This window comes from Lynx canadensis, chromosome B3 (genome assembly GCF_007474595.2).
Source record: "Lynx canadensis isolate LIC74 chromosome B3, mLynCan4.pri.v2, whole genome shotgun sequence".
Classification (NCBI taxonomy): Eukaryota; Metazoa; Chordata; class Mammalia; order Carnivora; family Felidae; genus Lynx; species Lynx canadensis.
The window spans coordinates 119478355-119614197 of NC_044308.2; the positions used below are offsets into that span (position 1 = coordinate 119478355).

General features: G+C 45.0%; 3 protein-coding genes across 9 annotated transcripts in view; 1 reads left to right on the top strand and 2 right to left on the bottom strand.

Annotated features, from left to right (window-relative positions):
- Positions 1 to 16418, bottom strand: part of LTBP2 (latent transforming growth factor beta binding protein 2) — a 53407-nt gene extending 36989 nt beyond the window's left edge. Inside the window, exons 1-4 of the mRNA XM_032593534.1 lie at positions 15925 to 16418; positions 15520 to 15617; positions 9041 to 9119; positions 8915 to 8985 (exon numbers count right to left, since the gene is read on the bottom strand). Of these exons, the coding sequence (XP_032449425.1) occupies positions 8915 to 8985; positions 9041 to 9119; positions 15520 to 15617; positions 15925 to 16418 (742 nt within the window). The remainder of the gene's footprint in view (positions 1 to 8914; positions 8986 to 9040; positions 9120 to 15519; positions 15618 to 15924) is intronic.
- Positions 16419 to 57816: 41398 nt separating this feature from the next.
- AREL1 (apoptosis resistant E3 ubiquitin protein ligase 1) lies at positions 57817 to 106961 on the bottom strand. 6 transcript variants are annotated; one of them, XM_030319566.1, is made up of 21 exons: positions 106809 to 106946; positions 104087 to 104156; positions 89453 to 89767; positions 84470 to 84530; positions 83361 to 83587; positions 82164 to 82401; positions 72448 to 72617; positions 72028 to 72208; positions 71574 to 71821; positions 69758 to 69835; positions 68735 to 68876; positions 68482 to 68603; positions 67436 to 67511; positions 66588 to 66697; positions 65505 to 65684; positions 65209 to 65334; positions 64381 to 64510; positions 64235 to 64293; positions 61504 to 61593; positions 60925 to 61100; positions 57817 to 60819 (listed from the first exon to the last, which is right to left on the bottom strand). In XM_030319566.1, the coding sequence occupies exons 4-21, from the start codon at positions 84483 to 84485 to the stop codon at positions 60717 to 60719; spliced, it is 2472 nt and encodes an 823-aa protein (XP_030175426.1). In that variant the 5' UTR covers positions 84486 to 84530; positions 89453 to 89767; positions 104087 to 104156; positions 106809 to 106946; the 3' UTR covers positions 57817 to 60716. The 6 variants fall into 6 exon arrangements, with proteins under 6 accessions (XP_030175426.1, XP_030175425.1, XP_030175428.1 ...); XM_030319565.2 differs by lacking the exon at positions 104087 to 104156 and having other exon boundaries at positions 106809 to 106961; XM_030319568.2 differs by lacking the exon at positions 104087 to 104156 and having other exon boundaries at positions 89453 to 89565; positions 106809 to 106960.
- A 35-nt stretch (positions 106962 to 106996) lies between these two features.
- FCF1 (FCF1 rRNA-processing protein) lies at positions 106997 to 121126 on the top strand. Of its 2 annotated transcripts, none has more exons than XM_030319571.1 (8): positions 106997 to 107065; positions 107372 to 107439; positions 109215 to 109286; positions 109883 to 110031; positions 114313 to 114385; positions 118719 to 118806; positions 119996 to 120090; positions 120793 to 121126. In XM_030319571.1, exons 1-8 carry the CDS (start codon positions 107063 to 107065, stop codon positions 120839 to 120841), a joined length of 597 nt encoding a protein of 198 aa, XP_030175431.1. In that variant the 5' UTR covers positions 106997 to 107062; the 3' UTR covers positions 120842 to 121126. The 2 variants fall into 2 exon arrangements, with proteins under 2 accessions (XP_030175431.1, XP_030175434.1); XM_030319574.1 differs by lacking the exon at positions 106997 to 107065 and adding an exon at positions 107072 to 107241.
- Positions 121127 to 135843: the final 14717 nt, after the last annotated feature.

A 135843-nucleotide genomic window follows, 5' to 3' on the forward strand; every position in this document is an offset into this window, starting at 1 on the left:
TGTATGAGGTTATTTAACATGAAATTGATTAAAATCAAATAAAATGTAAAATTCGGTTCCTCAGTCACAGAAGCCACAGTTCTGGTGCCTCTTGTCTGGGAGATGAGCCTTGGCTGCAAGTCAGACTCTGGGCCCAGCACCCCCTCACCTGAAGCTCAGTTGCTCCCCAGATTAAACCTCCATTTTCCCTAAAATCCGTGTCAGTGGGACACAAAGAACCTACCCACTAAATTACTGATCCCTCCCTCAGGACAGGGCCCTGTCCCCTTCTACATCCAGAGGCCTTTGCAGACAGGACAGTCTCCTCCCCACCCTCAGTGTTTATCTCAGCCCTGCCCTGGGCGCCCCAACTTAGGCCCTCACCCAGAGGTTTTGATTGGCCCTGGAATTCTCTTACAGGGGGTGGGGTGTCCACTATGGCTTGAGCAGTTTCTCCATAGCCTTGACCTTTGCTTTCCACAGAAAGGGACCTTGATTGTCAGAGATCTCTGAGGCAAGGAAATCCCCGTCGGGTCCCCAGACGACTTCAGAGTCCACCTAGGCCCTGTCCATACCCGAGCTCTGCCCGGCGGCTGTGTCTCCAGGCCCCAATCTGGGCCCTGAGACCCCAGGCTGTGGGAAAAGTCAGGTCCTCAAGGACTTGCCCGGCTCCCGCCGCAGCTGTTCTCGGGACGGCTGGAAACAGCACTGGGGCTCAGGGGCCAGCCAAGCACCCGGCTCCAAAATAGCAGTTGTGTTCACATAAAAGCCTCTAATGAGAGAAAGATGCCGTTCTTGGCCCCTCGTGTGCTCTCTGCAGACGCCGTCTGGCAGGCCAAGCGGGCCTCTACCGTTTGGCGGCCAGAGGGGAGGAAGGGGAGGTGTGAGTCAGACCTTGGCCCCCAGCCCCTCGGCATGGACCGCCCTGCTAATTGCATTAACAAATGCCACAACGCTGGGCCAGTCAGGGGCAGGAGGCCAAGGGCAGAGAGCAGGCCCAATTCCCACCGGCTCCAGCAGGCATGAGGAGGGAGACCACTGGGCAGGGCTCACGGCCCAGGGCTCAGGCCTGGGTTTGTCTCCAGCTCCCGCGCCAAAGCAGAAGAGTTACCCCACTATCCCTGCAGCCCCGGGGCCTTGTCTGAGAACAGGCAGGGTTTGGAGGTGTCAGTGCCAGAGGGGCCTCTGGAGAGGAGAGAAGGATGGGATGGGGCCCCAGGACAGCCTCCAACAGGGATGAGCCCAGGGACCAGCCTTTTCCAGGGGAGTAGCTTCGGGGCATGGAAGAGAGTTCTGTGGTTGACATGAAGCCCACCACGCTGTTCTCCAAGAGCACCAGATCCCTGCCCAGGACCCAGGAAGATCAGGAGGCGGGGAATACACCACTCCTGCTTACAATTCAGCCAAGGTCACGGCAGAAGCACGGAGGGGAGAACAACCTTGCAGTCAGAGACCTGTGTTCAGATTCTGTGGGACTTTAGCTCACCTCTGTGAGCCTCCGTGTCATCTAGAAAATGGTCACGCATCCAACATTTACTATTTACCTAGGATGGTAAGCAGGACAGACATTGTCCTTTCCTTCATGGAGCTTCCAACTTAGACAGTCACAAAACAAGTAAACACATAAATAGGAAAACCCAAATCAAGGTATGAGTCATGGAGGGGAAAAAGTCAAGGGGGCTAGGATCCAGAATAACAAGGCTGGTGTGGGCAAGCCCTGATGGAAGGGTTAGGGGAGCTCCTCTGAGGAGAGGCACTTGAAACAGAGATGGGAAAGATGACAAGGAGCTGGCTGCATAGAGAGAGAAGGAAAAGCAAACAGAGCAGCACGTGCAACAGCCTGGAGGATGTGTCTTCCAGGAACCCAGGCTGGATTCGGTGAGCCGGGGGAGTTCTGGGAGACGAGGCTGGGTACACCGCGGCAGGAAGGAGTGAACAGAGATGTGTTATGATATGGTTTATGGAGAAAGACCCAGAGAGTGGGGAGAGCAGACAGCAGGCTGCAGCAGTCACCCGGGAGCCCATACTGGCTCCTTAGACTGGAGAGGCAGCAGGGGCAGCAGGGAGAAGCAGACAGGCCCCCGAGGGATTTAGGAAGTGAAACAAAGAGGGCTCAGTGAGGGGTGTCCCGGATGACCCCCAGATATCTGACTCGAGCATTCAGGTAGATGTGGATGGCTTTAAACAGGGTGGGTAACACCTGGGCAGGAGAGCTGGCAGAGGGAGTGAAACGACGAGCTCCTTTTGGACCAGTTGAGGGTGGGGATGTCTGGAGAATATCAAGAACAGATGTTGAGTAGGCATCACGACGAAGGAGTCTGGAGGTCAGAAAAGAGGTCTGGCTGAAGACGTCTATATAAATCTGGGTGTCGTCAGCCCAGAGATAATGCTTCCATCCATGGGGATACGTGAGATCATTCTAGGAGCGGTACAGCGAGAAGGAAGTGGACCCAGGCCTCAGTCCTGGGGAACCCAATGTTTAGTCACTGGGTAGAGGCCACAAGCCACAGCCAGGGACAGAAGAGGGAGCACAGCAGAGAACACACGATGACCACTCACAGGGTCAAGGGGGTGAAATGTTTAGTGTGGTCCCTGGCTATAACAGAGCATGGCTGCTATTATTGTTGTGTGTTTGTTGACAGTTAAGAGTGCCTACTAGGGCTCAATAATGGGGGACGACTAATGTTTGGGTTGGCTCCCATGGGCTCCCTCTTTGCGGGGGAGATTTCGAAGATCTGTGGAAAGTCTTGGGGAATCCCAGCATTAAGATGGGCGCCTGGCTGGCTCAGTCAGTTGGGCGTCCAACTTCCACCTAGGTCATGATCCTACAGCTTGCGGGTTCGAGACCTGTGTCAGGCTCTGTGCTGACAGCCCAGAGCCTGGAGCCTGCTTCCGGTTCTGTGTCTCCCTCTCTCTCCATCCTGCCCCCACTCGCCCTCTGTCTCTCTTTCTCTCTAAAATACATAAACATTAAAAAAAAATTTTTTTTTTTTTTAAATTTTTTTTTTTTCAACGTTTATTTATTTTTGGGACAGAGAGAGACAGAGCATGAACGGGGGAGGGGCAGAGAGAGAGGGAGACACAGAATCGGAAACAGGCTCCAGGCTCTGAGCCGTCAGCCCAGAGCCCGACGCGGGGCTCGAACTCACGGACCGCGAGATCGTGACCTGGCTGAAGTCGGACGCTCAACCGACTGCGCCACCCAGGCGCCCCCCAAAAAAAAATTTTTTTAATAAAAAAAAGAAAAAGAAAAAGAAAAGGAGACTCCAGCCAAGGAAGTGAGAAGAGGCAGCTGGGGATGGCAGAAGGAAGCTACCAGGCCACCCATGTGATCCTTCACCTACTCGGTCCTTTACCACACGTGGACCAGGTAGACACTTCACTGATATCAACAGGACACAACACTTGGCTTCATGATCCCTGGGTAAGAACACCTCCTAAATACTTCTTTGAGCAAAGAGCCTTGGGGGCACATACCTGCCCACCAGGAAAACCTAAGGTACCCGTATATGCTCGGGGGGAGAGAAGACGGTCTCTTGCTAGGATTGTACCTTCATGTTAGTTGGGTCTCCACTGAAGTTGTGCGATTATTCCCCTTGGCCACTTCTCACCTTGCTCTCCTCCACTCCCCGCCAACTACTGAGTCTCAGAGGATGGTTCTTCCAGAGACAAGCCACACAGAGGCTCAAACCTGGCTCCTGGAAGTTCCTAACCAGTCAGTGAAGATCCCACCCGTGCTGTGACTCTTTCCCCTAATGTTTGTTCGGCATTTACCATTATGAGGCCCTGGGCTAACTTCTTTACACGTGCCACTCCTCTTCATTCTTATAACTACCACGGGTGCCATTCTTATCCCTGTTTGGCACGTGGAAAAACTGAGGCTGAGAGCAGTCAGCACAATCCTGGGATGGGCCCTGTATTATTCAGTACATGCTGACTGAGCCTTTTTATACCATGTCCAATGAGCACCTGCCACTGTGCTGCACGCCGAGGGCCTTGAGACACAATCCCTTCTCCCTACATCAAGGCCAAACATGCACGGAGCACAGGGAACATGCCAGGCCTCGAGCTAAACGTTTAACCTGAGTTATCTCATTTGTCTCTTACAACTCTGTGAGTCAGGGACTACTATTAGTCGCATTTTACAGGTGAGGAAACTGAGGCACAGAGAGCTTACGCATCTCACCCACGGTCACATAGCTAAGTGGCAGAGCTTGCATTTAAACCCAGGTAGTCGGGGCGCCTGGGTGGCGCAGTCGGTTAAGCGTCCGACTTCAGCCAGGTCACGATCTCGCGGTCCGGGAGTTCGAGCCCCGCGTCGGGCTCTGGGCTGATGGCTCAGAGCCTGGAGCCTGTTTCCGATTCTGTGTCTCCCTCTCTCTCTGCCCCTCCCCCGTTCATGCTCTGTCTCTCTCTGTCCCAAAAATAAAATAAACGTTGAAAAAAAAAAAATAAACCCAGGTAGTCAGCACAATCTCCTGGATGTGGATTAAAATGACAGCCAAACTTACCAAGTGCCAGGCTCTCTGCACAGACTTGTCATTTATCAGGACCAAGAGTCCTGTCCCTCCAGAGCCAGGCTACCTGGATTCACAGCCAGGCCCTGCCGATTCCTAGGTGCATGGCTTAGGGGAACAGTTAGCCTCATTTGTAAATGGACAGAAAGATCAAATCGAATTTATAGGATTGTGAGGATTAAAAACGAACAACATACGAACAGTACCTGAAATACGGTAATAGCTACAGACTGTTATTGTTAATCCTCAAAAACAGCACTGTAGAGACGGTTGCACCCATTTTATGGATGAGGCTTTATGGTAGAAGAGGGCCAGTCACTTGCCTGAAGACGCAGGGCCGGGATTCAAATCCACGACTCCTTGGATTTGGCACCAGAATCCAAAGCACACGCTCTCAACCTTGAACCTTACTGCTTGGTGGTGGTGACGGTGGGGTAACCCACCTAGCCCCCTCAACAGCTACAGGGACTCCTCCTGCCCTCCCCAGAAGAGTCCCGGCCTCTGTGCATCTAGGCTGAGAAAATAATGAGAAATCAAAGAATTCTTCAAAGCTGCTTTCCCCTCATGAGCCTTCAGAAGCCCCCAAAGCTTGTGAGTGTGTTGGGGTGGTGATAGGGGTGAGCCAGTTTGGAAAGGCTGGACAGTCTTCCAAATGCCCCAACTATAAACAGGATCCAGTCAGCCCACACTCTACGGTGCTTCCCCTCAGGAAGGACTTCAGGCAGGCCTCCACAAATACATAAACACATAAATCCTGGGGCAGAGCTGGCAAAGCCACAAACGGGAAGGCAGAGACCAAGAGCAGAAGAAGAGATTAGAGCCCAACACTCGACCCTGCCAAGGTGGAGTGAGGAGCTGGGATTCGAACAATGGCCGCCTGCAGACGCAGTGGCTCCCTGAGGTCCAGACACTGGACAGGGAGGAAGGAAGGGGCCGGGGGGCTGGACTGGTGTGTCACAGCCACCAAGGATTCTGCGAGAGGAGGTGAGAGGGGACCAGGGTGTGGCCCAGCGGGCAAGGACCATCCCTCCCTCTGCATGGGCAGTGGGTTGGACCCACAGATATCTGGGAGAGACCGGGGGACAGGCTGAGTCTCCATAGGGTCCTGGGACTAGACTTCATTCTTGGAAGTGAGGAAAGTCCTCCTCGTCCGCCTCCCTCTCCCGCTGGCCAAGGAGGCACCCCACATGTGTGAAAGTGCTAGGGAAGAGTCCCGAGCATTCTGCAGCATTGGTACCCTTGGCTCCAGCCAGGAGGGCAGCTGTGGGGAAGGGAGAGGAAGATACTAACCAACAGGGGGAGGCAGGAGAGAGCCAGCTGACAGGGTGTGGTGCCAAGAGCCCCACATTCTACAGAGCCAACACCCCACCGCCCACGTGGTTCTCGTTAGGCTCTTTAGCAGCAAAACAGCAACAAGCAAACAGTACAAGGCCCAGCTAACCAGCACACAGACCTTCAGTGGGCAAGCCAACCTCCAGTTGGGAAAGGCCCCCTGGCGATTCCTCTAGGAGAGCTGCCAGCTGCGTGCCAGGGTCGAGGGGGGATGACCAGGGGAACAGCAGGGCGAGGGGACCCGGAGAGAAATACGGGGGCTGAGGACTCCCAGGGTGGACTGGGGATCTGTCCGCATGCCGGCGCATCCCCCGGCTGGGGACAACTGCATGCACGCGTGTTGGGTCTGACAATCTGCAGACTCCCCCAACTTTTGAGTTTCCAGAGTCAACACTCCAGCTGGGCGGAGCTGGAAAATCATGAACAAGCTAGGAAACTGAGAACCTCCAGGGCTGGAGGGCCTGAGCGAGGCCCATGCCCAGACCCCTCAGGTAGCTGATGAGAAGCCCACCCCCTCTGAAAGCCACCCCGCTCCAGCTTCGACTCAACTCTAAACAACACTCTCCCTAGAACATATCAACCCTCCTCCCCATCCCCAATCCCGAATCCCTCCCCAGTCCTCCAGAGGGCCCCAAGGCCCTGATATTCAAAGTGTGGTCCCTGAACCACCAGCAGCACCTGGGAGCTTGCTAGAAACTCAGACTCTCCAGCCCCTTCCCCAGACCTGCTGAGTCAGAATCTGTACTTCAGTAAGATCCCAGAGGAGTCATGGGAACATCCCAGATTTGAGTTAGGGCCCCCAAGGCAAATCTTCCTCTGACTGACTAAACTCTGTTCAGTGGTCTTCAGCCCTGGTGAGAATTGCCCTAGGGTTGTTTTAAAAATATACCAGTGCCCAGGCCCTAGCTTCTAACTCCAAATCTTCTGCTAAGCATAAAGGCACCTGGCTACCCACATCCCTTGTCTCCTCCGCCCAGCAGTGTGGCTGATGTTGAGGCTCAGATCCTCCCCCAGTGAGCCTGTGACCTTACGCAAGCCACCCGAGGCATAATGACTTCATCTTATAGTTCTGAAGGAAAAGTGTCTTTCCCCCAACTCTGCCACCAGCCACAGAGGGCCTGTCCTCTGAGAGCCCCACTAATCTAGGCTCCCTGAAAAGGAAAGAATTTTCAGGTGAAAGTTCTGCTTTGCTGTTTGTTTTTGAGCTTGGGGTTTTGGTCTATCTGGAGACCCTTAGAGAGACCCAAGCTTCTGCCTGAGCTTTGCTGTCAGGCTCGGAGAGGGTCAGGGCCATGGAGTTTGAAGCAGAACCAGGAGCTTGGGGAGCCAGTAGGTCCATTCCCACAGAAACAGATGCATGCCCATTTTGTCCCCTGTCATCCCCATCTCGGGAGAGATGAGGGCATCCATCAGGGCTGGGAACGCCACAGGTTTGGTCAAATACCCAGACCATTAGCTGTGAAACCCTCGTGCTGAAAAGGGCCTGGGGCTTGTCATTGGGCAGGAAGGGGTTCTGCTGAGAATGAATCTCTGTATCCAGGCTTAGGGCCTGGGAGAAGGTAGTGGCAGGAAGAGACAAGTGAGGCCCCTGGGCCAACCAGGTCTGGGGAGCTGATGAGTGCTCACGAGGAGCCCTGGGGTGTGAAGGAGAAAGATCCAAGGGGCTCGCTGGAGCCCCCATATGTTTTCACCTGTGAGGATTCCAAATTCCAGAAGGCCCAGCCTCAGCTGGTGTCGGGAGGGAACAACCCCCCACAGAGAAGAGTATGGGGTTCTAAAGTCAAAATGCCTGGATCCAGCCCCAGATCTAGTGCTTGGAGTCGTGTAACCTTGGCCATGTTTCCTAATCAACCCAAGACTCAGCCTCCTTGCCCGTAAGTGGGAATGGTCAGTAAATACCCACTTTACAGGATTATTGAGAGTCTTGATAATGTACGTGAAGGGCTTAGCACAGTGTTAGGCGCACAGTGAATGCTCAGCTCTTAGCCAGTAGGAATAGCAGTAGTGATCCCAGTTCACAGGTGTAGAAAGTGAGGCCCACAAAGAGAAGGTAAGATAAGACATCTGGCAGCAGGGTCCAGTGATTAAGAAGAGGGAACCCCCGGAGTCAGGTCACTTGAGCTCAAATCCTGTCATTTCCAGGCCACGTGACCCGGAACCTGCTTGTGACCTGCTTGTGCCTCAGTTTCCTTATTTGCCAAATGGAGAGTAGTACTCCCTGCCCCCCTGGCCATATAAAGTGTAGCTTGCACAAAGCGAGTCCTGTGTAGGGATTGGCTCTTGTCGTTGTCACCGCCTCTACACCACGAAGCCTCTCCGAGAGGCTTAGGCATGGACCCCTGGCTCTTTCTGCCTGGCTCCCTGGTTTCCATGTAACTAAGATGACTCTTCTCTCTTTTCTCTCATCGGGGCCAGCCTGCCAGCTTCAGAGCAGTCTCAAAAGGCTCTCCAGACGTGGGATCAGAGCCTCATCTGACAGCCTCATCCTGGCAGACGCCTGACAGAGGCCAGGACCAGCAGGGCCAGGGGCCATGGCAGGGTGGAGTCCCATGGCACATGATGTGAATGGTGCCCCTAGAAATGTGGGACGCGGAGACTCTGGGGCCAGGCATGTTTTGCAGACTACAGGGGCATGTGGGCACCTAAGGGACCCCGTGGACGGGGCAAGTGGGGCACCGACACAGTGGGGCAGCAGGAAGGGAATGCAGGAAGCTTTAAAAAACATAATCGGGGGATTTTCTCCGAGAAGTTGTTCCAGCTGGAGGCCTTTTTAAAATGTCCTCCCTTGGGGCGCCTGGGTGGCGCAGTCGGTTAAGCGTCCGACTTCAGCCAGGTCACGATCTCGCGGTCCGTGAGTTCGAGCCCCGCGTCGGGCTCTGGGCTGATGGCTCAGAGCCTGGAGCCTGTTTCCGATTCTGTGTCTCCCTCTCTCTCTGCCCCTCGCCCATTCATGCTCTGTCTCTCTCTGTCCCAAAAATAAATAAACGTTGAAAAAAAAAAATGTCCTCCCTTCCACCATAGGCTCCTGGCCTGGCCAACCTCCAGGGAGAGAGGGGGGAGAGGGTGAATGCGGCGGAGCCACTCACGTTTGATACAGTGGTTGGTGCTGTTCGCCGTCGTCCATCCCGGGCAGCACTGTCCCCCGCAGACATTCCTCCTGCCGGATCAGCAAAACGGGGTCAGCACAGGGTGCTCAGAGTGATACTATTCACAGAGCTGCTTTGGTGGTCCCGCCCTCTACTGGCAGGGCCTGGGGGAACACTGCCAGGCTGGCCACACTGTCCCCCTTCTCTGGGGAGTCCACATGGCCCAGGGGTAAGCACTTTGACATCTTGCAGATCTAACACTGATTCCTGACTGCCATTCTCTGAGTGATCTTGAGAAACTCCACTCCCTCCATCAGGATGATGGACATAATAATACCTGCCTAACTGGGTTGTTGTCATGATTAAACGAGAGAGAGGGAGAGGGAGAGAGAGAGAGAGATACAGTACCTAACACAAAGAAGTCACTCTCCTGGGACAATAATGAGTGATCATGCAGATGATGAAAAAAGCAAGTTCAGAAAGGTTCAGTCACTTGCCGAGGCTAAACAATGAGTAAGTGCCAAAGCCAAATGCAAACTTGAGTTGGCCCGTCTCTAAGTCATGCTCCGACCCCACACTGCCTCTCACCAAAACGAAACACCATGGTCCTTTGCCCAACAAATGCTGACCATGTAGGGGAAGCTGGAAAACACATGTAAAACAGTCTTAAGGACATACATATGCGTCACCTGCCCACACATGCACACGGGGAGAAGCCTGCCCCTGGCAGGCCAGTGGGTGTGCAGTGGGGACAGAGGGACCTGGGGTTATAGAATTTCTATCGAGGAGGGGCTTGAGGTGGTGAGCTGGTAAGAAGATGAAACTGTGTACTTGGGTTAAGCTGCCTCTGCATAGCGAGCACACTTTTTCTTTGGGCAGGCTGATAGAACTTACTCCATGGGGGATAGTCCTTCTCCAGCTACTCCTTGGTTCTCGCACTGAGGGCATCTGCAGGAGACGCTGGTCTATACTGATTGCTGAGGCACTTACCCAGCTCACTCGCACTCTGCTTTCAGGTGTGTGATCAGACCCCTGTAACCCCAGCAGGTTTCACTAGCCCCCACTCTTCGTCTGAAGACTCAAATGCCCAGACCTGGGTGACTTCTCTAGAAGGACTCTTCCTGGAGAAGGCTTCTGAGGGCCTTGGCCCTGGCTTCATGGGCCCCATTACTGGCATCAGAAATGGTCTACTGAGCACTCACTGAAACAGGATGAGTGGGGCAGCAGAGCACGAGCTGGAGAATCAGGGCGAAGGACAGAGAAGGGGCCTGTTCCTGTGACCTCTGTGGCCAGGGGAGTAAGCATCTGGTCTCGCTCATGAATTTATTTGACATTTCAACGGACCCCAAAGCTTGTGTGGTTTTTGCAGTCTTACAAAACATTCAAAATAAATTCCTGCAGCTTGGAAAAGCTGAAGCCCGTTTCTAGCCCTTTGGCCCAAAGTTGTGGGGAACTGCCTCCCAGGGAGCTCCCAGAATATCCTCCCAGCCAAAAGCTGTGCCATTCTGGCCACCTTGTAGCCTCTCTGGACCACTGCCTTCAGCAGCTTCCTGGCTCTATGAGAACCTCCTCCCCATCAGGGCCCAAGTCACTGGGTTCTGGGGAAGGGGCTGGTCCTCATACCCAGGCTTTCTGAGCGTGCACGCCGGTGGAAGGGGTGGATATTTTACCCACCCATTTGTAAGTCACTCGTAAGTGACAAGTCCTCACAGGGGCCTAGGGGGTCTTTGAAAGGAAACAGTCTGCATCCCCTGGGAGTTTCCTAAGAACTAAGGTCTGTTAGAGCTCAGACAGCACAGACTGAGGGGCCCACGTGGCTAGGAGGTCATGGCATGGAGCCCAGCCCAAGGAGGCCCCCTGAGCCAGCTGTCACCCCCAAAGCCCTCAGGACAGCTTTGCAGCTGAGTATAGGAGGCAGCAGCCAGCTCTGCCCTGCCTGCTAGTGGTAGAACACAGTGAAGCCTGGTCAGAATCAAAGACTGCCAGGCAGAGGGGGCCAGAATGGGGCTGGAAGGGCACTCAAGAGGGATTTGGGTACTCAATGGAGGACTCTGAGAGTTCCTTCTAGGCCAGTATCAGAATCTTGGGTAGAGGCCCAGGGAGGTGGGAAATGACCACTCAGCAGGCTCTGGCTAGCTGGAGGGAGCAAGTGTTTGACTAGCTGGGGCATATATTACCCAGGGATTCTGACTCCCCGGAAGGTCATTTGAGCCCAACCTTCCAGGTGACACCTCTCAGCACACATCAACTCAGTATCCAGCATCATTGTCCAGCCCTTGGGGACACATCTGGCTAACAGCCTGGGACAGCTGCTGTTCCACCTAGGACCAACGTGGTCACATTGGTACTTTGTTAAAAACCTCACAAGGCTCTCCACTGGCCTCTCATGAAGCTGGCCAGACCCCCACCTACCTGTGCAGTCTAATTGCCCCCATCACCCCTCCCTTGTCGCCATGACCTTCCACAACCAAAGCTATGATCCTCCAAGGCTGCAAAATGTGTTGTCCCTGAATTGCACCACATAGGGTCACATTTTGGTGCCTTTGCTTAAACTGCTCTCTGTCTAGAATGCCTTCCTTCTCTTTGCCGATTGAAACCCTTTGCATACTCCAAGACTTCCAGATCGAATGTTACCTCCTTTGTGTGAACCTCCCCTGATATACACTCAGCCTTTCCCATTCCCCATCCACTGCATTCATTTAGAACGGATTGTCTCAGGACCTGGGTGGCTCAGTCATTTGAGTGTCCAACTTCTGCTCAGGTCATGATCTTGCGTTTTGTAGGTTCGAGACCCGCATGGGGCTCTGTGCTGACAGCTCAGAGCCTGGAGCCTGCTTTGGATTCTGTGTCTCCCTCTCTCTTTGCCCCTCCCTTGCTCATGCTCTGTCTCTGTCTCTATCTCTCTCTCTCTCAAAAATAAATAAGCATTAAAAAAATTTTTTTTAAAGATTTAGAACTGATGTCTTGGGTTATTGGTCATATGTGTCTCCGTCTTGACTATCTGGAGAAGTCTTTCTTATTCCTCTTTGTGTCTAACACAATGCCTGACACCTGGTATACATTTAATACTTCTTTGTTTCACTTAATCCACTGTTTCCCAAATAACAGGAGCCACACCCAGAGTAGGAAAGGGGGTTTTAGGTTTCCACAATCATAGCATTCGACAATGCAAGAGATTCCCTTTTCAGTGATCTTTCTAGCCTGATTAGATGAGTGAAAAAAAAAAAAAAAAAACCTGCCTGAGGTTAGGTCTCCACGCCAGGTCCTTCCCCTAACATTTCCCAGTCCCCCCTTTCAATAGGAAGCATACCACAGGGGTGAGCTTCCTAAGATAACGGTGTCTGACTAGAATTTGAGAACATTTCATTATTTCAATTCTCCTGCAATCACCTTCTTTTTGTGACAAGTGGTACTATTTTCGGCTCAATAAGAGTGATACAAAGTGTCCTCGAAAAATGAATTTATTTATGTAGAAAAATGAGCCAAGCACTATTTGCAATCGCAAAAAAAGGTAAATCATCCAAAGGGTCAAAAACAGGAGGGTGGATAATTGTATATTCAGACAATGGCATAATAAACCACAGTTAAACTGAATAAACGTGAGCTGAATATACTAACCTGGTTAAACTTAAAAATCTAATGAGGAAGGGAGAAAGCAAATTGTAGGAGGATAATACAGTATGGTATCACTTATCTAAGTTTAAAGATATGCAAAACAATACTGTGTATTTTACGGAGCCGTGCATTCATAGTAATTGTGTAAAAACATACATTGGAATCATGAATGAACTCAGGGTAGTGGTTAACTCTGGGCAGAGAGAGAGAGAGAGAGAGAGAGAGAGAGAGAGACAAATTTATAGAGGAATTTTCAACTGAAAAAATCAAGCAAGATGTGCCAAAATCTTAAGGTTTGAACAATCTGGATTGTTAGGCATATTATTTCCAATACCTTTTTGTATGTTTGTACAAAACTTCATATTATAAAATACTTTAAAATTGATAAAATACAAAATCCTGCTATTTTAACAGTATATAAATTCAAAGGAAAATAATAGAAGAGGGAAAAGATCAAGGAAAATATTATGAAAGTGTTTGGCTGTGAGGCTAGTTCAAGATACACTGCCTATTTTGAGACAATGGCTTTAAAAGTCCCCTGTAGGGGTGCCTGGGTGGCTCAGTTGGTTAAGCGACAGACTTGGGCTCAGGTCATGATCTCACCGTTAGTGAGCCTGAGGGCTCTGTGCTGACAGCTCAGAGCCTGGAGCCTGCTTCAGATTCTGTGTCTCCCTCTTTCTCTGCCCCTCCCCTGCTCGTGCTCTGTCTCTCTCAAAAATAAACATTAAAAAAATTTTTTAACCCATGTAGACCATAAATTTCATTAGTGCAGGGTCTTTCGCCTATGGTTACAATGTATCTCACACACCTAGCATTGTGCCTCGCACATGCTTACTAAATCATCCTTGTGTGCAATAAATTCCCACTACATGCCAGTTTCGTGAGGACACACGCTGTGCCCGCCACTGGTGTTATCTCCATGATCCAGCACAGCGCCTGGCATATAGGAGGCTTTTCAAATACTTGTTGAAAGAATAAAGAATCCCGGGAAGTCGTAACGCAGTTCCAAGCTCCACCAGAAGGTGGCACTTGGTCCTTGGCCCTGAGCAACCCACTAGGCAATTGCCAGAGAGGTCAGCCTGGCCAGAAGCCATTAGCCAGAATGGGCCTGCGTAGAGGAAGCAGATGGACAAGACTGCCACTCAGCCCTCCCCAGCTGATTTGGAGCGGTTGTGTGGACTGCCAGATGAACCCACCCTTTATCAAAGCTGCAGAAGACTATCTGGGGGAGAAGCCGAACCCCCAGATACACAACTTGTGATACCGTGTGTGCGCCTGTGTATGATAGGTGCCTACGGGGGGCACCCCGTCCATGTCCTTACACGCCTGTGCACGTATACCGGCTCTATTGTGGTGACAATCTGCTTTGCACATCTTCACCTCATTTCACAACTTCTAATAGTGCACCCTTCCACTCCCACCCTGCACTATCCTACCTTCCCCCCAACTTCCACCTAAATGCCAATGAATAAGTTCCCCCAGGATCTCGCCCAACCTATGGCTCCAGCATCACTCCTATGGCTTCCCTACACCAGGGCGCCCGCTTGTCCCCAGGCCAGTGCCAATAGTGAAAGGGCCTTGTCCTGGGGCACTGCTACACCTCTGGACCCCACTCCTGCCGCCTCTCCTCTGCTTCCCCACAAACTGTCCATTGACCCCCAGGGACTGCAGCTCACAGGGCTGCCTTCTCCTCCGAGCTCCTCAGCCATAGCTGTCCCATTTCTTTATGCTTTAACATGAACTTTCCGTTACTAGAAAGCACATTCACTGGCACATATCTGTTCATCTCTCTAACTCCCTCTCTCTAACTTTTAAGTAATTGAGTTGCTTTCCCTGCAGGAACAATGCCTTTGTCACTGGGCTGCCATCTCCTATCCCTTGCTCTGCACACTAGCTCTTAGGAAGCATGTATCAACTTGCACACATCACGAAAGGAAAAAAACTGAAACACGTGGGTGCTCCATTAACCCTTGTTGGCTGATCCTGGGTGTGAGCAACTTGGCAGTGCGTGGGTGTACTCTCGGCCTGCTTGAAGCTGGGCCTTCCGTGGGCAGCAGGGACTTCATCCACTCATTCAACAGATACTCAATGAGCATCAATTATATGCAGGCACTGTTCTAGGCACTGGTAATATAGCAACGAACAAAACAAAGCCTCTGTTTTCATAGAATTTACATTAGCACGGGCTGGGGAGACCAAACCATAAATGCGGAAACAGAAACAGGTAAAGCAGAGTGAAGGGAGAGAGGGTGGGGCAGGAGTAATCAGAGACCTGTCTGAGCAGAGATCTGAACGAAGGGAGGCAATCCTGCTGAAGTGGGAAGGGTGCAGCAGCCAAGGAAAACCCAGGGTGGAAGGCCATGAGGCACACGGTCCTCCAGGATAAAACTGAGGGTACAAGTGTCCTTACTGTGCACTGGGACTGAAACCAGCTAGTATATTGGGCCCAGGCCATAAAGCCAGAGCCCTTTCCAGCCTCCCCCATCCTGCCCCCAACCAGCCGCTCACTGCCCAGGGCTCCCGTGCCCTCTATTCTAGAGACACCTGTCATACCCAGACAAGGCCAGTGCCCCTCAGCCATGAGGATCCCAGCTGGGATGAGGGCTGCCTGGGAGGCTCCCGACGCTGCGAGGGCGCCCCCAGCGGGCAGCAGGGATGCCCGGGGAGAGGGGGGAAAAAGCAACTCGCAAGGTTGGGGAGAGACTTAGTCCTGTAGATTGCACGAGTCGCGCTGACACGTAGCTGCACAGACGAGCACACAGACCCATTCTCCCACGTACCTACTGTACCCCAGCTCGAGCGGGAACAGGCTTCGAACCCAAAGTGCCCTTGAGCCCATGCCGCCTCCCACGTCCAGCCACGCGAGGGCCCAGGCAGACCTGCGTCCCAACTGTATATACACTTGTAGCCAAGTTGAGGCTTCGCTGCCAGCTCCGTTCCCGGAGATGCATCTGCCTTGGCATTCTGGAGCCCCGACCTCCTCTACCTACCTGCGCTCTGAGCCCGCTCTCGGGTCTCAGGCGCCTGGAACGCCCACTCCGCTGCCCCTTCGGGGCTCCCTTTTGGTTCCCGGCAGCGCTGCGGGAGTCTGCGGGCACCAGTTAGCGGAGGGCAGGCGAATGCACCCGCGCCTTGCGAAAGGATTTAACGTCAGGTCTCGGCGAGCTGGCACGAAAGGGTGAGGATGGTGTTTCTCTCTGCCCTCAACTCTTCGAAAGTGGGGCGGATCTCCGAGCCTCAGCTTCGGGACCCCGGTGCTGTTTGCTTGCAGTCCTGAGGCCAGAAGAACCAAGGGCACGAGCCCGGGGCCCTCTCTCCTCTCGCCTGCCCATCCCTCCACTAATGAGCACACGGAGACCCGCCCTCGCTTCCCCCGACCCCTCTGCAGTGCTCACCCCGTAAGTCGCCCTCGCGGCGGGGTTGGGGGCGCAGCCCCGGGCCGCTGCGGGGTTCCGAGGCGCGGGAGAGCCGGGGCGGCCCGGGCGCGGACTGCGGGCTGCTGTTGGCCCAGGGGACTGCTTCTCCAGGTCTGCGCAGGTGGCTGGGCTCGGCGCGGCTGCTGCGCGCGGGGCGGCCTCCTGGCCAGCGCGTTGGCGGGCCTCCGGGCGCTCCCCCAGCCGAGTTGGGCCCGCTCCGTGGGCGGCAAGCCCGGGACGGGCGCGTCCTGCTCTCGGAACAGACTGTACACCTTGGCCGCAGCCGCGGCGGGGTGACTGCCCCCGGGGCGCCGCAGCCGGTTCGCCTCCCTGCCAGCCGGCTCGTATCTTCCCACCGGGTCCCTCTGAGCGTGACCCATGCCCACGAAGAGAGCCAGGGTGAGGGCCAGGAGGCTCCCGCAGGGGTTCCGCAGGGCGCGCCCGGTGCAGCGGTGGGTGGTCGGGGGCCTCATGGCTCCAGGGGCGACTGGAGAGCGGTGAGCGCGGGGAACAGCCCCGGGGGCTTGCGGCGCCTGCGCTCCGCTCCCCTGCCGGCGGCCCGCTACTCCTGGTCTAGGGGCTCCGAGCCAGTCTTCCCCGGGCGAGGGCTGGGCGGCGTGAGCGCTCCGGGGCTGGGCGCCCCGAGCCTGGCGTCCGCTCTTCTCCAGCCGGGTGCGCACCGCCGCTGCACTTTTCGCGCCTTCTCCCGGTCTCTGCGGCCTTCTGAAGGGGAGAGGGACGCTTTTATTTTTGGAAACTTCCCCCTGTTTTTTCGTCTCTTTTATCTACATCATGCCCCCTCCTCGGAGGGACAGCTCAGCCCCCTCATTACGGGAGAGGGAGAGAGGAATTCCAGCAACACCCACTTTGGCACCGGGACGCGAGCGGGCGGCGAGGGGGGTTAACCCGTGAGGAGCTGGGGGCAGCGCAGAGCTGACCCGACGGCTGGCGGGGGAGACGACGCCTGCCGGGACGGGGGCACCTGGTCACCTTTCTCTCGTGCTGGGCAAGCTCGAACTGCTGACCTGTCCCGCATTTATGCCCTGCCCCCGCGCTCGGGGACAAACTCCCGGTTGGGTGACCCAGGCTGCGGCCTCGAAGGTCTGAAGGAGGCCAGGAGAGGTATTAAGAACGGCGTGACAAGAGACTGGCCCGGCGGGACCGCCGTCCGGCCCCTTCGCTTCCCGCCCCGGCCACTGGGGGCGCCCGCTGCGGGATCGGCTAGCCTGCGGCGGGGGCGGGACCGCGCGGGGCAGAGCACGGAGCTCGCCTCCCCCTCCGCGCGGCAGGACGCGTGAGCGCTGGAAGGTCGCCTGGGGCGCGCGCCCTGCCTGGGGCGCGCGCCCTCTAGTGGAGCTGGCTGCGTCCTCCGCCACCTTGCAGCCGCTGCCGGCCGCCTTCGCTCCTAGGTCTTAATCCTTTTCCTGTTGCGTCAGGGTCCAGACTAGGCCTGAGGCGGCGATGGCGGATCCTGGAAGAGATATCATCTTTTAAACAAAGGTATAGATATAAAGGATCTAGAATAAGGTCACGCAGGAAACAGCGTGTATCCAAAAAGGGAATGAAATCCTGGCCTCCTGCTTCAAGCTCAGAAGCCCATTCTCTGGACCCCCAGCCCCTCTTTCCCAAGGGAATTTCCTGGAGGTGGGGGAGCGGGCGGATTCGATGAGTCTGTGATTGACCTGGGTGTGCGCAGTGAGCTCATTCACACCATGACCCTCGGCCCCAAAGTCTAAAGGCCTGGCAACCATGCTGTCCCGGGTGGCTTTCTACAGCCTCCTGTTTCCCAGAGAGGAAGAGTGACAGAGCAGGCAGGACGGCACCAGTGGATAACTTCCCACACTACCAAAGTACGGTCGGTCAACACCTGATGTTGGAATTCATGCCCGCTTCCCTCTCCCTGGAACACTCACCTCCAAGATGTTTTACAGAATTAGCTTTTTGTCACTTCCCCTCCCAACTCAAATATCACCTACCTCCTGGAGTGGTCTCTCTGAGCCTCCAATCTAGAGCAGCCGTCCCGCTCACTTGCAGCACATCACCCTGCTTTGCGGTCATTGCTCTAATGCCTAGCTGAAAGTATCCTTTTTATTTGCTTGCCTGTGCAACTGACCTATTGAATGGGCTGACCTTGAAGAGGGACTATCGGGAAACAGCTACAGTTTCCTCCCCTCACTGCCTTTACCCATGTTACGGTGAATTCCTCTTCTCCGCCTTTAATGACATCTCAAGCAGAGTCCTTGGCTTGCCCATCCCCACCACTCACAAGAACAGTCTCGTTTCTGCAATTAAGACCAATTTCCAGGCACTAAAAAGTCTGGTCCTATCCAAATCAAAACCTCATCCAATTTAATCAATCTTCGCATCCAATTTAATACTCCTCCTCTCCCCTCCCCCATGGGCCTGTCCCCTGGCTGGGGATCCTGTTGTGGGGAGAGTAGGGCATGGTCTGTTTTTCTAATCTTCCTTTGCTGCTGTGGCTCCCTTGTGTCAGAGTTGGGGGAGAGGTGTCAGAGGGAAAGTGGCAAAATCCTATGTGACAGGTGCCCTTGGCTGGCAGGTGCCAAGCGCTTGCCCTTTCGTGGGCACCTTTGTGGGCTCTTGGGAGGCTCTCTGCAGGACCTCCATCCTGCACTGCTGTACCAGAGCGCTCTCTGGCCAGCCTCTTACAGACCCCTGTATTTCCTGCCTCTTGTGGGACTTGCCTGCCAATGCCAGCAAGTCACTGGTGACTTGGCTGCTCTTGCTCTGCCATAGAGGCCACTCCAGCCAGGCTCCACAGTCAGAATTCTCCAGACAAAAGAAATGCACACAAGTCTCTTCACTTATGCCCATCCTGAAATCCTGAAGACATGTGTTGGGCTCCTTCCAGAATGTCCTTGATGTGCTTGGGGGCACTGGAATGCTTGCGACTTCCAGCAACTCGGCCAGCATCCATGGAAGGAGAATGCTAGTCTCCTCTTCTTGGAGGCCCCCAATCTCTATGACTGGTTCTTTTGGGGCTTGGTTTGCATTGAGGAGTGCCCTCAGGGGAAATCTCAGCCTTGCCGACTAATACCGCGGTTCCCTACCTCAACAACTTTCTTCAATCCCTTTCATGTATAGACTGGAATCGAGGGATGTGGCTAAGTGTTGTTGAACTCGTTCTGCCTTTAGGAAGGTGTCCAGTACTTCTCTTTGGAATGTGAGAATATTTAGTCCTTATTGTTCTAGGCTGTGCAGCCTCAGAAGAAATTCAAAGATCACAGAAAAATCCTGTTCAACAACCTATAAAATCATGTCTGATTTTCCAAGCCACAATGATAAAGGAATAGATATCTTGTCCACGTGGCTCACCACTCTTTCTCCAGAACCCAGAACAGTGCTTGATTCCAATAGACAGCCATGAAATATGTGTTCACTGGGTGGCTAAGTACACAAATGACACAATGGTCCCATCAAGTAAAAAGGGCTGGTTTCAGGGCGCCTGGGTGGTTCAGCTGGTTAAGCGTCTGACTCTTGATTTCGGCTCAGGTCACAATCTCACGGTTGGTAGGATCAAGCCGCATGTCGGGCTCTGTGCGGACAGTGCAGACCTGCTTGAGATTCTCTGCCTGCCTCTCTGCCCCTCCCCTGGTCACTCTCTCTCTCCTTCTCTCTCAAAATCAATAAATAAACTTTTTTTTTTTTAAGGGATGGTATCACTAGATCCATTTTAAGAGAGAAAAACTCAGTTCCTGGTATTAGTTACTGGTCTAAGTTCATGTGCTGGCTTCCTCCAAGGCTGGTCCTAAGGATCTCCTTGACTCTTGTGCCTTGTGTTTTGAGATGAATGCCATCTGAATTTCCGGAATGCTCAGTGCTCTCCCTGAGACACTGCACCTTCCCAGATTTGGGAAAACCTCAGCTTCACACTCCACCCCCCCACCTTGCCCCCTGATCCACCCCACTCTTTAACTCTGGGCTCCCCATTACCTGCCCCTTTCCTTCAGGAGCTCGCTTCATCCTTCGATGCTCACCTTACAGCCCCACGAGCCTCCCAAGGCCAGAAACCTTGGCGTCATCTTCGTCCCTGAGCTATTTTTTCCTCCCATGTGTCCAAGTCATTATTACTGCTCCGTCTCCTTCGTCTGCGTTGCTGGAAGTCTGCCGCCCATTCAGTCTCTCACCGCTGGCCTCAGCCAAAACCCTCACGCAGACACATTTCCCTCACCACTAGGTGCCCCGCCTACTCCTTGGTGAGTACAAGTGGTCCTTGGAAGTTCCCACCCTGGTCTCCCGGGGCTGCAGCCCGGCTAATCTACCCTGAAGACTCTCCTTCTGCCCCACCCCGGTGCCATCCTCCTGTCCTGGCTCCCGCTCACTGCCCATCCCTCCTCTCCCTATAACAGCTCTTCAGCCTCTCCAGTCCCATAAACACTTGAGCTTTTTGTTTGTTTTTCTGTTTTTGAGCTGCCAGAATTTATGGAGCCTACTATGGCCCAAGCACTGTGCTAAGCGTGCTACGTAAATTGGCTCATTTCAGGAAATAGAGGAGGCATTATGATTCCCCCCCCCCCCCCCCGTATCCGAAGGAGGAAACTGAGGCTGGGAATTGCTACCGACTTGCTTGTGCAAGATCACTCGGCTGGCACGTAGCGGACGCAGGACTCCAACTTTGGCCGTTTCCACCTGAGCCAAGCTTGGAAGCCTGTATTGTGCTGTTTTAACCCGGGGCTTGGGCCTGGGCAGGGCTCCTCATAGCTGAAGTGGTACCTTTCCCAGCACCTCTGCTGTTGGCACTACCTAAGCTCGTCCACTGTATATTCCCCATGGCCCCTTTCCCTGCCTGCGAGCCCACAGCCCAGTTCCCCCTGTAATGAGTTCCTAGAACCTTCTGTCCCTCTCTACCCATCTGTCCAGTAAGAGAAGGGGGGCTAACTGTTTCCAGCATGGCCCCTGACTCACTGTGTGTCACTTCCTCACCCCCCTGATCCCAGCTTCCTCCCTAATGAGGCACAGAATGCTGCTGAGCCTAGTCACCCCATCTCTGGAAGGCCTGCAGAGAGAGGCAGAAGGGACTGATAAAAGATTCCTGTGGGAAAGGTTCGCCGGGACGCATGCACCACAGAAGGCCACGGCAGTCTGCTGGACACCCAGGGCAACCTTTTTGCTTTCCCGTGTCTTGTGGGAATAATGCTGGCAGCCATATAGCTACCAGAACTTAAACTAATTTGGTAAATTGGGACCAAAAGCAAGGAATGAATTTCTGTTCCCTTTGCTGAGACCCAGACTTCCAACAGAATTCCAGGGATTTTTCCTCCTTGGAAGTGACTGGACCTCCAGCCCTGAATTCCTCTCCCCAGGAGAGCTTGTTCCCCTGCTCAGAACAAATAACACATTTCCTGGTTAATCAGTGGGCAGAACAGCTGAAGGAAGCTGGATTGGGCCCCCAGCCTTCCAGACTGGAACAGCCCATGAGCTCAGATGTTCTTGTCCAGACGCTGGGCAGCTGGGACCTCTACACTGTGAGCCTCAGCCTCCATTTTTGGAAGGTGGGGGCTGGATGAAGAGCCCCCAGCTTCCTCCTGCATGAGGCCTTCAAGGCCCACAGGGGCTGCCGAGACCATTCCACCTTAGACGCCACAGCCTGGCATCTGCCCAGAGCTCACCACCACCCTGCCTTGGTCTGCCAGTACTGTCTTTTCCGGGTGGGCATGAATGCCTCTGTCTTCTGTGAACTGAGCTCAGCTCTCAGCTGTGCTTGGCTTCTATTTCCTCATCTGAAAATGGAAACAAAGACGCTCCTCTTGCCACCCCAATCTCCAGGGCAGATAAGATAAGCAGCCCATCTAACTAACCCGTGATGGGGAATCAATTACCATGATTCCATCTGCCAGCCGATCTTTCTTGAGCGCTTAAAATGTACCCGGCACTGTGCTAAGTGTTGCACAGACATTTTCTCATCTGATCCTCACAGTGCTCTACTTCATCATGGAGCAGACGAGGAAATGAAGGCTCAGAGAGGTAAAGAGGCTTAGCTACAATCACAAAGCTAGTAAGTGGCTCTACTAGGATTCATTCCTGGCTTGTCTGGTTTCAGACATGAAACTAATGTCAGCTTCCAGAGGACCATTTCTCCGCACCTCTGACTGGGAACTGGAAACATTCACGGCTGTTTGTGGGGTGGTGTTGTGTGTGTGTGTGGGGGGGGGGTGCCGACGGCCACTTGGGCTGCTGTCATAAGATAGCCCCCACCAAGCACACCCCACCCTCCTCAAGTCTGTTTACAGCTAGGTATCCATTTTGGGTCAGGGGCAGATAATGTTATCAAGCCAAGGTGAGTTTCAGTGAATCTGATTCCCTCTCATCAAGGAGCAGGAGGGAATCAAGCTTACCCTACACCAAATCGGGTTCAATTGCTAAGTAAGGCTCATCTCCCCCCTCAGCTTTTCTCTTTGGAAAAGAAAAATGACATCAATAGAGCACGTATGCGTCCCTGTGTAGTAGGCATTGTAATTCCCATTTCACAAACCCAGAGGGGTGAAGACTCTTGCTCAAGGTCATGTAGCTAGGAGTCAAGCCAGAATTCCACTAAAGAGTCTAACAGCTCCAAAGCCCATGTTGTTTCCACTATAGCACGCTACACCTGCTCCAGAATGTTTTGCAATGATGTGGAAATGCAATTCTTCAAAATAACTGATTTTACTCCGTTTCTCTTCATTTCCAGTCTCTTTCAGAGTGGGCTGATCTGAAAGTTCTGGGCACTTAGCTCAAGCTCAGGCAACATTTTCTATTCACCTGCATAAATTCCTTCAGCCTCTGGCCAGAGTAGAATCTTCTAGAACTCCTGGAGGGCTGAAGCATAGCTTCTCTCCAAGCAGAGTCTCTGAAGACCTGAGCAAGAAAACAATGTGGGCAGCCTGGAAGGGATCCTCCTTTTATTTCCTTCCAGTGAGACCACAGGGGCTTCACGTGCTCTACTGGGGGTGGGGGCGGGGGCTTATTGGGATGGGGAGGAATCCCTTACTCTGTAGTCCCGTGGGCCAAAGGACTGTGTAGACTTAGCCAGGATTCTGGAATGGCTGTACTGGAATTTGAGGACAAGGCAAGTAGGAACAACTTCCTTTGGCTGTCTTTGGGGTCTCCCAGCCTGTCCCCACCATGGCTTCCTGCTGGATGCAGTGGCATTCTCTCATGCCCCAAAGGATAAGAGTTGTGGGGATAGAGAACAAAAGGTGCTGTCCAGTCTTTTCCAGAAAACGCCGTTCCCAAGGAGGCTCGTAAGCAGCCTCCCATGCGTTCTTTATCATCCAGGCAAAGAAAAGGGGGATAACACCTGCTATCATCTCTTGACCTCTATTGTCCCCTGGATCATAGGCTGAGAATGGAGATATCCTGGTGCCCTCAATACTCTCTCTAGGACCCCAAGCCCTTGGGGATATGCTTGGACCCTAAAATTTTTCAAGACAGGGCACAGACACCAGTCTGGGGAGTGGGGGAGGAGGTGCAGCCAGATCCCAGTGGGCCCCAGCCTGCCTGCATGAGTCATTCCTTATTTCTGTCCACTCTGGTCTGAGTGCCTTGGCCCAGGGGCCTCCAGAAGGTTGTAACATAGGCTGGCCCCTCGCCCATCGGGGCTCAGCAGACAAAAATTAAAGATCTCACTGCTCAGGAACTTACACAGACAGCAGAGGCATGCTCTGTGCTCTGCCTCACCAGACCAGACCTCAGGCCAGAGGACGATGATGGCCAAGGGAGGAAGGAAAGGCGTCTCCGACATCTCCCCCTCCTCTCTATCCCCTACATCTAGTCGTGAAGCCCTGGCCACTGCCCACTCTCTTCTCACTCCTCCTCAGGTCATCGCCCAAAGATGGTTGTGCCATGGGCACTCCTCGTCTCCCCTGCACTCCTCCCCACCTCTGCCTGAAGACAACAGTGGAGGAGAAACAGACTTGTAAACAGCTCATCACACGTTTTCTGGCAACAGAGTTCTGATCAGGCCTCTCACCTGCTCAACAACCTTCAGTGGCTCCCCATGGCCTCACAAATCAAGCCTGAACTTCTTACTAGGCCTAGCACACAAGCTTGTCTCACACACGTCCCCTCATGGTATTCCCACTTGCTCAGAATTGCCCCTAGTTTCCTCCCCCATGTCTCCTCACCCAAATACCTTGGCTCACAGCATTTCCTTCACCTGGAATATTCTTCCCATCACTGCCTGCCTCTTCTTTAACTCATATCTCAAAGGCCACATCTTCTAAGAAGACGTCCCAGAACCCCTACCCCACCCCAAGTCTGGAAAGCTTGCTCCCTCCACTGAACCCCTGTAGCTCTCAGTGTACCTCACTCCACCCTACATGACTAGTCCACAGCTGCCAGTCCTTAGTGGTGGGAAATACATGGGGCTTTGGAGTTCCACTCTGCACTCTCGTTTACCAGCCACGTGTCCCTGGCTAAAGTGACATAACCTGTTTGAGCCACAGTTTCCTTACCAATGAAATAGAAACTGTAATGAGTGTCTTTCTAAGCATCACATCTAGACAGAGCACCTGCATTTATCGACCGCACAACACTCCAGGTACAACTGATCAGGCCAGAGAGGAGCACCTGACCCCAGGGTAGCCTTTTCGTTAGCTGGTCAGCGACCTAAGACTTCTGCAGTCTGACTTGAATGCAGACATCAATGGTTACTGGAAAAATCAAATTCTGTGTTGAAAATTTGAACTAATAGACTTTACTTTGAAAGCCAAGCCATGGGATCAAAACAGAACAGGCAAGTCCCAGTTCTTGTGAGCTTGCAGTCCAAGGTGGTTCATATAACTATAGGACAAAAAAAGCCAGACAGGTGTAGCTACTTGCCCAGGGTCACGCAGCTAGTCAGAAACACAGAGAGGGCCAGAGCTCAGATCTCTAGAGCTGGGTTTCTTCCAGGGTGGTTGGCCCCTGCTACAGGCTCAAAGGCATGTGACTCTGAGCTAGTTGTCTGAAGAAGACCAAGGAGCCACCATGCCTGCATCAACCTGTGCCGGCCCAGCTTTTGCACAAAGAGCTACACCCTTGAAGGAAGCCTTTAACAGACAAGGTCAGATCACAGCAGGGAGCAAAGGCCCTGGTTCTAGTCCCCCATGTGCCCCTGGTGCCTGCCTGTTCCTGTCCCTTCCTCTTCCAGACGCCAGTTTCCCCATCTCTAAAAAGAGAGGATTTTACTGGATGAACTCAAATTCAATGTCAACACTAAGATTTTGATTTGAGGAGCAGACAGACAGGGGTGGGTATGGATCCAAGAACTGTAGGATCCACAGAATGTGAATGCTGGAGGGGACCTCCTCGAGAGATCAGCCAGCCCATTCCTTCAATTTACAGCCAAGGAAACTGAGGCCCAAAGCGGGAGAGATACTTGTCCAAGGTCACATGAGTGGTTCTTGGCAGCCTCAGCTCTTGAACCCGGGTCTCCTGACTCCCAGACCTCTCAAGTCTTTCTCTTTCAACTCCCTCAAGAAGTTGGGAGCTATTTGGCTGTCTCAGCCAGGGGAGCCAAGAGTGGCTATGCATGTCAGCAGCAGAGCCTCAGAGCCTGGGAACATCTCCGACAGGATAGGTGCATGTGCCAAAGCTGCTGGTGGGGAGGGATGCGGCTAGGAGCCAGGGAGGGCGTATTGGAGATAAGCTGTCAGCATCTCTCCTCTTCCAGTTGGCAAGAAGAAACAGAGAAGGGTCCATGATGATTGAGGGAAAACAACCCCCACTTCTGATTGAGCCATTGCTCCATGGAGGGCTGGCATCTCTCTCTCTCTCTCTCTCTCTCTCTCTCTCTCTCTCTCTCTCTCTCTCTCTCATAAACACACACACACGCACATGCACACGCACATGCACACATACACTATCCACCCCTGCCTAGCTGCTGAAAACTGTCACCCCACATCCTTGGTCTCAAGATGTGTATTGATATCCTCAAGGGCACTATTTGGTGCGACCTGGAATTTCTTTCACTGCTTGAGATGTCGCTAAGCATCTGTCTACCTTCTGATGCTTGACCTGTCATGATGCCCTCCCATTCCACAAACATTTTTGAAGGTCTAATATTTGCCAGACACTGCGCTAGGCACTGGGGATGGGTTGGACATCCTCACTGCCAGTGCGATGGTGGGTGCTTCAATAGGGAATTAACAGTCTCTTGGGCTCACTGAAGAATTGCTTGCCATGCGGAGTGGCAGTTGGTTAGGAGGAATTTCTAAGAGTCTTGACTTTGACTTGAATCTTGAAGGCTAAAGGAGAGTTTACCATGTAGGAGAGGGGAATGTGCTAAGCACAGGTACTGCCTATGCAAAGGCAGGATGTTAGATGAAGTCTGGGCTATTGGGGGAATTTCAATAAGCTCACGTGGCTGGAATTTAGACAGGAACAGAGGTCATGGAAGGAGAGATGAGGGGTAGGCGGGGGTCAGTTCATGGGGGGCTTAACTCTAGTCTGCTCCTTTTCTCAGAAAGATGAACCTGTTCCCCACATCCAAGCCATCACCCTGGAGGGGCAGACTATTTATCTGGAATTCTGAAACTGATGTCCTTTGGTCAATAGCAGGGGGTCATTTGTATGGGGAGGAAGCAGCATACTCATAACTCATAACCTGTCAACCCACAGAAAGCCACCCAAAACAAACATCAATTGACATAAAGCCAGTGAGTCTGCCGTGCTTAAAAGCAATCCCCAAGCCCTACTTCCAATAAGTCTGTTCCCCCACACAGCTCCACTTTTATAGAAATTGTGGAGTTGCCAATTTGGCAGGTTTGGCCTGTCCCCAGGCTCCTACTGCTATGACCCACCAACTCTTTCCAACCCTTTCACCAAGTACTGTCCTGAATTCTCCCACTCTCTTTGGACCCAGATTTTCCTGGAGACTCAGCTCCCCCCCCCCCAGTCAGTCTCCTGTCCCCCAGTCTCATTCTTGCTTGGTCTCCGATTCCTCTCCAATCCCATAAATTCATATTGTTGAAGTTATGCCATGACTCATACCATAACATGAATCTCCAAGTCCCACTCTGCACCCTCCAGCTTAGCTTTGCCCCATACATAGATAAGCCACATGCACTGATGTCAAACAGAGGACTGGGGAGTGCCTGGTGCCTTTCAGCCATCATTCATTAATCATCCCTTTGTCAGGCATCAGGATTGCCAAGAAGAATAAGGCTTAGTCCCTATCCTCAAGGAGCATCCGTCATGGTAGGAAAGGCAGCAACATCTATCACGGTAAAGGCTATGATGGAGATAAGCTCAATATAATATCACTGAATATAAGGACAGAGCGCTCCCAGCTGGGAGTGTGGGGCAACTTTGGTCAGGGAAGATCCTACTGACGATGCCATTTGAGCAGGGTCTGGAAAGCAGGACAAGTTTCAACCTGGAGCAGGAGGAAAGGATAGTGAGGAGTAGGCACAGCAATGAATACCAGAGTCAAGTTTGCAAAAATTAAACCACGCCAGAGTCTACTCCATTTCCTTTTTCAACGGAGTTACTGATCAAAAAAGTTTTTGCCAGATTTTTGAATGGTAGTCAAATGATATTCAAATGATATTCAATGTGGATAGGCTGGGGAAATGTGGAGCCTACAGTAATGCAGTTAGAATTATGTGTAGATGTTGAAACCACCATTCCTCACATTGAAGAATAGGTGGAGATCATTGAGGTCTATAGTAGCATATGAGCCAGGGCTGGCACCTTCACAAGACTTCTCGCAATTTGGATGAAGTCAGAAAAAGCATTTTTATGAACTTTTCACATGACATAGAACTGGAGGAATAAATGATAAAAACTGGATGATAGAAGCAAGATATAAACTGATCTAGATAAATCAAGATTTAAGAGAGATAAGTGGAAAAGTCTTACATCTTGGTCCAAAATAAGTAATGATTAAAGGATGAACGATACTTACTTTGATAGAAATACATGTGAAAGGACTTTATTTGGGCAGGGTGTTGAGGGGAGGTACAGAGACTGTCCAAAAGGGAGATCTCGGTTAACTACTGGTTTGAAATAAACTAACAACGCAAACTTCTAAACAGTCGAGTGCCATCTTGGACAGAATCCAGGGCTTAGAACAGGAAGGGCAACAATGTACTCCAAGCTATAAAGATTAGAATGGCAGTTTTGTGCTTAATGCTGCTGCCATGTTTTAGATGGCTTGTTACAACTCTGAAGCATGTCCAGGAGAAGGTGACCTGAATGAAGATAAATACAACCTAGGAGGAGTACTTGAGATACTGGAGAAGAGTCTAGCAATTTTCAACTGTTTGCAAGATTATTGGGTAAGAGAATAACACAGTTGTTCTGTGTTTGCATTAGTCATAACAGGTTAACTTCAGTAACAAAGAACCTCAAAAGAGTAAGTTAATTTTTGCTCATGTCAAGTAGGATTCCAATTCACAGGGTCATGCAGGGCACCCTAGGATCCTTCCATCATGGAACTCCAATATAGAGATTCTTCCTCCTCCTAATTCAGCCAATAAATAGAGGGAGAGAGGGGGGAAAAAAAGGTGGAGGACGCACAGGGTTTTTAAGGGCAATGTCTGGAAGAAGCAAGCACCATTCTGTCCACATTCCATTGAGGAGAACAGTCACATGATCATACCTGGCAACAAAGGAGGCTGGAAAATGTAATCTAACTGGAGAAAAAGGCTGTGGGTGTGGACTTGGAAAAGACTGCCTTAGGAGTGGGAAGAGTTCAGAGTTTGATATATCCACATGAAGACTTGCACACAAACAATGCGGACTTAGCAACATTATACATAAAAACCAAAGCTTAGCTATTGGCTAAATGCCCATCAACTGGTAAAATCTGGTATATCTATACAATGAAATACTATTCATCAGTAAAAAGGAGTGAGCTACCAGTACCTGCTACCACATGGATGGACCTCAACAACATTATGCTCAGTCAAAGAAGCCAGTCCCAGAACCATATATTGTATGCTTCTGTCTATATGAAATATCAGAAAAGGGCAATGCTGTGGAGACAAAGTAGATCCCAGGGACAGGGATGGGAGAAGGGGGAGGGGAGTTAACAAGAAATGGGCACAAGTGATCTTACTGGGGTGGTACAAATGTTCTAAAACTGAGTGTAGGTGGTGGTTGTACAACTTGGTAAATTTGCTAAAAAATAATTGAATTCTACAGTTGAAGATGGTGAATTATATTACATACAAATATGCCTCAATAATTTTTTTTAAGAGTTAAGCGTTTAGTACTTCGAGGTTGAGGGAAGGAGAATAATCCTATAAAAGAAATTAAAAAAGAATATCCAAAGTGGGAGAAGGAAGTGACACAGAATCCAAGGAAAGAGAAGATTGAAAAAAGACAACTCTGACCAAAGTTATTGAGATGACACATAGAATGTTAATAGTATTGTCTCTGCCACAGCAGAGTTCACAGTGTTGTTCCAGATCCAGGATCAGAAATGAGGAAAAACAGATTGCCACTGACAGTAGATGCAACTTTTGGAGTTGTCCAACAGCAGGACAGATCCCATTACTGAGTAATGAGCTCTGTGACAGTGAAGGTGTTCACAGAAAGGCCGGATGGGCATCATAGAAAGGATTTCGATGTGGGAGGAAGACCTCCAAGGAGTATCTGAGTCTGTGAAGGGCCAGGGCTTTCCGAAGATTTGATTACCTCTCTTTGTCCAAGGCCTCCTCTCCACTCTTGGCCTTGACATTGAGAGCTGCCCTTTGGGAAAGCAGAGTGGCTCTGCCTCCTGAAACCCTAGGCATCCTACAGCCACTGAGGGCTCCTTAGAGCTGTGAGCTAGCTCAGGGGGTAGCAGTCTGTACAACAGCATGCCAAAGTCAATGCAAAGAATCGAGTAGTCCTGGGAGACCAGGAGAAAATAGACTGAAGAGCCAGAGAGATGGCACGAGAAGATTAGTGCTCATTTTAAAGTCACACTTGTCCACCATCCCCCCAGAGTTAGGACATGGGAAGGAGAGAAGGCAAGATGAAGTTCACGGTCACCGTGGGGAGGGGTCCTGAGATAGGAAGAAGAGGAGGAGACGAAACACAAATGTAAATGCACATCTCCTGAGGGGCAAAAGGGAGCGGGACCCACCGTGTGAGTGGATTTGAGAAGAATTTAATGCAGCTTTATTAACTGGAGCTTTGTTTGTTTGTTTGGTGCCCAATCTTTGTCACCTGCCAGTAATAGCCTCCATGGTATAGAAATAAAAACCAACATCTAGAAGTTGGAAGAGTCTATTTTTCAAGGACTTGGAAGGCTGTGTGAAGCTGCTGGATGGCCCGAGCTGCCATGGTCATGACTGTAGCTGCTGGCTTTGCTCCAGCATGAACTCTGATTCCAATGCAAAAGGGAAAGAATCCTTCTTAGCTCCTTAGTGGACCTGACAAGCTACGGTGCTTCCTGGTCACCAAAACAGACCCTCAAAAGGCAATTCATTCATCCAGAAAATCTTCCATGTGCCAGGGCCCCTCACAGAGCTTGAAGTCTGTTCATTCTGAGGTACAAGGAAGACTGCCCAAAGTTCCAGGGAATATGCCAACCTAGGTGGGTAACAGAGCTGGAGAAAGACGAGCTAAGTGCATGCTTCTGAGCCTGCCTCATGGAATCAAACCCAGCGGTCTTTCTTTTCTCTAGACAAGAACCACAGCTGGAGAAGTGAGAAGGAAGGAGGAGACAGCAACAGTGTGTGGTTGCTGTCTCATTGGATAGATGACATTACCGATATCTGGATTGCTGCTTTCCCAGCCACCGGGGCATTGCATGAGATAAGTAACCAGAACTACTTTTCCTAATGCCGTAGCTCATGCCACGAGGAATCAGAACCAAGGGGCCTGGGTTACTGTCCCAGCACTCGAGAGGAGTAAAGGAAAAGTATCAAGGTGTGCAGTGTAAAGGTGGGGTCTCAGCAGAATCTCAGAATCAAAAGGGACCTCAGCAGTCACCTAATCTCCACCCATCCACCTCCCCTCCAATTCCACCAACAACCACAGATTCCAATAGACAGAGGGTTCCAGGTTTTGCCTTCTCTGGTCTCTCCTTCCACATGCCCTGACCCCAGGGGGTCCTAGAGCCTGGCAGTTTCTCAGATGATCGTGGCCTCCCTACTTCCGCACCAAATGGTACCAGAAGCACAGGTCAGCTGGGACCAGTGGCTTTCAAACTCTGTAACCACAGCTCATGATAAGAATTACATCTTGCAGCATGGTTCACCACACATGGGCCCATATCCTTAACGAGCAAATTACCCTTGCTACATGCGATGTGCTCTCATTTTTTTTTTTTCTTTTGGAGTGCTGTTTGTGACTCACTACACTGATTTCACAACCCACGAATATATTACAATGCTCACCTAGGACTGTGGTCCCGAAGAGGTCGGATAACTAGGCAAATCAAGGGGGCCAGTCATTTAGAAGTGACTGGGATTGTCAACGTATATGCCCCAGAAGTAAGGTTTGAACCCCTCAGCTCAGAGAAAAAGGAGGCAAAGGAAGATTCTATCAGGTCTTCATATGTATGAGGATGTTTGTTTAATGTAGAGAAACGGTGAGGACATATTCTTCATGCTTGCTGAGGACAGTGTGGAGGGAAGACGACAGAATACTGCAGTGGAACAGATTTCAGTTCCACACAGGATTTGCAGGTGAGTACATGTGAAGAAGGGACAACAAGAGCTTTACACGCTGAAAGAGGTTCATGTGACATTCCTTCTGTTAAAGGCAAAAGAAAGGCAGATGTCCTTAAAGGCTGGTTAAATTCTTGTCAATCTGGAATGGTTTTAATGTTGTTGTTTTTTCAGAAGATGGGGAAGGGATTCATGGCTTGAGGTGGTCTTGTCCAGCCCTTAGCGCTCATGACCTCTCAGATCGCCCCAACAAAACCCACCTGGGGACTTTCATGTTGGCTGGGTGTTAGCTCAGGAAGGTTGGGTTAGATCGGTGGGATCCCTGAGCAGAATGGCCTCCCCGTTTCCAGACCCTGGAAAGAGAGCCAGGCCAGGGAAAGTGAGAGAGAGAGAGAGGACTGGCGGGGTCGGCGAGGGGAGGAGGGCTGCATGCTGCGTGCCAAACGCTCTATACTGGGTGAGAAACAGAGGGCGCTGGGGCAGGGGTGCGGGAAGGGGCCCCTAGCAGGCTGTGAGCTCAGTGTTGGGTGGGAGACCGGTCTGGCTCCTGTTGTACCTGCACTAATGAGCTGGAAGCAGGCGGAAACAGCTCAGCATGTGAAAGCCAGCAAAGGGAAGGCCCTCCCCATGCCAGCTGGACGGGAGAGGACCGAGCGGGGTGGGAACAAAGCCCGTCCCCTCTCCACACCCTGAATTCACAAACTGGAGGCTGGGACTTCCAGGAGAAGGGACTTGGGAGGTCAGGGCAAATCAGCTGAGGCCGGAATGAGGCCTCCTGGGGGAAAGGGGATTAGAAAGATGCCAAGGGTCGGTGGCATAGGGGGAGAGAGAGCCAAGGGGTTACAGAGGCACCCTGCCAACCCTGCGGAGGGTAAAGGCCCCAGGGGGGTCATCAGCTGTAGCCACAGATCCTGAGGAGAGAAACTGAACAGAGGCAAAGTCTGCATGGCCAACTGGCTTAATAAGGGCAGACAGAATGGATGAGTCGTCCCAACCCTGCCGGGGCAGCAGAAATGGCCACAAGTATTCACAGACTGTAAACACCAAGAGGGACGGGGCTTGTCTGGGTCTGCAGGGACCTGGCCAGGCCAGGCAGGGGAGGGGTAGGGCTGAGATGGAGGGCTGAGCCTGGCATTCTCTTCACTGAACTGTCCAGAGGTCCTGGAGGAAGGGACACTTTGGGAGCTCCGCAGCCAGCTCACAAAGCCCCACTAGAACCAGGCGCTGACAGAGCCCCAGATGGGTTGGTCACTCCTTCAGGGGCCCAGGGTCCGGGAACTCAATCCTGGCATTTCTGTTTGGACCCTAGGCACGGTGCTGGTGTGCAGGAGCCAACTCTGCCTCCCAGTGTCAGGTGGGGCCAGGGCAGGATGGCAGAAATCTACCAGAAGTAGAAGCCCGTCTGACCCATCTGATCTGTATGCTCCTTGTTCAGCACTGACTGAAGCTGTGATCTGAACTGAGGCTGTGACCAGGGACAAGTCACCTCTTGTCTTGGGACCTCAGTTTATCCACCTGCAACATGAGATTGAGCGAGCTCTGTATGCAATGATTTTCATTGGTATAGCCTTTCCCTCAGCCTGCGGTTGCCATGGGAACAGCCCAAGTCAAAGGTGGACCCAGCAGGCAGGCAGTCACTAGCCTGTGAGGAAGGTGGGCTTTATCAACGTGTCTGCCAAGCATCCCTGCTCTCTCCTATTCTGGGAATAGCATTCCTTTTTCTTTACGGAATTTCCTTCCATTTTCTAGATCATTCTAATGGGGCAGCCAATTGCAATACCTGCCACAGGGCACATGATCCAAAGTAGCCAATCAGATTCTCTTCCATGATTTGATCCTGAAGCAGACACACACACATTTATAACTGTGTCAGCTTCCAAAAAAAAAAAAAAAACACTCCAAGAAGTTCTTGGGGCTGAGACCCTTATTGCTGCCTAGATTCCTGATCTCCTTCTCCTCCTTTTCTTTTCTTTTCTTTTCTTTTCTTTTCTTTTCTTTTCTTTTCTTTTCTTTCCTTTCCTTTCCTTTCCTTTCCTTTCCTTTTCTTTTCTTTTTTTCTCTGAGAGACAGAGAAAGAGAGAGAGAGAGCACAAGCAAGCATGAACAGGGAAGGGCAGAGGGAGAATCTTAAGCAGGCTCTATGCCCAGAGCAGAGCCCAACACGGGGCTCAATCTCATGACATGAGTCGAAATCAAGCGTCGGATGCTTAACCAAGTGAGCCCCCGGGCGCCCCCTGACCTTCTTGATATCTACCTGTTTAATTCTTATTTCACTTTGCTTGCTCCTAAAATCTCACTGGTAACCCCACTCTTTGTTTATGTACAAATTAGTCAGAGTCCTTGTTGTTGTTGCTTGCAGCCAAAGAACCCTAATTTATACACAAAGCAAGAGAGAGAGGCTAGGTGGATTAGAGGCTAGGCCCCTCCTCTCCACAGGCCTCCCTCCTTTGTGATCCTGCTTTCCAACTGGCTCAGCTTTCCAATAGCACTCGGCTCATAGAGGAGACAAGGGTGAGTAGGGTCTATTTGCTCAACAAGACTGCAAGCATCAACAACTAAGGACATTTGTATTCCAGATACAGATGGTCTGGGGTCTTGCGTGCTTTAGGTGTGCAGTTTCGTTGACTGAAGATCTAACAGCTTGAAGCAGGTAACTGCAGTGGGGACAAAACCTAACGAGTATCAGGGGATAATGTGTGGAGGGCAGATAGAATCAGCTACTGAACAGACCAGGGCTGGGACAAGGCGAATCCCAAGGCATCCAAGTGATGAGTGCTGGGGAGAAGTGGTCAGGGCTCATTTCGAGGTGTTTGGGGGAAGGCCCACTCTGCCCCCCAAAATATCTCTTCTGCCTCTTCAAGAATACTTCTAATTCCTGAAACAAAAGGCAACATTTAGATATAGAGCTGAAAACGCATCTACCCCTGGAAGAGTGAAAACAGTATTTTCATTCACTCTGAAATATAAATCATGAGAGTAGGCCTGGATAGAAGAAAAAGGGCTATGAGCATTTCCACGAGGTGTGGAAAGTGCAAAGGAGTCTGCAGGTGGAACCAGAGGGTGAGCATTTTCTGGGAAAGAAGGCCTGGTCCAAGTGCATGAGATACACATCGGCCTTGGCTTCAGGTTCTAGAAGTTGACTCAGGCAAACTTAAGTGGGGAGAAAGAAAGTACCCTGCATCTGTTCCATAAAAGAAGTGAAGGAGATTGAAGGAGGTGTTCAATTAGCTAGGCCTGGGAAGCCAGGGAACCAGGGCAGCTCTGGGAGTCTGGGTCATAGGAACCTATTTGCTGGCTGGCTTGGATGATTCCAAGCCAACTGTTTTCTGTGGTCAGTAGTGGCCCCGCTCCAGATTTGAATTCCCCAAGAGAGAGTTTGATGAGTGTACCTGGGGTCCTGTACCCACCCTTTGGGAGTGGATGGTGGGAGAGTCCCCCTGGCTGGCAGTCCCACCAGGAGTGCCTGGGATTGGTGCAGTGGAGTTCCCCGAAGGAAAACAGAGTTCCTTTCTCCGAGGAAGGGGAAGGGGTGGTGGGCACACAACAGATGTTCACTACACATGGCATGTCAATTTAGAGTGGAGGGAGATGAGTGGGGTGGGGTGTGGGAATTTCCAGGATACACCAGAATCTGCCATAGGGGCCAAGGCTCTTGCTCCAGCCCTGAATTCCATCTCCCTCTTCCCCTGTAAAAGCGAACACTGTTTCTGGTCTTGACAGCTCGATAGAATTGTCTCCTCAGCTTCCAGTCACACTCGGCTTCTGCTAGAGTCATTACCACCCACCTGTTCTCCATGCAACAATTCACAGCCAATGGACACACATCTGGCCTGCAAGAGACATGCTTGGAAGTCTCCCAGGCTGCTTGGAACAGACCGGGGACAGCTCAGGGTCAGCCACCAATTCCCAGGCAAGGAAACAGCTGGCCTGAGAGCCATGGTCACTGTGTCCTAAGCGGCTGCACACCCTTCCCCCGCTGGGCAGCTTGATGGACATGGGACAAGTGTGTCCTGGGACGAGCAAAACCCCTGGGATTCAATACTGGGTCCTGCCCTCTTCCTCCATCAATCATATGGCTGCCCTCCCCACTCTCATCTGGTTCTCCAGTGGTGAAGGAGGGGCTGTTACCCTGTCCTTATTAGGATTCCTTTATTTTTCTTCCCATTCCTGTCCACAGTCCTCCCTCTGAGCACCCTGGAAGTTAGGAGAAGTCCAGGTAAGGGTTTGATGGGGAGGGCCAGAAATATTTTGGTGGTGAAAGTAACTGCATCTAAGTTTTAAAGATGTGAGTGCAGAACTCAACGGGGCTCAAGGAGGCCTCTAGGTCATGGTTTTCCAACTTTTTAAAAAATTAGCAAAAAAAAAAATCTTTGTGCAGTGTTTCAGCATTCAACAATATTTATTGGATGCCTGCTGTATGCCAGGCACTGTGCCAGAGGATAAAGCCATGGCAATACGGACATGATTCCTGCCCTCGCGAGCTTATGGCCTAGCAGGGGGAGGCAGACATTAAGCCAATAAGGAGGTAAGTAGATCGATAATGAGTTACAGTTGAAGTAGAACTGTAAAAAAGTTGCATGTGGCTAGGTGGCCTCATATGGACTTGGGGGCTGGTGTTGGGGAAGGTATCCCCAGAGAAGTGACACGTGAGCTGAGATCTGGCAGGTGCATAGGAAACAAGCAAAGAGACAGGGAGAAGAGAGGTCTAGGCAGGGGATACTATGAGAAAAATCCCTGAGGTTGGAAAGCACTTACGTCGGAGGAAAGTGCAGAAGGTCGCTGTGGTGACACCGGGCAAGTCAGATGGTAGGGAAAGAAGGTGAAGGGATGCAGGGACCAGAATGCCAGCTCGTGGGCCAGCTCAAGGATGGAGGCAGCAAACTGGGGAGCTGCTGTAGCTGAGAAGGGGCCTTCCTCCTACTCCCTGCCACACACACACACCCATATCCACTTGCCTTGTAGCCGCTGAAACATCTTGGAGGAATCACAGAGTTTATCAGAACACAGCTTGGAAACTCCTAATCTGGCCCTAGTTGCCATTTTCAGATGAGAAGAGAGAGACTTGGCAGTCATCCACCCCCAGTGCCCTCTCTGTCAACTCTGGGCACCTCACCCAGCCTCCCTGGAGAGAGGTTGGCCGGATACCATCCGGGGACAAACTTTGAGAACACTGCACAACCAATTGTTGCGAGAAGGAGGGGGCGGTCTTGGGGGCCAGCCCAAGGTCTGGCATGGGGGATGGCCCCTAAGGATGGGCTTTTGCCTCTGTCTTTCCCCCTGTGCTGAGAGAGTCCCTGACACCCATGGCCCCTCCCCATCACTCATCAAGAGGCACAGGAAGGCTGCCTGCCAGGATAGCAGATCCCACTCAAGCTCCAGCCTCAACATTCCTCTCCACCCGGGGGTCAAGGTCAAGTGTGGGGTATTTTCCCAAGCCCTGGGGAATGGAGGCGCCTCCTGACATCTACAGCTACTGCCCTCAGCTACAAGGGCGGCTACTGAGAAGACAGTCTGGAGAGGAGAGCAGCCAGCCCGCTCTCAAAGCAAAGCTGGGGAGGAGGGGTCTGAAAGAGATCACGAGCTGTAGCCCGGGGAAGCAGAAATAGAAGCTGGCTATAAGAAAGGGGGGTGCATGGCAGGAGTCTGAGCTGAGGCTGGGATTTTCCTGCCCCAACTCGGCTGGTCCTCATCTAACTAAACCCCAGGGTCTGGCCTCTCTGGAGACCCTCACTGGCCTTCCGCAGCTCCTAGGCGAAAGCCTGAAGACAGAAGCTGGACCAAGACCCCCCAGCAGGGGCCAGGGAGACAGGCATTACAGACTCCTTTGCAGCCATGCACGGGGACAAAGGCCAAGAAGGTCAGGCAGTGGAAAGGCTCTGATGATGAGGCAGGAGGCAGAGGCAGTTGCGTCTGGGCCAGATCAGGAGCAGCTCTGGAGAAAGAAGTCTCCTGGGGTCCAGAAGGTGGTTTCATCAACTGAGGCTGGCCTGAGGCTAAATTGTGCCACGACAGCCTCCTCCTTCCCACTTCTCCCTCCACCCCTTATCTGGGCATTCGGTGAGCATCTGGCACCTGCCCATCGTCCCCTCCTTCCCCAGAGGAAGGCAAGTAGAGAGGAATAAGGGAACAGGTGTCAGAAGGCCAGAATTCAAGTCCTAGCAGCTTCGCATTATAACTGTGTGGTCTTCAGCAACGACTGCCACTTCTCTGAGATTTCACTTCCCCTTCTGTAAAAGCAGGATGCGTGAAACCTATAGTAGGACTCTAGAAATGACTGGATGAGAAAGTGAAAGAAAAGATCTTAGTTAACCATGGATACTCCTAATGTGATAGGGAGAGAGGAGGGGGGAAACGGGGAAGTACCGGGGCACATCTGAATTTTCAGGATGGGGTACTTGATAAGTGGGGGGAGCTTCCAAAAGTTTCACATCTCATTTCCAAGCTAGAGGCTGGGCTGGATAGTGGGTGGGTACTCTCTATTATAGAGAAAACGGGAAGAGGAAAGTCAGATCTCACAACACACGTCAGCCAAGAGCCTGGGCAGACAGCGTCTCCTCCAGAGGAAGGGCTGGTGTTCTCTGCTCCATTGCCCTCTGGCAGCCACTTAGCTCCTGTTTTCCTCATTAAGGATGTCTGTAAGGATGGTCCCCTTTACACTGCTCACACGAGGTCCAGAAAAATTCAGAGTGCCCAGAAAGACAGCATCAGCTACATTCAACCTCACCTCCTGGTTGGATCAACAAGGTGGGGCCAAACTTAGGGCAGACTGCAGGGAGTCAGGACAGAGAGCACTGACTCCTGAGAGTGGGATCCAGGACCCAGAGACCTCACTGTGTACCCAGCAATGCTAAGCATCAGGGACACCATAAAATATAAAAAGCTACTGTTTGTTGAGCACACACTATTGGCTTTGTGCTAAGCACTAAAATATATTATCTCATTTAATCCCCATAACAACCCTATGAAATTGATGCCATTATTATTTCTATTGTATAGATAGAGAAATTGAGTCACGGAGTAATTAAGGACCTCAACAAAGGGGCTTATCGTTCACTGGGGTCGCGAGACTATAGGTTAATGGCTTCATGTGAGAAGGGAAAAAATTCTGAACTGCTTCCCACAATCTCAGATAGCTTATTTCACAGTTCCACTTCACCACCTACCTCAGTGTCCCTTGACTTCCACCTGCCACTATGGTGGGTGGGCTCAAAGGGCAGATGGCACTACCTGTCTAGGGTTGGTCACCCTTATTTTCCCAAAGTGTATCTAAGTCATGGTCGGAATATTTCAAAAGGAACTTATCTAGAAAACTGAGAAGAAAATAGAGCAAAACATAAAAAACCAAGAATCTGGGGAGAGATGAGTTTATAAGGCAGTTTTCATGTCCTAAGATAAGGAAAGTCATAAGAGCTATTGGTTGTGCCCAAGTATCAGATACTATCCTATGCTCTTGATATGTGTTATTTTGTTTGATCCTCAAGGGTACCCATGGAGACAAGCATTACTATTCCCATTTCACAAATAAGGAAGGAAATGCTCAGAGCGGTTGAGCAGCTTATCCAGGTCACACAGTTTGTGAGGAATGGAGCAGGGAGTCAAATCAACCTTGGCTTTTAACCACCTAGAAAAAAGAGACGGGCAATGGTGGGTAAACTCTCCCAGCTGCCACAGCCTGAGTCACCCAGATCCTAAACTGAAGGGCTTCAGCTTGGCCCCACTGCTCTATCTGAGACATTTTATCTATTGCTCAGGAAAGAATCAGAACACTTTTCCTCCTGGACAAAGCTGGAAACACATTGGTGAATCTGTACCTTCTGGGTCTTTGTCTTTTCCCACGTATGCAGACCAAAACAAAACAAAACAAAACAAAACAATAAATTAAAACCCTTGTATTTGTACTTGTCCTTCATTTCAAATGACCCTCATGACATAATATAGTTTCCATATTTCATTGGTCAGTCACTGGGCTGATGGTTCCTGAAGCCCAGAGATAATGTGTGTGAAGCCCTTAACCCAGGGCCGGGCATAGAATCCGTATTCAGCATATTGTTGTTGCAATGATCATCATTGAGAGACCTCTTCCTGTGACCACATCAGCAAGTTATCCCTGATCCCCTTGGTAGAAGATAATATAAAACTGATGACGAATTGCAAGTTGATACCAACAGCTACTGACAGGTAATATTTCCTGAGCAGTTAGTACCTGCCAGGTTTTAGACTCTGCAGCTTACCTACATTCTCTCTTTTAATCTTCATAACAACTCAGAAAGGTAGAAATTGTTTTTAGTCTTTCCCTTTAACTGATGACGAAACCGAGACCTGGAAATAGTAAATAATTTGCTCAAAGTCCCACAATTCCCAAATGGCACGCCTTGAGTTTGAACCTTGATAGCTAAGTCCAGAACCTGCACTGCTAACCTCCAGACTGTACAGCCTCTGGTGATGAGGGACAATGGCAAAGAAGGAAGATGTTGTGTGCTGGGGTAGGCAGGGAAAGCATCCTAGATGGAGTGGGCCCTACTTGAAGGAAGGACAGGATGGTAAAGCAAAAGAGAGGTAACTTTTAGGCTGGAAGATGATCCCAGAAGTCACATGGGACCCAAAAGTGGAACATCAGGAGGTCTCCCATCTTTGGAACGTGAAGAATTGCTACCCCTCTAAAGCAGGGTCATGTGGCTGTCCAACAAAGGGCCCAGAGCTTGAACAGGAACCTATGGGGTCTCTAGCATCAGAATGGAGAGAGAGAATGACAATAGCTCTCCTGGGAGGCCCTGGGCATAGGATGGGCCAGAGTCAGGTGGGCCTTGTCATCTTCACATTGACCACAAGGCTTGCTTTGAGGCAGATATTTTGCTTTGCTATGACTATGGTAGAGTTGCCCCAGCAAGTATGGACACAGAGGGGCCCACGGGCCAGGGATGGGCCACTGCTGGCCAGCGGAGGTCTGAAGGGGAACATGTGTGCAAGCCCAGGCTCAGTCCTGGCTCTCACATGCACTGATGGAATTTCACTTAGCTCCAGCCTGGCCTGGCCCGGCAAGGCTGCAGCCAAAGGGAGCCTGGAAAGAAATGGCCAACCTTTCTGAGAGCCTGGCTTAGGCCAGAGGAGTGAAAAGCCTGGAGGATCCTTCTCTGGGCAGGTACCTGTGCGTGAGAAGCCCCTGGCTCCTGTCACCTGTCTTGTCTAGCCCTCACTGCACAGTGAGCTTGCTGACTTTTATTGTGGCCACGTGTGTGCACGTTTTGCTTTCCTATTCTACTTCAAGTCACTGTCACTCCAAGTGTGGCCCATAGACCAGCAGCAGCAGTATCACTTGGGAGCTTGTTAGGAATGTTGAATCTCCTCACAGAATACTGGAGCGGAATCAGCATACAGTAATCCCCCCACTTATCTGTGAGGGATACATTCCAAGACCCCCAGTGGATGCCTGAAACCACAGAGAGTCCTGAGCCATATATATATATATATATATATATATATATATATATATATACACATACACACACAAACACACACACACACACACACACACACACAATGGTCTTTCCTATAGGTACATACCTATCAGAAAGTTTAACTGATCAATTAGGCACAGTAATAGAGTAACCACAATAAATAATAATAAAATAGAACCATACATTGTAATAAAAGTTATGTGAATGTGGTCTCTCTCTCAAAATATCTTAGGGCACTGTACTCACGCTTCCTCTTGTGATGATGTGAGATGGCAAAATGCCTCGGCGATGAGATGAGATGAGGTAAATGACATAGGCGCTGTGACCGTGTTTGGCTACCAGTAACCGTCCAGTGATATGTCCGAAGGAGACCCATCTGCTCCTGGACCTGACGATGACTGACCTTAGGTAACTGAAACCACAGACAACAAAACCACAAATAAAGGGGTACTACACGATCCCCAGTAATTTGAATGCACATTAAAGTTTGAAAAACTCTCCTACTTGGAAGCAAGAGTTATCCATGGCAAAGTTATCTTTGGACAAGTAAGCTTTGTATCCCAGCTGCTTGGCAATAAGTAGGTACTCAATAAATATGTTTCAACTTTTTATTTTGAAATCGTTTTAGACTTACAGAAAAGTTGCAAAAATCATACCAGGCTCACATATACCCTTCACCCAGTTCCTCTGATGTTAACAGCGCATATAACCACAGTGCGGTTACCAATTCAACATGGGTAAATTAACTAAACTACAGTTCCTTTTCAAAGTTCATCACTCTCCCCTAATGTCCTTTTTCTATTCCAGGACCCCTCATGGCATTTCATTGTTGGGTCTCCTTAGTCTCTTTTGATCTGTGACAGTTCTGCAGGTTGTCCCTTTCTTGCTAATGAGAGTACTCAGTCTGTCGCCTTGAGTATGCCTGACATTTTCTCATGATTATATTAAAGTTAGGCATTTGGGGCAAGAATATCACCGAAGTGATTAGTGGTGATTTGAACCTTGATCACTTGGGTTTGCTGGGGTTTTCCATTGGTTTTTCTACTGTAAAACCACTACTATCCCTCCCTTTGTAGTTAGTATCTTGGGCAGGGGAGGAGAGGGATTTTTTTGAGACTCTGCAAATATTATGACTGTCCTCAAACTTCTTGCCAAGTAATGTTAGCATCCGTCACTGGGTGGATCTTGCCTACAACAATTACTACTGTTGTGCTTGTCTGGTGGTGGTTTTGTATTTCCCTCGTTCTGTATGTATGTATGTATTTTTATGTTTATTTATTTTTGAGAGGGATAGAGACAGAGTATGAGCAGGGGAAGCAGAGGGAGAGAGAGAGACAGAAACCCAAGCAGGCTCTAGGATTTGAGCTGTCAGCACAGAGTCTGACGCAGGGCTCAAACTCACCAACTGAGATCATGACCTGAGTCCAAGTCGGAAGCCCAACTGACTGAGCCACCCAGGCGCCCCTCTCATTCTGTATTTATTAATTGCAATTCTTCTACAAAGAAGACCAGCTCCTTCTTCCCCATTTTTCTAAAAAAAAAAAAAAATGAGGGGTGGGTGGGTGCCTGGGTGGCCCAGTCAGTTGAGCAACCGACTTCGGCTCAGGTCATGATCTCACGGTTTGTGAGTTCGAGCCCTGCGTCGGGCTCTGTGCTGACAGGTCAGAGCCTGGACCCTGCTTCAGATTCTGTCTCCCTCTCTCTCTGCCCCTCCCCCACTCATGCTCTGTCTCTATCTCAAAAAATAAGCATTTAAAAAAATTAAAAAAAATTTTTTTTTTTTTACTCAGTAAGGACTCTTGGCTATTTTATTCTATGGGCTATACTCCAATCTTACTATTATTATCTTATTTTGTTCTTCAAATTGTTCCATCCACCGGGAGCTCCCACACGTTGGTGCCTTGTCCTTTTGCCACCCCCCAATCCTTTTGCAAGCATTTCCTTATTTTCTGTCACCACAAGATGTTCCAGGTTCATTTTGTCCAGTAAACATTTTTGAATGACTGAATGGTAGAATGAAAAAGAAGGTGCATGTATAGAAACCTCAGCCCCTCTGTGATTCCCCTTCTAGGAGATGCATCCAATTCCATTTTCAGCTGGAAGGAGGAATAGATGTTCTCATGACTCACAGAATCACTCACTTCCACTACCCTATGAGGGTCAGGGAAAGTGGGAGAAACTTTTAACCCGAAGGCAGAAGAAAGGAGATATCTGTGGAGACTGTAGGCTGGGTAATTGGTCTGCCCTGCAAATTCAATTCATGGGCTTAACATCTCTAAGCAATGTGAGGTGGTGCTTAAGAGCACACTTGCTGGAGCCAGATGCCTGGCTAGTTCTGCTACTTACTGTGAAAACTCCCCGTGGCTCAGTTTCCCCAGTGGTAAAATGCAAGTAATAATAACAGCACTTGCCATGATGTTGTGTAATGACTAAATGAGTTTAAACGTTTAAATTGCTTAGGACACTCTGTGGTACACGTAAACATTCAACAGTCATTAGCCAGGGGTCTCACATTTGCAGCAATTATCGCAGCCTGCTGAATTCATGCAGCAATTATTTACTGAGCATTGGGGCCTGCATTGTTGTGAGCGGGTTCCATCCGTGAGCAAAAGACAAGAGTCATTGTTCTCATGGAGTGTACATTCTCTTAGAGCACAAATAGCCTAACGCCACAAGAGGCTGCGAAACTTGTTAAGACAGTGGTGGGGGGGATGGGAACAGCTGCTTTGGCCATCCACCAAAACCACTCACCCCTTCCCGGTAAAAGTGTTCCTTTTCCTCTGCGGAGCCTCCTCGTGGTACGACGGGATTGAAGTCTAAGCCAATCAAGACATCGTACTGTCCTAGCTACAGTGATTGGTCCAGGCAAAGACACACGACCCAATCAGAAACAGGGAGATATTTGTGTTGGGGCTCCTATTGGTCAGAACCTCTGAACTCAGAGCTGAGGCAGTGGGCGGATGGCCTGAGAATAAGCTACCCCCACACAACACAGGGCAGAGCTGAGAGGGAGAAAACCGAGCCCTGGTGGCCGTAGTCAAGCTCCTGAGTCAAGAACGGGCCTGCAGTCTGCCCTATTCTGGACTTTTCAATTACACAACCCAATAAATTCCCTTTTACTACTCATTACTGAAAGAATCCTGAGCTTACTTCAATCCCTCAGAAAGCTGACACCTCAGCAGGAAGCTGGACCCTGTTCTGAGCTCCTGCCCTCCCTCTAAGCATTGAGTTTCCTGCCTTGACCTCGAGGGCAAACCATCACACACACGCACGTACGCACACTCACACCCGTCACCACTCCATCCCACTTCCTACCTCGGGCCCACTCCCCTGCTTCCCAAGAGCAGCGATCAGCCCTCCCTCCCCCATTCTCCAGAGCTGGAGCCTCTCCCTCCTGCTCACCCTACCCCCTGCCCCCGAAACACACACACCTCTCAACTCGTCTGTCCTCTTTCTGAGGCAAGTCTAGCTGAATTCCCAGTCCTCAGTCTCGCCTTTTGCAGCCCCGCCTCCTCCTGTCCAGCAGGACTGAGGGGTGCTGCCCAGGAGAGAGATCGTCCTGCAACCTCAGGAGTCACACTGAGGCTCACACCCTAGAAGACCCCCTTTTCATTACCTAACTTGTCCCCAGGGTCTTTCTTAAGTCTAGGCCTGAGCAGCTGACTCAAGGATGTTTGAACTCTCTGTGCCCTGGTAGAAGCCATTTGCTAAGGGCAGACCAGAGGAACCCAAACTTCCACTTCCTTTGAGAACATTGCCGTTTTTCTTCTCCAGATTCTAGGGAACTCACTGTCTATACCACTGCACTAACATTTCTTGTACTGTCCTCTAATCCCTGTTGTGTTAGCTTTTACTCAGTATATGATTTGCCTCTTTGACTGATTGCTGTCTTGTTCAAACTGCCACAACAAAATGTCATAGACTGGGTGGCTTAAACAACGGAAATTTACTTCTCACAGTCTAGAGGCTGGGAAGTTCAAGATCAAGGAGACAGCAGAGTCAGTGTCTGGTGAGAGCCTTCTTCCTGGTTTGCTGTGTTCTCACATAGCAGAGAGAGAGTGAGCTCTGGACTCTTCCTCTTCTTATAAGGATACTAACCTCATCGTGGGCCCCGACCTTCATGACCTTATCTATACCTAATTTCCTCGCAAACTCTACCTCCAGGCCCCATCACACTGGGGATTAGGGCCTCAACATGTGAATTTGGGGGGGACACATTCAGACCATAGCAACTGTAAGCCTAGCACAGTGCCTACGAACACTGAATGAAGAAATCAGTGGTTGAATAAAGAATTACTGAATGGATGGTGAAATGAGTGAACGAATGAATAAATGAATAGACCAATAAGGAGAGACAGTAACAGGACTGGGATGGAGTGGCAGAAGGATCAAAAAGCCCTAGAAGGGGAGGGGCTTGGGCCCAGGGAGGAGAGGAGCAGAGATAGGAGACAGGCAGGATGATGGGGCAGATACTATGGCAAAATGGCAGGACAGAGATATGCCACCAGATCTCTTAGTGTTCACATAAAACCTGGAGGTTGGGCTTTTTGCAGAGTTCATTTATTAGCATTGTAAAACTTCTTTTTTTTTTATGGACGTGCTATTTGTCAAGGACATTGTGCATCTTGCTTTGACGTGGTCAGTCTTGATGGCTGAAGGCTCTGCTCTGGCGTATCACTTCCCCAGATGTGGGAAGGACAGCTGGTCAGATCACCAGCACACCAGGTGCAGCCTCTGGGGAAGGGCCTGGGAGGTCCAGTGGACTTGAGGTGCCTCCTGAGAGCCCTTCAGTGAGGACTCCAAGTCCTCTCCAGGGCAGGGCCAAGGCTGCTGGGCTGCTGTCTCTCCCCCAAAGGCTCCCCTTCTCTGCCCTCTGTCACCCACGCCACATCCCTGGTTCTACACTGGCATTGCCTGAGCTGAGGGGCCCCACATGACCAGAAGAGCTGCAGATGTCTGCACGGATTTGCAGCTACGAACGAAAAGCCAAGGTTTGTTTTGAATGGATTGTGGCTCTGGAGAGAAAGCCTGGGGATGCAAATCCGCCATGAGTGGGATGCAGATGGGAAGCAGATGTGGGATGTGGAAAGTCCCTGCTCCAGCTTCTAAGGCCCACCTTGGAGAACTCATCCCTTTCCCTGTGCGAGGCTGATGGGCAAGGCTGCCCTGGGACCAACCCCAACCACAGGAGCCCCAGCTCCTGGCCGAGTCTGCTCAGCTGTGGACCCTCTTCTCTTTCTTCCCTTGTGCATTTCTCTGTCTTGCATTCCTATAGGATATGCCTGTACTCCTGTGTCTCTCTGAGCTTCTGTCTCTCTTTCCATCTCCCAGTGTGTCTCTGTTTCTCTCACTCTGTCTCTGTCTTCATGTCACTGCCAGCCTTACTCTGTCTCTTGCTCTCAGACGGTCTCTGACTCTATGTCTGTCCTCTGTCTCTGGTTCTCACTCCCTCCCTCTTCTTGGCTGCTTACCAAGGCCAGTGCCCCTACCCTCCATGCTTGGATAAATCTGCCAATCAGCTTGAGCCCCTGGGGTGAGGAACAGGAAGAACAGGCTAAGGGCAGACGCCCCAGTTCCATGAAAGAAGGAGATTTTAAGCCAGAGAGGCCTGGGCAGGCCGAGGCCAAGAATTTCTCACTTACCCGTAGGGCTGGATATTTAGTCTGAGTTGGGGAGGGCAGGTGGCAACCAGCCTGGAGCTCCAGAGTCTGCAAGAGCAGCTCCACGGCAGCCCCTCTCCGGCTTGAGGTTCTTCAGTGTGACGTCTCTCTCTGCCTCCTGGTCTGCACCCTGCCCTCTCCAGCACCAGGGAGAGGCAGGACAGCTGAGCACCACGGTCACTGCCTCCCCAAGGACACAGGCCCAGGTGAAGGGCAGGCAGGACAGGATGGGGTGTGTTTTGTTTCCCCCACTGCTCTCCCAAGAGCTGGGAGCAGCCCTTCCCTTTCAACCCCTGCGGGGCCTCAGACAGTCTCCAAAGGCAAATGTGCTTTTTCTTTGGCTTGTGTACAGTCTAAATACTTTATCCAATTGATATGGGCTCCACAATCCAGTTGTGTTATTTTCTTTTATGAATCTGTCCACAGCCCTCTGAGCCCTCAGGCAGGGCCTCGGGGCCATTTGTGGCACATTCCCGAGGCCACTAGTGTCTCCCAATGTCTCTCTGTGTAATCTCACACGTTAACTTTAAATTTGTGTACAGGCCGTGAGTGCTATACAACTTTGCGGGGGGGGGGCGGCGGGGCGGGGCGTGGATCTTGAGGGCACACTGAAAACAGGCTGCTGTCATTCCTAGGAAACTGGGATTGTTTAGAGGGCAGTTTCACAAATGCTTCTGCGGCTGTGAATGAGGATGCTGTCAGAATACAGCTGGGGCCTGTCTCCCTGGCACTCTCCAAGTCTCTGCTCCGGGCTGCTTTCTCCAAGCAGGCATTTGGTCTGCACCCTGGGGCACCCTGTGGTCCCCAGCCTGGGGCTGGCGCCAAGTGGGCATCACCACAGCACCACATCACGAGGCCTGGACTCTGGAGGCTTGTGGTGGCTAAACCCTCGGTTCTGGAACCTAGGCCCTGAGCACCTGTTAGGTGCTGACGCTATGCTAGGCAATGTGTGCGCATGGTGAGCAAACCACATCCGGGCACTCTGCTCAGAAAGCAAGCAAAGGGTGGTGAGACCGGGATAATGGTCAGGGAGGGCCTGGGAGAGCACATTGCGGAGGGAGCAGGTCACAGCTGCTGTCTCTGAGCTTCAGGTTGCTTCACCCGTGAAATTGGGAGGATTTGGTGAGATAATCAATACGTGATAACTAGAGAGAATAAGGACCGTGTAGCTAAAGCAGTTAGCAGCAGACAGGGCATGGGTACAGCAGGTGCCGTCAGTACTCTGCCCACCCTGTGTCTTCCGGTCTCTGTACCACTTGGGGACACCATGCCAGCACCTGTCTCCAGCTGTTAGAACCTGCATTGGCCACCTGCGTGGAGGTCAGGGAAGTGCCTGTGGAGTTCTCCCTTGGCCCCCAAGGGCAGCCCCTAACCAACAGCTCCAGGGTGGGGTATAAACAGCTCCATCTCCAGAGCTCCCTGCACACTGAGCCACTTCCCGCTGTGGCCTCTGGCTTGACATCGCATCCTTGGTTGGCTCTCCCTTCTTCCAGGACCCTCCCCCACTCCTAGGAATATTCTAAAGAATATTCACCCAAATCCTTGTTGCAGGATCTACTTCTAGGGAATCCAACTGAAGACACTGGGAAATGCCCAATAAACATTAGGAGGTGTCCCTGAAGCTGTCTTCGTGCAGCGCTACCTTCCGGTCAAGGTGGGTTCTCGCCTGTTCCAAAGGAATCAGTGACAATAGGCTTCTAACTCTGAGGAAATCTGTGCTCTCTGTATTTGAACACACAAAGGTCAGTGCCATAGGAACTCTGGCCTCTAGCTCTCAGCCCTCAACTCAAGAAACGGAGACACTAGCTTTGGGACTGTCTGTGTCCTCCCTCCAGGGACCTGCAAAAGGTGCCGAAAGATGGCATAAAATTCATATCTAACCATTATCATCTTTCTCTACCTCTGGGAACCCCCAATGGTTATCCTGAAATTAATCCTTTATTGTTTCTCTTCCCATATCCCATCAGAGGGGAAATGGCAGACCCACACAGAGACAGAGGCAGATCCTGATTCTGGTCTGGATTACTTTTCTAGTCTTTGTGATGTGTGTGCTATTATTCGCTAGCTTAAAAATCTTTTGTGACTTTTTTTTTCTTATTTTAAATAAATATCCTCCTTCATACCTAATTTGTATTATTTTTCTTAACAAGGGATCCCCAAAGTTTTTAGCTTCCGATGACAGGAAACCTCAATATACTTTGACCATCTGATGAGTAAAAGAATTTTCACAGACTGCCTTCCGAATCTGTGTATTTTAGCCCTTGTTTCTTTTCTCCTACCTGAATACTTCTGGTACTGTGATAAGCTTTAGGTGCTGCACTTGTCACTGCATCAAGTGAATCCCTACAGTGGGCAGTAGGAACATTCCAGAAAGCCACTTCTAACCATGTCAGCTAGCAATAAATGCATTATACATCATAAACGTATTACACATAACCCAAGTAAACGTTTTCCCAACATAACTAAATGACAATCTGGCAGTAAACCCAACTGAATGTATTCCCAATTCAAATTCCCTTAGTCATGCCCCCGAATGCCACAGCCACCTCCCCCCACCTGACATAAGGGTGTGTCAGAGGAGAAGTCATGGAGACAGTGATCTCTTATAAAATATATGATCTTGAAAAAAAATATGGCCTTGGAAGGGGCTCGTGCAAGCCAGGAGCTCCAAGGGTGTGTATGGCCCATTAGCTTCTCTGGACACCTGCTTCTGGTGGCTGGACTCAATGTGAGGCATCATACTTGAAGATCTGTGGTTTTAGCCACTCCTTTGTATGTGTATGAGAAAGAAAAGAGGGTGCCTCACTCTTATTCTGGGTTCTCCTTTCCTTTGGTGCCCCTCAACCCTGAATCAATCAGGCAACGCAAAGGACGGATTGCAGATGAGGCCTGTGGTCACCGTTCAAAGTGAATCTGTGACTCAGGGTTGGACTTCACAGCAGGAGATATCAGGATTCATAAGCCAAATTGCTCTCCTTTTGCATTTTCTTGGTTTAATTTACCTCTTTAATTTTTAAACCAAAGTTTCTCCTGGAAAAAAAAAAATTCCAGGGATTTAACTACAGCCAGGCCAGGCCAGTTGCAGGAATCAGATCACCCAAAAGGGCAGGCATGGTGGGGACAGGAGATTCCCCAATCCCAGAGCCCCACTTGGGCCAGAAGAAATGGGAAAGGCAATGTCAACATTCATAGGAGTTTCTGTGATTTTACAAAACATCTTTCACAACCATTATCTTTGAGCCACACACTCCCTCTGTATGCTATGTAGACGTTACAATCAGTATTGTCTAGTTAAGAGAGATTAAACAATTTATCCAAGAATATTCGACGAAGAAGGGGCAGGGGCAGGATCTGAACCCAGATCTTCCAAATTCAAATCTACAACAAAGCCCAAAAAAGCTGTGCATATTGATCTGCCGTTGTTAATAGGATACTTTTTTTGTTTTAGGCTTCATATGTGTCAGACTGTACAAACACTTTTCATAAATTCTCTTATTTGACCCTTACCTGCTGACCTGAGCTGGGTCTGAAGGGCGAGGAAGTTAGAGGGGGCAGAGACGGGTGGCACTCCTCACTTGCTGTGGGCACACCATAAGCAAAGGCTCAAAGGCAGGAATGTCCTGGGCTTGTTTATTTCATGCTTGCGACTCACTGTCCATGGGGCTCTGGCCCAGTTAGGTGGGGCTCCTGTGACCTCTCGCCAGCATACTCTTCTGTCCTAGTGGAGAGAGGACATGAAGTGGGCTCTGGCAAGTCACTGGCAGGAGCGTCTGGAAGAGGCCCTCAGCCTGTCACTACCCACACAGTTGCTTCTCTGCAAGACAGATGCCTGCCAGGGTGAGCTGGTTGTCACTGAGGCTCCTGACTTTCCAGCCAAGTGATGGGCTTGGTTCCCACACCTCAGCTTTGAAGTTTAATGGTGCTCCTGGCAGCCCACAGGGCCTTGGCCAGCTCCCACCCTTTAGCGCCTCTTCCATTCCCCACCAGGGGCCTGGAGCCCAGGCCTTTCTAAGGCGCCTCCTCCAGCTGATCTGGATCAGAGGAGGGCCGGCCTCCTGCCCTGCAGAGGGGGGTGGATAGTGCCGGCTCTGCCCTGGAAGGGCAGCAGAAGCCTCAGGAGGCATACAACAATGGGACCGGATGGAGAATGCCGGCCAGAGGGGCTCCCTGTGGTCCCAGAAGTCAGAGGACCACACAATCTGTCTCCGGTTTGGAAGATGAGCAGAGCACTAGCAACTCTCTTACTAGCTTCTCTGGATTTGACAGTCCTGCCCCCAAACTCCACCTCCTTTGAGTTCGTGTGAGACAAAGCGTCAGGGCCAACTTGATACCTAGACTCATCACTGGACGTGCAACCCTGGGCAACTTACTTCACGGTGGCTCAGTTTCCTCATCTGGAACATGGAAATAGTAATTGTCTTTACCTCGTAGATTGATGTGAAGATTAAATGAGTTAACACAGGCAGGTCCTTGAACAGGGCAGGGTGTGGTATTAGATGCTGGCTATTATTATTACAAGAGTTTGGATATTACTCCCTAAGACTCCCCCAGTATTTTCCCTTGGGGAGTTTCTGTCACTTAAAATGGATTGGGATTTCAGGGCAGGTGCCAGAGGAAGTTGAAATGCCTCCTGGTGAGACTTTGAGGCTGCCTTGACTAACTGCTACCACTGGATTACTTCTCTCCTCCACCTCCAGGCCTGGGCTAGGTCCACCACTCTGCTTTGCTTCGGCTTCTATGCAGCTGCTAGCAGGAGAAAAGAATGTTTACTACCTCGTTAGCACTTCCCGACTGTGCATTGTGGGCACTAATCACTTCAGTTTGCTCCCTCTGGAGTGACTCCGGGCTGCCTTTGAAAAGCAGGCCATGTGATGGCCCAAAGACATCCCCAGCTGGTCCCAATTCCCTCCCTTCCTTGCTCCCTTGACCCAGAAAGTGAAACAACTTACAGGTTAGATTTCGGTGATGTGTATGCACACTAAAACAAAAACAAAAACAAAAACAAAAGCTCAGCCCCTTAATCCTTCTGCAGCACCTGAAACAAAAGCTTTAAATGACTTTTCCGAGCCTTCCTCCCCCTCCTCTTCCCCATCCCACACCTGCAGACCGGTCCCTTGCCCTCGCCACCGCGGCTCGGTACAGGAATCAGGGAGAAGGCAAGGGCCCAAATCTGAAGCAGATGTTTGGGACGATGAGTGAGGTTGGGGTGGAGACAATAGGAAGGATGTGGACCTTGCTAGAACTGCTTGTTGCTCTGACCTGCTGCCAAGGCCGAGAAAAATAGAGGGACTGTTCCTGGTTAAATACCCAGCTTTTCTCGAGCCAAACTTTCCCGGGCCTCAATCCTCAGAGTCTCTGGCTCTGCTTCCAAAGTCCTCCATATCCTTGTGCCAACCACTATCTTGGCCCCTTTTTCCCACCACGCGAAGCCCCCAAGCCCAGCCTGCACCCCAAAAACAGGAGTGGAGTTGTGCGTGCGTGTGTGTGTGTGTGTGTGTGTGTGTTTTAATCCCTGTATAGCTAATCCACAATGGCATTTTTGGAGCCAAAGCTCCAGATACTGCCTGACAAGAGAGTTTTAAAATGCTGCCTCTGGGTATGAGAGGCTGTCTGGAAGACATAGCTTGGATGCCAAAACCAAACAGTTTTCAAGGTGTGGGGGGGAAAAGGGGGATCCTAAGTCAGAATTGTTGAACCACCGTGAGAAAGGCAGACACCCCCCACCCCCCCCTCCAGAGCTACACATATGAGCCCATCAGGATCCAACATGTCTGCCTTGACTAGGATAACAAGTGCCAGATCTATAGGAGGAATACCCAAGTTTAATTGCGTTGCTCTGACCATTTGAGGAGACACAGGCTGGCATCATCATAAACAGAGTATGAGAGGAGAAATCCCTCCGGGAGAAGAAGACGGAAGGTTTTCCTAAAGGCAATAGCCTGACCCAAGGGCCATCCAGCTATGATCCAGCTCAGAAGCTTGGGGAATCAACATTAGGATTTGCCCAAACCCCAAAGAGGAACAGGCATCTGCTGTAGCGCACTACAAAGAGATGACGAAGGATTCCAATTTCCTGGGTGTGATGGACATCAAGGGAAATTGGGGGTAAAGCTCAGTGTTTCCACCCATAATGGTCTCAACCAATTTCATGGCTGTTCATGAAGTTGACTTGTCTCTTCACGCCGCTGGACTCACTGGAAATGGCATCACTTTCTCGCCTTTGCCACCGCTGTACGAACCCTTATTGCTGTTAGTGTTGGAGATACCTCCCTCTCCCAATCCACTCAAGATTTTAATTTCATTCACCGAGCTGCAGGCTACTGGCCAGTTCCCCCATTGCCAAAGTCAACACTTCAGGTCTGCTTTGTCTGGAAGAGAAGGTTAAAGGGAGAGAGTGGGTCCTGAGATCTGAGTTCCCTTTCCCAGCCTTTCCTAGGACCTGCTCAGGTGATGGCCAATTCATGGCACAATGGGGGTCTCCTAGCTTGGAATCCATCTTTGCAAATGTTCTTGCTTCTCTGAAAATCAACAGGGAACATAAATTCCCTCCTTTTGTATATGTGTAACGAGCCAGACAAATTTCACTTGCAGCCGTTACTCCTATTCTATGGAAAGTCTCCAAGTCCATAAACAGAAACTTTCCCCCCACCCAAATTAAACAAGAATGAGAGAACCTATGGGGATTGATGGTGATGGGTTTGGGTGGTCAAGCCTCGGGGGAAGGAAATGAAGGAAATTAGATTATTTATATGTCTGTCTCCCCAGACAAGACTGTGAGCTGCTCAGAGGCAGGGATCACTTTGTCTCCTGTGTCCCTAGCTCCCTGCACAATGCCTGATACACAGGAAGTCTGCTAGAATGCAAAGGAGGTACAAAGAACTAAAGGGAAAAGGGAGGCCACAGAACCAATAAGGGAACAGAAACATCAGATTTGGGTGTCTGGTTTTTTGGTGGTGGTGGTGGCAGGGGAGGTACATTTGTTGGAAACGAAATGACCGCCTGGAGCAGGATTAGACCTAGAACTTATGAGATCTAGCACAAAATGATGACACACACATAACCTTCTTCTTACACAATAACACAACATTTTGTTTTCAACAGAACATAAAAGCCATCAAAGGCTCTCTAGCTGGCTTGCAAATACTCTGATATCCCTGACTCTGCTAATAGGCAAAGAGAGGAATGTCCTGGCAATTCCTTCGAGTGGGAGTTCTGAGGAGAGAGGGAACATTGTTGGTCTGCAGGAGGAGGATGGGAAGATTCTGAAAGTTTCCTTCATGTTCTAATCCATGACGCAGGTGAAGTGGGGACTGTAGAAATGGTGACCTCATCCCAGACAGGTACAGGACCCCTACCCGGGGAAGATGCTATGCTGATAATTCCAACAGAATCAGTCTTGTTTCAGACGTAGCTCTCCCTTTAACTGGCATTCTTGAAAACAGTCTGCTTCCTCAGTGAGATAACCACCAGGAATTTGGCCTTTACCAAACGGTGCTGTGTTTCATGTAAGGAAAGTTTTGAGACAAAAAGATTTATTTAAATGAGCCCTTTTCTGCAGACTTAGTTACCAGAGATAAACATCAGGGTATTGTGTAGCATGTCTGACCTCATTCTAATGATTTCATTTGCATGCGATCTATGGATTTTTTCTACCAAACTGGGGATATTAAGATTTCAGGATTTTTTTTTTCCTCAGTTATATCCTCAAGGGTTTCTTGTGTTCTTTATGCAGGTTCATTCAAGCTTGGAAGACACTTCCCTCAAGCCATTAGCTGGTATTCTTTGGAACTTTCTCCATGCAAAAGATTTTAAAGCCACTACCAATAGTTCTATTTCTTAGAGGAAGGCCTTCTCCCTACTGTAAATCCCAAATCGTCAAGTGACTGACAGGTAAACATGAGCATAAAATGTTTATCTGTCACACAGTGTCACCAAGCAAATGCAAGGCAGAGTCACAGAGCCCTGGTGGCCCACTACGTGGGCTGTTCCCTAGTCTAAACTAATCTGCCTGAGACAAACCGGCAAGAGTTTGGGCCTTGACATGAAACAGGCCCATGTTCAAATACAGCTCTGCCACTTAATCACTAAGGAAGCTCAGCAGTTACTTATCCTCTCAGAGTCTATCTGTGTCTTGTGTGGCATGGAGAGAACGAGACCAACCTCGCAGGGTCATTGTCGGTAATAAGATAATAGTTATTAAAGCTCCTAGCATTAGGGAGGAACTAAAAAAAAAAAAAAAAAAAGGCCACTATTATCATGATTCAGTAATCAGATGAGCTACGGGAAGTCGAGGGTATTTGGGTGCTTATCTCTAGATTGCCTATTCCACTATGCCACATGAAATAAGTTTGAAATTTATACCACCTTTGGCCTTTGCAGAGTCATATGAAGGAAGGAGAGGTCTCTTCTGACCTTGGGGGCCTTTTTCACAGCTTTTTGGGCTAGACATCTTGAATACCCATTCTCTCTGGCCTGCCTGAACATGGCAAGGAGGGAAAAGAGCCACCATCCCAATCCAGTCACCCACTCTAGCATCGTCTACCACCCCTAGATCCATATAGCCTCCTGCTATGGAAATTACCGGGGCCCAAAGCCATAGGCAATATGGTAGCACACATACCATAGATAGGAAAACCTTCCAAGAACTCGAAGTTATTAGCCAATTTTCTTATTTAGTTAATTGCATCATTTTGCAGGTCAGGAAACTAATACTCAAAGATTATCCTGCCCAAGGTTGAGCCATGGAGTTAAAAATATCAACATTCAAACTCATCAATTCACAGGTCTCTATCCTCTGAGGGTCCCCTTCTGCCCACTTGACGCAAATAGGTCTAACAACATACCCTTTGACAAAAGGCCAAATGATGGATGCCTCTGCTGCAGGGGAGGCTACAAGCCCAGGGGCTCTGGAGTCAGAAACATAGGATACAGGTAGGTTCCCCTCATTAGGGTGGGCCACCTGGTCAAGGACACAATGATGTTTATAAAAGAAATTTATCGGGGCACCTGGGTGGCTCAGTCAGTTGAGCATACGACTTTGGCTCAGGTCATCTCACAGTTTGTGAGTTCGAATCCCACATCAGGCTCGCTGAAGTCAGTGCAGAGCCTGCTTCGGATCCTCTGTCCCCCTCTCTGTGCTCTTCCCCTGCTCACGCTCTTTCTCTCAAAATAAGTAAAACATACAAAAAAATTTATCTCCTCACCCAGCTCCTTGATTAGTCCAAGACTCACTTCTTCCTAGAGTTCTCCCTAAGAGATGAAGTCCTAAGACCTTGCTCACTCAGAAAGTCACCTGGTTTGCCAGCAGACCCTGGTCTAAGGCATTCATGGTCACCAAAGATGATAAAAGCTATGTTAGTCTGCTAATTGGGTAGCAACCGCACCCAAAGGCTTCATCCTGGATGAATTATCCATTTCCCTGAAGGAAGGTCAAAGGGATCTAGAAGGGGAGCCCCACACTGTTCTTGTAAGGTGATGGATATCATGGTTCTGTGATGTGTTTGATCCCGGCTCCTAGATTACCACCTCGTGTTGGAAGAAGCCGCTGTAGCTGGCTGGGCTCTACCGACAACCTGGACCACTTTGCTAAAGTTACTTCTGATGCCGTATCAAAAACCTACAGCCATCAGTCCTCTGACATCTGGCAACTGACTGGGTCCGCCACATCTTCTTCCACCAGGAATCCGTGGACCATCCTGTAGAGACCACACCTGAGCCCAGGTCCCTGCTGTGGCTATCACAAAGTGTTCTTATGTGAGCAGAATTAAAGTGGACTGAACCGGGTAGGGGGCGGAACGGAAGTATTCACAGCAAGGCACAGCTACCTCTAGGCGGCACCTCTGTATCACTCTATTGAGCGTAAATCCAAATCATCACAATATGTCCTGTGCGTTTCTAAATCCACCCTCTGTACTCCAAACCAAAAAAACTAAGCTCTCCGATAACTCTGGAATGGCATTCTGTTAGATGTTGCACAAAGGCAGTACTCTGAGTCAGAAATATTAGCCTGTTTCACAATTTTTGAGACAATTTAGCGCTGAGTCATTTTTTTTCTTTTTAAATTTTTTAAAATGTTTATTTTTGAGAGATTGCAAGCGGGGGTGGGGCAGAGAGAGAGGGAGACACAGAATCTGAAGCAGGCTCCAGGCTCCGAGCTTCAGCACAGAGCCCAACGTGGGGCTCGAACCCATGAGCCATGAGATCATGACCTGAGCCGAAGTTGGCCACTTAACTGGCTGAGTCACCCAGGCGCCCTTCCTTTGTAATAATTAAATTGTGCATGCCTGTTGACCTTTTCTTTGTATATATGTTACATCTCAAAAGAAAAAAAGGAAATTTGTTTTTAAATAAAAGTATTACAGAATACCTGAAGGTGTTCGATTATGCTTGAGGGTCTAAGTGAAGCAGAAGTAGAGACAAGGAGCCTCTGGGTCAAGCCACCTGTCAGAGAATCTCTATTGTGGTTCTCAGAGAAGTGTGGCTGGGCAGAGGTCGGAGGGCTCACTGCAGTGGCTCAGAGGTAACAGTGCATGACAGGCTAAAGTTAGCACTTACTGTGTTAATTCAAGAGCAATCCGGCCACCCTCTTGAGTCTTAAGAATAACTTCATGATAGGCTGAAATCAATCAATGATGACCGTTCCCAGGGACTCACTCAAAGCCATGAGAACAGCAAGTATAAAAGACGTAGGACTGGTAACCTAAAAACATGAAGTTAGAGGGGCAGAACTGTGTTTTTTTTAAGGACATCTCCTATCACTCAGAAGCTTGAGGAGGTGGGAGTAGAGTGACAGCACTCTAAGGGTGGCGTTCAAACTTAAGATTCCAATTCACTAGGTCTGGGAGATGGGGCAAAAATCAGTACTTTAAACACAATTCCAAAGGGAATTTTGTTGATCTTCCAATTTTCCCAATTGGGAACCAATAAGTAATGACACCAAGATTACTTCCCCAATAAGGCCAGGGCCCTGAGGTCTGGTTTTCTGCCACGCTTACCTTTGGTTGGAAAAGAATTGGTACCACGTGCCCCTCCCCTCCAAACTTTTTGAGAGGCAGTATTTTTGTCTGCTATGCCAGCCCACTTCGGGGAGGGTGGGGAGGGGGAGAGGAGGCGTGGAAATAAGCGTGACTGTATACAAACCAGAAGGCTATACACATCACTTAACAGTGGTTACCGCTGGATGGCAGGTGAATTATCTCTCGTGCTTTTTATTTCCAAATTTTCTATGCTGAGTTTCTTACACAGTAAAACAACAAATTCATGTTTAAAAGACTGATGAAAACAGACACCCTCTGCTCTTGCCACACTGGTTTCTTGTTCAGGAGGTGGGCGCAAGCACCTGTCAGGCACCATGGCCCTGCCCGGCATCAGGGACAGCGGTCAGGGAAGGACGGAGGCGCGAGAAGAGCTGGGACAGGCCAGGGCTCTGTGCGCACGTTCTACCTGGTGCTGGGAGCTTCTGAAAGAATTACTGGGAAAATGCAAAAACATTTCCAAATCTTTCTTTTCCTTCCCCACCTCCAGTTTGAGCCCTGAGTCGCCACTTAAAGAAGAGTCACTCGCTACATAACCCTTTTCGATATTTATTTCCTGTACAAAATATTTACAGTCTCACTACAGCTGCCTGGCCCCTTTGCCTGGCCTGACAGACCTGCAGCAGGGCTTGGTCTCTAGAAAACATGCTGATGCTCTCCCTGCTGTTCACTTGCTGCTTGGCTTCCTTCAAAGACACTAAAAGGCCAGTCGTTCAGCCCGCCTCCCCCAAGTACCTGGGCCACAAGGGCATAAACAAAAGAACTGGCCAAAAGAAGAAACACGAAAGTAAAAATTGCCCAAGAAGTAACACATATTCCTCCTTCTCTCTGACATGTACCTTTTGCTCCCATGTTGACTAGTACCAGAGCAAGATTAGAAAAAAAGAGAAAAGGAAAAGGCCAAACAGAGCAAAGATACTTCTGAACAGACTTGGGAGAGGGAGTACACTGGAAGAGTAGAAAACCACAACAGTATCAAAGGGTTTTGTTACACAAAGACCCTGGGGCCGAGGCCCACCACAGGCACGCAAGCGGCCGCAGCCAGCCGCGGTGGCACCCAGGATGCTCTGAAAAGTGCTATGACTGGAGCTTAAAATGACAGATCTAGCCAAGAAAATCAAATCGAGCTCCAGCAGCAGTCTCTGGAGGGCCACGGAGGGGAGAATGCAGAGTCCAGAAGAGGATCAACTGCCAAGGACAGCAGAACCAGCCCACGTACCCCCAGCTGGAAGCCCCTCTCCGGGCCCGAGGGGCAACGTCGCCTTGTCCAGGGTGATGACGAAACTCGCCTGCATGTGTCCCATGGGAAGACACTGGGGCGAGCAGCAGCACCTTGTCCTGGTCCCTGAGGAGAGCAGTGACCGTGTGGCATGGAGGACCCTGTGGGTGTTGAGGCCCTGACGCTGGATCCCAGACCCCAAGAATGAGTGAGGTCGGCACCCATGCCAAGGACAAATGACGACTGCGAAGGAGTGAGGTCAGGCAGCAGCGGGAGCAGCTCGGGAGGGCTTGTTCCTTGTGATCCCTGGGAACAGGAGGGCTCAGACATGCTTCCGGGAGGCCAGGGCATTGCCATAAGTCCTGCCTCATCTCTGGCCTCTGTACTTGCTGGTTTTGGCAGTAAGGATGGCTTGTAATATTCTCAGAGTTGAATGCCCCGTTGAGAAGGGTAGCTTGCAGCAAAGCCTTCTTAAACACAGAAATTTGGAGAGTTGATGAGAGTTTGAGTCTTGAAGATGTGTGTATTCAAACTGTAATGAGAAAGGATGGTGTGATCTTCCAAGAGACAGCTGCAGGTTCTCTTCAGTCATCGTGTAACCGAACCTACTAGATCGTCCTCCCTCCACTGGGACTCCTGCTGGCAACTGACAGAGCGAAGTCACTGAGCAGCTGGGTGTTTGTTGTCTGACACAGCTCTTCTATGTATGTTCCTTGTGCCCTGACCCCAAGGACCTGTGACTGAGCCACAGGTCCCTCTTCCCTTGCCTCAGTGCTGCCAGAGAAAACCAAGCAAAGAGAGAACCAGGCATCGTTAGCATGCTATTCTTACTGTCTCAATCCCTTGCTACAAAATTTTCTTCTGTAGAAAGCTAAAGAATCCCTAGCTCTTAGCAGACTGAATAAGTTGAAGGTAAGTGGCCAGGCCCAGCCACACCTCAGTGTAAAGAACAAACTCAGGGACAAACGTCAGTAGTCTTCAAGCCAGCCATGTGCCTAGACGTGTCCCGGGCCCTAAGGGAAAATCATATTCGGCACTGGAAGCTATAGCCCAGCTATCTTTCACATTCTTGGGTCTGTTTTTCTCACTGGCTCAAACTCAAAAAAAAAAAAAGCGTAGAGAGTTCTTTATGGATTAATGATCATTTCCAGAAATGCCTTCAGGGAAAAAGCTCCTTTTCCAGTTCTGACACCACACAAAAAAAATCCTTTTGTGCTATCAGTCCCCATTAGAGGTAGTCCAGTGCCATGGCCTGAGCCTGCCATTGTGCAGAGGGACAAAAATGAAGACTGCTCATGTGGGCCCCTTCCTCGCGGTGCTTCTCCCGGCTCCTGGTGAGAAGAGGCAATCACCATGCCCACAAGAGGGACTCACATCACCTTAGGTCAAGTAGTGAGGGCTGCAGAGGGGATCTCTCAGAGCCACCAGCAGAGGAGGCTGAGCAAGGCGGAGGCCAGCCTTCTAAGAAAGCCGAGCCCTTTGTGTAATCTTCCTCAGCTACTGAAGCAGCTCCTGCCACTGAGATCTTCTAAGAACCAAATGAAGTTACGGCAGCACGGTCCTCCTCTCGTGACTGAGTGAGCAGCTCACATGACACACCGTGCCCAAGTGGCCTGTGGGAGAGATGTGTAGGGGAGCAGCAAGGGAAGGATCCAGCTCACAGATGACCAAATACTCCAGCTACTGGGGAGCATGCAGCAGCTTCTGGCCGATGGTTCCGTGTACGTTACGTGGATGTCTGGGTCAGTGTTATCACGCTGTTACATGCACCCAGGTGCTCCGGAAAGCACAGGGCTGGGTGGATGGCAGGAGGGCGGTCAGAGCATGCCAAAGCCCTCGCAGCCCTCACTGATGGCCAGCTGCAGCATCCTGTGCACCTCTTCGTACGAGTCATACGTGGGGAGGCACAGCTGGTTAAAACTGGAAGGGCAAGGGGAGAAGGGGTTAACTCACACTGCCAGAAGCACTGGCAGGGGCTGGGACGACCCTCCCCCGTGAGCGTGCACTGGACGGTCTGGTACGCACCACGTGTGTGCAGTCGGGAGCGTGCTGTGGGTCGGAGCAGCAATAATCTGGAATGAGGGACAGAGGGCAGCGAAACCTCCGGGTGGTAGCTGAGAGGAGCCTGTTGTGAACTGTAGCAGCCGAGCCAACTCCTCCTGGGTCAGACTGGAAACCACAGTCCAGAACCATCTCATGACCTGCCAGAGAGAGAGAGCACAAGGTGGGGTCACACTCAAGTGTGCAGCCTAGGATCTGACCCCTGGGGAGAGAACAGGATACTCTGAAGTGGGCGACAAGGGTAGCAATGGTTACAGTCGACAACCTCTTTACGAATTTCTGTTGTCACACGGTCAGCAGGGTGGTCGTTGATTGCCAGGTTCTATTCCTTTGCATTTCTCACGTACGACTCCTGTGGCAGGCAGCACAACAGCCCCGAGGGACCAGGGCTCCCTTCTGCCTGGACAACCACCTGTCTCTCCCTCATGTGTCATTTTTTCCCAGTCGATATGTCTGCCTCTCTGATTCCTGGATACTTCTCTTCTGAAAGCTTTTCCTTGTAACAGGGCACAAATCCAATGAAAGGAAGTTTGGCCCACTTACCTTCTCTCTGAAATGCCATGAGCCGCCAACGACCACTGCGTGGGCTTTGAAGTCAGACACACTGATGTCCCCAGTCCCACACATCAGCAGCTGGAGAAGATAGTCAGGTGTTACCAGGACAATCAGGGGACAAAGACGCAACATAAGGTCAAAATTGCCTGTGTTAACATGCAAAATATGGAATAAAGAAAACACCAGGAAAAAGACCATAAGGTGAGATCATAATGCCAGAACTCTGCTTTAGGAAAATTAATTATAACAGGCCAATGGTTCCTAACCAGCGTGATAAAAATCACATAGCTTTTTAAAAAAATGTGTAGATGCCCAAAGCCTTACCCCAGACCTACGGAATCAAAATCTCCAGGAATGGGTTAGGAACTTGTGTATTTTGAAAAAGTTTCCCGTTACTGATGTGCACCCCTAATTAAGAACTACTGGGTGATCAGTCGATTCAACATCTGACTCTTGGTTTTGGCTCAGGTCATGATCCCAGGGTCGTGGGATCGAGCCCTGTGTCGGGCTCGGCACTGGGTTCGTAGTCTGCTTAAGATTCTCTCTCTCCCTCTGCCCTACTCGCACAAGCTCTCTCTCTCTAAAAAAATAAAATAAAAAGGCATACAGAATAAGAATTGCTTTCTTGTTTAAAAACAAAACAAAACAAAACTGCTGCAGACTATTTTGAATTGAAACAAAGGACAAAAAAAGAACCAAGTATTTACTGAGTCTGCTTTGGAGAGAGCCTAGGAACACCAGGAAGAAAAGGCAGGCCCGTTCCCTCTGATGAAAAGTCCCAGCTCCTATGAATATTTCAGATGGCCTTTTCTGTTTCCCTTCTTTTGTGGATTGGGATCCATCCTTCTTTTGTGGACTGAACTTTTACTACCTTCCCTTTAGCCCGGCCTCTACTTGATCAGATAAATTAAAAAGTATACCAAAAAAATGAGAACATTAATGACTTCAGAGGCCTAAACATCTTGTTGATATCCTAATTTGGTTCAGGCTCCAGCATGTGACTTAGCAGACTGTGAGTACTCACTCAATAGTTATAAAAAATGATACATCTTGGGCGCCTGGGTGGCTCAGTCCGTTAAGCGTCCAACTTCGGCCCAGGTCATGATCTCGCGGTTCGTCAGTCCGAGCCGCGCGTCAGCCTGTATGCTGACAGCTCAGAGCCTGGAGCCTGCTTTGGATTCTATATCTCCCTCTCTCTCTGTCCCTCCCCAGTCTGCACTGTCTCTCTCTGTCTCTGTCTCTCTCTCAAAAATCAATAAATGTTTAAAAAAAAAAAAAAAGATACATCCTAATCAAGAGACCAGAAAAGCCCAAATTAAACCTGAGGAGCCTTGCCTCCTTCAAGAAGAACCTGCTAAGCTGAGTGAGAGTAGAGTGCGAGTGCCGAGTAACTGTAAGAGACTGTGTCCTTCCTTCCTACTCACTTTTAAACGTTGTTACAAATGCCATGCTTCATGGTAAAACAAAATACACCAGTAGCTAGCTATTCCTCAGCCCCCAAAATAAACAGCACTAGATGATAGTCTATGGGAAACTTTAGGCTGAGAGATAGAGCATTCATTTTGTTTGAATTTCATGTATGAAGGTACAAATGTGATGAAAATTGCACCCGGCTTTAATTCTTGTTCTTGAAGCCAATTCAGTTAATAAGAATAAACACTCTATAAGACCACGTGAAACTAGTTTTTTGTTTTCTCATTTTTGAAGAATTTCCTCCTTACAGGCAACAGTTTGCAAAAACACACTCTTCATAAAAGCTGTGTGAAGTGGGAACTGATAAGTTGCCTTGTATGTATCATCTGTGAGCAGCAAGTAAGTAACCAACTGATTTTATTTTTTGCCCACAAGTTCTATTTTGATAATTACAGAATGGCATTCACCATCTTATAGCATTTTTCGGTTGTTACAGGATCTGAATAAGAATATATTAACTATATAGCATTGTGACCCCAAGCTTTGAAATATGTCACATCTCTTGGTTTGTCTCCTTCCCTGGGACATAGCTCCATGATGGCAAGGGGCTTTGTCCTATTCACTGCTAGTTCTCTAATGCTTCAAATGTCCAAAGGACATTTGTGTAAGTGTCTCATACAGGAGACAATAAATAGTCTCTGTACAAAATATTTTATTATTCCCTAAAATCAACTTTAAATGTCATGGGATTTACAAGGACTGCACACAATACCAATGTTCTTTACTATTCAACCAGTTATCAATAATATTTGATGAATAAATGACTATTAATTATTACTCTTCAAGGGTAATTAGCTACAGTTTCTAATTTTCACATTCTAATGTTCTGAAAGCTGGAGAAAGGGTAAATGCATGGGAGGGTCACAAAAGGGAAACCAACTCTAGAACGAAGGACTTCCCCACCTCATCTCATAAGAGAAGACACAACAAGCTGGTTCCTGCGTGCACACTCAAATACCCAGTCAAGAATGGGGGTCTGCGGGGCGCCTGGGTGGCGCAGTCGGTTAAGCATCCGACTTCAGCCAGGTCACGATCTCGCGGTCTGTGAGTTCGAGCCCCGCGTCGGGCTCTGGGCTGAGGGCTCAGAGCCTGGAGCCTGTTTCCGATTCTGTGTCTCCCTCTCTCTCTGCCCCTCCCCCGTTCATGCTCTGTCTCTCTCTGTCCCAAAAATAAATAAACGTTGAAAAAAAAAAAAAAATTAAAAAAAAAAAAAAAAGAATGGGGGTCTGCAATTGCAAGCACTTACTTCAAGCTCGTTTTCATCAAAAATGGCCAAAAGGTTCTCAGGGACCAACTCATTCAGACCTGAAACAAAGTAGCCAAGTTAAAGCCAGACCCACGTTGTGGATACGGGGATTTTTATCTCAAGACCAAGAACAGACAGGCTCTCACCTTTTAAGAAGTGTTCCACCTCCTCTTTCACTTGACTGGCCAGTCGATATTGGGCCAGTAGATTTAAATAGAAGATTTTATTCGCATTAGTGACTGGGGTTTGAGCTCCACCTGTCATGAGCTCTACCACCTGAAACAAGAGGCAAAAGAGACGGGGGAGGCTGTGGCTGGGAGTTGACGACACTCAGCCGCTACGTCCCATAAACACAGCATTATCGAACTCCATCACAGCAATGAGCGTCTGCTGCACCCTCAACCTCGCAACACACCTGGTTTCATATACTTACTAAGCTTCAGCGGTCCTACCACAGCACATTCTACTAGCTACTAGGGTATCGGAGCGAGTCTTCTCTGACCTGGTCAACTAGTGGGGACGGAACAGGAAGATATTACGGTTCCTTGTCAGCAAGAGCCTCATGTCTCTATGATCCCAAATTAAGCCCCTACTGACCTTTGGGACACTGCCATCCCCCCAAAGCTACTTATGCAGTGACACTTCATTATCACTAAGTTCTTTTTCTACTGGAAAGGAGGAGTGGGTAGGATATATGGGTACATGTGTCTTTCGCTCCATTAAATGGGCCAAGATCATCAACCGTGGGATGCAATGTCCTGATATGGTTGCCACTAGCCTCACGTGCTTACATTAATGACAATGAAACAAAGTGAAAAATTCAGTTATTTGGTGGATAACAAGCCACATGCTGGGTGTCCAAAAGACAGCCCAGATAAAGAACATTTCCATCATTGTGGAAAGCTCCATTTGACAGCCCTGCTGTAGAGCAGGCTGGGAACCATGGGACCCAAGGCTTTGGTTCTCTTTCTCACCTTATCCAATTGACCTGATTTATTATATTTCTCTTCTGCAAAGACCAGCTCCATCTCACTCATGTCATTGTTGAGGATGAAGCAAACTTTAGATTTGTAGAATTCTGGGTCATCTGTTTCAAAGTACTGAGAAGACAGAAAGACAACAGAACATGGACTACTCGTACCCAGAAAGGCAATTTGTAACTGCCTGGAACCACTTACCCCTCCCCCCTTAAGAACAATGAGCACAGAGTGGAGGAATTCCAGAATTAATGGCCAGGAGCCTTGGTAAAAACACATACCTAAGACATTACCTTATAATGCATACGTAGGCCTATGATCTGGGCCAAAAAAGAGCGGGTAAATCGAGCTCGGACCAATTGCTTGTAGGCTCCTCCTAGAGACGACTCATAGAGACACTTGCCCACTAACCGCCCTGCAAACTCATACACCTTCAAGCGTAGATGAGCAGGGCGATTAGGATTGGGATGTACCTGTGAAAGAAAGAGATTAAAAGGCTCTGGGGCACCTGAGTGGCTTAGTTAGTTAAGCTTCTGACCCTGACTCAGGTCATGATCTCACAGTTCATGAGTTCGGGCCCCACATCAGACTCGCTGCTGTCCACCCAGAGCCACTTCAGATCCTCTGTCTCCCACCCCCACCCTCTGCCCCTCCTGAGTTTATGCGCTTGCTCTCTCTCTCTCCCTCCCTCTCAGAAATAAATATTAAAAAAATAAATAAAGGCTCTGGGCCATTTTTCTTCAAGCCTGGTTCTGGAAAGACCCTCCCCAACAACTCCATCCCAAGGAAGCAAGAATTTCAGTGTTAGAATCAAAGAGTTGTCTAAATGCCATTAGTTGTTTGGTAGCTAACATGAGTAATTTAGACTGACTGGAAGATAGAGGGCAAAGATGGATTTATAGTAAACAGAAGAATCTTACATTAGGTCTGTGGTCCCTGGCTGAGTATGGAACTTAACCAATGGATGATGGGAGGTCTTTTCCCTAAACCTGAAATTCTTTCAAACGAAGTCTACTTCTCTACTGTTTATACTTCTGCCTAGTCAAAGATCTAGTTCAAAAGTCAATGGCCTTAGGTATGTTTTGATAAAAGTGGCTTAATCATTATAATAGTAATTAGTAGAACTGCCATTGCACTAAAATACTTTTTAGTCAAATACTCAACGTCTGCATTTTCTCTTATTTTAGACATGAAATAATAAAGGCAAAGAGGAGGGAGGCAATCTAATTGGTTCATACTGTAAGTATCGAGATTAAGAACAAGACACAGGTTGTCAGATTTCCAGGACAGTTGCATAATCTCAAACCCTTGTTGGAGTTACGTATTGTGATGCAACTGACATTTTCCACCCGCCCACAGGGAAGTTGCAAACTCACTAATGCTTGGTTGTTGTCACTGAATCGGGTGAAGAGCTGATTGGTGGTATCAAATAATGCTTTGCAGATTAGCTCGAACCATTCCCGGCGAGGCCCTCCCCAGTCCAGAGCTGAAAGGTATAATAAAAATAAAAAGGGACTCTGGCCTACCACCTCTTGTTGCTTGTGTTCCTTTATTCATCATTCGACACTCTCCACCTTCCTTCCACTCCACTACGTGTTTCCCCACTCCAACCCACATAAACTGCAGGGTTTTTTTTTTTTTTTTGGAAACCCCATCCCTTTCTGTAGGATTAAAGGACTTAAGATATTTTGTTCACTAAGTTAATGCCCCCTAGTATGGAAACACGGGAGATCAGAGATCCCAGGAAATGGACTTTTCTCTTGTTCTGCAAAGGTTACTACCTTCCTTTCTGGTCCCAACTCTTAGCGCTTGCCTCCAAGTCCCTCTGTCTGTGCTCTACAGGCTCCACCAAGCTACCTGGCCAGTAAACACCACATCTTCTGTTTCAATTTATGACTTCTTTTTCCTTTAGGAAAATAAGCTTGGGCAATGGCAGGGGTAGGGGGGATATTTTTGTTCTTTGTGGAAAGCAGGTAAGGAGGAGAGGAGGAGTGGGGAAGAGAGTTAAAGAAAATGAATATGAGGGGCACCTGGGTGGCTCGGTCGGTTAAGTGTCCAACTCTTGATCTGGGTCATGATCGCACGGCTCATGGGATGGAGCCCCGCATGGGGCTCTACTTGGGATTCTCTACTCCCTTCTCTCTGCCACCCCCCATCTCTCCCTCTCTCTCTCTCAAAATAAATAAACTTAAAAAGGAAAAGAATATGAAATTTTGAAACTGACCTTCTTCGTCTTGGAAAACCACTTCAAAGTTCTTGCTCCAATCTGAGATGGAGAAATTCCGAGTAGCTTTCAGCGACTGAAAAGCAGTGAAGGGAAGGAAACTGTCAGAAGACTGGCTGGCATCTCTTGGGTGTTCAACACAAAAACACAAGAACAATGCCATTGTCCCTGTAACCATTAGTACTTGGAGGAGATACAGTACTCAGATATAAGCTTTAATCATGCCATCTTATTATTTAAAATGCACAGATCTCCGGAAAAAAACTTAAGATTTTAAAAAACAACCTAATTCATCTTTATACCATTGCTTTGTTGGGAAGTTTTGAAGCTTTTTTTTTTTAATGCTCATTTTATTAATTAGAAAACTCTTACGTGAAGAAATAAAAAGGACTCAATTAGTAAGCTGTCAGCAAGAGAACCAAGGAGTCCTGGTTTTCAAGTACAGTGTTCACTAGAAATCTTTATCCACAAGCTATGTTCAGACAGGGAGCCATGCCACACAGGGAATGTGGCTGAGAAAAGGGGTTTCCAGTCACACCTACCAGAGCCAAACATCACAAACACTTTCTGGACAGGGACCAAGCCTTCTCATTCTCGAGGAATGCAAGAATTATGCCAGTGTCTGTGCAGTGGAGACAGACACACATCAGGTGCTCCTTTTCCATCAGACCAGAGTGACAACAAAAGTCATTTCCTTTTAATCCAACAAGAGCTCTTCTATTCCAGGGATTCAAGAGTAAGAACTTTCTTCTGTCAACCACTACTTCTACCTTCCCCACACACAAGTTCCAGGAGATGGTTCAGGAACGAGTTCGGTACGGATTATAAAGCCGACGTGTCAACTAGTCTCTCCCCTGAATAACAGGTCTTGAACAAATCTACTCCAAACTTAGTACATAATCAAACAAAGAGAAGAGCAGTTTTTAACAGAGATGTTTAAAGAGAAGGGAAATTGGGGTTTCAACCTGCAGAACATAACCAAACACCAAAGAGGTTTCTAGTTGCAAAATCCTGACAACTGACAACGGAAATGAAACTTTACGCACCGATTCCAACAACGTGTGTCTGCTGACCTTCAGGGTGACTTTGGAATGTGGTCTTTTCATATGCACCTGCCGAAGCTCTCGCTGGAAAAAGTTCACCTTGTCCTGAAAGGTCTCGGAGCCTCCTGAGGAGCAAGAAGATCCATCATGATCACAGCCTCATCTCAAGACACCTGTGCAGTCCACACCACACCTTCAGACGCCCAGCGTGGCTGGGGTCACTGCCTTCCCTGTCAGAACCCCTGTCCAATCTTACCTATATTCTTATGGAGAGAGCGGATGAAAGTGGCTGCTAGAATGTTCCTCTCCTTACAGCTGAGCTCCACGGGCGGCTGAATGCCATCATCTACCACCAGTGTCAGGAGCTTATGAACGGGGTCGGGGCCGAGGTATGAAAACTAACAAAGGACAAAAGAAAAGGTTTAGTATAAAACCCTCAAATCCAGCAAAAACTTTCCCTATCCCTAACCTTCAGTACCAACCAACCAACAAGTTAAGCCTGTTTTCTCTAAGTGAGTACCTACTAGGAGTGTATCACTGTGTTTTTCATCTCCGTGCTCTACAATCCAATCTCATGTTAAGTTACTGGAGTCACAGAGACTGCCTTTAGTGAGGATCGCAGGTTAACAATACAGACCTCCTAACATAAAATATAAGAAGGGTGTACTCTTGAAACCAATATTGCGCTGCATGTTAACTAACGAGAATTTAAACAAATAAAAAAAACTATCAAGGTTATTATAGGTAAATGTATGTGTGTATGTGTGTGTGTATGTGTGTACATATACATATAGAAACACACATACACTGTTGAAGGCAGGAAGAATATACAAATACCTGACGAGGTTGGGCAAACTGGCTGGAGGAAAGCAATTTGCCTTTAGATTCCAAAAGCTCGGAAAGTTAAAACAAATGTTTTTAATAAACGAGAATGCTGATTCTAAAAGAGTTAGCTTTAGCATGTTGGAAAACCAAGCTTGGGCCAGAACTGCCAACACCTTCTCCATTAACTTAGTCTCAGGGCAAAAGAGAACTGTTGAAGAATTCTGATTTGCTACTAATTCTTGTTTCTTTAGGTATGTGTCTTTCTAGAACTTCTGTATTCTTCATGCCACGTTGTGAGGACAAAAGACGACCCTTTCTTTATTCGGCAATGAATTCCGTGTGCACAGTAAGAACTTCCAGAAACACCAAAAGCCCTTCTAGGAATAAACGAAAGGCTGAAACATTTCAGAATTGAAGCCTGCTCAGCATAAACCAAATGTAAGGTTCAACTTACTTTTGTTCCTGGGCATACTCGGAAGGTATAAAGGCGCCAGGGAATGATTTTCAGGTAGAACTCCTTCACTGAGAATTGCTGGAGGGACAACATACAGAAAAGGAAGTGAGTGATAAATAAAAAGGGTCTATCTGGGTACTGTAATTAAAAAACCAGAGTCCCTACCTCCATTCCTCATAACCCTTTCCCTCTAGGGACAAAGAGGATATTTTTTTAGTACTAAAATAAAATAAATAACATCAATTCTATCTTAAAATAGGCAAATTGAAAATATTACTCTGACAATGCAATTTCACACAGAGACATTTCATGATCTTCCTATTCAAGTCTTACCACCAGTTCTAAATGTCTGAGATCAGATTTTCCACTTTATGAGTAAACATTTTACCTAGAAACAATCAAAATCTCCTTCTGTTCAGCTGAGTGCTGCTCAGACTTCCTCAATGGACAGGAGATACCTGTGGCCCCTACCCACTGCTTTATCTCTATTAGAATGGTAACCAGGGGGGCCCCTGAGTGGCTCAGTCGATTAAGCGTCCGACTTCGGCTCAGGTCATGATCTCACAGTTTGTGAGTTTGAGCCCCGCGTCTGGCTCTGGGCTGACAGCTCAGAGCCCGGAGCCTGCTTCAGATTCTGTGTCTCCCTCTGTCTGCTCTGCCCCTCCGCTGCTTGCACTCTGTCTCTCGCATTGTCTCAAAAATAAATAAACATTAAAAAAAAAAAATTAAAAAAAAAAAAAAAGAATGGTACCCAGGATTTGCCATGGGAGGCCAGGTGGGGGATGGGAGGGTAAAGGTGGTCGTGTGGTTGCAAACAAAAAAGCACATAAAAATGGTGAGAATAAAGAAGGGTCTCTTTATACTATTATAAAAAAGAAAAAGACAAAGCCAATCACTTTTAATCTAAAAAAAACCTGTTATCTAAATGTACAGATCTGGCTTTTTCTTGATTTAAAACAAGCTCTTCATTAAGAAAATTTCAAACACATGCTAAAGAAGGGAAAATGGTATGATGAACCCATCATCAGCTTTAACAATTACCACCTCGTGGTCAAACTTGCTTCATCTGTACCTCACCCTGGCCCTCATTCCCACTCCCCTAGTTCAAAGCAGGACAAGCTTTTAATGACACTTAGCAAAGTCTGAAGTAGAACGGAATTGGGACTCAGTTTTGGTTATGAGATTAAAGGGATAGAATGGGATGTTTCAAGAGCTCAGTTTTCCGAGGTCTGAATGAATAAGCAAAATACAAATACTCAAAAGAAAATCCTAACACAAAGTGCCTCTTAGATCAGGGGCCTTGGGAAGTTCACCTCCCTGCCTCTGCCAAAATTTCTGTGTTCCAATCTTGTAGCCTGAGAGAGACATGCATTTATTGTGGTTTCATGAATCCAAGAATGAAAGATCAAATTGTTTCAAAACAGCAGAAGGGGCCAACAGTAATTTTTATACTAGTGAAAAATTTTTAATGGTCAAGAGTAGCTTTCTTTAAAACTCTGAGAGCCATTCCTTGGAACACCTTCCCAGAAGCAATCAAAGGGCAGAACGCCTCAGGTGCTCTAAAGCACCAAGGTACACAGACCTTCTAGACAGAGTCTTAATCCAGTCCAGTCCAAACATGTGCAGCAAAATTGGGGGGGGGGGGGGGCGCAATCTTCTGCTCAAGCTTAAGTAGCCTCTCTTGGTATCCCAGAAAACCTACAAGTCAAAGATCTTGCCCTGACTCTCACACTAATGCTTTGTGGTTTTATTACCGATCGCCAAATATATGCAGGTTTAGGCGAGGGGATTTTGAGACAAGAGTGAGCGGTCCAACCTTTGGGGACACGTAGCAGTACACCTTCTTCGGTTTCTTCACCTTCTCAGGGGTCTGGCACTCAGAGGGTGAGTCTTCATCTTCCTCCTCCATGGCTGTGGAAGGCCGGCGCTGGGAGGAGCTCGTGTGCATGGGGGGAAGGTGCCAAGGTGTGCTGGTACAGTTGGTGGCATTATAAAGATAAGCCTCAAAGTAAATGCTCACTCCTGAGGTGGACACGTTGCGTTCGACAATATTCTTCTCATTCTCTGAAGCAGTAACAAGGAACAAGGTTGTAAAGTAGGAGACGTGGGAGGAAAAGAAAGACCTGACACTAGACCTTTAGTCCAGAGGACTCTAAGCCAAGTGTGGCTCAGATGGCAAATGTTTGTGAGGTTGGTCAGAAGAACGCAGACAACACAAAGAACAAGTGGCCTGGGGCCAGGACTAAATCAGAGCTTTTCTTTCAACTCACCACTTAGGACAATGATGTCAAATTCACCATTATTGATTGGCTGATTTTGGTATGAAATGCAGGCATGGAAGCAGCCACGAGAATGCAGGGTGAGTCGCAAGAACACCTGGCAGGTCTGCCTGTTGGAGGTCACAGACTTCTCAAACGAGACACCAGAGCTCTCTTCTTCTTGAGGACCGAGCTACAAGAGGAAAACCGAGCATCAGTGAACATAGAAAATTTGCCCTAGTGCATGGCAGTTTACTCTTTACAAAGAACTTTCCTATTACAAGTTAATCTAAGCCTCATAATTACTAATGGGATTGGGCACTGTCAGATGAAGGAGGGACAGTACAGAAGTCAAGGTGGAGATGAGAGGAAGTGAATCAGTAAGGGTGAGAATGACAGAAAAGGAGCACACAGAGAAGGGAAGTTGCTTACCTCATGAATGGACAAACTGTAATTGTGCTCATCTCTCAAGGATGCGGAATTGTTGGTAGGGTTGTCGTACTCATCTCGGGGCACTATTTGAAGGGTGTGTGGCTGTCCACAGGTCAATACAAGAGTAGAAAAATGGCACACTATTTTGGTCTTGGAAGGAACCACCATTCCTGAAACAGACAATGGAATCTAATCCTTAGTGGGCAGCTTATCAGAGCACAAAGATCTCTTCAATCAGTGAGTCCCAGAGAGCTGGGTCCTGCCCAATTCTTAGGGATAAACACCACCATGAAGAGGATGAGAAAAAGAAAGAAAAAGATTAATTCAAATGAACCGGGGAACTCATTTTCACAAATTTCTAACCACTGCTGCACTACTAACCATTGCTGCACTAAACAAAAGGAGAAAAGGACTCACAGGAAACAGAACTGAAAGCTACATTGTGTCTACAGTCTCACTGGGAACGTACAAGTGAGGCAGTCCTCAGAAATTGGCGCTAAATGGGGCGCCTGGGTGGCGCAGTCGGTTAAGCGCCCGACTTCAGCCAGGTCACGATCTCGCGGTCCGTGAGTTCGAGCCCCGCGTCGGGCTCTGGGCTGATGGCTCGGAGCCTGGAGCCTGTTTCCGATTCTGTGTCTCCCTCTCTCTCTGCCCCTCCCCTGTTCATGCTCTGTCTCTCTCTGTCCCAAAAATAAATAAACGTTGAAAAAAAAAAAAATTTTAAAAAGAAATTGGCGCTAAACAACCGCAAAACAAAGAAACAAAAAAACTCAGAAATACTTAGGTGGAAATCTAAGAACACATGTACATGTAGTATGTTGAAAACTAAAAAATGCTAGTGAAAGAAATGAAAAGGTCTACATAAAGTCAGAGGTCACCAAGTTCATGAACTAGAAAGCTCAACATAGTAAAAATGTCAATCTTCTCCAAATGATATTCATGTTTAATATCATTCTTATCAAAATCTCACCAAGAGTTTTTGTAGATATAGCAAATATTGTTCTAAAATGTATATGGAGAGGAGTTAAGATGGTGGAGAAGTAGGGGGACTGGGATTTCCCTCATCCCTCAAACACAGCTGTTTTGAGGTCAGAACACTTGGAACACCCAGGAATACAGGCTGCAGAGTCACAGAAAAATCTCCACAAGTGGACAGAGCAGCTTGACGGGACAGAGGTTTGTGTATGAGAATTGGGAGAGATAAAATGGGCAGTGCAGGAATGGAGGGGAGGGAACCCCTTCTGTGGAGAGACAAAAGGGAGAGAAAGGCTATGGAAGTATGATACTGTGTTTGGACAAGAAAAAACCCTCTCCAGACCACGGACTGGGGAACGAGAAATACGGAGAGTGCCAGTGTCTACTTTGCAAACAGCCGTAGGAGCTGAAGATCAGCGTTTTCAAGGGTGCGTGACTTTCTCTGTACCGGAGCCGCTGCCCAGTGCACATGCCTGGCGGGGAAGGGAGTCAGCCCCTGGGCGCGGCAGTGATCTCAGGGGCACACTGGGAGAGGACAGTCCCCTCCCTCGAGTACTGTGGTTCGAGGATTTATTGCCCCCACAAAGAACAAAAGATCTTGCAGGAACTGGCCAGCCAGAGGCCCTTTGTCAGATGGGTGGAGTGGCATTACCCTAGAACCAGGTCTGTGTGGTGCGGATCCTTTAAGACATTGGGTTTTGAATACTAGCCTAATGCCTGGGAGGCCCGGGACAAGCCCTGGTCCAGGGAGGAGGGACTGGGGCATCTCCATTTTTCTCCCCATCACCAACACAGTGGGGCTTCAGGGAACAGGACAGCGGCCCCCAGTGGAGGCGATGCACTGACCAAACCCTGCCCCTCCGTACCTGGTAACTGCTTATCTACTGGAGTGGGACTGACACTGACCAAACCAGAGTGATACTGACAGAGCCAGACGGCCTCTCCTGCAGACCAGCAGAGCCACCGGTCCCAGGCCCCAAAAGACAACTGTCCTGCAGTTTTGTATGTTAGTCTGTTGGGTTTTCTTTTCTTTCCTTCTTTTTCTTTCTATCCTCCTCTTCCCCCCCCCCCACCCCTTTGGAATCAGGCTCATAGTTTCTGATTTGATTTTTGGTCAATTCCTACTTATATAATATATATAAATATATAATATATGTCTATATATTACATACAGATACATATAAAATATAATATATATGTACATGTATCTTTTTTCCTTTCTCTGCTTTGGTTGTTTGTTTAATCAGGCATTTTCACTCTATTCTTTTTACACACTTTCTGTATCTCTTTCTTTATTTTCCTCTCTCTCTCCGGATCAAGCCGTATAGTTTCTTTGATTCTCTGCCTGGTCTTTTTTTTTTTTTTTTTTTGCCCATTTTGTTGTTCTCTTTGTTTGGGATAAGGTTCCCCCACCTTTCCTTTTTTCCAGGGTTGCTTCAATGAACATGTCAAAGCACACCTGGTGGAAGGTCCAAACAATCCACCACTATGAGCAGTGGGATAGAGCAGCCAAATACACAACAACAGAGTGCACACAACACACTCCGGAAACAGTTCCTGAAGTGCCAGACCCTGGACAGCGTATGACCCGTTTTTAATATAGCACTCACAGGTATGGGACACATAATAAGCTATTAAAACACGTACGTGACAGGGGTGCCTGGGTGGCTCAGTAAGTTAAGCATCCAACCTTGGCTCAGATCATGATCTTGTGGTTCATGAGTTCGAGCCCTGCATCGCAGGCTCTGTGCTGACAGCTGAGAGCCTGGAGGAGCCTACTTCAGATTCTGTCTCCATCTCTCTCTGCCCCTCCCCCACTCATGCTCTGTCTCTCTCCCTCTCTCTCTCTCAAAAATAAAAATAAACACATAAAAATATACAAAACACGTACAAGACAGAAACCTGACCAAAATGACAAAATGGAAGAATTCTCCACAAAAGGAATTCCAAGAAGAAATGCCAGCCAGAGAATTGTTCAAAACAGATATAAACTATACATATGAACAAGAATTTAGAATAACAGCCATAAGACTAATAGCTGGGCTTGAAAAAAAACACAGAAGAGGAAAATACATTGCAATCCAGGCCTATCTCAAGAAGCAAGAACGATCCCAAATACATCACCTAACCTCAAACCTAAAGGAACCAGAAAGGCAGCAGCAAAGAAAGCCCAAAGCTAGCAGAAGAGAAAATAATAAAGATTAGAGCTGAAATAAACAATACAGAATCCAAAAAAACAATAGGTCAATGAATCTAAGAGCCGGTTTCTTGAATGAATAAACAAAATTGATGAACCCCTAGCCAGACTTCTCAAAAAGAAAAAAGAAAGGACCCAAATTGATAAAATCACGAATGAAAGAGGAGAGATCACAACCAACACCACAAAAATACAACAAATTATTAGAGAATACTATGGAAAATTATATGCCAAGAAACTGGACAATCTGGAAGAAATGGACAAATTCCTAGACACCCACACACTACCAAAACTCAAAAGTGAAGAAACAGAAAATCTGAAGACCAATAACCAGCAAAGAAATGGAATCGATTATCAAAAATCTCCCAACATATCAGAGTCCTGGGCCAGATGGCTTCCCAGGGAACTTCTACCAGACATTTAAAGCAGACTTAATACCTATTCTTTTCAAGTTGTTCCAAAAAACAGAAATGGAAGGAAAGCTTCCAGACTCTTTCTATGAAGCCAGCATTACCTTGATTCCATAACCAGACAAAGAACCCACTAAAAAGGAGAACTACAGGCCAATATCCCTGATGAACCTGGATGCAAAAATTCTCAACAAGACACTAGCAAATTGAATTCAACAGTATATTAAATGAATTATTCGCCATGATCAAGTGGGATTCATTCCTGGGCTGCTGGGCTGATTCGATATTCACAAATCAATCAACATGATACATCACATTAACAGAAAAAGGATAAGAACCATATGATTCTGCCAATAGATGCAGAAAAAAACATTTGACAAAATACAGCATCCTTTCTTAACAAAAACCCTCAAGAAAGTCAAGATACAAGGAACATACCTTAACATCATAAAAGCTATATATATGAAAGGGCCACAGCTAATATCATCCTCAATGGGGAAAAACTGAGAGCTTTCTGCCTGAGATCACGAACACGACAGGGATGTCCACTCTCACCACTGTTGTTTAACATAGCATTGGAAGTCCTAGCCTCAGCAATCAGACAACAAAATGAAATAAAAGGCATCCAAATTGGCAAAGAAGAATCAAACTTTCAGGGGCGCCTGGGTGGCTCAGTCGGTTGAGCGTCCGACTTCGGCTCAGGTCATGATATCGCTGTCCATGAGTTCGAGCCCCGCGTTGGGCTCTGTGCTGACAGCTCCGAGCCTGGAGCCTGTTTCAGATTCTGTGTCTCCCTCTCTCTCTGCCCTTCCCATGCTCATGCTCTGTCTCTCTGTCTCTCTCTCTCTCTCTCTCTGCAAAAATAAACTTAAAAAAAATAAAAAAAGAAGAAGAATCAAACTTTCACTTTTCACAGATGACATGATACTCTACATGGAAACCTGAAAGACTTCACAAAAAAAACTGCTAGAACTGATACATGAATTCAGCAAAGTCGCAGGATATAAAATCAGTGTACAGAAATCAGTTGCATTTCTATACACCAATAATGAAGCAACAGAAAGAGAGATCAAGGAATCAATCCCATTTGCAATTGCATCAAGGACCATAAAATGCTTAGGAAATAAACCTAACCAAGGGGGTAAAAAAAAATCTGCATGCTGAAAACTACAGAAAGCTTATGAAAGAAACTGAAGATGACACAAAGAAATGGAAAAGCATCCCATGTTCGTAGATTAGAAGAACAAATGTTGTTAAAGTGTTGATACTAGCAAAGCAATCTACACATTCAATGCAATCCCCATCAAAATAGCACCAGCATTCTTCACAGAGCTAGAACAAACAATCCTAAAATTTGTATGGAACCACAAAAGGCCCTGAACAGCCATAATGTTGGAAAAGAAAACCAAAGCTGGAGGCGTCACAATCCCAAACTTTAGCTTGTATTACAAAGTTGTAATCATCAAGACAGAATGGTATTGGTACAAAAACAGACACATAGACCAATGGAATAGACTAGAGAACCCAGAAATGGACCCACAAATATATGGCCAACTAATCTTTGACAAAGCAGGAAAGAATATCCAATGGGAAAAAGACAGTCTCTTTAGCAAATGGTGCTGGGAGAACTGGACAGCAACATGCAGGAGAATGAAGCTGGACCATTTTCTTACACCATACACAAACATAAATTCAAAATGGATGAAAGACCTAAAGGTGAGACAGGAAACCATCAAAATCTTACAGGAGAAAACAGGCAACAACCTCTTTGACCTCAGTCAAGGCAACTTCTTACTTGACATGTCTCCAAAGGCAAGGGAAATAAAAGCAAAAATGAACTATAGGGACCTCATCATGATAAAAAGCTTCTGCACAGCAAAGGGAACAATCAAAACTAAAAAGCAACCAATGGAATGGGAGAAGATTATTTGCAAATGACATATTGGATAAAGGGCTAATATCAAAAATCTACAAAGAACACCCGAAAAACAAATAATCCAGTGAAGAAATGGGCAGAAGACATGAATAGACACTTTTCCAAAGAAGATATCCAGATGGCAAACAGACACATGAAAAAATGCTGAACATCACTCATCATCAGGGAAATACAAGTCAAAACCACACTGAAATACCACCTCACACCAGTCAGAGTGGCTACAAGTAACAACTCAGGAAACAACAGATGCTGGTGAGGATGTGGACAAAGGGGAACCAACCCTCTTGCACCGTTGGTGGGAATGCAAACTGGTGCAGCCACTCTGGAAAACAGTGTGGAATTCCTCAAAAAATTAAAAATAGAATTACCCTACGACTCAGCAATAGCACTACTAGGAATTTATCTAAAGGATATAGGAATGCTGATTCGTAGGGGCACATGTACCCCAATGTTCACAGCAGTGCTATCAACAATACCCAAATTACGGAAAAGAGCCCAAATGTCCACTGACTGATGAACGGATAAAGAAGACGTGGTACATATACAATGGGATACTACTTGGCAATGAAAAAGAATGAAATCTTGCCATTTGCAACAACGTGGATGGAACTAGAGGGTATCATGCTAAATGAAATAAGTCAGACAGATATCATATGATTTCACTTACATGTGGAATTTGAGAAACTTAACAGAAGACCATAGGGGAAGGGAAGGAAAAATAAGACACAAATAGAGAGGAAGGCAAACCATAAGAGACTCTTAAATACAAAGAACAAACTGAGGGTTGACGGGGGTGGGGGGTAGAGGGGATGGGGAAAATGGGTGATGGGCATGGAGGAGGGCACTTGTTGGGATGAGCACTGGGTGCTGTATGTAAGTGATGAATCACAGGAATCTAGTCCTGAAGCCACGACTACACTGTATGTTAGCTAACTTGCCAATAAATAAATAAATAAAAATGAAAAATAAATTAAAAAAAAAATACTCAGGTAAATGACCTCCCCCCAAAATGAAACAAAATAAAATTTATATGAAAAGAGAAAGGATCTAGAGTAGCTAAAATAATTCTGAAAAAGAGTAAAGCAGGAAGAGTCAGTTTACACAATTTCAGGATTTAGTATATACCTACAGTAATCCAGACTCTGTAGTACTGGTGGGAGGACAAACCCATAGATCAATGGAACATAACAGAAAACCCAGAAATAGACCCCTACAAATATGCCCAACCACTCTAACGAAGGTACAAAAAAAGGGCAATGTTACAGGGAAAAGATGGTCTTTTCAACAAATGGTGCTGGAACAACTAGACATCTAGAAGAAAAACAAAAACAAAAACAAAACCTTTACACAGTATACAAAAATTAACTAAAAATGGATCAAGGCCTTATATATAAAATGTAAAGCTAGGAAATTTTTAGGCAAAAAAAACAGGAGGAAACCTTTGGGATCTAGAACTAACCAAAGAGTTCTCAGATACCTGAAGTATGACCCTTAAAAGAAAAAATTAGTAAAGTGACTTCATCAAAATTAAAACCTTTGCTTTGTGAAAAACCATGCTAAGGGGATGAAAAGAAAAGCTAAAGATTGATAGGAACATATTTGCAAACTACGTATGTAACAGAGGACTCATCTGTAGAATATATGAAGAACTCTCAAAACTCAATAGTAAAAAACAAAAGCATCCAATTAGAAAATGGGCAAAGACACTTCACCAAAGAGGGGAAACGGCAAATGAGCACATGAAAAGACGTTCAACATCATTAACCATTAGAGAAATGCAAATTAAAACCACCACACCCTTAACAGAATGGCTAAAATTAAAAAATTAAAAAAAACAGTGACAATATCAAATGCTAGCGAGAATGTGAAGAAACTGGATTGTTCATGCATTGCTGGTGGGAGTATAAAATGCTCCAGACACTGTGGAAAAGAGTTTGGCAGTTTCTTAAAAATACTAAGCGTGTAACTACCGTACAACTCAGCAGTTGCATTCCTGAGCATTTACACCAAAGAAATGACCACTCATATTCACACAAAACCTCTACATGAATTCTCATAGGTTTATTCATAATAACCCTAAACTGAAAACCACCCAGATGTCCTTCGACTGGGGAACAGTTAAACAAACTGTGGCACATTCACACCATGGATGACAACTCCGCAATAAAAAGGAGCCAACTGTTGATACATGCAACAACTTGGATGAATATCCAGAGAATTATATTACATTCTTGAAGTGACAAAACTACACAAATGGGCTGCCAGGGGTTAAGAAACAGGTAGGTGGATAGGGGCGCCTCAGTGGCTCAACTGGTTAGGCATCCAACTCTCAGTTTCAGCTCAGGTCATGATCTTTGCAGTTCATGGGTTCAAGCCCCATGCTGACGGTGCAGAGCCTGCTTGGGATTCTCTCTCTTAAAAAAAATAAACTTAAGGAAAAAAAAAACACAGGTGGGTGGGAGAGGGAAAACAGGTGTGGCTATAAGGCAACATGAAGGATCCTTGTGGTGACTGTATCAATGTCCGTAACCTGGCTGTGATATCGAACTTTAGTGCTGTAAGATGTTACTACCATTGGGGGAAAATGGGTCAAGGATACACCAGATCTCTTGGTATTATTTCTTACAACGGCAGGAGAATCTACAATTATCTCAAAACAGAGTTTCATTTAAATTTAAAAAATAAAAGGACTGAGACATATTGTAAGGATATGAACTGTTCCCTGGTGGCAAGGGGATGGGGTGATGATAATTCATGGGGAAAGGAGTCTGTGAGTCACTGAAGTAAAGGGGGAGATACATGGGGATGGAGACGGCTTGGGAGCCACCTTGTCTGCAGCCTTCTTCCTTTACAAGAGAAAGAAAACTGAGGACCAGTCAAGCAAAAATACACAAATCTTAAGCCCTTCTTGTTATGGGTTGACTCCAACAGGTTCCCAAACTCCTCTCATTTCTGTGGATACCAACTTGGCCAGTACTTAATGACACCCTCAAAAGGAAGCCAAGGCAGGGCACAAAGAGCAGACAGGATCTTAACACACTACACAGATTTGTTGCAGAATAAGAAGTCAGAGATTACACCTTCAGGCTTCAAAGTCAGTGAGCATCTATTATCTGGCATAAAGGATACGGGTGGGGAAAAGGAGAGATAGAGGTCTCAATTCTTATATACCAGCAGCTAGGGCAGACACTTTGCCATGAGAAGTAAAACACATGTTGGTAGCAAGGGTGGAATTAGGTTGAGGTGCTTTTACTTGAAAAGATTTCAAAAATTAGAAGAATTTACCTTTTGTCTCTTCTGGCACCCTTGCCTCTTAAGAACTTACTAGGCTGATGACCCAGCAATTCTCCTCTTAGAGAAATAAAACCGTATGTCCACACAAAAACTTGTACATAAAGGTTCACACCAGAATTACTCACAACTGCCAAAAGCGAAAACAACCTAAATGTCCGTCAGCTGGTGAATGGACACATAAAATGTGGTATATCCATACAATGGAATGTCATTTAGCAATAAAAAGAAATAAAGTAGTGATTCATGCTATAGCATGGATAAACCTTAAAAATATCATGCCAAGAGACAGGCAGTCACAAATGGCCACATATTGTATGATTACACTTATATAAAATGTCTGGAGTAGGCAAACCTACAGAATAAATAAATGATTACTTAGGGATGGGGGGTTGGGGAAAATGGGGAGTGACTGTTAATGGGTGCTGAATTCTTTTTTGGGTGATGAAAATGCTCTAAAATGGACTGCAGTGATGGTTGTGCAACTCTAAATTGTTAAAACCACTTATCTGTATATTTTAACTGGATGGATTATGTGCCACAATCCATGTAGATGGGAAAGCGTTTTTTTGGTTTTTTTTGTTTTTTTTTTTTAATGTTTATTTATTTTTGAGACAGAGCATGAACGGGGGAGGGTCAGAGAGAGAGGGAGACACAGAGTCGGAAGCAGGCTCCAGGCTCTGAGCCATCAATCAGCCCAGAGCCCGATGCGGGGCTCGAACTCACAGAGTATGAGATCGTGACCTGAGCTGAAGTCGGATGCTTAACTGACTGAGCCACCCAGGCGCCCCAAAAGCGTTTCTTTTTTTTTAAAAAAAAAAACAGAAAGCAGAAAGAAAATCGAAGGAAGGGATGGCGAAAGAGAAATAGCCAAAAAAAAAAAAAAAAAAAAAAAGAACAAACATACCAGGCTGAAAAATCTTGTAGTAGGGACTGTAGGCCACGTTTAATCCACCAAGCTTTACTGAGATTTCGTAACGCCCAGCCCTGCGCACAGTGAAGGCCACCTTGACCACGTTGGAACTGGGCTCCTGGAGCACTTCTTGGGTCACTGGAATTTCCACGGCCAGCTCAACATGAGAGATGTGAACTCTCAGTCCCACAGGCCGGTGTGCGGGAAAAGGCTGCCCGTTCTTGTAGAATAACTGCAATGAGGAGAGAGGGCACTCGTTAGTGAGCAGGAAGAGAGAACTCTTACCCGCCTGACTGGAGAGGGGGTGGGGCAGGAAGGAGGTAGCGGGCAAATCCCAGTACCCACTCATTCCTACTGTCCTGCTCACAGGCACAGAGAGAAACACCACACCTCAAAGAAAACCATTAAATCATGAACAGATTCTTAACTTGTTCAGAAGGCAGGGATAAAATATACATTTTATTTTCAACTTGACATTTCTGAATGCATTTCAACTGGACATTTCTGAACCACAAATGCTGCCTCCTCAGTACAAGCAGCCCTTTTTATTATATTATCAGTGCTAAACTGAATGTAAAGGTAAGTCAGCGGATACCAGTGGCACGGAGTGAGCTAAAGCACCAGGCAGGGCTGGGGGGAGGGGGGGCGCAGGCTATCAAGCCAAGCAGAATGCTGCAGTGGAGAAGTCATCACAGGGGGTGGCAAACTTTTCTGTAAAGGCCAGACAGTAAATATTTTGGCTTTGTGGGTCATACACAGCTACTCCACTCAACTGTGGTTAACTACTTAAGTGTAAAAGCAGCCGCAGGCAATACAGGAAGATGGATGGGTGTGGCTGTGCTCTAATAAAATTACATTTACAGAAACAAGAGGCCGGCCTGATTTGGCCCTCAGGCCATAGTTTGCCAACCCCCAGTCTAGAACACCTATTCCTTCGGTAATAGTTTTCTTGTTTTGAAAAAGTAACATTAAGTTTTAAACATCTTCAAAGCTAAGCACCTACAAGACCAAAATGATAGAGAAATTTGTGACCCTTCAGATATTAACACTTCCCAAGTCCCTGGGAGGGGCTGAAAAACAAGGAAAAAATGTTAACATTCCAGGCCAGCACGACCGACAGGATGAACTGGGCTCTGGAAAGCAAGTGATTCAGAAAACCCAATGGGTATGGAGACAGAAACATTCCCTTACATGCACTCGGAAGGCCATGCTGTGGCCCACCTCATAGGGGTCCTTCCAATCCCAGGAGACTTTGCAAGACCGGGGATCCAGGTAATTTCCCCGCACGTAGTCATAAATAGTCCGGTCCCCTCTGCGCTCACGGTCCTCATTCTGGAGGAAGCTGACTACACGTGCGGCAAGCTCAAAGAGGAACTTAATTGTGAAGAAGAACGCAACCACAGACACTGTGATTCCACCTATGTAAAAGAGAGAACACACATACCTCCTGCCAGTTACAGCTTCTCATTGTGGAAAAGACCGGCCAACTTTCAAAAAGTAAAAGAAGTTAGGATGCGATACAAGACTTCCAAGGAAACACTGTACTGGGTCACTACCTCTGTGGGTGAAGAGAGGAACTTCTACATCAGGGGTCAGAAATTACAGGCTAAATCCCATCCACTGCTTGTTTTTGTAAATAAAGTTCTATTAGAACACAGCTCCACCTATTCATTTACCTATTGTCTAGGGCTGCCCTAGCCCTAAACCAGCAGAATTCAGTAGTAGTACAGAGCCTGTACGACCTGGGAAACCAAAATATTTATTCTTTGGCGCTTTACGGGAAAAGTGCCAACCCTTGTTCTTTACCGTGGGCCACATAAAATGCCCACCCCCTACATTCCTGCCTATGCTAGGCCCTCACAGAAGCAGTAAAACGAATGTGAATTCTAGTCCCTCCATTTGGAAGTCTTCCCCTCTTCTGCCCACTTAGCAAAAGCTCTCCCCAGTCCTCACCTGAGTTAGGGGTTCCCTCTTCTGGGCCCCCTCAAACTCCTGTATATTCACCTATTACAGCTTTTCTCCCCTTGAGCATCTTCCCCTTCATGTTATGAGCTTCCTGAAGGCAATTTTTGCCTTATCCGACTTTGACTCGGCAGGAAACAGTATCTGGCATGGACCAGAATTACTCAATAAATATTTCCCAAATGAATGAATTCCACTGCCAACTCTGTGAAGGTACATTCTGGCGTGAACAGAAATATTTCTAAGTCTATTTTCAAGGGGAAAGGGGGTAGACGGGGAGGCAAAAAGGATGTAAGCAGCCCTAACAAAAATAATAAAGAGCTCTTTCCACAACATACCAATAACGTAAAACATCAGGTCCCTTCAGTGCCGCCAGACAGCCGAGGATCACAGCTGCAGCTGCAAAAGAAAACTTGTTTAGTGTTCTCTCCAATTCTTCCTTACAGCCATCTCAGAGAGAGACAAAGAACACAGGGCTTGAGTCAACTGACTCCGGCCTTACTGTGTCCCTGTCCTCTCTCTCCAGTTTGACAGGTGCCCTATGACAAATTTCAGCGAAATGGTGACTGCATCATTTCTCCTAAAGACTTCCAATCTACGACCACCCTAAGAATACCACAAACAGCCACTTGCTTTATTGCTAATTACAAAATGCAATAACATGGCTTTCATCTTCTCAGGTCCAGGGCCCCAAGACAGTTTCCCTCCCCCATGCAAAGTAGTGCTAATTAACACAAGCAAAGAGGATAATGGAGTCACTTTCCCCTTCTATTTGCCTTCTGGAAGTAATTCATCTAAGTAGAAATAGTTATATCAAATGTGGATTTTTAAAAGCAAGTATTATCATCATCATGCTGGCATGTAATTAAAGTGAACCACCGGTCATCCCAGTAAGAAGCAGCGGGCATGGAAGAGAAGTCACTTTTGCTGTTACCAATCAGACAACAGGTCCCATGGAAGATGAGCTCAGCAGAAAGGCCAAGGACAGGAACAAAAGGAGGAGATTCTGTTTATCCTAAGTGATGCCTGTCAAGGTCAGAACAATTCAAACAGGGGCCAGGGTTCAAGGGGACACTTTCACTGTTACTAAACTTGTTTCCAGAATAAGACGTCAATCTTCATTACTCGTTTGAACCACCCAAGGTATTGCCAAGAAAAAATGCCATGTACACTGACAGTGGTATCGATCGCTGAGTTTTGACCTTAGTAGAACCTGTAAAAGCTCTCCATTCTGTAATGCAGTGAATTCACTCAAGTCAATGTATACAAGGTTATCAATGTTATCTCAACTCAGCGCCTTTTATCTGCACTAGAATATTACTTAGAGACAATATGGCTGAAAATTTCTAGGCTCAAATTTGGGAGGGACCAAAACAGGTTCTGTTTTTGTTGTTGTTGTTGTTTATAAATAGGGTATGCTTTTATGTCTAACTGTACTGGAAAATTTTAAGTGAGAGACCGGAAAATGGCCATTAGCTCCTCTGATAGCAACAATATATCCAGTAGAATCCACGGAGAGTAGGTAATTTGAGGAATGACCATGTCAAGTTTCATAGAAATCCCTGTTCAGACTGGTCTGAAATCTACTGGCAAAGAAATCCACACAGGGAACATTACAACAGTCAATACACATGGATTAGGTTGCTCCCCAAAGGGTCAATTATAAAAAGATAATATACAGACCCCAAATTTGGGATCACAACTACTGAGCCTCCTGCCCAAACAGGCAGCTCATATCCCGGAACCTTATGCTGAAAGCTGCTTTCGTCTCTCAAAAAGCATCTGTCTGCACCTTACACGATGTGCTAGATGATTTCGTAGAACCCAAACTGGCAGTTTAACTGTCTGAATTCACTGAAATACTCCCTCAGTTGGATGTCATTCAATCTGATCCATGATATGAAAATCTGGTCCTTAGCAAAGCTGTAACACTCAGCAGAGAAGAAAGTGTATGTGGCTGATGTTATAGGACTTGTGGCCTCGAGTCTCTTACTCCTTGGAGGAACAAGAACACCACCAAATGTATGGCATTCCCAGCATTAGGGCTGGGAAATTCCTATGTACTACCTCTGACAACTATAAGAAGCTTTACTGCGAGAGGTGGTGGATGAGCAGTAAGTCAGAGGCCTGCGAACCGGTTCCAAGGCCGCAACTATGTGACCTGTCCAGGCTTCGGAACTCTCACTGCTAAAAAAGAACTGAGATTTACTAATTTCTATGGCACCATCTCCTTTAGTGTGATAGGACTTCAATATAACTCCCCACAGCCATCAGGACTCTAAAGTCAAACAGTAGAGCAAACAGGACAATACAGAGGGTGAGGGTGTGGACTCCAGAGCCGGCCTACCTGGGTTCATACGTTCATACCTATTCTCTGTCACTCACAGTGTGACATTAGACAAGTTATTTCATCTCTCTGTGGAGAGCCAGTTTCCTCATTTGTCCAATGGGGTATATCTATGTGTACCTCACAGAGGTGCTGTAAGGATTAAATGAGTTTACACACGTAAACAGCCGAGAATAGTGCCTGGCCCAGAGTGAGTTGTCAGTCTTAATTGTTATTAAAATCATTACCAATAGTGGTAGTGCCACCACTATCCCTTTGCGTCAGAGCCAGTAGAAAACTCCAGGAACCTCTCTACTGGCCCCCACTTTCTCCAGTGGGAAATGCATCAGAATTGTCTACTGAAGGTAGGTAATTCTGGCTTCTCTTACTGTGTTTCAAATCTCTGCCTACATGGGAGTTCTTCAAACTATTCTAATTTTATGCCTGAAAATATTTATAATGAAGAATTCAAATTCATCCAACAAATACCAGGTACTTACTTAATGTGCCAGGTACTGGGGGAACAGTGTTGGGACAGCCACAGTCTCAGTCCTCATGAAGCTGGCAGTACTGAGCTCGACCTTGCTGAGTCCTTGTCCATTTTCTCCCCCACTTATTTTTCAACCAAACCGTTATCACTGATCCAGAACACCTAGACCTTTTCCAATCAGTCAATTCTACATTTCTATTCCAATTCCCTTTATTATTTTAAACCCGGATACCTATTACTACTTTTTTCCAAACCACTCTCCTCTCTTCTCCTGGAAACCTCCTTATGGCCAGGGAATTAGCTCTGTCGATTCACTGCCCTATGATCTGACTTTTACAAAACCTCCCACTTCTCTACAATAGCTCTCAAGAAACCCCCCAACAATAAATATCTACCCATCTCTCAGCTGTCACATTTTGAATTTGCCTTCCTTTTACATTTTCCTCCTGTCTTGTTCCTCTTGAATGCTGTCACAAAGCCTTCCTGTCTTTATCACTCAAATCATTTTTATTCCAGATTTCACTTCATTTCTGTAAGCATTTTCTGTTCTCTGACTCTGGCAAGGCTCTCCCTGCTCTGTCTCTGCTCCTATCCCCACCCACAGTATTCCCTTGGCTTCATCTCCACAAAACCTTATTTTATCCTATGATCTACCTGACTCGAGTCCTTTCTATCTTTACATATAGGCTCTGAAACACAACTCCACGCTTTGCAAAATCACTTCCTCTGCCTAGACTAACCACTCCCCTCTCATGTCTCTATCCATGGGCAATCTCCTAACCCTAAAGTCTAGGGAAGGTCCTGTCTTCCCTCCTTGAAATCTTCCTTGAGCCTCAATTTTGAAATTCCCTCCCTCGTCTGAATTCCCACACTACTTTTATTATCTTTTGGCACTTACATTCTCTTTCATTTTAGTCCTGTGTTTGTTTTATTTTCCATTTCAGAGTGGTAACATGAGGCAAAGACTAGTCTTCAGAATTCTCCACAGCGTCCAACATAACTGCATACAGTAATTGCAATAAACATGAATGAAGTATCTGAACAGATAGGGTCAAATGTCTGTTCTTTCCTTTGTCCAGAATGCCTAGGGATCAGGAATTTTCTAGATAGGACCTCCTTTTAGATACAGTTTTTAAAGACTTCAGTAACTGGCAGTATATTCACTTGAGCCAGGGACTGTAAACTCTTTGGACCACAAGTTACCAACTGACTTCAGTTCTACAAGTATATACCAAATACCCACAACTAGAGTCATAGGTTCTCATGCATGGCCTGGTATCTGGTTTTCTGGTTCTATCTTCCTTATCTTGAGCTTTTATTTTTCTATAACAGTTTCTATAGCACCCTCCACTTTCTGCTGCTTACACTTCTCCTTCATAAAATTATTCTGGAACTCTTCCCAAGTCTAACTCAAGCACAAAGAAGCAGTATGTTAAGCCTCTGCTATATTAATTCATGCAATTTGGCTGCACGAGTATTTTTTTTTTTTCAAGTTCATCTCTTTAGTGTTCTTGCTTTTACACAATTCAGCAAACTGGAATATTCTAAGCTAGAAGAATAACAGTAGTAGTAGTAACATAATACTCCCTACCTTTACTGAGCCGCTTACAATAGGGCAAAATGCTGCACTAAGTGCTTCTATGTGCTAGCCTAAGTAATTGTCCCTGTAACAACCTGGCAAAATAAACACTATTATTCTCATTTTACAGATAAAAAAAAACAACAACAACAACAAAGCTGGGCTTGGAAAGGACTTGCTGAACATCTCCCAGCTGGTTAAATGGCAGAGCTGAGACTCAAGCCCATGCCTGACTCTGAAACCCAATGTTCTAAACCTCATACAACACTAAATCAGGAAAAGAAAGGAGTCATAGGGACAGCGAGGTATTTGGGAAGAGGGAAGATTTAAAAAAAACAACAGGTAAAAGAAAGTATGAAAAACATTACTTAATCTTCCTGGGAGGAATCCCAGCACAAGGTTAAAATTAGAAAAATAAATGCTTATGGCCCCTTTTTAAATCTTTTGAAATAAAAATAAAGCATGACAAAGGAAAATGGAATGCAGTACCAATTATCTAATGCAGAAATATCACTTGCTTACTAAAAGATCCCGGGCAAGTTGCTTAATACTACAGTACTTTGGCTCACATTACCTACAAAAGGCGGGGGAGGGGGAATACTTGAAAACGCCTGTCTCAAGGGAATGTTAAGAGTTGACTAACGGACACATTCTAAAACTCTTTGCTTTTTTAGGAGGCTAAAGATTTGTAATTACAAAGGAAATAAATTTTAGCCTGGACATCGAAGATGGGTTGTGAAAGTCATTTCCCAGAAACAGAGAACGGATTTCTTCATCCTCAAAGGTGCTCTAGGGCAGGGGATCGATTCTAACTGCAACTGTGCACTTCAACAGCTATCCGTTGCTGAAAAGGCTTAGGAACTGGCCCCTGAGTCCACTTTCTGCATTCCAATAACAAGTGAATGTTAACTAGTCTATGGTCTTACCTTTAAACGAGGGCCCATGTTCTGAGCACCAGGTCGAGCACTCTTATTCACCAAAGCAGGTAACTTCTGGCACCATTCACCTTGTCCTCCAACTTCCACAGGGGAGAAAACTGCTGCAAGGTCAACGGAAAGCGTCTGTCCATCAGACACTCACTGAGGGTATGTCACAGGAGCAGAGGGTCAATAGTTCTGGAATGAACTGGATGAATTCCAGGGTGGAGAAATATAGCCCCAAAACCTGTTATCCCGGACTTCTCTCTAGGGCATGGTGCAATCAACTGCCAAAGGATGCATCTGTTCTCTTGTCCCAGGATCCTACCCGACAGAGAAAAAAAGGTCAGTAGAAGAGGTTTTTATTTCTGAAAGAGAATCCCCAGAAAACAACGAAGAGGATATAGAAGAGGCAGGAGAAATTCCGGGGCACTAAAAACAAGCAAGGCCTGGTAAACTTGGACCAAGCTTTCCCAGTTAAAACTCCACAAAAAGGGGCAATGGCAACCTCACTGCCTTAACTGTGTCACTCCCCAGAAGGAAGCTCCAGCTGACTGCGATCCTTCATTAGGAGCAACTAGGGACAGCTTTAAAGAGTGAGCCTCATCACTACCACATGCCTAATTCCAGTTTAATAGGGCTGCAGCACAGGGGCTGAGAATAAGGTGAAGAGATATGAAAGCACAGGATAGGTGGGGCCACAATGCAGAGGGCCTCATATGCCATATAAGGAATCACGGCAACACTCACTTGGAAAGGGGAAATCACCAAAAAGCTCCAAAACCTAATCTATCTGCCCATGCGGTCTGCTCCCTTCGCGCCCACGTATGCATTTCCAAGACATGGTTTAACAATGCTGGTTTTATTTTTTAAATAGTGTTATTTACTTTTCTGAGTGGGGAAACAAAAATCTGTGGACTTTCAAGATAAAGTCACTAAGTAAAGTCTAGTAAAGTCAGCGTGTAACTCAAAGATATTCATGAACTAAATATAGCAGAAAGGGGGTTATGGCAAAGCATACGCAAACAGCCACCACAGAACAAATGAGAAAAGACTACTTACTACTCATCGCTAAACAAAAAGAGATTCTCTTTCCACACGGTGGGAACCGCGCTCAGTGCTTCACATATATTAACTTACAACCCCAGGGCACAAAGGGAATTATCCCCCTATTTTACAGATGAGGAAACTGAGGTACTCTCTCAAGATTACGCACATGAGTAGTAATGATCAATTAAACCCAGACAACCTGGACCTAGCATCCATGCTTTTAATGACTACCCTACTTGCCTCCCTACCGTGGGAAACCAAGAAAGAAAACCCACAATGTTAGTAAGAACAGCAGAACAGAATAAGTGAAGGCTAGCCGATCAAACAAGCTGGCAAACTTTTCTAATAAAAAATAAACAATTATTTGTATTTATTTTAAAATATGGTGATAGAATTGCCAAATACGTGAGCCAAAAGCCGGGTCAACCAGCAATTGGAACCAGATTACAGGATCCACAAGCAAGATAACAGTTACATAAACTGTAAGAGATCAATTAGAATGCTATCTAAGCATTAAACAATGACACCTTTTAAGGAATAACAAAAGAAATTTCTCACAAATAAAATGTTAAATACAAAGTAAGCACAAAATTATTTACATGGCATGAGTGCAATTTTTAAAATATTACATTACAGGGGCGCCTGGGTGGCACAGTCGGTTAAGCGTCCGACTTCAGCCAGGTCACGATCTCGCGGTCCGTGAGTTCGAGCCCCGCGTCAGGCTCTGGGCTGATGGCTCAGAGCCTGGAGCCTGTTTCCGATTCTGTGTCTCCCTCTCTCTCTGCCCCTCCTCTGTTCATGCTCTGTCTCTCTCTGTCCCAAAAAAAAATAAATAAACGTTGAAAAAAAAAAAGTTTAAAAAAAAATAAAATATTACATTACATAAACAAGACTAGAAGGAACATAAAAATACTAGTCATTTTTTGCTGTATGAAATTATAAACAACTTTCATTTTCTACCTGTATCTTTCAGTGTTTTGCAAATTCTTACTGATGTAAGAACATATTAAAAGTTTCTACTTCTGGAAAACAAATAACTTTTTGGGGGAGAACAGGCAAGTTATCCTTTTTTTCAAATAAGGAGTATAAAAATTAGCTAAAAATAAAAGAACGTACTGAAATTTTTTTAAAAAGTTTTTTTAAGATTTTTATTTATTTTTGAGAGACAGAGACAGAGGACGAGCAGGGGAGGGGCAGAGACAGAGGGAGACACAGAATCCGAAGCAGGCTCCAGGCTCTAAGATGTCAGCACAGAGCCTGACACGGGGCTCGAACTCATGGACCATGAGATCGTGACCTGAGCCGAAGTCGGACGCTTAACTGACTGAGCCACCCAGGTGTCCCCGAATGTACTGAAATTTTATTTAAAAAATTCTTTTAATGTTTATTATTTATTTTTGAGAGAGAGAGACAGACAGAGCATGAGCAGGGGAGGGGCAGAGAGAAAGAGGGAGACACAGAATTCAAAGCAGGTTCCAGGTTCTGAGCTGTCAGCACCACAGCCTGACATGGGGCTCGAGCCCATGAACCGGGAGATCGTGACGCGAGCCAAAGTCAGACGCTTAACTGACTGAGCCACCCAGGCGCCCCTGCAATTTTATTTCTATTCATTATGATCTTAGTGGGTCTCCAGCCCTGTAATCAGCTATTTGGTTATTAAATAACTCCTAGTTGTTTTTTTTTTAAAGATTTTATTTGTAAGTAATCTCTACCTCTAACATGGGGCTCGAACTTCAACTCCAAGATCAAGAGTTGCATGCTCCACGGACTGAGCCAGCCAGGTGCCCCAAATAACCCCTAGTTCTAACATCATCTTTACTGCACCCACCACCATCTACCACGCATAACCCCTCACAATGCTTCAGTGTCTCTAGTAAGCCTCAAAATTCAGCTCAAGCATCATCCCCCTTCCTGGTCCAATTCTCAGGCCCTCTGAGAATTCCCCCCATGCCAGGCAGAACCAATCATTTGCTCCTCTGTGATACGCCTATGCTGAAGATACCTCTATTATAGCATTTATTAGTCTGTACTATAATTGTTTATACAGTAGTGTCTCCTAATGACTTCTGGGATCACGGAAGACACTGATGGGTCTTACTCTTCTTTGTCTCCCAGTAGCTAGTACACTGTTCGGTTTATCGCTTAACTTTGATAAGTTCCCCCAAGTGATTCCTATAAATATTGAAGTCTCAGAAGCTTGGTCTAGGCTCTAGGGCAGTCCCTCTGAGAAGCGACCTGATATTCTGTATCTCTAACAGACTCACAGGAAAGGTTGATGCTTCTGGTCTGCAGATCGAGCTTCCAGGAGCAAGGGGCTAGAGCAGGAATTGGCAAACTACAGCCTGCAGGCCAAATCCAGACAGAACCTCGCTACAAGAGCAAAGCTGAGTAGCTGCAGAGACACATGGTCTACGAAACTTTCCTATCTGACCCTTTACAAAAAAAAAGTTTACCACCCTCCAGCATAGGGTCTTAGCCTTAAAGCTACATAACTGCTTTGTGTAAATTAACTCATTTTTATAAATGAAAAAAAGCATAAAGTCATTTTCTTCCAATCCAATTCTGCCCCCTCTTAGGAAAAGAGCTATAAAACTTGCAATATTATGCAAATATTTCTCCTGGTGAACTTCAACTGTTATTTAAAAGTGTTACGGGGGCACCTGGGTGGCTCAGTCGGTAAAGTGGCCAACCTCGGTTCAGGTCATGATCTCAAGGTTCACGAGTTCAAGCCCCACGTCAAGCTCTGGGCTGACAGCTCAGAGTCTGGAGCCCGCTTCAGATTCTGTGTTTTCCTCTCTCTCTGCCCCTTCCCTGCTTGCACTCTCTCTCTCGCTCTCTCTCTCTCTCTCTCAAAAATAAACAAACAAAAAAAGAGTTCTACGCCTCCCATACCCCAAGTAGGAATTTTATACAATCATTTCCCAAAGTACATGTTTCCTACAATTATGCTTGCATTTCATCAAGGCTATAATTTCCTAAAACCAGTACCTCAGGGACCAATACTATATCCAGGTTTCTAAAATTATTACTATACACATTACTGACTCAATATCTACTTTTAAACTATTATTAAAAATCCTGTGAAAAACTGACGTGAAAGTCCACTTTGGAATTCTGGTGAATAACAAAAGAGGCAGTGGCAGCAGACAGGAGTTCCAAATATCACCCACTGAATCCCACAAAGAAAGACAAAAGAAAGACATTGGCTTTGAAAGACGTAGTCTTCAGTATTCTCTATACAGAAGCACCAGCCACAGTCCAGGAAAATCAAATTAAAACAAAACAAAACAAAGCAAAACAAATCATTCAATAAGCAAAATGCTGACAGTTTAGAGTGACCTAAGGAGGTTCTAAGAAATAAAGTGCACCATCAGATACTTCAGATTATTTACGTTTTCGTCTGCTTAATTTCACCATTGGTTTTCAGATACTTCAGATTATTTACGTTTTCGTCTGCTTAATTTCACCATTGGTTTATTCTCCCTCAAATCCCCACCATAAAAGACTGCCTTCCCCCATCAAGTTTATTCTCTTGAGATATTTACACAGTTGTGTATTCCTGCTATCTCGGTTCAGCCAACTTATACGGTTTTCATTTATATTCTTTCCTCATCAGTCAGCCCCTCCAGTCTCTTAATTATTCTTGTGGGTCTTCTGTGAACTCTCTCCAGCTGGTCCCCAGCGATCTGGTAATGAGGTGCCTCCAACTGACTGCAGCCTTCCAGGAACAGCCTCGTTAGAACAGGATGAGCTCACCCTCCTCGGTTCTATGACATAACACTCCTGAGTAGACAATCCCCCACATCACAGCAAGCTAGAATACCGCCATATTAGACTGTGACCCCATTCCATGCTTCTCAGATTTGGGCACTGGGGCATGTCAATGTGCTGGAAGGCAGGGGATAAATGGCACATGTTGGTGCAGCAACTTTTCACTAAAGGATGAGATGGGTAGGGAGGGAAAGCCCTGTTCACGTTAAAACACTCATAGGTAATAAAATAGAATGCACAATTTGCGTGAATGTCTAAAGAGAAAATATGAGTGTGGTCAAGATATTCAGAGATTTGATACCTGATGCAGAAAGGCTGCTTGGGGCTCTGCTCCCAGCCCCCAAGGGGTTACATGCCCACTATCCTCTACCACCAGAGATACTCGAGCTTAAAAGTTTGCAAAGCACTACAATCCCCACTCAACTCATGGTCTATTACCCCACTATCACTCATCTCATATACTCACATTTTAAATAAAATTATTTTTTCTGCTATGTTCCCCATCCTTGGATATCTATATTTTCCCTTTGCCTAACATAATTGTAATTCACTGATGGTAATTCACCAACATCTTCGTGTTCCTCTGTAAGGTTCATTCTTCATTCATTTCATATTTCTTGAACATTTGCTGTCTGCCAGGCTGTGTGCTAAAAGCTAAAGTAACACGGAAAAATGAGACAGGGTATTTTCTTAACCTGGATGAACTCAGTCCAAAGTGGGAGCTGGAGAATACAACGAGGCAAGTGCCACAAAAAAGGAATAAACAATGTGTGGGGGGGGGGCAAAGGAAGGAGAAAGGTAACTTTGCCTGAGAGTGAGGAAGCATTCACAGAAGAGACAAGAGAGCTATTAAGACCGAGCAAGCATTCGCAGGGCAGGGCAGAAAAGACCAGTACCCTAGGTGGAAAAAACAGCATAAGCAAAAGTTCTGAGTCAAGAAAGGGGATGAAAAAGGTCAGCATTATGAAAACAAAGTGTTTAGAAAGACCAAATGGGGCCAAACTAGGGTGACTGATTCTCAGTACAGTACAGTATAATGCTCAAGAGCATGAATCTTACTACTGAGTAATCCCGGACAAACTACTTCTCTTCAGTTGCCTCAGGAATAAAGTGGAGATCCACTAAGAAAAGGAAGGGCTGGAAACTAGCCCCGGGTGACTTGGCACTAGACGGGTGCCTCAGGGGATGTGGCTTTAACTGCCAACCAGGCTGCCCGGTTGCCCGGCTACGACAGAAGTTTGCACCCAGGCCACAACGGCAGCCCAACCTGCAGTAAATTAGGAAGATGGCACTGTGTATACCTGAGGGACTAATTGGTTTTCCAGAGAAATCCCATTTGGAAGCAACCACAGCAACGATCCAAAATACGGACTGTTGTTTTGTTTTTGTTTTTTGTTTTTTTCTCAAGAATGATGATAACACAGGGACGTTTGGGTGGCTCAGCTGATGAAGCATCCAACTTCAGCCCAGGTCTTGATCTCATGGTTTGTGGGTTCAAGCCCTGCATTGAACTCTCTGCTGTCAGCATGGAGCCTGCTTTGGATCGTCTGCCCCCCTCTCCCTCTGCCCCTTCTCCGCTCATGCTTTCTCAAAAATAAATAAACTTAAAAACAGAACGGGGCGCCTGGGTGGCTCAGTTGATTAAGCGTCCGACTTTGGCTCAGGTCATGATCTTTCAGGTTCATGAGTTTGAGCCCCATATTGGGCTCTGTGCTGACAGCTCAGAGCCTGGAACCTGCTTCAGATTCTGTGTCTCCCTCTCTCTCTGCCCCTTCTCTGCTCGGCTCTGTCTCTCTCTCTCAAAAATAAATAAACATTAAAACAATTTTTTTAAAAGAGAATGATGATAACACAAATCTACCTTTACTGAGAACCTACTACTACTGTTTGAGGTGTTTCATGTATCACGTAACTCACATCAACCATATAAAGTACCTACATTGTTATCCATATGTTACAGATTACGAAACAGAAGCACAGAGAGCTAAAATAACTTGCCTATTGTTACCTAGATGACAAAGGAAGGAGTCAGGCAATGTGATTCCAGAGCCTGATGTGTCAAGAACCCCAAGAAAGGAAAAAAAAGAGAAAAGATTCTTGGGATAGGAAGAATGAGAGCTCAAGAAATACTTAACCTGGAAATTTAAAGAAATATGATTTCATTTTAGACTTTAAGCAACCACAACCAAAGAAGCCAAGAGGTGTTTTTTAAGTTAAGGGAGAAAGAGGCTTACACATTTTAAAAGAAATAACTCTGGCGGTAATATAAGAGAGACTCTGAAGAGGAGGACAGACCACTGGCTGAGAGACCAGAAGATGCTGGTCCAAGGGAGCATCGAGGAACTGGTCATGATGCAGAGGGGGAGAGGCTAGCGTAGGCACTGTTTCCCAGTTAGAAACAACAGGATTAGTGACCTATGAGGTCAAAAAGATAAAGGAGAGCAAGAAACCAAGGACAAATCAGGATTTTTTACTCTTGGGAGCCTGGATGAATGGTGGTGGTGAATGAAAGACACAGAGCCAGTACAGAGGGAAAGATAAGCACAGAACTGAACATGTTAAGTTTGAAGTGTCCATAAGATATCTGGGTGAATATACCCACAAGACAAATGGACATAAGCATCTGAAGCCATGGAAATACCAGTACCCTGAGGGCAGTTAAAAGACACAGGAGATTAAAAAAAACAAAAACAAAAACAAAAAAAAAAAACAAGACTGGCATGGAAAACAAGTAGACCAAGAAAAAGACCAATTACACAACTCTGAGGAGATCAACCTTAAAAGTACTGCCTTCTCCCCCAAAAAAGGAGCTAGCAAAAACTGAAAAGGAACAATCAGAGAAAAGGGAAAAACTGTAAAAGTGGTTTACTAGAGCCAAAAGGAAGTACTTCTAGAAACCGGTGGTCACAGTATTAGAAACAGTAATGATTTAGGCCAGAGGGGGAATTCAAAAATCAGCACCCAGGTTTTCTTCCTTATTTGGAACTCTCATTCTCTGATCAAGCAACTTCAAATAAAATGTGTATCTGATTTCCATCTATTCTCACTAATAATAAAAATCTTAGCCTAAACTTGACCCAACACTGATAACTAGTAAGCTCTTTGCAACTCAATTCAGGGATACTGATTATTTCAAAATTATCTTAGTGCCTATAACAAATTCAGATCTGAACTAATCTGAATCCAGTCTCTAATCCCACATAAATCAATGGCAAAAAAAATCATATCAAAATCAGCTTTATTGAGGTATAGCTTATATTTAGTAAAAGCCACCAACTTAAGCAATTAGAGCTTTGCCAACTGTATAAGGTTATGGATATAAAACACAATGGTGATACAGAACATTTCATCATCCCAAAGTCTCCTCATGATCCCCTTGTGCAACCACTGATGTGCTTTCTATCACCATAGTTTTGCCTTTTACAGAATGCCAAATAGCGTTCTATACAAAATGTAGACCTTTGTGTTGTGGCATTTCTTTACTTACCACATTATTTAGACCCATACATGTCATTACATGTATCAGTAGTTCATTCCTCTTTATTGTTGTGTAGCAGTCCATTATATGGGCATATTACAATTTCTTTATCCGTTCACCAGTTGAAGGACATTTGATTCTATCCAGTTTGGGGCTGTTCAGGATAAAGCTGCTACGAACATTCAAGCCTAAGTCTGGTGTGGACACATGTTTTTGCTTCCCTTGGGTAAACAGCTAAGAGTGAGAGTGCTGGGCCAGATGATAAGTATATATTTAACTGAAAAGAAACTGCCAACCTGTCGGGGTGCTTGGGTGGCTTAGTCGGTTAAGCATCCGACTTCTGCTCAGATCATGATCTCATGGTTCGTGGGTTTGAGCCCCACATCGGGCTATCTGCAGTCAGCATGGAGTCTGCCTCAGATCCTCTGTCCCCCTCTCTCTCTGCCCTTCCCCTGCTCGCGCGCTCTCTCTCTCTCAAAAATAAATAAAATAGACATTTAAAAAGAAAAAAAAAAAAAGAAACTGCCAAACTGTTTTCCAAAGCACCTGTACCATCTTGCATTTTCACCAGCAACGTACGAGAGCTCCAGTTGCTCACATCTGCCAACACTTGGCATTGTTGATCTTTTAAATTTCATCATTCTAGAACAATCCAACAAGAAGACACAGTAACTTTAAATACTTATTCACCCAACATGGAAGCATCCAAATACTTCAAGTAGTTAACAACAAACATAAAGGAAGTAATCAATAGTAGTCTAACAGTAGGGGACTTTAAAATCCCACTTACATCAATGAACAGATCATCCAAACAGAAAATCAATAAGGAAACAGTGGCTTTGACACATTGGATCAGATGGACTTAACAGATATATTCAGAACGTTCCATCCTAAAGCAGAATACAGTCTTTTCAAGTGCACACGGGACATTCTTCAGAACAGATCCATATTGGGCCACAAAACAAGTCTCAACAACTTCAAAAAGATCAAAGTCATAACCATGCATCTTTCCTGACCACAACACTATGAAACTAGAAATCAACCACAAGAAAACAATCTAAACACATGGAGGTTAAAGAACATGCTACTAAACCTTACCCATTCTAATAGGTGTGAAGTAGTCTCTCACTGTGGGTTTTTGTTTTTGTTTTTGTTTTTGTTTTGAGAGAGAGAGAATGACAGCAAGGAAGGAGGGTAGAGGGAGGGAGAGAGAATCTTAAGCAGTGTCCATGCTCAGCTTGGAGCCCATCCTGGGGCTAAATCTCACGACCCTGGGATCATGACCTGAGTCGAAATCAAGAGTTGGACACTTAACCAACTGAGTCACCCAGGCGTCCCTCTCACTGTGGTTTTGATTTGCAATTCCCTAAGGACTAACAGCATGGAGTACGCTTTCGTGTGCTTAATGGCTATTTGTGACACTTCTCTGGTATCTAAATCTTTTGTATTTCTAAAAATCAAGCTGTTTGTCCTACTTAGTTGTTTTCAGAGTTCTTTATATACTAGACACGTTTGACAAATATTTTCTGTGGTTTGTTTTTAACATTTTCTTAATGGTATTAAAGAATAAGTTTTGAATTTGATGAAATCCAACTTATCAACATTCTTCTTTTAGGTTGTTTTTTGTATCCTATTAAAGAAAAAATCTTCGCCTAACACCAGGGCAAAGATTTTTTTCTAGAAATTTTCTCTAAAAGTGTCACAAAAGAAAATCTCTTGTTAAAATATTTAACAGGAGTACACATGAAGAGATGTTCAATATCACTAATCAGGGAAATGGAAATCAAAACCATAATGAGATATCACCTCACACTAGTCAGAATGGCTAGCATCAAAAAGACAAGAAATAAAAAGTGTTGGTGAACATGTGGACAAAAGGGAATCCTGTACACTGTTGGTGGGAATGTAAGCTGGTGCAGCCACTGTGGAAAACAGTCTGGAGGTTCTTCAAAAAATCAAAAATCGAACCACTGCATGACCCAGAAATTTCACTTGTGGGTATTTACCTGAAGAAAATGAAAACTAATTTGAAAAGATACATGCACTCCTATGTTTACCGCAGCATTATTTACTATAGCCAAGATATGGAAACAACCTAAGTGTCCATCAACAGGTGAGTGAATAAAGAAGATGTGATGGGACATATATAATATATACATACAATGTGTGTATATTATATATATATATATATATAATATACACATATATTTAAAATGAAACATTACTCGGCCATGAAAAAGAATGAAACCTTGCCATTCACAGCAACATGGATGGACCTAGAGGGTATTATGCTAAGTGAAATAAGCCAGACACAAAAAGACATATACTGCATGATTTCACTTATATGTACAATCTGCAAAACAAAATAAACAAACAAAAACAGACTCATAAGTACAGAGAACAAACTGATGGCTGCCAGAGGAGAGGGGTGTGAGGTGATGGGTGACATAGGTGAAGGAGAGTAAGAGGTACAGACTTCTTTTGTATTTATTACAAAATAAATAAGTCACAGGGATGAAAAATACAGCACAGGGAATATCATCGATAATACTGTAATAACTTTGTACGGTGACAAATAGTAACTATGCTTAATCGTAGTAGGCATTTCATTATGTATATAATTGTCTGGGGCACCTGGGTGGCTTAGTCAGTTAAGTGTCCAACTCTTGATTTCGGCTCAGGTCCTAGTCTCGCAGTTGGAGACCCGGCGCCTCATTGGGGTCCTCACAGACAACACGGAGCCTGCTTGGGAGTCTCTCTCCCCCTCTCTCTGCCCCTCCCCTGCATGAGTGTGCGCATGTGCTCACTTTCTCAAAATAAGTAAACTCTAAAAAACAATGTATATAACTGTCCAATCACTATGTTGTACATCTAAAACTAAGAGAATATTGTATGTCAACTATATTGTAATAAAAAAAATTTTAACAAGAGTTTTTCAAGCTCCTGCATTCCCTTTATTTCATTAATTACTCAGTTTTATTATTGCTTTCTTCCAAATTCAACTTCCCATATTACCAAGCAGCATTTAAGTTACAGCCTATTGCAGAATTTGGGAAGATTTTTAATCTTTTAACAGATTCCCCCTACTCTTTAACCTAATAAATGGCATTTCTAAATGTAGCCAATGTTTTAGTCCCTCAGCTCTCCTCAAACTGACATAAACCTTCTGGACCCCTGATGCTGGGTCTTAAAACAACAACAACAAAATTCCAAAACCCAGACCATGCACCTGCAGGTTAAGCCAAGGACAATGAACTACTTGTCCTTCTGGTTTTAAAGAGAAGCTTTTATAAGCTCACTATCACCTGAGAGGAGACTGAAAAAAGTTATCATTCACTGGTTAAAAGAAAAGTTAGGCTTATAAAGGCTAAGCTGGCAGACATAAAAGTAATTCTACATTTCTTAATATTGATTTTCTCTATTGAACTATTCTCTTGAAAACAAACCAGAGTTCTTCAGACTTGAAATAAAGAGTACATATGAAAGCACAGTTTAGATTCAACTGCCCCCTGGAACAGACTTTGCCACTCTCAGCATAGTTCAGAGAAAGGAGGGAAAAAGGGATTCAAAGCTAATGTGAGTAAAACAGGGAAACAAGGGCCAATTTATCATTGCTCATTTTGTAACTTCCTGGGATGTCTGGAGAAAAAAACAAAATAGAAACACTGGCTCATCTATGCCCCATCACAGTCTTTCATCTACATCAAGAAAACAGCAGCTTCAATTTACAACTCTCTCCAATCGTGATTTTTTTTTTCTATTTACCAAATGGAATCTACTGTGCCTGATCCACAGAATCAGGACAGGCCCCTGTGTTCCCATACCATGGCAGCTTTTATGCTTAGGTGACCCTGGGCCACTGAATCTTGGCTATAATAGGAAAAATTTTAAACTAATTCTCTGAATCTGACAAGCCGTCTCCCTCGATAAGTCTAGGAAGGTGTCATTTCATTAACTGTGCATGAAGTGGCAGGCACACAGCCAGATCTACAGCCTAGTGGGATGAAACTGGAATTGTCACACATGCACTTAAAAGCTAACAAAATTTCTACCTCTACCACCGTCTATTCTGTTATTTTTAAAGAAAATAACTTATTTACATAATCAAAAAAAAAAAGAGCAATCTTAAATGAGTATTTTATAGTTCTTTAAGATTCCAGGAAGAAAAACTCAACTAGCCACAGAATTGGCAAACTAAGACGGCTCAAATTGAAGGAGAAACTCAACACTTACATAGAATTAAAACAAAACTTCTGTTGATCTAATAGTCGATGCTACCAAACAAGGATTTATTAATTTCTTCAAATGTGTGTTAAGAATCTATCATAGGGGCACCTGGGTGGCTCAGTCGGTTAAGCATCCGACTTCAGCTCAGGTCATGACTCACAGTTCATGGGTTCAAGTCCTGCATCGGGTTCTGTGCTGACAGCTTGCTCAGAGCCTGGAGCCTGCTTCGGATTGTGTCTCCTTCTCTCTCTGCCCCTCCCCCGCTCACACTCTGTCTGTCTCTGTCTCTCAAAACTAAACAAAAATAATAAAAGAAAAAGAATCTATCATATACCAAGCTTATGTTGCACCCTGAGGATTCCAAAATGAGTAAGATGGTCCCTGACCCCTTAGAAACATATGGTTTAGTAAAGAAGATAGTCAAGTAAACAAGCGGTGATAGTTCCATGTAGTAAAGTCTATGAAGGGAGCACATGCTGTTAGTGGAGCCCAAGAAGGGCCCCTCAATCAGGATTAGCTCTTAGCTTCTCAGAAAACTTCATACCACCCTCCTGGGAGCAAAGCCAACTCTTCGACCGAGTTAACAGTGCTTTGGGAATTAAGGGGATACTAAAACACTACCTATACAGTATTGTTTAATCTCATGGTCAATGACTTTCTCTCTTCAGCACTGGTCAGAGGGGATTACTGATCCACATGCGTGGCAGAGAAAAAGCCACTGGAAACCCCAGCCTATTTATCCAAACTGCACAGCACATGGTCTAAACACAATATAGTATCCTGGACTGGATCTTAGAACAGAAAAAAGGCTTCTAGAGGAAAAACTTGTAAAATCAAAAAAAAAAAAAAAAAAAAGGCTGTAGTTCAGTTAACGTACCAATGCTACTTTCTTAGATGTGACAAATGTACCGTGGTTATGTAAGATGTTAACATTAGGGGTAAAGCTACATGAACGGTATACAGGAACTCTCTGTTCTATCCTTGCAACTTCTCTGTAAATCTAAGATTATTCCAAAATAAAACGTGGTTTTTAAAAAATTACATCTTGTTCACACTTTATATTCTTATTCTTCCTAGGATTCTGATCATGCCACTTTAATCCCTACCCCAATCCAGGTAATGCTTGGTTAAAACACTTGTTTTCAAATCCTTTTCAATCTTTTCCATAAACCATTTATGCAGCCCAGCTGGGTTTCCTTCCTCAGCAAGACTTGAAAAATTAGCTCATACATACAATGGGGCGGGGGGGGGGGGGGGGGGGGGGGGGGGGGGCCTTGGAGTGGAACCTCTCTAAGTGGACAAAAGGGGGTTAAAATAACCTGGGCTAGATCTCTGGATAAGAGCAAGGGGAACCTGCAGAAAATGTATGTTGTATATTATTAGATTACCTTTACCTGAACTCTGGCCAAAAGTAACGAATAGAAAATACAATGAACAGATACTGACTACCAGCATCTCAACACCAACAGGCAAACTGCACTGAAATGATGCTGCATCTAGAAGTTCCAAAAAAAACATGGTGCAAATTATTCAACTATTCAAGGCAAAAATTCATATTAAAATCGTATGGCATTGTTCAATTCAGGCTAGTGTTTACCGTGACTGTTTGGTTTCTTACAACTAAATGAACACTCTATTAAACCACATTTGTAGAACAGGCTTCAAGAGTTCCACCAGGAAAACATCATGGTGATTCAACACCGTATCAAGGCTTCAGGCATGCGCAGGCGCGCACACACTGACGCATGCGCACATTTACATACACGCGAACTACAATCAGGCTTAACAACCTCACAAGTTTGAAAACTACTGTATACAAGAAAATTAGTAAAGGGTAAACATTCATGAACGCTTCAAAAAAGAAACCAAAGAAAGAGAACTGAAATTCAAACCTAAGCTATTTAATGACTAAAGTCATTTAAAAAGTAAAATGATACACTAGAACCCATTCAGTTCATAAAGTCTGATTTGTTATAGGGTACATTGTAATATTAAAACGGTATGTGTAATATATATTACACAACGGCACTCCAACCTGGACCACTTCCATAAAAATGAACAGGCAGAATAACTCTTATAAAATAGTTCAATTTACATACCTCTGTTGAACCACCTACCATAATTGATCTGTTCACAAGTCTGTCTCCAACACAGGCCTGAGCTCTTGAAGAGTACCCAGCACACTGCCTAGGGCAGAACAGGCCCTTGTTAAGTGCCTTCTGAATGAATGAACATACAGCGGACCTCTGAGGTATCTTTGCAATCCCAATTCAGTATCGGTATCTTAGGGGCAGAAGATGCTGTACAACATGTGATATTTTTAGGAGGCGGCCAAGTAAACAGAAAAATAATTAATAACAAGTAATGCTGGGGGAAAGAACTCAGTATCACATGAGACATAAAAATAAGTGTAAAAACTGTAACTTGAAAATGAAGAAAATATCTGTGCGTTATTTTTTTCCCCTTGATGGCCACAAAAGTGAATCCACCTTTAACTTTCTAACATTGAAATACAAGCGTTTTAAAGGAATCCTTCATTATCCATAATTTTATAAAGAAATTTGTTATTAAATTAGTAAGTTAGACCAATTAGTGAATGGAATGAATTCCAAGCCCAATTATGTGTTCAAAACTGTGGGTTGAATGCCTTAAAAAATTCTTTCAAGATTGCAGAAAAGTACAAAACAACCCTCTTGACTGCTGAGAAGGACTAAAACCATTTCTTTTTCTCACAAGTATGTAATCAAAAGCAATTACTTTCTGCTCCCACCCAACACAAAGCAACACCATCTCCCCACTCCCATCACCATCAAAACATGCTATAGAGCATCTCAGTACTTTAACCTTAGGCTATAAGAATCCCAGAATGCGATAAAATTACAATTCAACAAAAACATTTTTCTAAGTATGCTCTCATTCCCCAGGGTGTTCCTTCACTAACATTGCTCCCTCTCAAGTATTAACAAACAAGGAAGCCAGAAAATTCTCAGAACAGATATTACAAACTGCTTTTTAAAAAAATTGTTATTGTTCATGGATTCCAATATTCATTGTACACATTACCAGGAGAGTGTTCTGTCAGTTCTTCTGCAAATTACTATTTAATTATTTGCAATTTTCCCTCTGAACCTATCTATAATACTGATCAGTATCCAAATGTTTAAAATAAACTGATCGTGTTTGCTTAAAAAGGTTATTGCCTAAGCACCAAGAGGTTCTAATGCATTGAAAAAGTGGTAGCTCTCAGTTCTACCCACGAATGACAGCTTGCAGGCAAGCTGTCTCAAAGAGATTAGGGACTTTCAGTGATCACAAATGGGGTAAAGCAGGAGGCACATACAGTATCTGTAGATGGTTCAATGATAAAACTGTTTCAACATAAAAAATTTGGAGCCTACAAAGTCAGGTATGTGAACTACAAAGCTATTAAATGCCTGCAAGCCCAAAAGAAAAAGGAGAAGAAGGAAGAAAACTGTGCCTATACACAAATCAACACGAGAAATCACCCTGCGGTTGAACTTTCCAAGAACTGAAAACTTTATAAGGTTCTTGTGGATATCAACACATTTCAGGTCCAAAACAATGGGTATGTGTACCCATTGTTATCCAAATTGTATTAAAATACAATTGGCATAAAATTCAAATACCACCACATGTTGGAAGACGCACAATGAAAATAACAGGGTTTATTTGTGGTGGGTATTGTTCTAGGGACTTCACATTTTTATTCATTTAGCTCTGATAACATCCCTATAAGACAGGTTCGACTGAGATTATCTCCACTTTATAGATGAAGAAACTGAGGTACAGATAATGTCATACAGCTAGTAAGAAGCAGAGCGAGGATTTAGAGCCAGCTCCATTAGTCAGACTCCAAAGTTCATGTTAACCAATACACTATGTTTCATACTAAGAGCTATGCAAAGGCCAGCTTTTTTTTTTTTTTTAACCTAATAACCTTTTTGGATTTCAAATGCAAGGACAGCTTTGTGCAATAAGAAAAGCACAGGCTTTGGAATTAAATCAAACTCGAACAAACCTCTGAATACAGTTGGAGCCTCGGCTTCCCCACATGTAAAAGGAGGGTACTCAAGTTATCGTTAAGGTCAAAGAAGGTAACATAATTAAAGTGCCACGTACGGTATACAAGATAGGAGTTCTTAACCTTAAGTTCACAGACCCTAGAATGTCCACAGATGGGCTTCGGAATCTCTGAGTCTCACCGATTGTATGACAAATGTATGTGTACCCATTGTTTTAAAAGAATTGTCCCTGGCCTTCCACAAAGCTTCAAGGGGGTACGTGATCTCCAAAAGGTTAAAAATCACCAAAGTGCACAGCAGCTACTCAAAAAAATTGAAGTTCTCTTCCCCTTCTTATTCTCAAAACCTCTCCCTTTTCCAGTAAGGGTGACGCACCAAATCCTCCCAATAAATGGCAATTATTCTCCCACCATTTTCCTGGCTTGGTAATTAGTAACATATGCAAGCTTATGCTCCAATTTTCTGGAGAGAGTCTAAAAAAGGCCCTCAAACGATGATTCATCCCCCTCTGCACCGAAACGAATACACGGTATTTACTCGAGAGAATCTGGAGAATCGTCCACCTAACTGCACGAAGCACCATGTCAGCGAGGAGAACCAGGTAGGTACGACAGCCTCCCAGTTGCAACGTAGAGACCTGACACCCCAGCGCTGAGGGATGAGGAGAATGTATTCCAAACTACTGGGAAACCCAGAATTCCGTCCCCCCTACCCCAGTCCTGCCTCTCTGGAACTCTAGTGCCGGCAGGTCCTCGGGCACTGCGCCGGACTAGAGTGGTGGAGGAGAGAATGTTACCCCAGCAGCGCGGCGGAGTCCCAGCTCGGCTGCTCCGGGAGGCGGCGGCAGCACCTGGCGCAAAACCGGTCCAAGATCCTCCCCCGAGAGACCCCGGTACAGATCACCGCTCAGGCTGGGAACCGGCTCCAGGCTTTTCCGTTTCCCAAAGCGACTTCCGCTTCCGGGCTAGCCTTTGCCGGAAGCAGTATTTGGATGACGCAAAAATGTCGCGCCGTTGGTGATTCCGGAAGAAACAAGAGTGCGGCGTGAACATGGTGCGAGGAGGGTCCGGGAAGAGACTTTGTCAGACCACATCTTGGGTGGAGATAGAGCCAGTCAGCAGTTAGCTAGATTTTCTCCGCATTACCCTTAATTATTTTCGTTCTGACTGTAGTTCTTAAACCGCTCTGAGCGGTGCCCGTTGTGCTCTAGCGAGTGGGAAGAGGGCCAGGTGGGGCACAGAGGCTAAGAGGTGCTGGGTGTTTGAGGGAAGAAGGGAAAGGGATGGAAAAAGACGAGCAAAAACTCAAGAAGATGCAATGTGTTTCCAGCTCTTTTAAATGTAAAATTTCTATTTCAAGGGGAAGCAAAAGAAAGCAAGAAAGTATGCGACCATGAAGCGAATGCTTAGTCTCCGAGATCAGAGGCTGTGAGTATCTGGAATCAATCTATATCCAAAGATAGCAGAGTTAGGAGGGGATAAGTAGTAAAAGTTTTTGTTGTTATTTTGTGCTTACGTTTCAAAGTATTGTGTCTTGGATGTATATAGCATAGGGTACTAGGAAAGTGTGTAACAGCCATTTAGATCCTGAGCGATTACACTGGGGAAGGGGATGGGAACGAAACATTTCTGAAGTGTTCGCTGTTCCACTGTTTTTGTATACTTCATCTGCCATATCACATTTAAGCCTCCTGAAAGCTTGGTAGGATTATCTTTTCATATTTTTGCCATTACACTACTACATTCCTCCCAGGGGTGGGGGGAATGTTTGTTAAAATGGTTGAAAGATGGTGAGGTCAGAGACCATGTTTATCTTGTGTCCCCAGCACCTGCCACTTAAATAGTTCTGAAAGAAAGAGTAGGAAAACACCTAGACTTCTCCGTTTTATAAATCGTACCAGAATCCACACCACTGAGGGAGAGTGGAATCATGTTCCCTATTGTAAGCTTCCCTGCTTCAGTGAAGAATAGACAAAGTTATTCAGTAAAGACTGGTCTTGGGGTGCCTGTCTGGCTCAGTAAGCAGTGGAGCATGGGGCTCTTGATCTCGGGGCCATGAGTTCCACTCCCACATTGGGCCTAGAGCTTACGAGAAAGAAAGGAAGGAAGGGAAAGGAAAGAAAGAAAAGAAAGACTGGTCTTCATCGTGTTTAATAGCATTTGAACAAAGGAATGGCTTTCAGAGTTATTAAACTGTATTCTCTGGGGTGCCTGGGTGGCTTAGTTGGTTAAGGGTCAGACTCTGGATTTGGGTTCAGGTCATGATCTCACAGTCTGTGGGATCAAGTCCCATGTCGGGCTCTGTGCTGACATTGCAGAAACTGCTTGGGATTCTCTCTCTCCCTCTCTCTGCTCCTTCCCTGCTCGCACTCTCTCTCTTTCAAAATAAACATTTAAAAAAATTGTATTCTCAGCCTTTGGTTTGTATTTATTATGTAATTTTTAGGGAATTTGCCTCATTGATAATATTGTATTTGCAGTTAAGGGGTAAATTTTATGTATGTATTTTTTTACATTTTAGCCTTTTATAAGAGGCATATGGAGGAAACTTTTTCCTCCTACTTTTGGAGCATTTGAGTCTTCAGAAGGTAAACGTCAGCCTGTTTCTCCACTGCACTGAAGTGGGTTTTGATCCTTGATATGAAGAGCTTCTGACAAAGAAATAATAGATAATAGTATAATGTCTGTTTACTCATTGACAATTTTTATAGATTATTGGCTAGAGATTTTTAAATTTCATAGTGTTTAACTGATTATGTTACTTCCAGCCTATTTCCCACACAGTTATTTGTGCTTAGAAAGTTTATGTTGATGTAAACATAAAGATGTCTCAGGGGCACCTCAGTGGCTCAGTCAGTTAAGCATCCAACTTCGGCTCAGGTCATGATTTCATGGTTCGTGGATTTGAGCCCTGCCTTGGTCTCTGTGCTGACAACTCAGAGCCTGGAGCCTGTTTCAGATTCTGTGTCGCACTTGCGCTCTCTCTCTCTCTCTCTGCCCCTCCCCCATTTATGCTCTGTCTCTCTCAAAAATGAATAAATGTTAAAAAAAATTTTTTTTAAGTTACAAAGCAGAATTTCCTCTGTAGACCAAAACAAAACAAAACAAAAACAACACCTCAGAAACTTTAAATTTTACATGAGGTTATAACTGCTATGATTTTTTTCTTCTCTCTTGCACTTAATTTGCTCTCTTTCTTCCAGCAAAGAGAAGGATAGATTGAAACCTAAAAAGAAAGAAAAGAAAGATCCCAGTGCACTCAAGGAAAGAGAAGTGTAAGTAATCAAAAATTTCAAGTTTCCTTTAGAAGAGACATTTTAGAACCATAGAACTGTTAGAAATCCAGGCTTTCCCTGAGCTGATTTGCTCAGTCATTTGTAAGTCTGGCACAACTGTGCAAATGAAAGTCATGTTGCTGAACATGTATCAATTCCAGTGGTTGGTGAACATGTATCAATTCCAATTTCATGGAGCAATAAATTTCCTCTAAATCTTGGCGATTAGATCTAAAATTATTAATTTTTTCTTCCCCAAGATCTTTGAAAAGAAACAATTGTTGTTGTTTAACACACCAGCATTTTGATGAAAGAATGTATCACCAAAAATAGTAAGGACAGAATTTCAGAATAAAGTCATTCCTTTTAAATAAATACACTTGATGAAACTTCATCATATTTTCCTTATTTTCTCATTTTGCCCTAGATTGGCAATGGATATATCATCACAGGATTTACTAGGATTTATTTCCAATGAATAAGGAAACAGGAGCTTAATCTATAGCAAACTGTTTGAAGCAGAGACTTCATTTGCATTGTTAATATCAAAATATCAATGTAGACATTATTTTGTGTTTTGTATGTTCTTCCCTCAGCCCCCAACATCCTTCCTGCTTATTCTTCCAATATAACACACAGCTGGGCCCACCTTACCACATCCTGGTTGATACCAACTTTATCAACTTTTCCATTAAAGCCAAACTTGACTTAGTACAATCGATGATGGACTGTCTGTATGCCAAGTGTGAGTATCATACATTTGCCTTTCTCTGATGTTTTAGAGAATAATTATATTTACCCAAATACATGAAGGGAATGGGGTCCTAGTTAATTGGATTTCTAGCCATTGCTCACCATAGCAATGACCATTTTCAGTAAATTGAAATACAATGCAGATTTGACTGGGAACAATTAAACTTTCACAATTCAGAAAACACTTAGCCTGCTTTGACCATTGTTGTGGACATCAATTTTGAACATAGGATGGGAATTTTTTGTTTTAGAGTTCATTTTAAAATTTTGGCTAAATGAAAATTTATTACATTATTTTACATTAAGGAGGAAACATGCTCCATTCCACTCTAGTGTGAAAAAGCTAAATAAGGTATTTTGCCATTTATGATCACAGAACTAGAAGTGATGCTGGTTTATTCATTTTGGCCACAAAGGACTGGAATAGGTTTATTTGTACCACAAAGGACTGGAATAGGTTATTTACACCTTCGTGTGCAGTTTACCATTAGTAGATTTCCCTTGTGTTTAGGTGTCCCCTCCTTCAAGTGATCTTCCTTCACCACCGTGAGTAGTAAGAAGAAAGTCTAAGCCATGTGTACAAGGGAATAACTTCCTAATAGTGAGATCTGTTGCGTTTTGTGGTGGGTTTATGTTTATATATTTTCCAGTCATCTAGTTAAAGGTGCAAATGAATATTAGGCTTATGCTTTGCCGTAAGAATAAATCAAAGGAAAAAATTTTCACTTCCTTCTTTAATTTTTAAAAGATGCTATATAATGAATAATAGTTGTAGACTTATAGTAATGTAAATTTTGTTTATAGATTTATTAAAAATAATAAGTTGGGAAGATGAGGTAAGGAATGTGATGTAAGATGCATTCTTCAAATGCCCTAAAATTAATAAACATAAAAGTGACTGCATATTTTTATTATATCAAGATATGAAGGTAACCACCAAATGAGAAAAACAGCTAATGAAGTAAAATAGTGGTCTGTGAGGATTAGAATTGGTGGGGTGGGAAAGCATCGGGGAACAGCAATTTTTTCATATGGATGTCTGTGTTCCAGTCTTCTGTGTAACATAATACCCCAAAGCAAAGTTTGAATAAATATTCAAGAACAATACAAATTCAGTTACCTAGGAGATTCTTTAACTGTTTTTAAAGCTCTGGCTACTTAATTGTTCCTCATTTGCCTTTATACCTGAAGGAAGACTTTTATTTTCTTCCTCCCTTGAAGATGCCCCTTTGACCTTTCCATAGCTCCTGGTCCCTTTTCTGCCTGATGTTCCAATGAGGGAGGGTAAGTTAGCTTTCCATCAGCTTTCTTTTCTGTCCATGAGTCCTCTTCCCTGTTACCTTCCCTTTCTTGATAGTCATCTTCCTGGGCCTCCTTTCCTGCTCCAGAAGCAAGCCCTTGCTTGTTTCACTGCTGTATGGCTCTGAAATTGATCCTCTCAAGGTGCGTATTGCTCTCTGAATCCATGACTGTCTGATCTTACTGATTTCAGATCTCCATTTTACTGATTTTCTTCTGGACATGGTACTTCACTTGAAAATTTCTTAACTTTGTACACATCCAAAAATATCTCTGTACTTATAAAAAAAAATCTAGCATAAAAAAATTAAAGCTTCCTCTAATGCCTTTTCTCAGAGAGGGGCAGTTTTTAAAAAAAATTTTTTTAATTTTTATTCAGTTTTTTAAGAGACAGAGAGAGACAGAGTGGGAACGGGGGAGGGGCAGAGAGAAAGGGAGACACAGAATCCGAAGCAGGCTCCAGGCTCCGAGCTGTCAGCTCAGAGCCCGACACAGGGCTCAAACTCACGAACGGTGAGATCATGACCTGAGCCAAAGTCGGACGCTCAACCAACTGAGCCACCCAGGCGGAGAGGGGCAGTTTTTAAAAACTCATATATAGTCTCTGAACTATAGGTAATTTTTGTTTATTTTTGAAAATGGATCATAGATTATTTACTATTTATATTTGTGCCTTTTTTAACAGCTTTGAAATATATTTCACATACCACTTAAAGCGTATGATTCAGTGGCTTTTACTGTATTCAATTTTAGAACATTGTGTTACCCAAAAAGAAACTCTGAACCCCTTAGCCATCATCCCCAACCTTTCAAATCTCCCTCCCCTAGTTAACCACTAATTTACATCCTGTCTGTATAGATTTGCCTATTTGGGGCATTTCATTAAAATGAGATCATACAATATTTGGTCCTCTTCCATTTAGCATGTTTTCAAGTCTCATCCATGTTAAAGCCTCTTTCTTTTCATTATCAAATAATATTCTATTGTATGGCTAGATGACATTTTTTTTAAGAATTTTTTTTATTTTTTTTTAATGTTTATTTATGTTTTGAGAGAGAGAGGGAGACAGAACATGAGCAGGGGAGGGGCAGAGACAGAAGGAGACGCAGTATCCAAAGCAGGCTTCAGGCTGTGAGCTGTCAGCCCAGAGCCTGACACGGGGCTCAAACTCACAGACTGCGAGATCACGACCTGAGCCAAAGTCAGACGCTCAACCAACTGAGCTACCCAGGAGCCCCTAGATCACATCTTATTCATCCATTTCTTCTTACTTTTTACATTGAACAATACTCTGGTTTCTCTTCAGATTGAATAAATCTTTCACCTTTTACTTTTTACATTGAACACATATATCTTGAACCCTTTGCTGTATCGGTACATATCCACTAGGACCTCATTCTTTTTTAAGCTTACAGAGTATTGTTTATATAATTTTCAAAAGCCAATATCCCGTTAGATATTTGGATTACTTGCAGTTTTTACATTATTATAAATAAGGCTGTAGAGAATATCAGTGTGAATTTATCTCTGTTAGGGTGGAGTAATTTTTGAAAAATATTTATTTTGAGAGGAGAGAGAGAAGGGGCAAGGGGTAGAGAGAGAATCCCAAGCAGGCTCCACGCCGTCAGCACTGGGTCCTACTTGGGACTCCAACTCATGACCTGAGCCCATATCAAGAGTCAGGCACTTAACCTACGGAGCCACTCATGCACCCCCTAGGATACATTTCTAGAAGCTGTATTGCAGTATCAAGGGGTATGTATATATTTTTTAATAGGTGTTGCAAAATTGCCCTAAAAGGGTAATCCATATTTTTATACCTACGAACTTAGTGTGAGAATACCTGTCTCCTCAGTATTGGGTATTTTCCTTGTTTAGTCTTTGCCACTCTAATAGGAAGAAAGTGAAATCTTGTGTCAATTTATATCTCTTTAATTAGGAGTGAGATTGAGCACCTTTATGCTCGCCGACCATTGTATTTCTTCCTCTATGACCCGAAGTGTATAAACTGAAATGTAGCATGGTAGTTAAGAATCCAGTTGATAGGGGCGCCTGGGTGGCGCAGTCGGTTAAGCGTCCGACTTCAGCCAAGTCACGATCTCGCGGTCCGTGAGTTCGAGCCCCGCGTCGGGCTCTGGGCTGATGGCTCAGAGCCTGGAGCCTGTTTCCGGTTCTGTGTCTCCCTCTCTCTCTGCCCCTCCCCCATTCATGCTCTGTCTCTCTCTGTCCCAAAAATAAATAAACGTTGAAAAAAAAAAATTAAAAAAAAAAAAAAAAAGAATCCAGTTGATAGCCTGACAGTCTCCGTTCAAATCTTGGCTTCACCATTTGCTTCTACTTACTTCTTTGTGCCTTAGGTTCCTTATCTATAAAGTGGGGATGGTAATAATAATAATGCTACCTGATAGGTATTCTTCTGAACATTAAATGAGATAAGCCTTGTGAAGTGCTTGGCACAGTGTCTGGGAATCAGCACATAACTTAAGCTATCATTATAAGGTCTCTGTATATTAAGGAAAGTAGCCCTTTGACATATGTGTAGAAATATTTTTCCTAGTTTGTTTTTATTTTAATAGGACTGACAGCTGTCAAACAGAAGTTTTCTATTTTGATATGATCAAATGTACATTTTCTGATTAATTTCATGGTTTCTTTTGGCTCACATTTAAATTTTTTCCCATCTAGAATTTATTTGAATATAGAAAGAATGACGGGAATTCAACTTAATATCTCTCCCAGATACATTTATGACACTTTAAGTGGTGTGGGGCTGGGACAGTTTTCTAGTTTCTTTATCAATAGAGATTTTATTTACCTCTGGTTCTTATTGTTCATTTCAGTATGCTTATTCTGCCGTGATTTCAGAAGCCTTATGGGTCTTTTAAAGACTTACAATGGGATGTAATTCAGGGAAAGTAAAACCAGTTTCTTTACAAGTTCCGTTATTAATCTGTATATTTTTTCCCCTGGCAGGTATCCCTTGTATAACTGACTGTGTAATGGCTGAAATTGAGAAGTTGGGGCAAAAGTATCGAGTGGCTCTAAGGTAGGAAGGAGCTGTTCTACATTTTGTTATACTGAAGATTCTTTTAACCATCCTCCATCTGTTTGCTGTCCAAAGATTTTTTGGATAGTTAGTTTAAATAAAAATCATACAAAACTAGTTAACTATTTATGATCAAGAAAGCAAACATGTGAAAGCTAGAGATTTTTAAGCTGAAGCTTTTTGAATGAAGTTATTTAGTCATAGTGGTCTTGTGGGCCTCTTTTTAAGTTCCTCTAGATTTTCAATTAGAAAGTGTCTTTTTATTAGTTTGCTATCTAGATATCTCTTTTAGAATCTCATACGTAAAGTGGTGGCTCAATTGGTTAAGTGTCTGACTTCGGCTCAGGTCATGATCTCATGGTTCGTGAGTTTGAGCCCCACGTTGGGCTCTGTGCTGACAGCTCAGAGCTTGGAGACTGCTTCAGATTCTGTGCCTCCCTCTCTCTCTGCCCCTCCCTCGCTCATATTTTCTCTCTCTCTCTCTCTCTCTCTCTCTCTCCCTCCCTCTCAAAAAAAAAAAAAAAAAGAATCAAAAAAGAATCTCACACATAAAGTATTCACATTCTGGGTTTTGAGCTTACTCTAGAAACTACACTTGAGTTAAACGTAGTGGTTCCCAGAGTATAGTCCCTGGACCCCTAGGAGTCCCAGAGACCTTTGCAAGGAGTTAACAATACTATTTTCACAATAGTAGGAAGACATTTTCTTTGTCACTGTGCTGACATTTGTACTGATGGCAGAAATGCTGGTGCCTTAGTGCCAATCAAGGCAATGGACCAAAATAACGTTAGTAGTCTTTGTATTATTCTTCAGTGTCACTCATGACATTTAAAAACAAAAACAAACAAAAACCCAGGGTCACCTGGCTGGCTCAGTTGGTAGAGTATGCAGCTCTTGATCTCAGGGTTGTAAGTTGGATGTAGAGGTTACTAAAAAAACCAAAAACCCATAGTCACTTAAGAATATCCTTGATGAGGGCTGCCTGGGTGGCTTAGTCGGTTATGCGTCCGACTTTGGCTCAGGTCATGATGTCACGGTTCGTGAGTTCAAGCCCTACATCGGGCTCTCTCCTGTCAGCACGGAGCCTGGAGCCTGCATCAGATCCTGTGTCTCCCTCTCTCTGCCCCCTCCCCTGCTCGTATGTGCAGTCTCTCTCCCTCCTGCCTCCCTCTCTCTCTCCCTCTCTCTGTCTCTCTCAAAGATAAGTAAACATTAAAAAAAAATTTTTTTTTAAAGAATATCCTTGATGAAGTATTAAAATTTGTTGATTTTGTTACATCTCGCCCCTAGGGTGCATGTTGGTTTTCCTTGTGATGAAGCGGCAAGTACGCCTCGAGCACTTCGGCTGCTTACCAAAGATTGAAGCTTGTCTCAATGAGCAGCTCTTGTGTGCTTGTTGGAATTGTGAGCCAGACCAGCTGCTTTTTCATAGAGTGTCATTTTTACGTGAAGGATAACTGACAAACACTGGTTTTTCAGACTTTAGTGTTTAGCAGATAGTTTCTTGAAAATTAATGCAGTGAATCTGTCACTTCAAGGAAAACAGCTTACTGTATCATAATGAGAAAGTGCAGGCTTCCAAGTGAAAATTAGAGTTTTGGAAAACCATGAGCTTATCACATTCCCAATACTCAAGACCTTTCTGTTGAGACCAGTGAAGGTGTTGGGTGTGCTTTTTTTGATATTGTATAACGATATGTGTCAGTATTTGGAAGATTTGTGTGATTCACTGAATCGCTATTTTCCAAATGATCAATATCGCAAATCAATATTGCAAAATCATGCCTGGGTGAAAGACTCATTCAGGGTCCAAGATATGCCAATGAATTTGTGTGTGTGTGTGTGTGTGTGTGTGTGTGTATGTGTGAGTGAATGAATGAATGAGTGTGTGTGTGTGTGTGTGACCTTTTAGAGGTGTAAATTAGATACTATAAAATTCACCAAGTTTAATTGTATAATGTGATGGGCTTGGCAAATGTGTACAGTTATGGAACTACCATCATAGTCATGAAATAGAACATTCCCGTCAATCCAGAAGTATGATTCCATTTATAATGAAGTTCCAGGAAAGGCAAAACTATACTAATGGAACACAGACCAGTACCTGAAGCTGAGCGTGAGAAAAGTGCATCTGCAAAGGGACACAGGGAACTTTTTGTAGTGATGGAAATGTTCTATATCTCAGGTGTGGAGATTGTGATGTGAATATATCAATTTGTCAAAACTAATCAAATTTTACATGTATAGTCAGTGAATTTTATTATATTACACTTATACCTAATAAAGCTAACTTTTTTAAAGGCAAAGAAAAACAGGAACCTAATGTATAAGAGTGGTAGTGTTTTAGATGAATGGGCAAGTGATAAACTATTAAAATATTGCTTATTCCTGTGGAAAGAAAGAAAACTGGGTTCTTATCTCACCTCTTTCACAAAAATCAATTCCAGGTAGGTTAAGTATCTAGATTTTTATGGAAAATCTAGAGAACATCTTAGTGATTTCAGCATGAGCAGGAATTTCTGTCCAAACCATAATGGAAAACGAATTAATCTGACTATATTGAGATTGAATACTACTGGTTAACAAAAAACAGCATAAACAAAGTGAAACGACGAGCCACAGATAGTGAGAAGATATTAGTAACGCATATAATCAACAAAGCGCTTATTTTCAAAATTTATAAAAAACCACAAATCCATAAGACAAGGGCAAAATCCTTATTCACAAGGAGATATCATTTCATACCCAGCTGATTGGCAAGAAATGAAGTCTGCTTAACAATGCCACGGATAGTTAAGACTGGGGGCAGTGAGGATTCTCATAAGGATGTAAAGTGGACAGTCACTTTGGAGAGCAGTTTGGCAGTGTCACTGCAAGAAGTTCTGTCTTCCCAGTCCTGTTTTCCTCTCCTCTGCATAAAAGCTCTTCTCACCAGAAACATGGCCTCACTTTTCCCTGAACACCACTGAGCCATTTTATAGATGGTTGGTGCCCTGTTCGGAATGCGCCTGCCTTCACTTTGCTTGGAATGTTCTTTTGTCTTCATTTTGTTTAATCTCCATGTAATTTTTTTCGAAGTATACCAAATCCACAGTGACTTAGCTCCGACCTATTGCAACATGGAGTATTTTTCTCGCACTTGGTACCCATATGCTGCCTTGTATTTTTATTCAGCTTGTGACTCGTCATTATTACGTAATAGGAAGAACGTGGCTCTCAGAATCACAGACTTGGTATTTTTCTTTTTCAAATTTGTAGGAAAGTAACATGTTTGATTTATTCATGGCAAACGAGATAAACATATGCATACAATAAAAGGTAAAAGTCCCCCTGTATATTCACACTTTGTCCATTTTTCTACCCTAAGAGTGACAACTGAGACGGGTTAGTAGATAGTGTATGTTTTTCCAGACTTTTTTTCTAAGACAACGCAAATGTAAAGAAAGATAGTGAAAGAGAGTTATATTTTCTTTTTTTTTTTAAATTTTTTTTTTTAATGTTTATTTATTTTGGGGACAGAGAGACAGAGCATGAATGGGGGAGGGTCAGAGAGAGAGGGAGACACAGAATCGGAAGCAGGCTCCAGGCTCTGAGCCATCAGCCCAGAGCCTGACGCGGGGCTCGAACTCACGGACCGCAAGATCGTGACCTGAGCTGAAGTCGGACACTTAACCGACTGAGCCACCCAGGCGCCCCGAGAGTTATATTTTCTTAATTGAATCATACAGGTATATTGTTCCATGACCTGTTTTGTTTATTCAGCAATTTGAATTTTTTTGAGATTGTTAATTCAACAAGTCCTGCCATATCAGTACAGACAGCTCTACCTCCTTTTTTTTTTTAGACAGGATGGGGCAACACAACGTATTTAACTTTTTCCCTTGCTGATGGATATTCAGATTATTTCCAGTTTTTCACTATTTAAAGTGTGCTGTAGTGACCATCCTTGTGCCTATATTATTGCACATTTGTGGAAGACAACTTCTAAAAAGGAAATGGTTAGGTTAAAGTTGTTTGCTTTTGAATCCTTGCTTCTCCCAGTTGTATACTTTGAACAAATTAATCTTTCTCAATCGGCTTCCTCATTTGTCAAATGGAAATATAATAATTCAGAGTCTTGTGAAGATTACATGACCTAAGGTGCACCAGCTGGCAGTAAGTTTTAATTCCCTTCTCTTTCTGTTGTCTTTCCAATTAGAAGATAAGCTGAAAGAGGAGAGGGGGGCCTTAAAATCGCCACATGGATCAAGTCACTCTTATTTCACAGATCAAGACTCAGAAAGTTATCCCATTGCCTGAGTATTTTTGTTAATCCAGTTTTGTAACCTTTTAGGATTGCCAAGGATCCAAGATTTGAACGATTACCATGCACACACAAAGGAACCTATGCAGATGACTGCTTAGTACAGAGAGTAACTCAGGTATCATCATTTAAATATTTACTTTGTGTTTCCCTTCATAGGAAGCATGGATGTCCTCATTTACTTAAGGAAGTGAGTTGGAAATGTATACTGTAACTGTAATGGAAAAATCGCAGGCTTGGGGAGGAGACACATGGGTTTCAAATCTCAGCACCTATGTTTATTGGGTGTGTGATTTGGGGCACTTACTGATTCTTTATTCCACAAGTTGTCTCCATAAAATGCTGTAAGGGAATGAGTGTACATATGATATCAGGTTTCACCTCCCTGTGAATCAAACATAATCCATTTCCATTATTCCCCATGCAGGAATTTTATTCCTTTCCACTGTGCCTAACCATGAATGTTTTTCAGTTACATCTGAGTCTGCCAGGGTGCTGTCTTACAAGGACCCTGGAATAACTAGGTTTTTGAGTCTTCCGTTCTGGCCTCCTTGTCGGCACCACAAAAACTTCTGCTATTGATTGTCCTTTCTAGAGCCCCTCTTTGCTAAATCTTCATCTAGTGACCACACTTCCATCCCTTTAGCGACTCCATCCCATGGGTAGAGACAGCATTTGCCTTAATCTCCCACAGCACAACTGACACCAGGCTACAACTCTTCTCAAAACGTAATGAGAGATTTGGGTATGACAGAAGTAAAATATGATACAACTGGCAGCCAAATGTTGTTGCTTTCAGAGCTGCTAGGCTCAAACTCGTCCTGGAGACCCTGTTATAGCTTCATGGCTAGGAAGTAGCCTGCCTCCACCGCTACGAGGTCTCAGAGTAGGCCCAATCCCAGAGATTCCAGGAAAGGCGAAAGCTATGCCCTCTAATCTAACACATTTACTTGTCTTTGCATAGAGTCTCTTGGGGTGTTTCCCAAACAAGAAATTGTCTGTCTTAAATGTGCCCTAAATGTCTTCCACTTGTGAGACAAAAACCAGTTTGCAGCTTTTGAATAGTTTTTCTATCTTCTTCCCCTCAAGATTCTTAGAGCTACATTATCCCCAGGTAACTTATTATTATATGTTTTGTAAGTAAGAGCTCCTAGATTATAGTAGCTACTCAACAAATTGTTATCACCTTTTCTTTGCTCTTTACTGTGAATATGAGTAATTCTCCAGATTAGCCGGTGTACCATTATCCAGTATCACAAAGTAATAGACTCAATGTGTGAATACTCAATGGGTGTCTCTTATTACAGCACAAGTGTTACATCGTGGCCACAGTTGACCGGGACCTTAAACGAAGGATCCGGAAGATCCCTGGAGTTCCCATCATGTACATTTCTAACCATAGGTGAGACTGTCTCTTGGGGAAGTGATTAAAAGTATATAGTGGATATCAGTTGAAAATGAGGTCAGGTTGCAGGAAGATTTGAAAGTGATTGTCGTATCAAATGCTTACATAGTTATAGTTGAAGAAACGAGATGAAGTAACAAGAACGAGGGCAAAAGATAAAGCTAGGATTTAGGAATGAGACATTCGCCTTGTTACAATAAGACTAGTAGAAGAAATAGATGTGCTTTAAATACAAAGCAGTAATTTAAATTAAGCTAATTTGTTTGGCCAGAGATATCTTTTTTTTTTTTTTTGAAAGCCTAGTAGTTGTGATTAGCGCTTTTTCTGGGAAACTAAAAGCTTATCAGAAAAAACAAAAACTGGTCTTTATCCTGCTTGGATGTTCCCATGTCAATGCTTTTCAACGTGGGAAGAGTGAGTACAACATAGTGGGAAGAATGGGCTGAGGAATTGGGCTTACCTGGACTCAGTGCCTGGTTCCCTCACTTGTTAACTTCCTGACTTTGAAGAATAAAGATAATATGTTAAAGTCAGCATTTTGCTGTAAATCATTTATTATGATACCCCTTTGAAATGTTCCCACTGACAAAAAGGATTCATAGTGGGAAGATGACAGTGTTGTGGTCAGTAAAGGGTGGGTTTTTAGGTGGGTTCTGGACCCACCTTTCTTACCAGTGTTAATTTTTTTGTCCTGATCAGGTACAACATTGAGCGGATGCCAGATGATTATGGAGCCCCTCGGTTCTAATTCTAACACTCCAAAGATAAGAGTTCCTCTGCCTTCCTTTACCAACTTTTTCTGTTGCCAGTTCATGTAGCAATACGCTGTAACATGAATTATTCTCCTTCTTACCCATTTGCTCTGTTATGAGCTGAGTATGGCTGAATACACTCACTTTTGATGTTGTTTTGAAATTGACATTTTGTATCATTTTGAATTTTGTTGCATCTTTTTATAAATCAGATGTTTGCACACATAATTTGATGCTTGTTATTTTATGTTGATCTACATAACAAATATTTATTAAGGTTATACTAGGTGCTTAATAAGGTATGGTCCTGCCGGCAAAACACTGATATTATAGGGGAAAAGAGAAACATGTATGTGAATAAATACAGTGATGCCAGGTTAAAAGTCGGAGAGAATAGACCTATATATGAGAAAAGAACGATTTCTTTCTACTTGGTTGGAACGGAGAGGGAGAAAAGGCTAGAGGAGTAATATTTGGCTTAATCTTTAAAAATGAATAGGTGCTTGGGGCACCTGGGTGACTCTGTTGGTTAAGCGTCCGACTTCGGTTCAGGTCATGATCTCGCGGTCCATGAGTTCAAGCCCCGCGTCAGGCTCTGTGCTGACAGCTCGGAGCCTGGAGCCTGCTTTGGATTCTGTGTTTCCCTCTCTCTCTGACCCTCCCCTGCTTGCACTGTCTCTCTCTCTCTCTCTCTCTCTCTCTCTCTCTCTCAAAAATAAACATTTTTAAAAAAGACTTTTTAAAAAACGAACAGGTGCTTGCCCAATATGTGAAGTAAAGAAGTTGAGGTGTAGGAAGCATAAGCATGAACAAAAGCATGGAGACATGGATGCTAATGGAATGACTGCTTCGCCTGCTCAGAAAACTACCAGAAGGTTTTTCTAACTAGAATATAGGGAAAGAGATCTATACCCGTATCTGAGGCTCCAGAGGTAGGAGGTGTCTGGGAGGGGGCCTTATATGACATGCTAAAGGGTTTGGACTTGAATGTGAGGTCAACAGGAAGTTAAATTAATTAAACTAAAAATGTGATTAAGGTGAATAACGTGATTAGATGTTTTAAATGATCACAAGGTAGCGTAAAAATAGACAGAGATCATTGAAATAGAATAGAAAGTCCATAAATTGATATATTTATGGCAAGTTGGTGTATTATCAAGGTAGTATTTCGAATCTGTGGGAAAAAGAAATTTTATTGGAAGGCCAAATAGTGTGGAGTAATTCTACTGGAGTTAGAATCCGAATTCCACCAGTTAATACTCTGTATGAGTTGGGCACACTACATAACCACGTGGTGTCTTCCTTGTTTCCTCTGAACAGTGTGCTGTCTAATCCTCCAAACAAGCCTGATAAAGTGGGATTAAATCGAACAGTACATGCCACAAGTTAAGTGTTGTTCAGTAAGTGTCAGTGATTATTATATTATCATTATGGCCAGTTGGCTATCTATTTGAAAAAAGTTTTAGCATTCCTGCTTCATATCCTTCATGAGAAGATATTTCAAGTGGATCAAAGATCTAAACTTTTTTTTTTTTTTTTTTTTAAGCTATGGAAGTCTTAGGAAAAAAAACACAAAAAAATGCATCTTCTCTTTGGATAGAATTTTTAAGTAAGGTAGAAAACGTAAAAGCCGTAAAAGAAAAGATTGGTAAGTGACTACATTAAAATTATGGATTTCTGTGCAAGGCAGCCCCCCAAACTTAAGACAAATGGCTGACCAAAAATTGCAGATATCCAGTGAGACCCAGATTCTATTTTTTGGTTACTTATCGGTATTATACAGGTGATTTTCTTTAAAATACATGGTTGGTGTGATATAAGTGCATAAGTATAAATCTGTAAAGAAATGTTCACACATGGTAAAGTGTCTAGGAGGGTGTCTACTATACTGTTGGTAATAGAGAAAAATTGAGAAGAATGTAAATTTCCGTCAAGAGGATCTTAACTATGTTACATCTACACAGCTGACCCTTAGAACAATGCAGGGGTTGGGGGTTGATGCTCTGCACAGTTGAAAATCTGAGTATAACTTTTGACTCCCCCAAAATTTAACTACTAATAGCCTACTCTTAAGTGGGCTTTTTTTTTTTTTTATTTTTTTAACATTTATTCATCCTTGAGAGATGGAGAGAGACAGAGCATGAGCAGGGGAGAGGCCGAGAGAGAGGGAGACACGGAATCTGAACCAGGCTCCAGGCTCTGAGCTGTCAGCACAGAACGCAACGCGGGACCCGAACCCACAGACTGCAAGATCATGACCTGAGCCGAAGTCAGAAGCTTAACCGACTGAGCCACCCAGGTGCCCCACTAATAGCCTATTCTTGATTGAAAGCCTTATTGTTAACATATAGTCAATAAAAGTGTGTTTTGTTTATTGCCTGTATTATATACTGTATTCTTACAATAGCATAAGCTAGAGAAAAGAAAATGTTAAGAAAATCATAAGGAAGAGAAAATATGTTGCTAATACCGTATCAAAAAAAAAAAATCCACATATAAGTGGACCTGGGCAGTTCAAACCCATATTGTTCAAGGGTCAACTATACTATGGAATGTTACGTGCATTTAAAAAGAATGAAGTAGATGGAGCACCTGGTTGGCTCAGTCAGTTAAGCACGGACTTTGGCTCAGGTCATGATCTGGCAGTTCCACAAGTTCGAGCCCTATGTCAGGCACTGTGCTGACAGCTATGAGCCTGGAGCCTGCTTCGGATTCTGTGTCTCCCTCTCTCTGCCCCTCCCCTGGCTCATGCTCTGCCTCTCTGTCTCTCAAAAATAAACATTAAAAAAAAATTTTTTTTTTAAAGAATGAAGTAGATTTAAAAATGGCAGAAGACTTGAATTCAAAGACAGTTCTTTAAAGAAGATACACAGATGGCCAACAAGCACATGAAAAGATGCTTAATATCACTAATCATTAGGGAGTGCAAATCAGAATCACTAGAAGATACCACTTCACACCTATTCAGACGGCTGTTAACAATAAGTAAATAAACAACAAGTATTGACGAGGATGTAGAGAAATCGGAACTGCTGTGCACTGTTAGAAATGTAAAATGGTACAGTGACTATGGAAAACAGGGTGGTGGTTCCCGAAATAATTAAAAATCGAATCACCGTATGATTCAGCGATTCTGCTCCTGAGTATATACAAAAGAATTGACACAGGATCTTGAAGAGATATTTGCCCACCCGTGTTCACAGCACTATTCACAATAGCCAAGAGATGGAAGCCACCTAAGTGTCCATCAACAGATGAATGAATAACCAAAATGTGATATATACATACAGTGGAATATTATGCAACCTGAAAAAGGAAGAAAATTGTGACACATGCTACAACAGGGATGAACCTTGAGGATGCTATTCTAGGTGAAATAAGATAGTCACCAAATGACAAAAACTGTGATTCCACTTATGTGAGGTACCAACAGTAACCAAATTCATAGAGACAAGGTAGGAAGGTGGTTCCCAGAGACTGGAGGGAGTGGAGAATGGGGAGTTTAATGGGTATGTAGTTTCAGTTTTCCAAGATAAAAAGAGTTGTGGAGATTGCACAACAATGTAAATATACTTTAAAAACATTGAACTATACACTTAAAAATGGCTAAAATGGGGGTGCCTGCGTGGCTTAGTTGGTTAGGTGTCCAACTCCTGATTTCAGCTCAGGTCATGATCTCAACGTTTGTGAGTTCACTCCCATCTGTCAGCACCAAGCCTGCTTGGGATTCTCTCTGCCCCTCCACCCCTCACGTTTTCTCTCTTTCTCTTTCTGTCTCTCAAAATAAATAAACTTAAAAAAATTAAAATGGCTAAAATGGTAAATTTTATGTATATTTTACCACAATTAATGATAATAGGAGCTATGTTACTTCCTGGAAACAACTACGACCTAATGTTAAGAAAAAGAAGCAACTTGTGGGATGTCTGGGTGGCTCAGTCGGTTGAGTGTCCGACTTTGGCTCAGGTCATGATCTCGTGGTTTGTGGGTTTACGTTGGGCTCTGTGCTGACAGCTCAGAGCCTGGAGCCTAGTTCAGATTCTGTGTCTCCCTCTCTGTCCCTCCCCTGCTCGTGCCCTCTCTCTCTCAAAAATAAATAAACATTAAAAAAAAATTTTTTTTTTAAAGAAAAAGAAGCAACTTGTAGAGGGACACCTGTGTGGCTCAGTCAGTGAAACGTTCCGACTTCGGCTCAGGTCATGATCTCATGGTTTGTGAGTTCAAGCCCCGCATTGGGCTCTCTGCTGCCAGCACAGAACCTGCTTCAGATCCTCTGTCCCCATCTCTCTCTGGCCCTCCCTGGCTCATGCTCTCTCTCAAAAATAAATTAACATTTTTTTTAAAAAGCAACTTATAAGGGCGCCTGGGTGGCTCAGTCGGTTAAGTGTCCGACTTCAGCTCAGGTCATGATCTCACGGTCCATGAGTTTGAGCCCCACATCAGGCTCTGTGCTGACAGCTCAGAGCCTGGAGCCTGCTTCAGATTCTGTGTCTCCCTCTCTCTCTGACCCTCCCCCATTCATGCTCTGTCTCTCTCTGTCTCAAAAATAAACACTAAAAACAATTTCTTTAATAAAAAATAAAAAAGCAACTTATAGAACAATTAGGTATGGCATGATACCTGTTTTACTTTGTTTTAAACCACAAAAATATGTAAACTTATATGGCAGTATACATATATGGGTAGAAAAATTTCTGAAAATAATTCTTTTCCTACCCTCCCTTCTCTGCTAACAGAATTCCTCTTAGAGAAAACCATTATTATAGGACTAGATTGTGGCTCATTCCTCCCCCAACACATAATATGGATGTTTCACCTCCTGGTTGGACCAATCAAAATATTCTTACTCCCTTTGCTGCTGTGATTATTTCAATCCTGGGAGATCAAACGCAAGCCAATCAGCCTTAACCAGAGCTTTTACTGGAGAGTTGAGTTGCTCTTTTTCTCTGTGGGAGAATTGTTAGGTAATGTAAGCTTTGGAACTGAGTGATCATATTTGCCCTACATTGGAAAAGCTGACCTGGGTTTTACTTTCGTTGTATAGTCAAGCCTAATCCTAACTTGATTGATGAGGATGTGTGTGTCTCCTCAACCAATGGAGAGAAAAAATAGAAAAGGGAAACTCAGTCATAAAAATAAACAAAAATTTTTTGTCAAAACCCATTGGACTGCACCACTGGAGATTTCAACATTTCACTATCTGTAAATCACAAAAGAAAAAAATTCAGACGAGGGAAGGAAAGAAGAAATAATGGTAAATAGAAAACATAAAGTAAGATGGCAGAGAAAAGTCCAAATGCACAGTTCTCATGATGAATGTGACTAGGTAAGTTTTCTTATTAAGACGAATGCACGGGTTGGATAGTTTTTAAGTTTTTTTGAATGTTTATTCATTTTTGAGAGAGAAACAGCATGAGTGGATGAGGGACAGAGAGAGAGAGGGAGACACAACTTGAAGAAGGCTCCAGGCTCTGAGCTGTCAGTACAGAACCCGACATGGGGGTAGAACCCAGGAACCGTGAGATCATGACCTGAGTCAAAGTTGGATGCTTAACTGACTGAGCCACCCCAGGCTCCCTGGTTGGTTGTTTTTTTTTATTTTTTTTTAACGTTTTATTTATTTTTGAGACAGAGAGAGACAGAGCATGAACGGGGGAGGGGCAGAGAGAGAGGGAGACACAGAATCGGAAGCAGGCCCCAGGCTCTGAGCCATCAGCCCAGAGCCCGATGCGGGGCTCGAACTCATGGACCGCGAGATCGTGACCTGGCTGAAGTCGGACGCTTAACCGACTGAGCCACCCAGGTGCCCCGGTTGGTTGTTTTTTAAATCTTGTGGCCGTGTGGTATTACAAAACACACCTAAAGCAGAATGACACAGAACAGCTAGAAATGATAGGTTGTACACTTAGCACACAACCCAGTAGTTCTACTTCTAGGGAACCTACCCAAGAGAAATGAAAACAATATTCACACAAAGACTTATATATCAGTGTTTATTATCTTCATAATAGATAAAAAGTGGAAACAACTCAAGTGTCTATGGACAGGTAGATGGATAAATTGTGCATTCACACAATGGAATACTATTTAACAATAAAAGGAATGAACTGATACAGCAACATAGATGAATCTTAAAATCAAGTTGAGCAAAAGAAGCCAGACACAAAAAATACACTGTAATTCCACTTATACTCTAGAAAAGACTATAGTGATAGTAAACCATTTATTACCTGAGGTGGGGGTGGGGGTTGGCTGTGTACAGATTAAAAAGGAATTGGGGGGGGGGGGTTATGGAAATGTTCTGTATTTTTATTGTGATGGTTACTTGGATATATTGATTTGTCAAAATGCCTTGAAATGCACACAAAATGAGTGCATTTTGTTGTACGTAGATCATACTTCAGTAAATTAAAAGATGGAAAAAGACATGCAAAAAGAATGTGCTGCTTGAATATGCAAGATGGAAACTATTGAGGTTTTCTTGGTGGCCTAAAATGTGGTCAATTTCATGAAAGTTCCATGTACACTTGAAAAGGAGGCACAATCTCTATTATCAGGATATTATCAGGGTAAAAGGTTGGTATTTGTCCATAAGATCTACCTGCATGTTTTTTAGTCTTCAGTACCTTATTATTTTTTACTTTGATCTGACTCAAGCTGAGAGAAATACCTTAAAGTTTCCTAATAGTATATTTTGTCTGTTTCTCCTTATACTTCTTAGAGTTTCAACTTGATAAAAGTTGCTACTGTATCGTTGTGTGCATGGGTTTTCATAACTGATATATTTTAATTGTAGCCTTTAGCGTTATAATGTATCCATTTTGTCTCATTTAATGCATTTGGGCCTGAATTCTATTTTTTCTGATATTGAGAACAGGATCTCTGCTTTCTCTTTTCTTTTTTTCTAAGCATTTCCCTTGTATACCTTTGGCTGTCCTTTTATTTTTTCTGAATTCTTTGTCCCAAAACTAAGGTGCCCTTCCATGGCTTATCTTGTAGACAGCATTGCTAGAGACCAGTCATTTCTTTTTTTTTTTAATTTTTTTAATGTTTATTTATTTTTGAGAAAGAGACAGACACAGAGTGCGAGTGGAGGGTGGGGGTGGGGGGAGCAGAGAGAGAAGGAGACACAGAATCTGAAGCAGGCTCCAGGCTCTGAGCTGTCAGCACAGAGCTCAATGTGGGGCTCGAACTCACAGACCACAAGATCATGACCTGAGCCCAAGTCAGATGCTCAACCAGAGACCAGTTATTTCTATGTGTTCTTTTTTCTTTCCTTTTCTGAATGGGAGTGTTTACTGTGGTTGTCCTGTTCCTATTCCACCAATTGTATATTTGGTATATGAGGCCAGATAATTTGCATTGTCTTGGTGCATAGGTCTTTAAGTCAAAAAAAAAAAAAAAAAAGCTGTACCTCCTGATAAAGATACTACTACATATACACCCCCTGCTGTGGAGACTGCTGTTCTTTACCTAGATATCCTGGGCTTTGAACATGATGTCACGACTAGATAAGATTTTGAGAATGTCTTTGTGATGGAGAGGGTTGTGTATATCTGGCCTCTGGTAAGGAAAGTGAGGAAGTGAGGTCAACATTTGGTAACTAAAAGGGTAGAGTGTAGCAGTTGTTTGCGCTGTTAGGCAAATATTTCTGACTGTGTTTTATGGACCCAGGGCAGGACTACTGTCCCCCACCATGTTTGAAGTTAGGTGTGGCAATGTGAGTGAAGATGACCTATTCATTTCTAGACAGAAGCTTTAACAGTCACTGCGTGATTAGGTATGCTCCCTGTTTTTTTCTTGACAGTCATGAAAACAGAGATGAAACTTGCTTTGCCTAGATCCCAGCCTAATGATGGGAATATTAGAGTGAATGGTAAATAAGGATTTGCTATTTCAAGCTATGAGATTTTGGTTGGCTTTTTGTTTGTTTTTATTACTGTAGTATAACTTAGCCTATATCAACTGATAAAGTACCTGTTAAAAAGTCTGGATTACAGGGGCGCCTGGGTGGCGCAGTCGGTTAAGCGTCCGACTTCAGCCAGGTCACGATCTCACGGTCCGTGGGTTCGAGCCCCGCGTCGGGCTCTGGGCTGATGGCCCAGAGCCTGGAGCCTGTTTCCGATTCTGTGTCTCCCTCTCTCTCTGCCCCTCCCCCATTCATGCTCTGTCTCGCTCTGTCCCAAAAATAAATTAAAAAATAAATAAATAAATAAATAAATAAATAAATAAATAAATAAAAAGTCTGGATTACAATAATTAGACAAGTAAAAGAAACAAAAGGCATCTAAAGAAGTAAAACTATCTCTGTTCACAGATGATGTGATCTTATATGTAGAAAACCCTAAAGAAACCATTTTTAATTTTATTTTTGAGGTTTATGTATTCATTTGAGAGAGAGAGAATGAGTGAGGGAAGGGGAGAGAGAGAGAGAGAGAGAGAGAGAGAGAGAGAGTCAGTTTCAAGCTGGTTGTGTGCTGTCAGCATGGAGCCTCACACAGGGCTTGAACTCAACAAACCGTGAGATCATGACCTGAGCCAAAAACAAGAGTCAGATGTGTAATTGACTGAACCACCCAGGCACCCCTATTTTTGTTTTTTTTTTAAGTTTTATATTAATTCCAGTTAGTTAACACAGTGTAATATTAGTTTCAGGTGTACTAAAGAAACCATTTTAAAACGGTTAGAACTAATTAATGCTTTCAGCAAAGTTTCAGGATACAAAATCAACATGGAAAAATCAGTTGCATTTTAGTATACCAACAATGATCAATTCAAAAAAGAAATCAAGAAACCAATCCAGTTTATAGTAGCATCAGAGGATAAAATACTTAGGAGTAAACCTAATTAAGGAGGTGAAAGACTTGTACACTGAAATTTTCAAAACGTTACTAAAAATATCAGAGAAGATACAAAGAAATGGAAAGACATCCTGTGTTCTTGGATAGGAAGACTCAATATCATTAAAATCTTCATATTACCCAAAGCAATCTACAGATTCAGTACAATTTCTATCAAAATCCCAATGACATTTGTTTGCAGAAGAAGAAAAACAATGCTAAAATTCATACGGAATCTCAAGGGATCCCAAATAGCAAAAATAATCTTGAAAAAGAAGAACAAAGTTGGAGACCTCACAATTCCTGATTTCAAAACACACTACGAAGCAATAGTAATCAGGACAGTGTTATACTGACATAAAGACAGATATATAGACCAATGGAACAGAATAGAAAGCCCAGAAATAAACCCTTGCATGTATTGCCAAATGATTTGTGACAACGGTGCTATGACTACACAATTGGGAAAAGACAGTCTCTTCAACAGATGGTAATGGAGAAAACTGGAACTCCACATGCAAAAGGAGGAAAAATGACTCCTACACCATAAAAATTTTAACAAAAATTAACTCAAAGTGGATTTAAGACCTAAACATAAGACCTAAAACTAAAAGGGGAACATAGAGGGGAAACTTGAGGACATTGGATTTGGCAATGATTTCTTGGATACGACACCAAAAGCACAGGCAACAGAAGCAAAAATAGACAAATGGAACCCCATCAAATTTTGAAGAGTCCTTCTTTCAAAGGAAACAGTCAATGGAGTGAAAAGGCAACATATGAAATGGGAGAAAATATTTAGAAATCCTACATCTGACAAGGGATTAAAATCTGGAATTTATAAGGAACTTCCACAACTCAACAACAAAAAACCAGATAACCCAATTTAAAAATGGGCAAAAACTTGAATAGACAATTATCTGAAGAAGGTAACACAGATAACCAAGAAGCACATGAAAAGATGCTCAATATCACTAATCATAAGTGAAATGCAAATCAAAACCATGATGAGATACCACTTCACATCCATTATGATGGCCACTATCAGAAGAACAGAAAATAACAAGTGTTGGTAAGGATGCAATCAATATCTGACAAGGAACACTTGTCACTGTTAGTGGGAATGCAAAATGGTACAGCCACTATAGAAACTAGTATAATGGCTTCTCAAAGAATCAAAAATAGAATTACCATATGATCTGGCAATCCCACTTCTGTGTATATATCCAGTAGCATTCAAAGCAGGATCTCAAAGAGATATTTGCACACCCATGTTCATTACAGCATTATTCACAATAACCAAGAGGTGGAAGCAACCCAAATATCCATTGATGGATGAATAAATAAAGAAAACGTGGTGTAAATACACAGTGCAATATTATGCAAACTTAAAAAAGAAGGAAATCCTGTTACATTCTACAACATGGATAAGTATCAACCATTGTCCAACACAAAATAAGCCCATTATAAAAGGACAAATACCGTATAATTCCACTCATGAAGTATCTGAAGTAGCTAAAACCAGAGACAGAGTAGAAACATGGTTACCAAGTGCAGAGGAGAGTGGGTAGGGGAAATTAGTGTTTAGCGGATATGGAGTTTCAGTTATGCAGGACGAAAAAGTTCTAGAGATCTGTTGCACAACAATGTAAATATACTTAACACTATGAACTGTACACCTGAAAATGATACAGGTGGTAAATTTAATGTGATGTGGTTTTTAGTACAATAAAAAATAGACAAGATTCCAAGCAATACACAGTGAGAAGTGAAAGTTTAACTATCAAAGGAAGTCCCGTTCCCATTAACCATTCCCATTAGGAACTGCTGCTTTGTTTGCTATGCTCTGTGGGACTCGTGGACACAAGCCCTGTTGTGTTGCTCAGGGTTAGGTGTTTTGGGGATCTGTTCCTGGTGTGGGAGACTTAACAGTTGGGGCACTAGATGTGTGGTCCAAACCCCTCACTCCTGAGGAAGAAGTTGGGAGTTAGGGGTTCCCTCCCAATGGTATGGCACCATGCTGAGGATGAGCTTCATGGCGACAGTGAGTCTCAGCCTTTCCTACCTTGTTTTAGGTGAGTGTTTCCCATTTGCCTGATGTGTAATAGGCACTCAGCTAGTTTCTGGACTTCTCTCAGAAGGAATTGCTTTGTGTGTACATTCTGTGTGTCCCTGGGAGGGGGGTAGTTCAGGAGCTTCTGATGTCAGCATTGTGGTCCTTCTCCATAATAAGGAAATTTTTTAATTATAGAAAAATACAAAGAACTGCTCAAAAATTGATGGGAACTTATGCAAAGACACAGGAGCCAGCTTGAAAAAGCTCATGCTGGCCAAATTTGAGAGTTTAATTATCAAAATTAATAATGACAGTAATGGATTATCACATTGATTTTTAAACTATATTTGACATATAACATTGTGTAAATTTAAGATGTACAACATGTTGATACACACACTGAGTTTTAGTAAAGAATCTGTGAGTCCATAAGGTATTAAGAATAGACAAATACAGGGGCGCCTGGGTGGCTCAGTCGGTTGAGCGTCCGACTTCAGCTCAGGTCATGATCTCACACTCCGTGAGTTCGAGCCCCGTGTCGGGCTCTGTGCTGACAGCTCAGAGCCTGGAGCCCACTTCAGATTCTGTGTCTCCCCCTCTTTCTGCCCCTCCCCTGCTCATGCTTGGTCTCTCTCTGTCTCAAAAATAAATAAACACATTTAAAAAATTTAAAAAAAAGAATAGACAACTACAATGGAATTGGAGAGTTTTGTACGTAGGAATGTGACAACTATTAAGTAAAAGGAATGATAGAAATATAAAATCACTGTTTAACAATCACCATTGTAATACTGTTTCAGGGAGGAATCACCAGTGGATGCTAGAACCATTGGTGAACAACTGTGGGGAACAAGATATTTCCAGAGCCTCAAAGTATCATGCCACAAATTAGTTATATATTTTTTTGCAATAGAGAAATTCAGCAGACATTACCTTAACAAAATGATCATACTTGATGTTGCTGTTAAGGGGACAAACTGACATAATGTACATCATGATGTGATAGATATAAAAGGATACATTACACATGTAATATTTCTCTCCCAAATTAAAATTATTTTACCTAAATCTAATTGTGAGGAAACTATCTGGCAAATCCAAAATTGAGGGACATTCTGCAAAATAATTGACTTGGATTCTTAAAAAATGTCAATGTCATGACAGACCGACAAAAAAAGGCTGGTGAACTATTTTACATCAAAGGAGACTAACAAGGCATGACAATGAAATGCAATGTGTGATCCTTGATTGGACTCTGAGTTAAAAGAAAAAAAGAAGCCATAAGGGATATTGTTAGGACAATTGGGGAAATTTAAATATGGACTGATGGTTAGATAATACAATTATATTTATGTTATATTTCCTTATGAACATCATATAGTAGATACATGTAAGGATACCCTTGTTTTAGGAAATACACGTTGAATGTTTATGTATGAAGGGTCACAGTATCTTCAAGTAACTGAAGGTTTGGGGAAAGATGGATGGATGCATAGATAGATACGATAGATCATAAATAGATGAGAAAGAAGGAGAAAGAGGGAGAATGTACGAAAACACTAACCAATGTGTGCCTAGATGAAGGGTAGAGGGTGTTTATTTACTATTTACTATTCTTACTATTCTTACTATTTATTTACTATTCTTACTTATTTACTATTCTTACAACTTTTCTGTAGGTTTGGCATTTTTCAAAATAAGTACTGAAAAAGATAAGTGACACATATAGTGGAGAGAAAAGGTAAGTGACGGAATAATATCGAGGGATGGAATCTAGAACATGAAGGCCAGCATTAACTTGGGACAGGAGAGGAGCACTCAAAACTGGAGGAAGTACCTCCTACGTACTCTACCTGCTAAGATACCTAAGTACTTTAGTACCTCTGCCTAAGGAAGTAGATCCTCTCTTGGGGGAATTTAGGTCTCAAGACATGAAGAGTTGAACAGTTATAGCCAGAGTAGAAGCCATACATAAAAGCAGGGGTGCATCTAACACCAGTCCTGGGGTAGGAATTGATCAAGAACTTCCTAATGCCGAGGGAGTGACAGCTACATCTACTTTGGGTCCTAAGCACCATTCGTATCCTGATACACATTCCGATCTCTGTAAGGCCCACAGGTGCGGCCCTTCTTGTAGTGCCTAGTGGAGTTTCTGAGTTTCCATGGGGCCCAACTGTGTATCTGAGACTCTTGTTTCCATACGTGTCCTTAGAGTATATATCCGGGTTTCAGTTAGTGTGCTTTCAGTGCAAACAATAAGGAGATGCATCTTGAATAACAGGAATTTCAAAGGTAGTGCAGCTCTATGCGCAGTACAATCAGATCTGAAGCTCTACATCCCTCAGTTCCCAACTTTGCCTTCTGTTGGCTTTGTCATCAAAGCCCCCAGTTGGCTGCAAACAGCAATCACAGCCAGAAGCTCCTTGTTCGCATCCACTGGAAGGAAAGAGGGCTTCTTTCCCAATCACTTAATAAAAATCCTTTGCTTCAGTATGATTGTACCAACTTTGGGCAGATGCCAACCCTTGGGTGGCCAAAGAAATATCACGTGCTGATTAGGTTCCTACAGAACCTCCCAGTAAATGCCAATGGGATGATCTAATCACAATGGACTTAAACTAATTGGGACCTACTCTTAGGGCTGGAGATGGTTGGCTTTTCCGAGTGACATGAGATACATAATGGGAGACGTGAACACCTGAACAACATTGGAATCTTATTAAGAAGGAAGAACGAAGGAAATGGATGTTCTGCAGGCAAACAGTAGTATTCGCTACACCTAATTCTCAAACACTTGACTGAGGTGGGATTACACAACTTGAAGCTACGTTTTAGAGTATAGAACAAGTGTCTTAATAATTTTTTCTAATTTTTCCTCAATTAACCCACTTTAATATTTCTCCATTCGCCTTTAATTTTTCCACATTAAAATATATAATATATGCATTTGAAGGTATAGGTTTATGTTATATATTTAAATATATATGCCTTCGAATTATGAAATGTAATATAAAATACGGCCCATATGGAGCATATTTAAGGTAAAAGATTACTAAGATGGAACCCCTTTGCACCCCATCCCAATTTAAGAAAAAGAACATTACCCATAACTTTGAACCTTCCTTGTAATCCTGCCTGATGACATTCACTTCTCCCAACTCCACCCCACCTCTGAGGTAACGGGATTTTGTGTTTGTATTTGTCATCCTCTTGATTTTCACTATAGTTTTACCCATTGTTTGAATACCTTGACAATATGTTTGTAAGGTGTATGTTTGTGAGCTGCCTATAAACGAAATCATTTGTAGTTTTTTTTAATGTGGTAAAATACACAAAATTACCACTTTAACCATTTGTAAGTATACAGTATGGCGACATGAAGTGCATCCGTGTTGTGCAACCATCACCGTCAACCAACTCCAGAATTGTTTTTCATTTTCCCAAACTGAAACTCTGTCCCCATCAAACAACTCCCCATTCTCCTCTTCCCCCAGCCCCTATCAATCATGATTCTATCTTTTGCTTCCATGAATTTTAGTATTCTAGGTACCTTATTTAAGTGGAATCGTACAGTATTTGTACTTTTGTGACTGGCTTATTTCACTTAGCATAATGTTCAAGATCCATCTATGTTGTAATGTGTCAAAATTTCCTTATTTTAAGGTTGAATAATGTTCCACTGTATGTATAAACCACATTTGTTTATCCATTCATCTGTCAGTGGACACTTGGGTTGCTCCCACATTTGGTTATCATGAATAATGCTGCTATGAACATGGGTATTCAAATATCTCTTCGCATCTCTGCCTTAGTTCTTTTGGGTATATTCCTATTATGTATAGTCTTTTTTTTTCTGAATTAAGTTTGTGAGATTCATCCATGTTAATACATTTAGCTGTCCTTCATTCGCCTTAATTGCTGCATGAAATTTGTGTGAATATTAAACATTTTGTTTATCCATTCTCCTCTAGATAGTCTCCTCTAGATTTTGAGTTTCCAAGTTTTGCTATTACAAACAGGGCTGCGGTTTTTTTTACATGCCTTCTTGTACATATGTATAAAAGTATCTCTAGTCCAAGATATATACTTAGAAGTGAAGTTG

Excerpts from the sequence above, each read along its gene's own strand:
- AREL1 (XM_030319565.2), bottom strand. Across the intron at positions 72,618-82,163 it reads CTACAAGATTTTTCAGCCTG|GAATGGTGGTTCCTTCCAAG; the intron begins GTATGTTTGTTC and ends TGTCTGTTTCAG. Across the intron at positions 64,294-64,380 it reads GGTGGAACACTTCTTAAAAG|GTCTGAATGAGTTGGTCCCT; the intron begins GTGAGAGCCTGT and ends ACTTTGTTTCAG.
- FCF1 (XM_030319571.1), top strand. Across the intron at positions 114,386-118,718 it reads AAGTATCGAGTGGCTCTAAG|GATTGCCAAGGATCCAAGAT; the intron begins GTAGGAAGGAGC and ends GTAACCTTTTAG. Across the intron at positions 118,807-119,995 it reads TAGTACAGAGAGTAACTCAG|CACAAGTGTTACATCGTGGC; the intron begins GTATCATCATTT and ends CTCTTATTACAG.